The sequence below is a fragment of the Orbicella franksi genome, chromosome 11, assembly GCF_964199315.1.
Source record: "Orbicella franksi chromosome 11, jaOrbFran1.1, whole genome shotgun sequence".
In the NCBI taxonomy this organism is placed as follows: domain Eukaryota; kingdom Metazoa; phylum Cnidaria; class Anthozoa; order Scleractinia; family Merulinidae; genus Orbicella; species Orbicella franksi.
Window position 1 is genome coordinate 20,248,880 of NC_138155.1, and position 107,500 is coordinate 20,356,379.

At 37.9% G+C, this 107,500-nt stretch overlaps 8 protein-coding genes and 2 pseudogenes across 8 annotated transcripts in view; 1 reads left to right on the forward strand and 9 right to left on the reverse strand.

The window, feature by feature from the left end:
• The window catches only part of LOC145503061 (uncharacterized), a 17,880-nt gene extending 11,296 nt beyond the window's left edge, over positions 1-6,584 (reverse strand). The window contains exon 1 of the mRNA XM_081482485.1: positions 6,524-6,584. The gene's annotated coding sequence lies outside the window, so the exon portion shown is untranslated. The remainder of the gene's footprint in view (positions 1-6,523) is intronic.
• Positions 6,585-29,224: 22,640 nt separating this feature from the next.
• LOC145502188 (histamine H2 receptor-like) lies at positions 29,225-30,274 on the reverse strand (annotated as a pseudogene).
• Positions 30,275-36,091: 5,817 nt separating this feature from the next.
• On the reverse strand, positions 36,092-37,960 carry LOC145460385 (melanocyte-stimulating hormone receptor-like). Its single transcript, XM_081445164.1, has one exon. The coding sequence runs from the start codon at positions 37,922-37,924 to the stop codon at positions 37,001-37,003; it is 924 nt and encodes a 307-aa protein (XP_081301290.1). The 5' UTR covers positions 37,925-37,960; the 3' UTR covers positions 36,092-37,000.
• Positions 37,961-48,263: 10,303 nt separating this feature from the next.
• LOC145502189 (histamine H2 receptor-like) lies at positions 48,264-49,592 on the reverse strand. The gene has a single exon (XM_081481450.1). The coding sequence runs from the start codon at positions 49,299-49,301 to the stop codon at positions 48,264-48,266; it is 1,038 nt and encodes a 345-aa protein (XP_081337576.1). The 5' UTR covers positions 49,302-49,592.
• A 2,495-nt stretch (positions 49,593-52,087) lies between these two features.
• On the reverse strand, positions 52,088-54,063 carry LOC145460154 (melanocyte-stimulating hormone receptor-like). Its single transcript, XM_081444888.1, has 2 exons — positions 53,857-54,063; positions 52,088-53,377 (listed from the first exon to the last, which is right to left on the reverse strand). The coding sequence occupies exon 2, from the start codon at positions 53,264-53,266 to the stop codon at positions 52,343-52,345; it is 924 nt and encodes a 307-aa protein (XP_081301014.1). The 5' UTR covers positions 53,267-53,377; positions 53,857-54,063; the 3' UTR covers positions 52,088-52,342.
• Positions 54,064-62,447: 8,384 nt separating this feature from the next.
• On the reverse strand, positions 62,448-63,506 carry LOC145502190 (histamine H2 receptor-like). Its single transcript, XM_081481451.1, has one exon. It carries the CDS (start codon positions 63,480-63,482, stop codon positions 62,448-62,450), a length of 1,035 nt encoding a protein of 344 aa, XP_081337577.1. The 5' UTR covers positions 63,483-63,506.
• Positions 63,507-71,104: 7,598 nt separating this feature from the next.
• On the reverse strand, positions 71,105-75,313 carry LOC145502834 (adenosine receptor A3-like). The gene is made up of 3 exons (XM_081482229.1): positions 74,897-75,313; positions 74,695-74,745; positions 71,105-73,127 (listed from the first exon to the last, which is right to left on the reverse strand). The coding sequence occupies exon 3, from the start codon at positions 73,031-73,033 to the stop codon at positions 72,107-72,109; it is 927 nt and encodes a 308-aa protein (XP_081338355.1). The 5' UTR covers positions 73,034-73,127; positions 74,695-74,745; positions 74,897-75,313; the 3' UTR covers positions 71,105-72,106.
• A 15,436-nt stretch (positions 75,314-90,749) lies between these two features.
• Positions 90,750-92,065, reverse strand: LOC145460139 (adenosine receptor A3-like; annotated as a pseudogene).
• A 2,613-nt stretch (positions 92,066-94,678) lies between these two features.
• On the forward strand, positions 94,679-97,864 carry LOC145502978 (melanocyte-stimulating hormone receptor-like). Its single transcript, XM_081482398.1, has 2 exons — positions 94,679-94,794; positions 95,413-97,864. Exon 2 carries the CDS (start codon positions 95,567-95,569, stop codon positions 96,488-96,490), a length of 924 nt encoding a protein of 307 aa, XP_081338524.1. The 5' UTR covers positions 94,679-94,794; positions 95,413-95,566; the 3' UTR covers positions 96,491-97,864.
• Positions 97,865-100,157: 2,293 nt separating this feature from the next.
• LOC145503214 (adenosine receptor A3-like) lies at positions 100,158-104,237 on the reverse strand. Its single transcript, XM_081482679.1, has 3 exons — positions 104,158-104,237; positions 103,955-104,043; positions 100,158-102,005 (listed from the first exon to the last, which is right to left on the reverse strand). The coding sequence occupies exon 3, from the start codon at positions 101,895-101,897 to the stop codon at positions 100,974-100,976; it is 924 nt and encodes a 307-aa protein (XP_081338805.1). The 5' UTR covers positions 101,898-102,005; positions 103,955-104,043; positions 104,158-104,237; the 3' UTR covers positions 100,158-100,973.
• Positions 104,238-107,500: the final 3,263 nt, after the last annotated feature.

Consider the following 107,500-nt stretch of genomic DNA (forward strand, 5'->3'; position numbering starts at 1 on the left):
ACGATCGTGACCATATATTTAGAGGATCTTCTTCTGAGCCTCGTTTCCATGCTCAAGCCATTTTTTTGCGAAATTTTAAATTAAAAAATCTAACGCAAAGCTACTCATTCAGAAAGGTTATCATACAAATTTGAAAACACCTCATGCAGTAGTATCAGCTGAAAACACTTAGGTTTTGTCCTTAGGTTTGGTACCGAAAAGTGGCCTGGCCCGTGGACTAAAAGTAAAAAGGTCTACAAATGACTTTGCCTCGGACATTGCCACTGGCAATATCAATGTTTAAACTGATGAGAGTTTGAGATTTCTCTTCACCTAGTGCTTAGGTGTTGGATAAAACTTGCATTTGCTCCAAGTGTCCATTCCTCGGCTCTCAGTACATGTGAGGCCATGTAAAAGGAAAATGGCTCAATGGAAAGAAGGCTTGGTTGAGTTACATGAAATAAATACTTTAGACAAATAATATAGCTCAAGCTATTTCAAGTGGTTGCAACTAAAATTGCAGATGGGAGATGTGAAAAAAAAAAGACTTACATTAACTTGCAAATGATATTTCAATTCCAAAGTATGCTTTTAAACTGAATATTTGCAAATTACTGACAAGCACAACAAAAAACCAGCATAATAGCGCAAAAACCATATTCTGGAAACAGCGGCCAATACTACGTTCGCTTATAAATTATTAAATAAAACTGGAAGATTGTGAATGATAGGCACGGTGAATTAGCAATGAATGAAAAGCACATGGTCCTGACATGCCTTCATTATATGTCCTCATATCACACCTCTGCTGAAGTTTAAGTTTCAATGTAACTTGTGTAAACTAAAGGGAGCTCTTTACCCAGAACAGTGCTATGTAGGTCATTTGAAATATCTGTCAGTTTAAAATTTAGTATTTACTGTAAGTCCTGTGGTCAACAACACAGTGATCATGTACTAATAATAACATTTCCTACATTGGCTGTTAAAAAATCTGCCAAAAACAGTCTCCACAGCACTTCCTCGTGTCGACTCGTAATGACTGTGACCAACTGAATTCAGAACAATCTAGCATGTAGCTGTATCTTAGATCATCTATAGTGAGATGTTTTGACTGAGATAAGTAAATTGTAACAACATTTTAAAATAAAAGCAGACGCACTATATTGAACACTTGCAGTAGCTCTTAAAACTTGGGATTGTCATGCAGCCTTCTAAGTAGTCACTTGCATTATGTCATTATGAATTTTTTTTTTTGGTCTATTCCATTCTAAATTTGATAACCTAAACAGCAGCATGCTGTAGCTTTCCATGTTTGATCACTACAGTGTAGGTGGATAAATTTAGTGCTTGGGAAATCATGATAGCAAAGTTAATTCCAAGCCCATAGTCTTTTAAAATACCAGTTGGTAATTCAGCATTTGCTTCAAAAACATTGGCTCGTTCTGCTCCAGGTGGGTTGACAATTATGCGAAGCTAAACACATGAAACACTTATTATTTATTGATTTGAGCTTATGTATACTCTCCCACAACTACCAACATTCAAAGGAAAACAAGCATAAAGAAGTGGGAGATCAAATAATCAGCCATAGATGACTGAACAATAACATCCGATCCAAGGGTAGTAAATTTCTGTTAGAGATAACAATTCAAGACAAGCAGTGATCATGATAGTGAAAATTCACTGTAAATGAGATGATATCTTTAATGGACTAGCATGCAAAGTAGGATCCAAAAACTCTTGAACATCGGTCTAACAAACGGATGACATACGCACCACCAAAAAAAACATAACAAGAAAACATTAAGATATAAAGGGAACAGGCCGAACCACAAAATTATACTCTTAAAACATTGGTAGAAATCAGACAATCACTCCCGCGAAATACCGCGAACATCTCTCAAATCAAGGAAAATGCGCCAACTTCAAGTCCGATTTTGACCGTTAAAACGGCGGGGTCCGCCTAGGCCCGCCGGACTTTTCTTGAAGTTCAACTCTCAAACTAAAGTTTCAAGCAAAAATACTTCACAATACTGATCCCTGTTACCCCGCAAACGACCAAAAGAATATCCCTGTCAAGCGCGGGTGGTAAACAAACGTTTTCAACATAGCATGATTTCCATTGACTAATTGTTTACCTGCACTTGAGGCTTGGCGAATAACTGGTCTAGATATTACACTAGCAGCTCCTAGAAAAGGTTCGCTTGATTCTCATGATGAGTGCAGAAATCGGTCGAGAAACGACAACGTACTGTTCATTGGCAACGAAAAATGTGTCCGCCACTGCTCCGGCTGAGACGACATATGATTGGTCAAATACTGTCACGTGAACCGTGTCCAACACCACCTGAGACTACGACAAATCTTATCTTACTATTGAGTTAAAATTTGTTGAAAAAGGGGCAGCTGCATAGCGTTCCCTTTGCTTATTATTAATGAATTTTAATCAAATCGAAATAGTACCAAGCTTGTACTCACCATTTCTCTTTCACTCCGTGGAAAAAATACAGAACCCAACAGTTTCACTGTATAACACAACTTTGTCTGAAGTATACAACAGCATTATTTCAGGTTTATTTAGACGAGGATTTGTTTAAAATGTCCATGTTTTACTCCCTAGCATCATGCGACTGTTAAGACGCACAAAAAAAGTACAAAGGATGTCAGACGTGCAAAACTGAAATCCATACCAAAAATAAAATTACATGAAAATAAACGCATCAAACTTAAAATTCTTTGAGGAAAGTAGATGAGCAAATTTGTAGTCACAGACACTGATTAACGCGCAAAACTGAAAGCTACAGCCGACGACAAATGCACTTGTGTGACAATGATGACTGACTAATATAGAATTGCAAAGTTAAACTGAAAGAAAACAAACGAGGAAAACTAAACAAACTTGACAAGACCACACGGGAAGATCAACCAACAAAACTGAAAGTCGTCCATGATGGACGTTTCAAGTATAAATTCTACACTGAAAATTCCAACCCTTCCTTGCTCTACTTGCACAACACGTATTTACGCTGAATACAGATAGTGACCAAAGTTGCTTACTTTTCTAACCTTTATGTGGAATGTGAGAATGAGAATGAGATAGATCTCACTCGATCTGCGTCAGGAACAGGGGTCCCCCCCTAGAAAGAACAAAAGTACGTCAGTGCTTAATTAAATATTCTCAGTAAATTCGCAGTAAAACCATCTAACGAGAGACTCGAAAAGACGATATCTCATATCTCTTTTCTTAACTGACTGTCTTTACCGTTTCTTGAGATGTCAAAATCCGAATGACGTCAAATTCAATCTGGGTCAGCAAAAGGAATCTTCCTTTCAAAGCAAAACAACGCATTAGTGCTGTTTTAGTTTTTTCAATGTACAGTGACGACATAAAAAGAATGATTTCTACACGATATCTAATTTTTTCTACACTGTATTGCTCAGTCACGTTCCGCTTTTTTAATTGCTTACTTCAAACTTAAAAATTCAAAAACAATGCATGCTAGTTCATTGTAACTGACGATAATGGAGAGACTCTTCGGAATGTTTTGAAAGGTGAATACTGTCGTTTTCATTCTGCATTTTGTATCCAAAAAATGACAGAGCTAAAATTGGCGGAATATTATTAGAATTCCCAAACATGAATATTACAATTAAAAGCCGTATGCGTTGAATGTTTGTTATTCACAGTCAAACATTATTGTTGATTATCACTGACAATTTTATTGTTTATTGAGTCAAAACATTTTGTTGTAAAGTAACCAATGACACAGTCAACTATGGACACAAAGGTTATTTAGATTTAGTCACGACAGAGTTGGGTGACTAAGACCAAGGAAAGTGAAAATTAAGGTTCTACTCACCACTTCACTTCTGTTCAGAGTATGAAAAAGTACAAACGTAACAGGTATGTCCACGAGAGAAACTTTCCCTGCAAGAAAAAGCAAGGTTCGTTCGGTTTTGCTTTATATCGTGTTTTAACCTTTAACAACAAGCAGCTAAACTAAAAACGCGTTGCTAGACGTTGGCAAGAAAGAACTCAAATTCCCTTATTTTGACTTTGTCAGTTCAAATAGTCAAAGGATAATATTTAGTTCAGAATGTTTAGTTCAGCTGGAACATATATAAGACTTAATTTAATTTCCACTCCAGTATATTATACTTTGTAATGCTTACAAGGCTTGTCGAATTTGCCGAGTTTATAATTTGATCTTGAGGACTTACAATTTACTTATATTAAAAATTGCCGTCCATCTAAAATGGGAGAGATTATCTTAATTATACAACAATTCCTTGGGACAAAACTTTGCGTTTAACTTTCTGTACACCTAGCTTTCCAAAAAGGCTTTAACAGTCTGAAAATCGTTCCGACATTTAAATTGAACTCAGAATGAAATTCAAAGTTGTAGTCTGCATCAGCTAAAATGAAATCTTGACAAAAAATAGCAATGACACGAGAAATATCACACTTTCGAACCGTGGGATAAGTTTTCAATTTCGACTGCCGATAAAATATATTTTTATATACATCACAAAATCGACATGTTTCATTTGTGTTTCACTTTTATATCGCAATTCAAATTACAAAACACGACCTGGGTACATGTTTGTTTTCTTAACATGGACTGCACCCACTTGTATAAGAAAGAGAACAATAACGCTAAGTGGTTTATCTCTAATGTAAGACTATTTCCATGGCAATCTCTCTCAAGTTATTTTTAGCTCACTTTCAGTTCCATAAATTCCAGCCTTACACGCTTTTTCATTCTCCACGAAAACATCTACGCAACACGCGTGGTAAGATTAACCGCGGGAGAACTACGGACGTGCAAGCGCGGGGGCGAAGGAGCGGAGGGTGGGGGCGAATGGTGGTGGCGGAGGGTGGGGGAAGGGTGCTCGCCAACCCCAATAAGGTTTTTTTTAAATTTTTGAAAATACGATTTACCGTAAGGAGCAGAAACTTTCGATGGCTGTTCATTCATCCTCTGCGAACATTTTTATAAGTCAATTGTGTGTGCATCATTTCTGACGTTGCCATGACAACCGCAAATTTCATGTAGGGTTAGAGTTTTTAGCAAGAAACAGATTTCAATTTTTAGAGTTAGACGGTAAATTAATTTGTGATCGCGGAACCGATAATTTTTTTCCAACCCGTGGAGTCATTTACCAGAAGGAAAGGAACCTTACAGGAGCTTTAACCCCATTCTCTTCAAAAATCTTAAGCTAAATCAATTGTCACATAATATGATATTTATCAAACTCGAACGTCCGGTCCTCTGTTTCCCTGTTTTCAGCGAGCGGTGAGGTTAATTCAGTAAAACCGAGGTTTGTGGTTTCCCCGTAAACTAGTTAAGTGTCATTGTCAGAGAAAACCGAGCAGTACCAAAACATCGAGGTCGGCTGTTTACCTTCATCTTTTCACAGTATAAAAGCTATCGGAAAAGATTAACAACCATGACATTTGCCGAGGTAGGCGTTCGTTTTTCTTCGAGATATCACCACATCATGATATTCGCCTCTCAAGCGGTCTAAAATGGCCGAAATTTCGGGAACCTTTAGGTGAGCCTAAAAGATACTTCGTACAAATTCCAGAAACTCTAATTTTCGTGCGATGATATTTGTCCCCTTATTAGTTGATCGAGAAATACTAGAGGTCTTTCGCTTTAATTCCACGGTTTTCACGAGGTTCCAAATATCGCCGTCGAATCGTTAATGAGCGTGACCCAAATTTTAGCCATTTTCAGCGAGTCGTTTTTCAAAAGTGCGGCAGTTTATTTCCACAGAAACACATTTTTGTGATAGTATTTTGTATTGTTATCAATATCCAGTTTAGTTAAAATTGGTATCTACAGGCAAATCGGAGTAACCGCTCTCGCAAAGTCCAAAAAAAAAAATCATTAGTCAGAAATATTTCCCGCCAAATTTTTAGCCAAGAATATCACCTTTTACCGACTTTCTGCAATTGTTAACCATGATTTACTGAAAGATCCGCAAAAAAAAAATAGTTAACTGGACCGCAAAATAGAATATTTAAGCTGTGACATCGTTATTAACCTATGTAAACTTTCCAAACTCGCCAAATCCTTACCATTATTTAGGCTAAAATTTTCCCGCGAAAACTCTATTTTTAACGTCACGCTGCATGGAAAAACAGATCCTCCCTTCGCTGGTCTTTTTTGCCGTTTAGTAGAACAAACTGCAAGTTAATAGTGAGCCAAGCTTTTCTCTGAATTTAATTTTGGGACTTCTGGAAACCCCTTGTTTACGTTTCGCTTGATTCTCATGATGACTGCAGAAATCGGTCGAGAAACGACAACCTACTCTTCATTCGCAACGAAAAATGTGTCCGCCATTGCTCCGGCTGAGACGACATATGATTGGTCAAATACTGTCACGTGAACCGTGTCAAACACCACCTGAGACTACGACAAATCTCATCTTACTATTGAGTTAAAATTTGTTGAAAAAGGGGCAGCTGCATAGCGTTCCCTTTGCTTATTATTAATGAATTTTAATCAAATTGAAATAGTACCAAGCTTGTGCTCACCACTTCTCTTTCGCTCCGTGGAAAAATTACAGAACCCAACAGTTTCACTGTATAACACAACTTTGTCTGAAGTATACAACAATATTATTTCAGGTTTATTTAGACGAGGATTTCTTTGAAATGTCCATGTTTTACTCCCTAGCATCATGCGACTGTTAAGACGCACAAAAAAAATACAAAGGATGTCAGACGTACAAAACTGAAATCCATACCAAAAATAAAATTGCATGAAGATAAACGCATCAAACTTAAAATTCCTTGAGGAAAGTAGATGAGCAAAGTTGTAGTCACAGACACTGATTAACGCGAAAAACTGAAAGCTACAGCCGACGACAAATGCACTTGTGTGACAATGATGACTGACTAATGTAGAATTGCAAAGTTAAACTGAAAGAAAACAAACGAGGAAAACTAAACAAACTTGACAAGACCACACGGGAAGATCAACCAACAAAACTGAAAGTCGTCCATGATGGACGTTTCAAGTATAAATTCTACACTGAAAATTCCAACCCTTCCTTGCTCTATTTGCACAACACGTATTTACTCTGGATACAGATAGTGACCAAAGCTACTTACTTTTCTAACCTTTATGTGGAATGTGAGAATGAGAATGAGATCCCACTCGATCTGCGTCAGGAACAGGGGTCCCCCCCTAGAAAGAACAAAAGTACGTCAGTGCTTAATTAAATATTCTCAGTAAATTCGCAGTAAAACCATCTAACGAGAGACTCGAAAAGACGATATCTCATATCTCTTTTCTTAACTGACTGTCTTTACCGTTTCTTGAGATGTCAAAATCCGAATGACGTCAAATTCAATCTGGGTCAGCAAAAGGAATCTTCCTTTCAAAGCAAAACAACGCATTAGTGCTGTTTTAGTTTTTTCAATGTACAGTGACGACATAAAAAGAATGATTTCTACACGATATCTAACTTTTTCTACACTGTATTGCTCAGTCACGTTCCGCTTTTTTTAATTGCTTACTTCAAACTTAAAAATTCAAAAACAATGCATGCTAGTTCATTGTAACTGACGATAATGGAGAGACTCTTCGGAATGTTTTGAAAGGTGAATACTGTCGTTTTCATTCTGCATTTTGTATACAAAAAATGACAGAGCTAAAAATGGCGGAATATTATCAGAATTCCCAAACATGAATATCACAATTAAAAGCCGTACGCGTTGAATGACTGTTATTCACAGTCAAACATGATTGTTGATTATCATTGACAATTTTATTGTTTATTGAGTCAAAACATTTTGTTGTAAAGTAACCAGTAACACAGTCAACTATGGACACAAAGGTTGTTTAGATTTAGTCACGACAGAGTTAGGTGACTAAGACCAAGGAAAGTGAAAATTAAGGTTCTACTCACCACTTCACTTCTGTTCAGAGTATGAAAAAGTACAAACGTAACAGGTATGTCCACGAGAGAAACTTTCCCTGCAAGAAAAAGCAACAAAGGTTGGTTCGGTTTTGCTTTATATCGTGTTTTAACCTTTAACTACAAGCAGCTAAACTAAAAATGCGTTGCTAGACGTTGGCAAGAAAGAACTCTAATTCCCTTATTTTTACTTTGTCAGTTCAAAGAGTCAAAGGATCATACTTAGTTCAGAATGTTTAGTTCAGCTGAGACATATATAAGACTGAATTTAATTTCCACTCCAGTATATTATATTGTGTAATGCTTACAAGGCTTGTCGAATTTGCCAAGTTTATAATTTGATCTTGAGCACTTACAATTTACTTATATAAAAAAATTGCCGTCCTTCTAAAATGGGAGAGATTATCTTAATTATACAACATTTCTTTGGGACAAAACTTTGCGTTTAACTTTCTGTACACCTACCTTTCCAAAAAGGCTTTAACAGTCTGAAAATCGTTCCGACATTTAAATTGAACTCAGAATGAAATTCAAAGTTGTAGTCTGCATCAGCTAAAATGAAATCTTGACAAAAAATAGCAATGACACGAGAAATATCACACTTTCGAACCGTGGCATAAGTTTTCAATTTCGACTGGCGATCAAATGTATTTTTATATACATCACAAAATCGACATGTTTCATTTGTGTTTCACTTTTATATCGCAATTCAAACTACAAAACACGACCTGGGTACATGTTTGTTTTCTTAACATGGACTGCACCCACTTGTATAAGAAAGAGAACAATAACGCTAAGTGGTTTATCTCTAATGTAAGACTATTTCCATGGCAATCTCTCTCAAGTTATTTTTAGCTCACTTTCAGTTCCAGAAATTCCAGCCTTACACGCTTTTTCATTCTCCACAAAAACATCTACGCAACACGCGTGGTAAGATTAACCGCGGGAGAAGTACGGACGTGCAAGCGCGGGGGCGTGGGGGCCGAGGGTGGGGGAAGGGTGCATGCCAACCCCAATAAGGTTTTTTCAAATTTTTGAAAATACAATTTACCGTAAGGAGCAGAAACTTTCGATGGCTGTTCATTCATCCTCTGCGAACATTTTTATAAGTCAATTGTGTGTGCATCATTTCTGACGTTGCCATGACAACCGCAAATTTCATGTAGGGTTAGAGTTTTTAGCAAGAAACAGATTTCAATTTTTAGAGTTTGTCTTCCAATGATAAATTTTAGACGGGAAATTAATTTGTGATCGCGGAACCGATAATTTTTTTCCAACTCGTGGAGTCATTTACCAGAAGGAAAGGAAGCTTACAGGAGCTTTAACCCCATTCTCTTCAAAAATCTTTTGCCAAATCAATTCTCACATAATATGATATTTATCAAACTCGAACGTCCGGTCCTCTGTTTCCCTGTTTTCACCGAGCGGTGAGGTTAATTCAGTAAAACCGAGGTTTGTGGTTTCCCCGTGAACTAGTTAAGTGTCATTGTCAGAGAAAACCGAGCAGTACCAAAACATCGAGGTCGGCTGCTCATCTTCATCTTTTCACAGTATAAAAGCTATCCGAAAAGATTAACAACCATGACATTTGCCGAGGTAGGCGTTCGTTTTTCTTCGAGATATCACCACATCATGATATTCGCCTCTCAAGCGGTCTAAAATGGCCGAAATTTCGGGAACCTTTAGGTGAGCCTAAAAGATACTTCGTACAAATTCCAGAAACTCTAATTTTCGTGCGATGATATTTGTCCCCTTATTAGTTGATCGAGAAATACTAGAGGTCTTTCGCTTTAATTCCACGGTTTTCACGAGGTTCCAAATATCGCCGCCGAATCGTTAATGAACGTGACCCAAATTTTAGCCATTTTCAGCAAGTCGTTTTTCAAAAGTGCGGCAGTTTATTTCCACAGAAACACATTTTTGTGGTAGTATTTTGCATTGTTATCAATATCCAGTTTAGTTAAAATTGGTATCTACAGGCAAATCGGTGTAGTCGGTCTTGCAAAGTCCAAGAAAAAAAAATCATCAGTCAGAAATATTTCCCGCCAACTTTTTAGCCAAGAATATCACCTTTTACCGACTTTCCGCAATTGTTAACCATGATTTACTGAAAGATCCGCAAAAACAAAATAGTTAACTGGACCGCAAAATAGAATATTTAAGCTGTGACATCGTTATTAACCTATGTAAACTTTCCAAACTCGCCAAATCCTTACCATTATTTAGGCTAAAATTTTCCCGCGAAAATTCTATTTTTAACGTCACGCTGCATGGAAAAACAGATCCTCCCTTCGCTGGTCTTTTTTGCCGTTTAGTAGAACAAACTGCAAGTTAATAGTGAGCCAGGCTTTTCCCTGAATTTAATTTTGGGACTTCTGGAAACCCCTTGTTTACGTTTCGCTTGATTCTCATGATGACTGCAGAAATCGGTCGAGAAACGACAACCTACTCTTCATTCGCAACGAAAAATGTGTCCGCCATTGCTCCGGCTGAGACGACATGATTGGTCAAATACTGTCACGTGAACCGTGTCAAACACCACCTGAGACTACGACAAATCTCATCTTACTATTGAGTTAAAATTTGTTGAAAAAGGGGCAGCTGCATAGCGTTCCCTTTGCTTATTATTAATGAGTTTTAATCAAATTGAAATACTACCAAGCTTGTGCTCACCACTTCTCTTTCGCTCCGTGGAAAAAATACAGAACCCAACAGTTTCACTGTATAACACAACTTTGTCTGAAGTATACAACAATATTATTTCAGGTTTATTTAGACGAGGATTTCTTTAAAATGTCCATGTTTTATTCCCTAGCATCATGCGACTGTTAAGACGCACAAAAAAAGTACAAAGGATGTCAGACGTACAAAACTGAAATCCATGCCAAAAATAAAATTGCATGAAGATAAACGCATCAAACTTAAAATTCCTTGAGGAAAGTAGATGAGCAAAGTTGTAGTCACAGACACTGATTAACGCGCAAAACTGAAAGCTACAGCCGACGACAAATGCACTTGTGTGACAATGATGACTGACTAATGTAGAATTGCAAAGTTAAACTGAAAGAAATCAAACGAGGAAAACTAAACAAACTTGACAAGACCACACGGGAAGATCAAGCAACAAAACTGAAAGTCGTCGATGATGGACGTTTCAAGTATAAATTCTATACTGAAAATTCCAACCCTTCCTTGCTCTATTTGCACAACACGTATTTACTCTGAATACAGATAGTGACCAAAGCTAATTACTTTTCTAACCTTTATGTGGAATGTGAGAATGAGAATGAGATCTCACTCGATCTGCGTCAGGAACAGGGGTCCCCCCCTAGAAAGAACAAAAGTACGTCAGTGCTTAATTAAATATTCTCAGTAAATTCACAGTAAAACCATCTAACGAGAGACTCGAAAAAACGATATCTCATATCTCTTTTCTTAACTGACTGTCTTTACCGTTTCTTGAGATGTCAAAATCCGAATGAAGGCAAATTCAATCTGGGTCAGCAAAAGGAATCTTCCTTTAAAACGAAAACAACGCATTAGTGCTGTTTTAGTTTTTTCAATGTACAGTGACGGGTGACGGGTGAAGGGTGCATGCCAACCCCAATAAGGTTTTTTCAAATTTTTGAAAATACAATTTACCGTAAGGAGCAGAAACTTTCGATGGCTGTTCATTCATCCTCTGCGAACATTTTTATAAGTCAATTGTGTGTGCATCATTTCTGACGTTGCCATGACAACTGCAAATTTCATGTAGGGTTAGAGTTTTTAGCAAGAAACAGATTTCAATTTTTAGAGTTTGTCTTCCAATGATAAATTTTAGACGGGAAATTAATTTGTGATCACGGAACCGATAATTTTTTTTCCAACTCGTGGAGTCATTTACCAGAAGGAAAGGAAGCTTACAGGAGCTTTAACCCCATTCTCTTCAAAAATCTTTTGCCAAATCAATTCTCACATAATATGATATTTATCAAACTCGAACGTCCGGTCCTTTGTTTCCCTGTTTTCAGCGAGCGGTGAGGTTAATTCAGTAAAACCGAGGTTTGTGGTTTCCCCGTAAACTAGTTATGTGTCATTGTCAGAGAAAACCGAGCAGTACCAAAACATCGAGGTCGGCTGTTTACCTTCATCTTTTCACAGTATAAAAGCTATCGGAAAAGATTAACAACCATGACATTTGCCAAGGTAGGCGTTCGTTTTTCTTCGAGATATCACCACATCATGATATTCGCCTCTCAAGCGGTCTAAAATGGCCGAAATTTCGGGAACCTTTAGGTGAGCCTAAAAGATACTTCGTACAAATTCCAGAAACTCTAATTTTCGTGCGGTGATATTTGTCCCCTTATTAGTTGATCGAGAAATACTAGAGGTCTTTCGCTTTAATTCCACGGTTTTCACGAGGTTCCAAATATCGCCGCCGAATCGTTAATGAGCGTGACCCAAATTTTAGCCATTTTCAGCGAGTCGTTTTTCAAAAGTGCGGCAGTTTATTTCCACAGAAACACATTTTTGTGATAGTATTTTGTATTGTTATCAATATCCAGTTTAGTTAAAATTGGTATCTACAGACAAATCGGAGTAACGGCTCTCGCAAAGTCCAAAAAGAAAATCATTAGTCAGAAGTATTTCCCGCCAACTTTTTAGCCAAGAATATCACCTTATACCGACTTTCTGCAATTGTTAACCATGATTTACTGAAAGATCCGCAAAAAAAAAAAAAAAATAGTTAACTGGACCGCAAAATAGAATATTTAAGCTGTGACATCGTTATTAACCTATGTAAACTTTCCAAACTCGCCAAATCCTTACCATTATTTAGGCTAAAATTTTCCCGCGAAAATTCTATTTTTAACGTCACGCTGCATGGAAAAACAGATCCTCCCTTCGCTGGTCTTTTTTGCCGTTTAGTAGAACAAACTGCAAGTTAATAGTGAGCCAAGCTTTTCTCTGAATTTAATTTTGGGACTTCTGGAAACCCCTTGTTTACGTTTCGCTTGATTCTCATGATGACTGCAGAAATCGGTCGAGAAACGACAACCTACTCTTCATTCGCAACGAAAAATGTGTCCGCCATTGCTCCGGCTGAGACGACATATGATTGGTCAAATACTGTCACGTGAACCGTGTCAAACACCACCTGAGACTACGACAAATCTCATCTTACTATTGAGTTAAAATTTGTTGAAAAAGGGGCAGCTGCATAGCGTTCCCTTTGCTTATTATTAATGAATTTTAATCAAATGGAAATACTACCAAGCTTGTGCTCACCACTTCTCTTTCGCTCCGTGGAAAAAATACAGAACCCAACAGTTTCACTGTATAACACAACTTTGTCTGAAGTATACAACAATATTATTTCAGGTTTATTTAGACGAGGATTTCTTTGAAATGTCCATGTTTTACTCCCTAGCATCATGCGACTGTTAAGACGCACAAAAAAAGTACAAAGGATGTCAGACGTACAAAACTGAAATCCATACCAAAAATAAAATTGCATGAAGATAAACGCATCAAACTTAAAATTCCTTGAGGAAAGTAGATGAGCAAAGTTGTAGTCACAGACACTGATTAACGCGAAAAACTGAAAGCTACAGCCGACGACAAATGCACTTGTGTGACAATGATGACTGACTAATGTAGAATTGCAAAGTTAAACTGAAAGAAAACAAACGAGGAAAACTAAACAAACTTGACAAGACCACACGGGAAGATCAACCAACAAAACTGAAAGTCGTCCATGATGGACGTTTCAAGTATAAATTCTATACTGAAAATTCCAACCCTTCCTTGCTCTACTTGCACAACACGTATTTACTCTGAATACAGATAGTGACCAAAGCTAATTACTTTTCTAACCTTTATGTGGAATGTGAGAATGAGAATGAGATCCCACTCGATCTGCGTCAGGAACAGGGGTCCCCCCCTAAAAAGGACAAAGGTACGTTAGTGCTTAATTAAATATTCTCAGTAAATTCGCAGTAAAACCATCTAACGAGAGACTCGAAAAGACGATATCTCATATCTCTTTTCTTAACTGACTGTCTTTACCGTTTCTTGAGATGTCAAAATCCGAATGAAGGCAAATTCAATCTGGGTCAGCAAAAGGAATCTTCCTTTAAAAGGAAAACAACGCATTAGTGCTGTTTTAGTTTTTTCAATGTACAGTGACGACATAAAAAGAATGATTTCTACACGATATCTAACTTTTTCTACAGTGTATTGCTCAGTCACGTTGCGCTTTTTTGAATTGGTTACTTCAAACTTAAAAATTCAAAAACAATGCATGCTAGTTCATTGTAACTGACGATAATGGAGAGACTCTTCGGAATGTTTTGAAAGGTGAATACTGTCGTTTTCATTCTGCATTTTGTATCCAAAAAATGACAGAGCTAAAATTGGCGGAATATTATTAGAATTCCCAAACATGAATATTACAATGAAAAGCCGTACGCGTTGAATGATTGTTATTCACAGTCAAACATGATTGTTGATTATCATTGACAATTTTATTGTTTATTGAGTCAAGACATTTTGTTGTAAAGTAACCAATAACACAGTCAACTATGGACACAAAGGTTGTTTAGATTTAGTCACGACAGAGTTAGGTGACTAAGACCAAGGAAAGTGAAAATTAAGGTTCTACTCACCACTTCACTTCTGTTCAGAGTATGAAAAAGTACAAACGTAACAGGTATGTCCACGAGAGAAACTTTCCCTGCAATTAAAAACAACAAAGGTTCGTTCGGTTTTGCTTTATATCGTGTTTTAACCTTTAACTACAAGCAGCTAAACTGAAAATGCGTTGCTAGACGTTGGCAAGAAAGAACTCTAATTCCCTTATTTTTACTTTGTCAGTTCAAAGAGTCAAAGGATAATATTTAGTTCAGAATGTTTAGTTCAGCTGGAACATATATAAGACTGAATTTAATTTCCACTCCAGTATATTATTTTGTGTAACGCTTACAAGGCTTGTCGAATTTGCCGAGTTTATAATTTGATCTTGAGCACTTACAATTTACTTATATAAAAAATTGCCGTCCTTCTAAAATGGGAGAGATTATCTTAATTATACAACAATTCCTTGGGACAAAACTTTGCGTTTAACTCTCTGTACACCTACCTTTCCAAAAAGGCTTTAACAGTGTGAAAATCGTTCCGAAATTTAAATTGAACTCAGAATGAAATTCAAAGTTGTAGTCTGCATCAGCTGAAATGAAATCTTGACAAAAAATAGCAATGGCACGAGGAATATCACACTTTCGAACCGTGGGATAAGTTTTCAATTTCGACTGGCGATAAAATATATTTTTATATACATCACAAAATCGACATGTTTCATTTGTGTTCCACTTTTATATCGCAATTCAAATTACAAAACACGACCTCGGTACATGTTTGTTTTCTTAACATCGACTGCACCCAATTGTATAGGAAAGAGAACAAGAACGCTAAGTGGTTTATCTCTAATGTAAGACTATTTCCATGGCAATCTCTCTCAAGTTATTTTTAGCTCACTTTCAGTTCCATAAATTCCAGCCTTACACGCTTTTTCATTCTCCACGAAAACATCTACGCAACACGCGTGGTAAGATTAACCGCGGGAGAACTACGGACGTGCAAGCGCGGGGGCGGTGAGGCGGAGGATGGGGGAAGGGTGCTTGCCAACCCCAATAAGGTTTTTTCAAATTTTTGAAAATACGATTTACCGTAAGGAGCAGAAAATAGCTGTTCATTCATCCTCTGCGAACATTTTTATAAGTCAATTGTGTGTGCATCATTTCTGACGTTGCCATGACAACCGCAAATTTCATGTAGGGTTAGAGTTTTTAGCAAGAAACAATTTTTAGAGTTAGACGGTAAATTAATTTGTGATCGCGGAACCGATAATTGTTTCCCAACTCGTGGAGTCATTTACCAGAAGGAAAGGAAGCTTACAGGAGCTTTAACCCCATTCTCTTCAAAAATCTCTCGCCAAATCAATTGTCATATAATATGATATTAATCAAACTCGAACGTCCGGTCCTCTGTTTTCCTGTATTGACCGAGCGGTGAGGTTAATTCAGTAAAACCGAAGTTTGTGGTTTCCCCGTAAACTAGTTATGTGTCATTGTCAGAGAAAACCAGGCAGTACCAAAACATCGAGGTCGGCTGTTTACCCTCCTCTTTGCACAGTATAAAAGCTATCCGAAAAGATTAACAACCATGACATTTGCCAAGGTAGGCGTTCGTTTTTCTTCGAGATATCACCACATCATGATATTCGCCTCTCAAGCGGTCTAAAATGGCCGAAATTTCGAGCAACTTTAGGTGAGCCTAAAAGATACTTCGTCCACATTCCAGAAACTCTAATTTTCGTGCGGTGATATTTGTCCCCTTATTAGCTGATCGAAAAATTCTAGAGGTCTTTCGCTTTAATTCTACGGTTTTCACCAGGTTCCAAATATCGCCGCTGAATCGTTAATGAGCGTGACCCAAATTTTAGCCATTTTCAGCAAGTCGTTTTTCAAAAGTGCGGCAGTTTATTTCCACAGAAACACATTTTTGTGATAGTATTTTGCATTGTTATCAATATCCAGTTTAGTTAAAATTGGTATCTACAGGCAAATCGGAGTAATCGCTCTCGGAAAGTCCAAAAATAAAATCATTAGTCAGAAATATTTCACGCCAAATTTTTAGCCAAGAATATCATTTTATAACGACTTCCTGCGATTGTTACCCATGATTTACTGAAACATCCGCAAAAAAATAGTTAACTGGACCGCAGAATAGAATATTTAAGCTGTGACATCGTTATTAACCTATGTAAACTTTTCAAACTCGCCAAATCCTTACCATTATTTAGGCTAAAATTTTCCCGCCAAAACTCTATTTTTAACGTCACGCTGCATGGAAAAACAGATCCTCCCTTCGCTGGTCTTTTTTGCCGTTTAGTAGAACAAACTGCAAGTTAATCGTGAGCGAAGCTTTTCCCTGAATTTAATTTTGGGACTTCTGGAAACCCCTTGTTTACGTCGATTTCTCCTTTTTCGGAAGGCGTGACGCGTTACAGATTCAAAGGTCAGACGACAGAACTTCGAAATGTCGATCTTACCTAAAGGTCTCTCCTTGGTTTTGAAAGCGTTAGCTGTTCTTCCGGATCAGAAAAATCGCCTAGCACTGTAGGTAGCGGGTCAGTTTTTCTTCAGTTATTAGAGTGCAAACGAGATGGTCGAAGAAAGACGTCAGAGTTGGTGTCTATTTGGCGCAGCTTAATGTACACAATGAGGAAATACAGCTCCTTGCTCTCCGGCCTACGAAAGGATCATAAAGGACAGACGACTGGAATAAATATATCAATACGTGTAATCGTTGCTAGGCCAGGATTGTCAGCGGAAATCTTTCTTGCGTTTAATGTTGCCGTTTGTATCGTCGCAGGTTAGTGCACCGTCTTGTTTTCTGCACTGAAACTTTTACTTTCAACAAAAGTAATATAATGTTGCTTTCTCAATATTGACCTCAAAACCCCTTTAATGCAACGAAATTACATTCAAGTTTGTATTGAAAATTTCTCGTTAATTTTACTGCTGTTATTGATAAGTATTTAAGAGTTCATAAAGAACGAGACTACACGTTTCTGATCCATGAACGTAAATTAAATTACATTTTGGACGCAACTAAGTTACTCTGAGGATTAATTGAGATAGTTTTAAGGTGGTTCATAAAAAGAAATCTTGTCCGGAGAGTAGTGTTTTTATCCTTCCTACCCCATTCAAGGAGGGTGCAGAGGTGGAACGAAGTACCATTACATAGTGGCAACGGAGAAGAGACTCCTCCCATCTCACTACCACCCACACCTTGTTTCCAATGAGTAGTAAAGGTGGCTCATATGGGCCGTAACGTATCAGGAACCGAGAAAGACAATAGGCTATTGTTTGGAGAACAATGGGCTCTATTGTTCTCCAAATCCAAGATGGCCCTATTTATTTTCAGCCAATCCGGAGCCAAATTAAGAATTCAAGATGGCGGCGCTAATGAAAGTCGGCCATGCTGGAAAAATGCCCACCAGCCTCGACGGAGGACTGGGATCGGTCTCACGGATTTCCATGGCGACACAAATCACGCCAGGGTCACGGAAAAAAATGTCACGCGACTTCAAAGTCGATACAGTGTCCTGTGGTCCTAAATGACACAGGTCTGTCCGGCAAACGGCCAGACTGAGAGACTTGGGTCCGAGTCTAGCCTATATAGGGTGGTGCAAAGCATCATGGGAGGATGACCTCATCGGTATCCAATCACAATGAATTAAAGTACTCACAGCTAGGCTTCCCCAGTCCCCCTCTGTTAAGGAGAGTATTAAACCAAACATTACACAATGTCAAATGTCACGAACTTTAATATAAAAACTTTCGCGCTAACATTAAAAGATATGACGTCATTGCCATGTTGATCGAGTAAAAAGACCGGTTTCTATCGTCATCACACAATTTTTCAAATGAACTTTAATGTCCAAAACATTTGCGCTAAAATCACAAAAAGCCGGTCATTGTGCCTCAAATAAGATAACACTATCAAAAGAAATGGAACAGAAATAATTTTATCCAGCGTGAATGCAATCTTTGACGAGTAACGAGTAATAAGCGAAGACCAAAATTTTATAGGGTAAAAGGTGAGAAGAAAAAAAAATACATTTGAAATACTTCAAGTGGAAATGAATTGCTAATGGCAGTTTGCAATAAAATCTAAACTCCTTGATCTTGATTGTTCCCTTGAGAAAAGCATCATTCAAAGGAATCTTCAACAAACAAAAAGCATTTTGGGCGACCATTGAAGAATTAACATAATTAGTCAGAGATGAAACATGGAATAAATTAAAACCGAAGAGCACATGTTTAGAAGCCGAAATCATGATAGACTGTATCTTAACCCTTGAGAATAAAATCAAAGGAATTTCAAACAAACGTTTCGCGCTTGAAGTAAAGACTTAACTTCATTTACAAACACTGCAAATCGCTCCTAATTCAATAATTATAGTTGTCTAAGCGGGTTTTCAATAGCGCCAAAAATAAATCACTTACATCAAACATAGTCCTTTCCTCCAAAGCGTCACACAACTAGCAATCTCTCAACTCCATAGCCACGAAGACAGGAAAGAATGTTACGCTTAGAAAAGACGTGTTCTGAACATTGTCACAAGTAAAATGAATTCTATCAAGTCCGATTGACTTATAAACGGGTATTCACAAAACAATAGACAATGTCACGTGGTTAACAACCAATGAGAGGATGGGGGATAGGGGCTACGCGATATCACGTGGTCAAGAATCAATGAGAAGACGGAGGGAGAAGGGGTTATACCACACAGTAATGTCATTATATTGTTATAAGCAAAACAAAGAGTCTGAGTCTTTATAACGTTTATTGAATAACAACTCCAAAGAAAGAATTGATTATAATTTTAACTCTTAAAGTCTTGACCGTAGGTATTCCACAAAGTGTTGGGAACTAAACTTGTTTCCAATTTCTCAGATTCTTGGTCCCACCTCTTCCTCCTCCTCCAACTCCTCCTCCTCCTCCTCCTCCTCTTTGTCCTCCTCCACCTCCTCCTCCTCCTCCTCCTCCAACTCCTCATCCTCCTTCTTCTCCACCTCTTCCTTCTGCTTCTCCTTCACCTCCTCCACCTCCCCCTCCTCCTAGTCCTCCCTTTCCTCCAACTCCTCCTTCATCTCCTCCTCCTCCTCCTCCTTTTCTGGTGGTGGTGGTGGCAAATGTGGTGGTGGTGGTGGAGGTGATGCTGGTGGGGGAGGTGGTGGCAGAGGTGGAGGTGGAGGTGGAGGTGATGGTGGTTGGTGTGGTGGAGGTGGTGGTGGTGGTCGCGAATGTGGTGGTGGTGGTGGTAGTGGAGGTGGAAGTGGTGGTGGTAGTGGAGGTGTTACTAGTGGTGGTAGTGGAGGTGTTACTAGTGGTGGTGGTGGAGGTGATGGTGATGGTGGTGGTGGTGGAGGTGGTGGTAGTGAATGTGGTAGAGGTGATGGAGGTGGAGGTGGTGGTGGTGGTGAATGTGGTAGATGTGGTGGTGATTTCAAGTTTTGGAAATACGCTGTTAATATTTCCGAGAACGCCAGCACATCAAAACATCACCACCACCACCTCCTCCACCTCCACCACCTCCATCACTTTCACCACCACCACCTCCACCACCACCACCACCACCACCACCACGTATCTCGGTCTGGCCGCTTGCCAGACGGACCTCTGTCGTTTAGGACTACAGGACACTGTAAGTATCGAGTTTGAAGTTGCATGAGAATTTTTGCGTGACCCTGGCGTGATTTGTGTCACCATGGAAATCCGTGAGACCGATCCCAGGTCCTCCGTCGAGGCTGGTGGACTGTTTTCCAACATGGCCGACTTTCATGGGTGCCGCGATCTTGAATTCTTAATTAGGTTGCTGATTGGTCCGATTTTTCGAGGCGCCATCTTGGATTTGGAGAACAGTAGAGCCCATTGTTCTCCAAACAATAGCCTATTGTCTTTCTCGGCTCCTGATTGGTTACGGCCCGTATGAGCCACCATTACCACGGCAAGGGGGTGGAAGAAAAATCCATTGTCCTAGATGACATGTCAATTCCATTTAGTTTTCTAGCAATTCATTAAATAAAGTTGTTTTCATTTTTGACATTTACATGTAGGTTAGCTGAGTGTTTGCTTTTCATCATTTAATCTGCTGTGGATTTTTTTTAGGCAACTTGCGAGATTGAATTAAACTGAGACATCAGACCCGTAAACTGATACCCTCGAAAACGAAAACTCAGACCCGAAAAAATAGCAACTTTTTTTTCACTTTGTGTTTACCGCGGATTGCTTCAAGACGTCTTATTTACTGTTCGTCGATACAACGTCATAGGCAGAATCTGCAGAAGAAAAAAAAATTAGCCCTCGATGGTACATTCCTCTGATCAGATCACGAAAATAATACCCAGGATTCGTATGGTTTTTCGGTTGCATTATAAGTATAAAGCAAATTTGTCAAATCTATTTTATACTTAAAAGCCATTCGAGTTCCATGTTAAGTTACAATCTCTAGGGCACGAGGTGCGTGGCGTGACGGTTTCGGGTACTATATATATACTAAGGATCCTTATTCTTCATTTAATTGTGCCAAATGCAGAAGGTTTTTCCGGGTCTGAGTTTTCGAGACATGTTAAGCGACCTTTGAATCAGCAAAAAAATCTCCAGCTCCATAGCAAGTGGTCGTAAGTCAATTGTGTACAAGAGGTACTATCAAAGGAAATGAAACGGAAAACAAGACGGTGTACCAGCCTGCGACGATACAAACGACAACAATGAACGCAAGTAAAATTTCCGCTTACAATCGTGTAATCTAGCAGCGATTACACGTATTGAGATGGTTATTCATTTTTTTTTTTTTTTTACATTCCAGTCGTCTGTCCTTTATGATCCTTTCGTAGGCCGGAGAGTAGTGAAGTTTTATCATAATCTGTGTTTCATTGATTACATTCGGCTGCGCCTAATAGACACCACCTCTGACGTCTCTCCTCGACCATCTCGTTTGCAGTCTAAAGCCCTGGTCAAAGGGACTCGCAAGTAGTCGCAAGTAGCCACAAGTTAAACTTGCATAGAGACTTGTGTTGGGTGGCCAAACGGACTCACAAGTTTCCTCGCAAGTACACGCAGGTTGCAAAAAAACCCATTTCAAGGCAGACATATCCTGTATTTCATTGGCTAATAATAGGTTAATGGACGTCACTCAACTTGCGTTGACTTGGGTCGAGTAGCCAAACGGTGAAAAATTTGCGTCGACTTGCGTGCAAATTTGATCTCCACCAAACTGAGCGCAAGTCATCGCAAGTCAACGCAAGTGCATGCAAGACCTGGCCAAACGGAGTCGCAAGTAGACGTAAGTTGAGAACTTGCGTCTACTTGCGACTCCGTTTGGCCAGGGCTTAATAATTGAAGAAAAACTGACCCGCTTCCTGCAATGCTTGGCGATTTTTCTGATCCGAAAGAAGAGTTAATGTTTTCAAAACCAAGGAGAGACCTTCAGGTAAGATCGACATTTCGAAGTCTTGTCGTCTGACCTTTGAATCTGTAACGCGTCACGCCTTCCGAAAAAGGGGAAATCGATGTAAACAAGGGGTTTGCAGAAGTCCCAAAATTAAATTCAGGGAAAAGCTTCGCGCACTATAAACTTGCAGTTTGTTTTACTAAACAGCAAAAAAGACCAGCGAAGCGAGGATCTGTTTTTGCATGCAGCGTGACGTTAAAAATAGAATTTTCGCTGGAAAATTTTAGCCTAAATAATGGTAAGGATTTGGCGAGTTTGGAAAGTTTACATAGGTTAATAACGATGTCACAGCTTAAATATTCTATTCTGCAGTCCAGCTAACAACGTTTTGGAGATCTTTCAGTAAATCATGGTTAACAATTGCAGAAAGTCGGTATTTTTGGCTAAAAATTTGGCGGGAAATACTTCTGACTGATGATTTTTTTTTTTTGGACTTTGCGAGAGCGGTTACTCCGATTTGCCTGTAGATACCAATTTTAACTAAACTGGATATTGATAACAACGCAAAATACTATCACAAAAATGTGTTTCTGTGGAAATAAACTGCCGCACTTTTGAAAAATGACTCGCTGAAAATGGCTAAAATTTGGGTCACGCTCATTAACGATTCGGCGGCGATGTTTGCAACCTCGTGAAAAGCGTAGAATTAAAGCGAAAGACCTCTAGTAATTCTCAATCAACTTGTAAGGGGACAAATATCATCGCACGAAAATTAGAGTTTCTGGAATTTGTACGAAGTATCTTTCAGGCTCACCTAAAGTTGCCCGAAGTTTCGGCCATTTTAGATCGCTTGAGAGGCGAATATCATGATGTGGTGATATCTCGAAGAAAAACGAACGCCTACCTTGGCAAATGTCATGGTTGTTAATCTTTTCGGATAGCTTAATTTTATACTGTGAAAAGATGAAGGTAAACAGCCGACCTCTATGTTTTGGTACTGCCCGGTTTTCTCTGACAATGACACTTAACTGTTTGGACTGTTGTAGACGAAGTGGCCATAGCATGAAGTTGGTATATACCACTACATGAACGTAAATCCCTGGCCAAACGGACTCGAAATTGAGAACTTGGGTCTACTTGCGACTCTCCTTGGCCAGGCCTTGCTCGCACTTGCGTTGACTTGCGATGACTTGCGCTCTCTTTGGCCAAGATCAGATTTGCCCGCAAGTCGACGCAAGTTTTTTACCGTTTCGCTACACAACCCAAGTCAGCAGAAGTTGAGCGACGTCCATTCGTTGTTATAGCAACCTATTAGCCAATGAAATACAGGATATGTAGCTTGGAAATGTGTTTTTTTGTGTGACTTGCGTGTACTTGCAAGGAAACTTGCCAACAGAAATCTCCCCGAAAGTTCAACTTGAGGCTACTTGCGACTACTCGCGAGTCCTTTTGGCCAGGGCTTAAAGAGTAAAGTCAAAATGATCGGCGTATCGCCGAAAAGGTCCAATGCTTACCATTTTCACTGACTATTTCCACAAACAAGCGTGAAAAACGGGAAATGACGTCATCCATATCCTTACAAGTGAGGATATGGAAAATACGCCACAAGGTTCCCGGATGTAGTGTCGTACGAATTTTGCGAGTGATGTATTTTCCAGTTCAGCACTCGTGTTTAATAAATCACTATACAACAGTGACACCAAGAATTCTGCTATATACAGCAATAACGTGAAGAGTGCTTCCAAGTAAATACAATAATAACAAAAAGGGGAGTGTTTTACGATAGCATGTTTATACAAATTATTCAGTCAAAACTTAAATACTGACTTACTATAAGTTAGCAACCAGTTCAATAAATTTTTACAATTATCGTCGAAGCAAGTAGATCGGCAACGGCTCAATTTGGAATAGACACGGTACAGGTAAATGCACTTCGGATAAACTCTACAGACGGCAATAAACTCTACATTCCGACAGAAATAAATCTGTTGTTTTTGCTAACTGTATGAACATGGTCGAGGAAGCAGAATTTGTCTTGTCTTCCATATTATCGAAAATTTCATTAACCTGAAGTAATCCACCAGTCAGTTTCAGCAGTGCTCGTAGACCCTCTGCTTCTCAAACTCATTAATGATTCATTAACTTGAAACAACGAAAAATTAATCACAACCGTGAAGGAGATTTGGATAACCGGTCTTAATTAGCATAGATTTTGAAGATTTCACTTCTCCGTTTACTCCTTAGTTTTTGTTTCGATTGAGAAGACATATCAAACACTCGAGACAGTGTTTCATTGGCTATCCAAACACCTCGAGTGTCGACAAAAATACCGTCCGCAGCACGTCATATTTTCAACTCTCTTCGCGGTGCTTGGATAGCCCGATAAGACACTGTCTCTCGTGTTTGATATATTACATAAATGACGCCGAAATTTGAATAACAATACTTATACATTCTAAGCCTCGCATTCATGTGAAAAATCCTTTGTCCGGAAACATGAGTACGAGGCTGAGAGTGTACAAAGTATTGTTATTCACATTTAGGCCTCATTTATGCAAACGGTCTATGTCCTCACGAAAAATACGTTTAAATCCCTTATCCCTTATTCCTCATTTTCTCTTGATTTTTACCAAGTAATAACATTGAGGCGTCGTAATCTTCTTCCTCTAATCTTTTTACTACTGCAAAAAAAAAACAAAACAAAACAAAAGAAAAAAAAAATTGAAAAAATTTGGCCCAGGTGATTAATAATCGGTTTATTTTCAAAACAAAAATATGCGATATTTAGAGAAAAATTCGAAATATTTAGAAAACATTTTGTGATATTTAGAAATTTTTTGAGAATATCCTGAAAGGTGTCTAGGCGATTTTACGTGATATTTGTGGAGAGGCCATATAGGCTCCCACTTTTTTAATTTAGCGCGCGCGTGAAGTCAGGTGTTTCGTAGTCCAAACGTCACGTATGACTAATTATGGCGTGGCGAGAATTAAATACAGCGCATTGAGTGTCGACAATAGCCAGTCTTTACAGCTCGCTTGTAGAAGAAAGAGAATAGTTGCTATTATAAAGCTGTTAAGAAATCGACTTCTATGGGTTAAGCAGGTAAGACGACCGCACTGAAAGTTACACATGCTCAAACTGAATTTTTTTTTTGCGACCTTAGCTTTCCAGCTGAAGAAAAGAAAACTTGCTGTTAGAACAAAAAGAGCGAACAAGGTCTTTTCCTTAGCTCGCAAAAGTAGACCAACTGCTCAATGCAGCTGTAATAAAGACGAAAACAAACTTTTTGAGAACAATTTTTTTAGACTCTGGAAGCTTCTGTGATTAAAACACATAATTCAATTTTTTTTTTTTCATCTGTATCAAAAATTTAGTTTATTAATACTAGGGGCTTGAAGGAATTCTTTCAATTTTCTTGTATTTTCGTCTTTAGTGCCTATTCGTCATAACTTGGATCGAAGATATCGACTACATGCGTCCTTGGCTGATGAATAATCTGCGAGCAGTGGCGCAAGGAGTGAATACTTTAAAGAATTGCCGAGCAGTGCGCATGCTCAGACAAATCAAGGAATCAATCGTAAACCGTCCAGTCTTCTCGCTCTTCCTGGCTATCCTAGTTAGCCTTGTTTTTCTGCCACTCCTCTTGTTCCTCGTCTTTGTATCAAGCTCATTCGTGATAGTGTCAGTAAGTGCGCTAACAGTCCTTGGGGAAACATTTGTGGTGCCTTTGTCGTCATTCCTCGTGGTTCTTTCCCCAGCACTGGTGTTTGGAGGCGTAAAGGCAGTACTTGTTTACCTTATATTCTCTTTCATCGTGAAGATGCTGCAAATCATTAAGAGATTGAAGTACAAGTACTTTGCTGCTTCCCGGCGTTTAAGACATCTTCGTCGTTCTTTGTCGGAGAGAATCAGTAACATTTGTTGACTCACAAGTCGGCCCGGCACGCTGTCAGGCAGAATGCGAACATCTCTTATCCCGGGTCTTAATGAAGAACCGTTCAGGGAGGAGGAGTCCCTGAGCGGTCAATTCCCGTATCTCAGTTATTAGTATCATAAAATTCCGAGACACAAAAGTCCTTCCGATGTAAAGCATAGTAACTCACGTGGAGTAATAACCCCTTCAACACCACCGCTCCCCTCCCCTGAACAAATAAAATTAAAACAAAAAGCAAAATTAGACAAAAAACACAAAACAAAAAAACTACGGACAAGCTTTATTCTATAACACCGCAGGGCTTGTTTTTTGGAATTTTATGATATTTTCTCTTGATTGTGAAGTTCCAAAATGTAAAGGTTATTTGTATACACAGCGCATTAAACCTCACCCTTGTATGTTTAGTCCTGCGTTTTTTTTTTTTTTTTTTTTTTTTTGTTGTTGTTGTTGTTCCTTTGTTTATTTGTTCGTTTTTTTTTTATTTGACGACCATAGAACTTACTATGTTTTTACCCTTCGGTTTTTCATGTCGTCTTTAAGCAGTGTCCACACTACGCCGGAGAAATGTGAAAACGCAGCTTTATTTCTACGGTTAGGCCTACTGTCTACACTAATCCGTCACGAAAACAGGGCTTTTCGAAAACGTTCTTCAAACCGGAAGAATTTGAGAACGTCGGCTTTTCGTTCGTAACGTTCGTAACGAGATTCACAAGTCTCGCAGGATGTTAGCCTGCGAACAGGCTCCCGGTGAGCCCGAACGAAGCCCCGATCGCTTAACTTTGCTAGCTCTCCGAATTCTTCTGTTTCGTGCTCGCCGAAATTTTTTTCCGTCCTCGCCGGGAGCCTGTTCGCAGGTTAGCAGGATGTCATCGAATATCTGCCGACTATTGACGCACCCGCTACAGACATGGCTACCATTCACAACGTTCTAGTGCAGTCGATCAAGATCAAGAATATGTTCAAGTTGAAGAGTATCGTTCTCGTCTTTGAGCAAGGACTCTATGCAAAGGTAACTGAATCCCAGTGGAAACAAAGTGAGAGATTCAAAAATATCGTGCTTGGGATAGGAGTATTCCACACAGCCTGCATCCTGTTGTCCATTATTGACAAGCGCTTCCAGGATGCCCGCTTGAGAGACCTATGCGTCGAATCTTGTGTGATAGCAGAAGTTTCTGAGGCCGGGTTAGACTCCATAAGATCATGTATGAAGCCCTCATGAGACTGGCGTAGCAAGGATTCGGGGCCTGGATAGAGGAGAATCACAAGGAATCCAAGAGTACTATTGATAGCTTCTTCAGTGAGATTGGCGATTTCTATGATGATATCTACGAAAGGCATTTCCGGAAGCTTATGACCAGTTCTTGTAGTGTCGATTTCGTCAAGCGTTTTGACAAGTACATGGAGTTCCTCTGGCATGAGAATGGCAAGCTATCCGAGTTCTGGTTATCTTACCTGGATATGGTAAAGATTCTCTCAAGACTTCTAAGAACATTGAAGGAAGGCAACTGGGAACTAAATGTTTCAACAATAAGGAACATGATCGATCCCATGGTGCTTTGCATACCGCAATATAAATTATGCAAGATATTTATCCTCCTATCTTTCAGAAATGTGTCGCCTTGGAGAAGAGCATCAAGATGTTCTGTTCTTGTGCAAGATCATGTAAGTTACCCAGGAAGATGAGGAGGAGGAGGATAAGAAAGATTAAGGCATTTTAAATGTCAGTAAAAAGAATCCGTAAAGCTAGAAGAACATTGTTGAGTAAATTATGAAATCATTACTCCACCTCGTGAATTATCTTTTCAAGGCAATATTTTCAAACTATATCTATACATTTTTGTGCTTCTCCAGCTTAAGAAAGCTTTTTCAACTAATTGTACTGTTTAACTACATAATAAGGTACAATACCTTCAATTTTTAAACACTTTTGCCACATTTTGCTTTAGTATAAAGGTGTTTTTAACGTGGAAGAAGGCAGATCCAAGATGGCGGATCCAAGATCAGCTGTCTTGGCCACAATCACTTATGTATGTCCTGCTTCCTTTTAAAGAAAATTCTGCGAGATCAACGCATTCAAAAAATACTTAAGAGTTATATTTTAAAATTTAACTATTTGTCAAGCGTTGCAATGGAGACAAAATCCTTTTAAAATCTCGTGTAAGTTTTAACTAAGTGGTTTAAAAAGTGATCTGATAGAAACATTCATCATTGTCACTTAAAAAATACCCTTAACGTATGTATAATAAGTTTTCGGCGAAGCCAATGGAAGAAATGAGCTAGGAAGACCTTAATTAATGTGTACCTCAATAATTGTCACACGTCCGCGAGGAAAAAGGAAGGAAGTTTCTACAAAAGCATTTCAATCACGTTGACACGGTGATTGACCGCTTTCTCCGGTCGCACCGCACATTAATACACCTTTTCAATAATCGCTGACCCTGCTTTTACTGGGGATCATAATATAAAGTATTAGAGCATTTGTAAAAGACCTGAGGAACACGGGCAACATTGCCATAGTCCATAAGAGACCGATTTCTACTGAGCAAATAAAGAAACTGTTCGACATCGGCGTGCTCGGGCCGGCCGAGAGGAAAAATCCGGTCTCCTTTTTGGAAGACGACGACGAGAGAATCAACGCCAGCTAAAGCGCTGGCCCTTGTGAAAAACTCCTCAAGGTGTTGAGTATTTTGGGTTGAACCGAAGTCAGCTCGGTTCTTTACCAGCCATGAAAAACCATCAGGGTGGCCTCACAGGTTCTGAAGTTGAAGCCAAGTATACAAGCGTACATACAGAATTTAATAATGAAATTTAATGAAAAAATTATTCCATTCGAGCTTGTTCGATATATGATTGGTTATAGCCAACTCATATCCAATGAATGATTGTCAATTATTTGTGATAAAGGGAAAAATAAAGTCCAAGTCGCTGCAACTGAAAGGAACAAATGAGTGTTTTTATAATATCCACCATCATTAACAAAGTTCAAAAAATTTCTCGCGTTTACAATTTATATCATTTTAACACATTCACAGAATACATTCAGGTTTACGCTTACAATGAAAATTGTTCTAAAATTTTGACTTGCATCGATATCTCTTTCACTTCTCTCTCGATCCTAGGACATGTTCCATACAATAGGTACCATACTAAATGTACTGCTCTAATGTGAATTCTATAATTCTTTCCGCCATAGATCGGACATGATCTTATGGCCGACTGACTGAAACTTTCGATTCCAAAATGTTTAGAAAAACAGGCTACATAACAAATGTCTTTACAGAAATGTTCATATATTTGTAGCGGCTCAGTGTTCACACTGTAATGTCATAATATTAATAACTTGTCCATAGTCAAATGTCTCATTCCCTTATCACACATCATCTCGGCTCGTCCTAATATTTTGTACTTGTTCAACATTAGCTATGACTCCAATCTGCCTTGGTCCAAACATTTTCCTTTCAACTTCCTCAGCTTGTGCAACGGTTTTTCTCGACAGCAACTGAATGAAGGCTACGCGAAAATATCTTATTCTAACAGAGTAAATTAACGGATTAAATAACGAATTCAGTACTGGTATCAAAGGAATAAGATAAATAGCAGTTTCTCCTCCATTTGCTGGGTTCCTGTTGGTAGTGGAAGCCAAAATAGCGAAAAAGATATTTATTGGAATATAGCAAAGAAAAGAAGCCAGTAGAACAACAGTTGTCGTGTAGAAAGCTTTCTTGCTTTTCAGTAACTCCTTCTTCGCTTCTAAGGAAATTTGGTTAGCAGCAATTTGTTTCTCGTTGCGGCGGACCTCCTTGTATACAACACAATTAAAATAAATCATTGCGGGAAAATAGAGAAAAACTGGCCCGACTATGAACACTACAAAGTTACTTGAAAAATCTGTGTTAGTTTTGAAGACGTCTTGCATGGGAAGCAATAGGGCTATAACCCACGCCAGACCAGAAGCTATGATGATACGAACTTCAGTCACCTGGTTCTCCTACGTGAAGGGGTGTCTAACCGCGACATAACGCTCTGCACTCAACAAAATTAAATGACAAACTGATGCCGTCAGAAATTTGCCAGTGAGAGTCACTGATAGTTTGTCTAGGTTGCAGAATATGTTTCCTTGACCACTGAGAAGATAACTTCCGTGTATGATATGAAAAGGCTGAACAAGTAGTCCCACCACGAGGTCAGTTGTGGCTAAACAGGCGAGTGCTATGTTAGATTTGGTGCGAAGCTGTCGTTTGGCTTTCACTGCAACCATCACCAGGATGTTGAGCAAAATTATGAAAGGACAGGTGAAAGAGTTCACGACCATTCTGGCGATGAATACAGCGCGAACATCAGAGGAAATATATTCGGCATTTATAGGAAGAAATGCGAGACCACAACTAATTATTGTGCGGTTAATAGTGGTGAAATTCATCTTCCTTCGACTGACTGAGTGTGTAATAATTTCCTTGCTTCGTGTTTTCAGATCGCTTACCTTTCTTACTTTCCCTCTTAAATGAGTTCAGTCTGATTACAGGTGATGTTAATTCGGGATAATACTAAATTACGTACTTTAATACAAAATCACTTTATTACAATTCAACTAAAATTGTCATTACATTAGCATGCTATTCTTATCTAAAATGCCAGGTACGTCCTAATTTTAAATGCACATAGCCGGGTTATAAGATTTTGAGAGGTTAGGATTTTAAGGTGTTCAGTAAAGATAACTTTGAATTCCAAAGAAAATGTGAAATAATGTTTTCAAAAACACCAAGTATCATTATAAGAGGACTTGAGACCGGTAAGTGCTCTACTGTCGGGAATCCAGTAATTTACCGTAATTGACTATTCTATTATTAGCTTCCGTTTTTTTTTTTTTTTTTTTCGTTGCAAAATTGGCAAATAATGTTCTCAATTGTTAATTTTGCTAATGGTCATAAGACATGTTTCAAGTTTTGTTTCTTCCCAACCAACTTAGCGGTTTCGAAAAAAAAAAACTTTTTTTTTTTTTATATATGGAAAAATATACATATTATTTGAACTTTAATTGTCTTGGCGTTAGCCATTTTCTACCTTTTGTTCTTGTACTGAGTACCGCAGTGTCGGTCTCTAGCAATCTGTTGCAATTGTGCCGGATCCTTGTTTTATTTATTTTGATGGCCTGTTTCTTTTTAAGAGTTAGTAAATATCCATTTCTCTTAATGTCTCTCTTGGGGCCGTAGGATGAAATAGCAACGTCAAAAACGAAAAAAAAAAAAGAAAAACTAAACGAATCGTAATTACCAATAATAAAATTAATATATACCCTTTCGTAATCGAGCAAGCTTTTCGTGGCACATTAGAACTCACCGAGAACGAACCCTTTGTGTTTCGTTGGAAAGCAGAGTTTCCTTGACGGAGCTGCTGAACAGAATGTCTTTATAATTAATTCCTAACAGGACTTTGATATAGCTTTTTAATTTAGCGATGTCTAAACAGAATTAATTTAAAAAAAACCTCTTCGATCGGCCATCTGCTACTTCATCAATTGATTTAAAGGTATGCATACTGAAGAATCTTACTCTTAATTTGATAAGCAATGGGTAGCCAGTGAAGTTCCTAGAGAGCTGGCATTATGTGTGAGTTACTTGGGTATGTTCATATCAAGTCTAATAGCTGCATTTTGGACACGCTGTAGATCAGAACTTTGCAAATTGGGAAGTCCATACATTAAGCTAACATTAGCTGAGTCGGGAAGTAATAAAGGTTTGGACAACTGTACGCAGACTATCCTCAGACAGATATTTCTTAAAGTGCACATGAAAATATTTTACTACTTTCCCTGAATATAGGTTTATTAAGAATTATTTTGACGGGAAAGCGACTAAAGATCTCTCATTTCACGATAAAATTGTAGTCAAGGTCCAGGGATCTTTTCAAAGATTGTGATCTCATTCGCGTGTACGCTTTTTGAAGTTATTTTTACAATACCTGGAGAATCTTCGACGGAACATGGCTGTAAGCGGCGAGGACTTTACCTCAAGTACATTCAAAGACGATCTAGACTTGGTATTGAGGAAGATGTAGGAAAAGAAATGGGCAAGATAGCTCTTTACGAAGGCCAGACTGTGGCGAGTTCCGATGACAATGACGGACGCCTCGATGAAGACGAAGTCGACGAAGATGGACTTAATACGGCTAAGTTAGAGCAACGATTTGATAAGACCATGCGTGTCAGTTCTTGCTATATGATAAGGTTTCTTATTTCATCACTGGGCTTAATAAGACGATTTACAGTCAGCTGGGTGCGAAAGTTCAGAACGATCTTAAACCATGCCACGAATTATATATTTGAGCTATTTCAATCTCCATTTATTACTCAAAAGATAGGACTTCAGAGAATGAGTGAGTAATTCTTCAAGCTTTATATGCTCTCAATTTGGCCACTCCCACCACCCCAGAAACAAAAAAACAAAAACAAAAAAAATCAGAGAATATTACCAGAGCGGAAGTAACACATAATATTACCAAGAAATAAGCTCAAATCATTTCCTACCTTCTTATGTATTTTTCAAATTTTAATGCAGATTTCTCAGAGCTAAAGCCCACAGGTGGATTATACGCTGGATGCTACTTGGACTGGGAATGAGATAGGAGTAGGCCGTTACAAAAGGGCCAACAATTTAACCGTTACCCGTAAAAATGTTTAAAATTTAATCATTAGCTGTAGAAGCCACTACCCCATTGAGACCCTGAGATATGCCACACATGCCTCAACTGGGTGTATACCACCAGAGGAAAGGAAGAAGACGAACCAACCTTTTCAGGCACACTCAACTGATCCTGAATTTTTTTTATTTGGAAAATGCAACGGTCGTGATTTGTAATAAAATGCAACCTGTTCAGACATAATGTGAGTTACAGATCCGTAATTCGGGATTAATACAATCAAAATTGGAAAATGAGTTTTTAATGTGAGACAAAATGGTACTCCCAGATGCTCACTAAGGCATGATGGGTTTAGAAAAAGTAGCTATAGGCAATGGTACTAAATTAGCAAATTTGCAGTTGTTTGTTTCGGAAACATTGCTTTGATTAGAAGTTGACTTTGTTTTGATAAAAATTTAGCCGCCTTTGATTTGTGAATCAGACCCACTTGCCATGATAATATTATTTACAAATACATATGGAAGGTATGAAAAGTGTTAACCATGTCAAAGTCAACAATGATCTATGACCATGTCACTAACACGCAACCTAGCCTTTAGAACAGTCTTTTATTATGTACGACAGCAATGTGCAACTAAGTTATAATAACACAGTCTGAGCCTGATGTTTTGAAAGAATTCCATGTATTCAAAGGTAAACAAAGCGTCAATTTTCATAATTGTTTCACAAAACATGGTGTAGGCGACATACTTTTTGTTGTGCCCCATAGAGTCAAATCCGCCGTCACCACTCCAAACGGAATCTTTTGTTGACTTCAGCTGGCTGATGAGAGCTCCTCTACAAGTCTCGACAATGATGAAGAATGGCCGGGAATGATAACTTCTTCTGGTATACAAAATATGCGCAGATGGTATGCACAGAGAGCCCCATATGGTGGAAGAACAAAAGGATTTTGCTTAAAGACGCTCCAGCGAGCAAACTTAGGAGAGCATTACCAGCAGGATACCTCCCAAACACTGGACGATAGGGCTGACTCCTCTTGGTGTAAGGATTTCCCCAACAGTGGCTGCAGTATTGAAGCACAGTAACAATTGTGCCAGTCTGTTTCATCACAGCCTTGGGCTTTCCAGTCTTGCACTGAAAACAAAATATTAGGAACAGACTCTGAAGCATGCTGAAGAACACCAGGAACTTTGGTTCATTTTCTACAGTAGTATTCTCCTATACCCTTTACGCACAACGAGATATTGAGCTTTTCAATTTACAAAGATAACTTCTTAGCAATTAAATATATTAATTCTGTATTTTAGATAATTTCGCTCATTATTTAGCTATCGAGTCTTTACCTTTTTATTTGATTTAAGATATTTAGCCACTGGCTGGATAAAGTTAATTTAGGATGCATATTTAATGCAAATACACTTAACTCTGTAAGACAATAAGGAGCTTGATTTATTTGTCCAAAAATTAATTTCTTCCAATGTAGTCAATTTCTATCACAAACCTCCAAAGCTTTACTTATTTTACAAAATGTCCAGAGTGATCCCAGAAATTATTGTTTATGTGGGGATAATTAACTAGTGTAGATTATTATCCCTACCTCAGGTTTCTGTCTTCTTCGTCACCATCTCTGCTGCTGGTGGAATCTCCGATAAGCTCCTGCACTACACCATCACGTGTTGGCTCTCGCTCAAAATTTTCGGATATTTCTTTTTCGAGGTCTGCTGCACTTTCTGGTGACTCAGCAACAGCCGGTAAAGGTAAATTAGCCGAAAAACATAGCGTAGAACTATCCATTGAGTCGGCTAGATCTGGGCTCCGTGTGAAACACTCCAGACCGAAATGGACTATGTTCTATCTCAGCAATATTAAACGTAAGTTTCCACAATTCTTCTAGCTCTTTCCTTTAGTAATCCGTCCTTCTACTCCCATGTTTTGTATGTTCACTCAAACGAGATGGAGGCTAACTCGATAATCTCGCGGGTCTATTAGCCTCCATGCATAACTGACTATATACCATTGTGACTTTTAATTGTTATAAATGTATCTTTCTTTCTTTTTTATGCTAATGTTGTAATTCTAAATGTAAGTGCAAAATAAAGTGAAGTTGAAGTTGAGAAGTCTTCGTGGGCTTAAAATCAGGGCGATGTTTGTGGACGAATTTAGCCAGTGTATTTTTACGGCCTCGTCTTAGCTTTAGAGAACAGATGCATTGATCTACCTGGAGTAGCATTAGTGTCAGTGCAAATCACTTTCTCGGGCCCTCCAGTCACACAAAACTTGTTCGGAACACATTCTTTCTTTCCCTTTTCCGCCACGTTTCCTTGCACACGAATGAGGTAGCAAGGGATTTTTGGCAGCGCGAAAGATGTCGCAAATTTCGCGCCATGGACTGAATTTTCAAACGGCTGAAAATAGTTCATGGTCTTCACGCAGAAAAGGAAAACGATAAAAATGACATAAGAGGGATATAAACTACATTATTAGGTTTGGCTTTTATTAATGAGATGTAAGCTTTACCATAATTGTTTGTTAATTAACGTAAAGAGCTTGTGTAACGAAATCCACACAGACATCGGTGCTAGCAAGGTAACCTAGTAACAGTTTTGATTGTGGATAAAGAGAGATGACACTTTTGGAAGAACAATGATGATCATGAACATTTCCCAGAAACGCGGTGATGGAAAGAAGAATATTAATTGCTGAAAAAAATGATCTTTGGCTTTGGCTCAGTAAGAGCGGTCAAGCAATAAAACTCTTCAGTTGTAGTTTGGTTTTTAATTTCAGTTAAGTTCTGCATTTTTTTCTCGACGATGATTGTTACTACTGTCTTCTTTCTAGACAAACAAGATCAATTGTGAACTAAGATTGTTCCCGCCTGGTCCAGTAATGATTGAAAACCTCCAGAGTCATAAACGTAAGAAATCAATTTTAAGCGTGGCAAAATCTTTGAATAACTAACTAACTAACTAACTAACTAACTAACTAACTAACTAACTACCTACCTACCTACCTACCTACCTACCTAACTAACTAACTAACTAACTAACTAACTAACTAACTAACTAACTAAATAACTAAATAACTAAATAAAACGATAAATATGAATAAACATCTAAATGCTTGTTATGATGGTGAGAATTTCCTATAGTCTGCACTTACTTTGTCCTCGGACTTTTAAGATTTTGGCTTTTTTACGCTCTACGCGCTGATTTGTCTCCAAAAGTAGTGACTCAACAGCAATCAGACTTGCATAGCATCTAAAGCATCCAAATGTGGCTATTTTAGTGATAATTACGTGTCAATCTTGAAGTCACATTTTATACTTATACGTCATATTTCAAATTGACCATCTTGGATTTCAAACATTATTTAAATAAGTTGCAACAGCTCCAATTAATATTGTTTTCAAAACTGTAAAGAATTTGAAATGTAATCTTTGTAACATCCAAAATGAATCAAGAACAGATATCTAACCTCAAGAAAACCGCGAAAGTGTAGTAAAAAAAGCTCTTTGAGATCTTGGTTGCCATAGAAATGGCACGTCATGCGACCAAACGTTTGACAGATATGTACAAAAAATGTTCCCTGATAAATTTAGGAAAATTGACAAAATTCAACCATAATATCTCTTGAATGTTCTTTAAGTTGAAAAAGTTTGAAATAAGCCCGCGTCCATTTTTTCCTTTTTTTCCTTTGTCTTCCACCAAAGGTCAAAGAGGGCTTACCCTTGTACGTACATGCAAACTCATAACCCCATACGGACAGTACAGAGGAGGAGGGGGAGGTGGTTGGACCCCAGCATTTTCTCGTTGAGGTACGCTATTTTGAAACGTTTTACCCTTAATATAGAGAACCTGTCTCTGTCGCCTACAAGATGATGTTAGTATTATGGCATACCTGTGAAAGAACGCTGCTGGGCGCCCAGTGACGTAATCCAACATGGCAGAAACTTTCAGATTTTTCCCTTTTTTGCATCGTAATTTTCGTATTTTGGCGTAAAACTTATATCTCTGACAGCTTCCAATATCACATTATAATAACCATTAACTTTCTCGTAGCTCACGTACACACCTCACTTGTCCTTGGAAATCCCCTTAATGTGCGAGCCGATTTTCACCACATTCTCAGCAAATATGTCTCAAAGATAAACGAACGCCTACTTAAATGGACAAGTGCCTAGAGAAAATCCTGTTGACAAAGTTTTAAAGAGCCCGAGGGTGGAGTGGGGGCAGCAACCACTTACACAACTTACAATACTAACATTGCTTAAAATTCATTAATATCTCGCTTTACTTACAGATGATATCTTGTAATGTTTAAGGTTAACTAACTTTACGCACTTTGCTATATCATCTTGGCTAAATATTAAAACATAGTGATAACTGATAACTGTATTTGGAGCAGTTTTGGTAACAGTGAAAAAAGTGCTCGTTTGGTAAGTAATGTTTTCTTGACGAATAAATGACTCTTGATGGCAATCAGCTATACCGCTACGCTTTCGAGACAACTAACCCGGGAAACAGTTCACCTCCTTGATCGTGTCCTTCACTGCTCGCCTCACGTCTTTCAGTTTCCAACAGTACAGAAATGGATTCAACGTGGAGTTCAACAAAAGAAGGGTAATCGTTACAGCATGAGCTTGGTGAAAAGTTGGTGAGTGTAATCCAAGCACGCCACGTAAACCTGTAACAACAGCAAATGGCAGATAACAAGCAAGTAAAGTCATTTGTACCCACAAAGCACTGGACACGGTCTTTCTGTATCGTGCTATATTCAATGGAATTCGTGCTTCACTTTGTTGTCCTTGGGACGTATTATTATGTAATCGAGCTTGGTGACGGTGAAGGGTAAGATAAATCTTCATATAACAAAATATGAAGGTTACTAGGCATGACAGCATTATTATGGAGGTAATCGTTTCAGCTATGCGACGCTTGTAAAGCATTGTTATTGAAAAGCCAGTGCTAAAAAGCCAAAAAGATACCACAAGGACCCATACTCGCCTCAAAGTTACCACTTGCCTGTATCTTAGCCTCAACATCAGGGCGAGAAGTCTGTCTACACTTATTGCCGTTATTGTTAACAAAGATACCCCACAGAAAATGTAACCTATCGTATTTGAAAGTATGGTAGAATAGTAGCAAAGTTTGGAATGTTCTGGAGCGAAAATAAAGGTTACAAAAAGAGGATGTGAAATTAGACCCACGAAGAAATCGGTGCTTGCGAGGCAACCAAAGAGAAGTTTTGATGGCAGGTGAAGGGAAGAGACTTTTCGAAGAGCAACAAAAATCAGAACATTCCCTATTAAAGCAAGGATGGAAAGGAGAATATTCAATGCTGAAATAATTGTTCGATGTGGTTCCTTAAGGCTCTCCAAGCAACAGAACTCTTGAATTGTCGTGCAGTTTCTAATTTCAGTAAAATTCGGCATTATGTTTTGTCTCGATAATTTTCCCTTTTCTTTCTGTTATCAAAATCTTCTTATCGTCTGGGTCGTTTTCGAGGAATCCTACTTCAGATGTTACAGTTTCATCTGTTTTTCCTGAAAAAAGAGAAAGTTTATAGTTAAGTGTAGAAAGTAGCTCTCCTAGACAACTAACATTGAGCAGCCCAGGCATTTGCATCTCACTTCTTATGTCGTAGATCATGGAGTTACATATGCCAATATGCGAGTAATAAAGAAGAAAAAAAGGCAACAGTTTTACTATGAGCAACAAACTATTCTTCAATCAGAACAGTGCCTTGGTGTTTCTATAATTCTGTTGTGGTTTCTGCCGTGGGCTCCTGGCCGTGGGCTAAATCGCGTTTTTTTGTGAGAATTACAACTGCCTTTGCGCGTCGTTTAAACAAAGATCAATGAAATTTGGAGAAGAAATTTGGCGAAAAAAAACTCGTATGAGTTCGTTGTGAAGACAAAACTCCACCCTGATAAAATATGTTAAGAATCCCGGGCTAAAAAAAGCAAGTAAAGAGGAAGGATCGTTCCATGATAGCAACAAGAAGGAACTCACCGCTAGCGACAAAGGCCCAATGTTCGACCAACCTGTGGCCTTCAGAAGGTTGTAATTATAGTACTCCAGTAAACGCTCGCCCAACTGAGTTTCTAACAGTTTCCGCGTTTTGTTTCAGATCGGCGTTTGATCGATTTTAGTTGCTAGTTGCGCACTCGTTTCTTCTACGGTTTTTTTCTCTTTCGCCGAACCGGAGTGCTTTGTTACTACTCAGTTTTCCAGTGGCAGAAGCCTTTCTGTTGTGTCTCAAATTCCCATCATCGCAAATCAGTAAGAATGTAAAATAGTATTTTCCAGCAAATTGCAATGGCTTATTTCTATTAGGACTATCTTGTTCCAAGCTTGTATTTCATGACGATATGACAGTACGATACGAAGGTATGACAGCTTTGACAGTTTTCTTGGTAAGGTGTAATCAGCTTGCGATTCTTTAAGGGATAAAAACTCGGGCTTTATTTTTGACTTAATTCCTTTCCTTTAAGCGAATTAATAGGGTGTATAGATTTGGGTAAATTCTCACGAAAATTGGCTAAAATGTTCCTTGATTATCAATGTGCCGAAGTGTTTTCTTTTTTGACATTTCAAATACTTTCTTTCTTAGGCCCTCTCATGTCACGAAGATCGGCCAACTGATATTATATTCGTGTAATTCAACATTTATTTCCTCATTAGCCAAAACGAATATCGAACAAACCTCACGCACTTTTTGCAGTCGTCATTTGCTAATTATTGGCATGATTCAGCTTGTTTTATCGTATGCGAGAACACGAATCCAGGTAACTGAGTTCAGCAACCACTGTCAGTCTTGCGCCCGCTTATCAATAAATAAAGTCTTCAAAATAGTTATTCTTTTGATTCTAAATGTGATTGGCTTTACGTTGATACAGTTCTTTTTATATAGTTTTGGTAAAAGCGAACAGGAAGTTCTCCTGAGGGTCTAAGGTAACCTTAAGATTAAGATGCAAAACATTATCTTCCCAAACTTCGTGTTTGATGACATTATTTTACTTCTCCTAGACGTTTTTGCAGCATTATGTTATACCAGCGGATGAAATCTTGAGTGAGTCGACATACATTATTGATGTGGTTACCATTTTTTCCTTGATTCAGTTAACAGAACTCTCTAACTAAACTTACAGGCTGCTGTGGAATAATTTTTAGAATATGAATACAGCACACCAAACAGAAATGAAATATGTATATGTAAATGTTTCCCACAAATTCAGGCTGTAGCACGCAATGACACTTCGTAATTTACATTTCCATTTTGTTTGTTCAACTGCTTACCTAAGCGATGGGTATCTGATCTTCTGGAGGCCTCTTTCAGCAAAATGCAGTCTTCTTAACTTTGATGAAAAAGAAAAAAAAAAAAAAAAAAAATTCACAACTGCCGCTTATTATTTTTATATTATATATTATTATTATTATAATTGTTATCGTAAGGTGATGTTCCATTTCCGTGAGCAAAAATGAATTGAACAAATATGTTGACCAATGTCTCCATTTTGATTACTGAAAAAGATGTCTTCTCCGAGCAGAGTGCAAATAGACTTTCACTAACAGGAAATCAAACTTCCGGCCCTTGGTGGTCCTGATTACTTTAGGTTGAGACTTTTTCGTTGACATTTCCGTGGATCTATCTTGTGTGGCTTTAGACCAATGTCATCAAATGTCAGCTTGATGATTCCATTTCCGTAAAGAAGCATCAACGCATCCTTTGTAACGAACCTTGAGCTAATAGATATGTCTCCTGCGTTATCATTTTCATGCAATTATTCAGTCCAATCAAACCTATTTGTTTCGGGCAAAGATACTTGCAAGACATAGTTTCTTTGCAAAGTCGAGAAGGGAGGAAAATTGCTCTACTGGATGACATAAAGAAAGTCATCTCTATCACCGCCAAACAAACATGACCGCCACTGGTAGTCCAGCTGTTTTAATTAAATTTCTTAGAATTGTTTTCCTACGTGATTCAATAACATTCATTTCAAGCATAAATCGAATTCAAATTCAGATCCAGTTTTATCTCTCAATTCAACTGCTTTTTTAATCATAATGAGACTGGTACACTGACAATAACCCTATTTCACAGCAATGAAGCACCTGCTGGTGACGGAAACGAGGTCCAATATAACATGCATTGGTACTTTAAGGTGGCTCGATACAGTTTTTTTCTGAGCCATGCTAAGCATTTTCAATTGGCGTTTTACTAACCTTCCCTTACTCTGATCGATGTGGAAATTACACCAGTTTTTGGAAAAAGATTGAAGTTTGGTTGAAAGTGGTTTTTAAGGTAGTTGATATTTTCATGGAAACGACAAACCAAAAATATGAATATCGGTAAAACATGAATTTTGTACGAACCAAATCTGTTATCAAAAATCTGATGCCAATTTCTGAAATTATGATGTATGGCAAAGGAATATGCAAAAATAATAAAATTCTGTATGTTTGATTTCGAACAAATCGTAAAAACATTTCAAACCGTGCTTTTTGTTTAATTAAATTAAACGGACTGAAAGAAGAACGCGATTTTAATGAAATTGCCCCAAAAGACACAAAAATGTGTCTTGAAGCTATGTTTTGTTTTGAAGCCATGAAAGGTTTGTTGGTTTGTGTTTTCTTGATCTCAAGAACGAGACTTTTTCTCAACGTCACTTCCATAATAAATGTAGAACAATTTTCGATTTTCAGTGCTTTTTGTAAAATCTTAGAAACGGCTCGATAGATTATTTTAAAACGTTAGATCTATGTGTGTAACATTCTCCCGTGATCAGTACATTTCGCTACAATACCTGAATGCAAATTTGCGGGATGTTTTTTGAAATACGGATCAAGGGGACTTTTGGCCCTTCTTTCCATAACAGCGAAAGGACTGTTCAGAAAGAATTCCAAAGCTCTACCTTGAGTGACAAAGAACAGGAAGGTATTGGGGAAAATAGTAATTTTTTTTTTCAGGAGAAAAAGGTCTGAAAATTGCGCACAAGTAATGTCGTCAAAAAGTCAATCAAGGATAAATCGAATTATTATTTAAAATATGCATCAATGAAATGTATAGATCACGGAGGAATGTTACACACATAGATCTTAATATTTTTTTAGCATAATTTGTTTTAGATCGGGATTTTGTAACGCAACTTTTTCGTGGGTTCGAGTGCCTACTTCATCGACAAATTTAAAAGTGTTCCAGTGTATCGATGCTAATGAAACTTTGGAATAAAATTGTTAACATTATCAGGCATACACGATTAACGTTTTGAAATATTCTATCGAGCCGTCCTTAAGAGTTTAGAAAAAGTGCTTAAAATCGAAAATTGTTCTAAATTTATTATGGAAGTGACGGTGAGAAAAAGTCTCGTTCTCGAGATCAAGAAAACACAAACCAACAAAACTTTCGTCGCTTCCAAACAAAACTTCAAAATACATTTTGGTGTCTTTTGGAGAATTTTCATTAAAACAGTGTCCTTGCTTCAGTCTATTTAATTTCATCAAACAAAAAGCATGGTTTAAAATGTTTTTTGCGATTTATTCGAAATCAAACCTATAGAACTTTTTTATTCTTGCATATTCCCCCTGCCATACATCGTAATTTCAGAAATTAGCATCAGATTTTCTATAACAGATCTGGTTCGTACACAATTCATGCTTTACCGATTTTCATATTTTTGGTTTATCGTTTCCATGGAAATATCGATTACCTTAAAAAACATATTCAACCAAACTTCAATCTTTTTCCAAAAACTGGTGTAATTTCCACATCGATCAGAGTAAGGGAAGGTTAGTAAAACGCCAATTGAAAATGCTAGGTATGGTACATTAAAAACTGTATAGAACCACCTTAAAACCAACCAGAACGTAGTTAGAAAACTGCAGTTTCTTACAGTTGTTTACTTATTGTGCTCTGCCAGACCCCATAGTTAAGAAAACCGTACATTGAATACAGTTATTCAACTCATTACAGATTTAAATTTCTTCTTTTTAACGGCTAAGCACACCTTCTAAAAGTCTGGATATGGTTGGCGGGATCTCAATTATCGTTTAAATTTTAGGTGATAAAATAGGGCGCTATCCATTCGACCAAAAATTCCGGTGGGAATTTTTGGAAATATTCTGGGGCGAGTAGAACAGAATTTTTCAGAGTCACTGGAAAACGAGCCGCGCAGGTTTGTTCGCTTTTCAGTGAAATTTTTCAATGACTTCGAGGCTTAATCGCAAATATAGAAGTAAAAAGAACACGGATAAGTTGGCATGTGAGTTTTTATAGATCACTAACGCAGGGACTTCACTTACACAAACCACAATGGCAGCGAAAACGTCGCAAAACACTTATGACTAATTATGGCGTCACGATAATTAAATACAACGCACTTAGTTTTCGAGAATAACGAGTTTTTCCAGTTAGCTTGGTGAAAAAAGAGAATAGTTGCCATTGGGAAGCTTCTCAAAAAAATCGACTTCTGTGGATTAAGCAGGTAAGACGATCGTACTGAAAGTGACAAATGTTCAAAACTGCATTTTTTTTACCTTAACTTTCCAGCTGAAGAAAAGGAAACTTGTTCTTAGAGCAAAAAGCTGTTGACTTCATTCACAGTTGTTATCATCGTCTCAAATGAGTGGCTTTAGTTTGGAGAAAAACAGATTTCGGTCAGTCGTTCTGACCTGCTGTGGCGATCAACGCATCCACTGCGTTTACGATTCTTAACTGCCTTGAACACGAGTTCTTGAGAGGATTTTTGGTGCAAGGGCAACAGCGGTCATTTTGAAAATTCTCCATCCTTTCAAATATCGTGGACTTAGAGTGATGTCTTCGGAATAAATGAAAAAGTCATTCAGCAACTGCCCACCATGTTTACTTGCCGAGATGGCAAAGATGGCGAGCTTAGTAGCCAGGCCTCGAAAATGTCATGTAAACCGCCTGGCGCGGTGAATATAAGGTCATATAAGGAATCGCTCAACCAATCAGATTGCTGGAAACTCTTTGTTCAGCTCTGAAATTATACTAAAATTTAATATAATCGGTCTAGCGGGATAGTGGAACGGTTCAACCTCGATTCTCACTTTTTGAGATCTGCTACACCGACCGAAGAATCAAACCGCCTGGATTCATCTTATCGCCGGACTGTGACGTTTTTAAATTGAGTTTCGCAGCGATAGATATTTGTCCTAGCCTTATCATGTGCTGACGTCTAACGACTTTACTACAAATATATGGCAAGGAAAACACATTTCTGTTCATTTAATCGATAAATCAACAGTCCTCTAAATCTGGTTCTCACATGACCTCACTAGAATTCAAACTACAAAACTATTGATCCTCCTGAGATTTTACTGTCTAAGAGCAGCTGAAAAATAATATTCGTACAAGTTTTTTGAATGGGTTCTTGGTTTTGTAATAGACTACGCTTGAATTTCTAAAGCTTCTTCGCGACGCGGCATTTACATGACGGGCAAGAGAGCTGTCATGTTGGTTAAAAAAGTCACTAATTTCGGGGAATTTGGTTATCTGAACAGTTCATGTATTAGAAAGAGTAGTATTTTTAAAATTTTCTTGAGTTCCTCGAGAGATAAATTCACGCTTTTGCAACAAAACTCGGTGACGGATGTTTCTGTTGGTTCCGGCCGCCATGTTGGTGTACATCAGGATGGGCAACAGCATGGTGTCTCCATGAAAATCTCTATAAATTTGGGTACAAAATTTCACCGCATATCTTGCATAAGAAAAATTGCTGTGACCCGAATCTTGGCGAGAGTCTTTGCATCTTTACCTTCTTTCTTTTCAAGATTCTGGACTTTATCTATTGAGCTGTTTTGAGTTTTGTTTTGATCTATTTTGAATGGCGTGACACTGAAAACCAGCAATAGAGTAATTAGATACCCAAACGATGTGGCGGCGGTGTTCTGTGACGTAATTTGTATTAGCTTACTTTTTAAGTTAAGAGTTGAGGATAATTTACTATTCCATGACAATATTATAGGCTATCTGACTTAGAAACTCTCATCTGTCGGTTGTTAGAGATTTTGGCGGGAATTTCGCGTATTTTCCGTCATTGTGCGCTTCATGATACCTCTTTCTACGCCATGCGGTCTTGCAAAGACAATTTCAAAGTGCCCATTGCATTCACTTTAAAGAAGAAAGAATCGGTCGCTTTGAAGGTCTTCCACAATTTGAGTGGAATAATCTCTACGAACAATATGTGATAGAGCAAGGGTCACTTGGGGCCGCTTTTATCACAAAAACCAGGAACAAGGACAGAGATTCGAGCCCGAAGGTGGAAAACAGTGGTTGTCAAGAAATCACCTGCTTTTAAAGATTCCCGCTTAAATAAGATTCCCTATTTTAAAGATTCCCACTTTTAAAGATTCCCCGTTTTAAAGATTCCCGGTTTTAAAGATTCTCGGTTTTAAAGATCCTCGGTTTTAAAGATTCCCGGTTTTAAAGATTCCTGGTTTTAAAGATTCCCCATTTTGAAGATTCCCCCTTGTAAAGATTTCCCGTTTTAAAGATTCCCGCTTTTAAAGATTCCACGTTTTAAAGACTCCCGGTTTTAAAGATTCCCCATTTTTAAGATTCCCGCTTTTAAAGATTCCCCATTTTAACAATTCCCGCTTTTAAAGATTTCTCATTTTAAAGATTCCCGCTTTTAAAGATTCCACGTTCTAAAGATTCCCGGTTTTAAAGATTCCTGGTTTTAAAGATTCCCCATTTTGAAGATTCCTCCTTGTAAAGATTTCCCGTTTTAAAGATTCCCGCCTTTAAAGAGTCCCACTTTTAAAGATTCCCCATTTTAAAGATTACTACTTTCAAAGATTCCCCGTTTTAAAGATGTCCGCTTTTAAAGATTCACCGTTTTAAAGATTTCCGCTTTTAAAAATTCCCCATTTTAAAGAATCCCCATTTTAAAGATTCCCCATTTTAAAGATTCCCCATTTTAAAGATTCCCGCTTTTAAAGATATCCCGTCTTAAAGACTCCCGCTTTTAATGATTCCCGATTTTAAAGATTCCCGATTTTAAAGATTCCCGATTTTAAAGATTCCCGATTTTAAAGATTCCTCATTTTAAAGATATCCCGCTCCCCGTTCCCCATTCCTATTCACCGATTTCCCGTTCCCTCTTTTAAAGATAGCCGAGAGCTAGCTGCTATTGACTCGGTGATTGACCGCTTTCTCCGGTCACCACCGCACAATAAGACCTTTTTAATAATCGCCGACCCTGTTTTTACTAAAGCACATAATATAAAGTACTAGAGAATTTGTAAAAGACCTGAGGAAGACAGGCAAAATTGCCAGCGTAGTCTATAAGAAACCAATTTCCAGTGAGCAGATAAGAAACTGTGCGACATGGCCGAGCTCGGACCGGCCGAGGGCAAAAATCCGGTCTCTTGTTTGGCTCTTGCGAAAAACCCCTTAAGGAGTTGAGTAGTTTGAGTTATACAAGTCAGCTGTACTACCTTACCTTACTTATTGTCACCTAGTGTGGCACTTTTGCAGAGCTAGCGATGCACGAAAACTTGAACGACTACAGGAAAGGGGCTTGAGGGCCGTTTACAAGGACAAGCATGCTAGCTATACTCATCTACTGGAGAGAGCCAAGTTGCCAACTCTAGCGAACAGGCGTTTACAAGACATCTGTATTCTCATAGGTCAAGGTCAAGGTCAACTTTATTTAGGCAGGGTGGCCCAATCAGCACTTGGCTGGTATCAAAAGGGGCCCTGCGTAAATTAAGACTACATTAAATTTCTATACATAGAGATTAACGTTTACAATTATAAAAAATTAAAAATAAAAACTACTCTCTAAAATAAAGTCTAAGAAGATTTTTAAAAACGGGGAGCGATGTTGCTTCTTTTATTGTAGTGGGTAAATTATTAAAATGAAGCGCACCAGAGTATCTGAAAGTCCTTTTCCCTAGCGTTAACTTGGGTTTCGGCAAGTGCATGTCGTTCCTTTTCCTCGTGTTGTAAGAATGAACGTTGCAATTTCTAATAAAATAATCCGACAAATATGGAGGAGCTAAATTATTTAAACATTTAAAAACTAAAATGCATTTGTGGGCTTTTCTTTGGGTTTCCAAATCCACCCACCCTAACATTTTAAAAGATCCTTCGGTTGTTGCCCTCCTTTGTATAATGCGTGCTGCTCTGTTTTGCAGACGTTGCAAGCTGTTACTGCAACCGATTGACAGCCCATCCCATACCGTGTTAGTGTAATCAAAAATCGGCTGAACTAAACAATTATACACGCATTTAGCAGCTTTTAGAGTAAGGTAGGGTCGTATGCGTGACAGCAGGCCGAGACGTTTTCTTACTCTCTTACAAATCAATTCTACATGTTCGTTCCATGAAAGATTCTCATCTAGTGTTACCCCTAAATAACAGAAGCTTGATACTCTGTCAATGTTTTTCCCGTGAAGCTCTATTTTATAGTCTGGACAGTGTTCTAGTTTTTGCCTAGTTCCAAACAGCATCCATTTAGTTTTACTCTGATTGAGTATCAGCCTGTTGCTTACTAACCATTTCTCAACATTGGTAAGATCGTAAAGATCGTAAACAAAAGATAGACTATGTCCTAATAGCATCTGTAACATTTTTAACGAGCATACTTCCGCATACAACCTGAGACAATCAGATTTTTCTACTCCTAGATACAACACTGTTACTTATGGGAAGCACTCTGCCTTATGTAGGACCCAAATTCAGGGGGAAACTGTCTATGACTGACACATCAGCCAAGACACTGCCGGCTTTTACAAACTATATTCGCAAAAGGGATATAACTCGCTTAATGGACACCGGCTGTAAGGACTGCATCCTATGCTGCACATAATGCCCTTCAAGTCATTCATTTTTTTGATGTATTAATATTAGTATTAGAATAGTTTTTTAGCAGTGTCCCTAATTAGTATGGTGTATTATTTCCAGGGTATAAGGTTTTTGACACTTTAATAAAGTTCTCACTGACTCACTGACTCACTGACTCACTGACTCACTGACTCACTGACTCACTGACTCACTGACTCACTGACTCACCGAAGTCAACTCGGTTCGTTACCAGCCACGAAAAACCATCAGGGTGGCCTCAGAGGTTCTGAATTTGAATCCAAGTATACAAGCGTACAGAATTTAGCATTTTCCCATTTGCGTTCGTTGGATATGACATTTTTATAGCCAACTCGGTTCTACGGGCTTCCTGGGTTATTTACCATCTGATATCCAACGTGTACTATAGGAGTGATTGTCAATTATCTTTGATAAAGGGGAAAATAAAGTCCAAGCGGTCTGCAACTGAGCGGAACAAATGAGTGTTTTTATGTCCCCCACCCCCCTCCCCCCAAATAATATCTATCATATTAGATTAACAAAGTTCAAAAACTTTCACGCGTTTACAATTTATGTAATTTTAACACATTTACAGAATACATTCAGGTTTGCGCTTACAATGAATATTCTTTCAAAATTTGACTTGCATGCATCGATTTCTGTTCTATTTTCTCTCTCTGTTTTTTTTTTTTTTTTCATCTCTCTTAATCCTACGACATGTTCCATACAACAGGTACCATGATAAATGTATTGCTTTATTTTTTTCGCCATGGATCGGACATGATCTTATGGACTGAAACCATCGATTCCAAAAATTTTAGGAGAACAGGCTACATAACAAACGTCTTTACAGAAATATTCATATATTTGTAGCGGCTCAGTGTTCACACTGTAATATCATGTTCATCGTCAAATGTCTCATTCCCTTATCGCACATCTTCTCAGCTCACCCTAATATTTTGTTCTTGTTCCTCATTAGCTATGACTCCAATCTGTCTCGGTCCAAAGATTTTCCTTTCAAGCTCCTCAGCTTGTGCAACGGTTTTTCTCGAGAGCAACTCAATGAGGGCTACGCGAAAATATCTTATTCTAACGGAGTAAATCAACGGATTAAATAACGAATTCAGTACTGGTATCAAAGGAAGAAGATAAATAGCAGTTTGTCCTCCATTGGCAGGGTTCTTGTTGGTAGTGGAAGCCAAAACGGCAAAGAAGATATTTATTGGAATAAAGCAAAGAAAAGAAGCCAGTAGAACAACAGTTGTCGTGTAGAAAGCTTTCTTGCTTTTCAGTAACTCCTTCTTCGCTTCTAAGGAAATTTGGTTAGCAGCAATTTGTTTCTCGTTGCGGCGGACCTCCTTGTATACAACACAATTAAAATAAATCATTGCGGGAAAATAGAGAAAAACTGGCCCGACTATGAACACTACAAAGTTACTTGAAAAATCTGTGTTAGTTTTGAAGACGTCTTGCATGGGAAGCAATAGGGCTATAACCCACGCCAGACCAGAGGCTATGATGATACGAACTTCAGTTACCTGGTTCTCATACGTGAAGGGGTGTCTAACCGCGACATAACGCTCTGCACTCAACAAAATTAAATGACAAACTGATGCCGTCAGAAATTTGCCAGTGAGAGTCACTGATAGTTTGTCTAGGTTGCAGAATATGTTTCCTTGACCACTGAGAAGATAACTTCCGTGTACGATATGAAAAGGCTGAACAAGTAGTCCCACCACGAGGTCAGTTGTGGCTAAACAGGCGAGTGCTATGTTAGATTTAGTGCGAAGCTGTCGTTTGGTTTTCACTGCAACCATCACCAGGATGTTGAGCAAAATTATGAAAGGACAGGTGAAAGAGTTCACGACCATTCTGGCGATGAATACAGCGCGAACATCGGAAGAAATATTTTCGGCATTTATAGGAAGAAATGCGAGACCACAACTAATTATTGTGCGGTTGATAGTGGTGAAATTCATCTTCCTTCGACTGACTGAGTGTGTGATAATTTCCTTGCTTCGTGTTTTCAGATCGCTTACCTTTCTTATTTTCCCTCTTAAATGAGTTCAGTTCTTAATTTCGTTTATAGTCTGATTACAGCAGGTGATGTTCATTCATTCATTCATTCAGGATAATACTAAACTTACGTACTTTAATACAAAATCACTTTATTACAATTCAACTAAAATTGTCATTACATTAGCATACTATTCTTATCTAAAATGCCAGCTACGTCCTAATTTTAAATGCACATAGCCGGGTTTTAAAATTTTGAGAGCTTAAGATTTTAAGGTATTCAGTAAAGATAACGTTGAATTCCAAAGAAAATGTGAACTATGTTTTCAAAAACACCAAGTATCATTATAAGAGGACTTGAGACCGGTAAGTGCACTACTGTCGGGAATCCAGTAATTTACCGTAATTGACTATTCTATTATTAGCTTCCATTTTTTTTTTTCGTTGCAAAAATGGCAAACAATAATGTTCTCAATTGTCAATTTTACTAATGTTCATGAGACACGTTTCAATTTCTGTTTCTTCCCAACCAACTTAGCGGTTTCGAAAAAAAAAAACTTATTTTTTTATATATGGAAATATATATATATTTTTTTGAACTTTGTTTTGGCTTTAGCCATTTTCTACCTTTTGTTTTGGTGCTGAGTACCGCAGTGTCGGTCTCTAGCGATCTGTTGCAATTGTGCCGAATCCTTGTTTTATTTATTTTGATGGCGCGCCTGTTTCCCTTTGAGAGTTACGAAACATCCATCTGTGTTAATGTCTCTCTTGGGGCCGTAGGATGAAATAGCAACGTCAAAAACAAAAACAAAAACTAAACGAATCGTAATTACCAATGCCAAAATTAATATACACCCTTTCGTAATCGAGCAAGCTTTACGTGGCACATTAGAACTCACCGAGTAAGAACCCTTTGTGTTTCGTTGGAAAGCAGAGTTTCTTTGACGAAGCTGCTGTATTACTACATTATTAGGTTTGGCTTTTATTAATGAGGTGTAAGCCTTACCATAATTGTTTGTTAATTAACGTAAAGAGCTTGTGTAACGAAATCCACACAGACATCGGTGCTAGCAAGGTAACCTAGTAACAGTTTTGATTGTGGATGAAGAGAGATGACACTTTTGGAAGAACAATGATGATCAGAACATTTCCCAGAAGCGCGGTGATGGAAAGAAGAATATTAATTGCTGAAAAAAATGATCTTTGGCTTTGGCTCAGTAAGAGCGGTCAAGTAATAAAACCCTTCAGTTGTAGTTTGGTTTTTAATTTCAGTTAAGTTCTGCATTTTTTTCTCGACAATGATTGTTACTACTGTCTTCTTTCTAGACAAACAAGATCAATTGTGAACTAAGATTGTTCCCGCCTGGTCCAGTAATGATTGAAAACCTCCAGAGTCATAAACGTAAGAAATCAATTTTAAGCTTGGCAAAATCTTTGAATAACTAACTAACTAACTAACTACCTACCTACCTACCTACCTACCTACCTACCTACCTACCTACCTACTTAACTAACTAACTAACTAACTAACTAACTAACTAACTAACTAACTAACTAACTAACTAACTAACTAACTAACTAAATAAATAAAACGATAAATATGAATAAACATCTAAATGCTTGTTATGATGGTGAGAATTTCCTATAGTCTGCACTTACTTTGTCCTGGGACTTTTAAGATTTTGGGTTTTTTACGCTCTACCCGCTGATTTGTCTCCAAAAGTATTGACTCAACAGCAATCAAACTTGCATGGCATCTAAAGCATCCAAATGTGACTATTTTAGTGATAATTACGTGTCAATCTTGAAGTCACATTTTATACTTTGTATTTTTACGACGTCATATTTCAAAATGACCATCTTGGATTTCAAACATTATTTAAATAAGCTACAACAGCTCCGATTGTTTTCAAAACTGTAAAGAATTTGAAATGTAATCTTTGTAACATCCAGAATGAATCAAGAACAGATATCTAACCTCAAGAAAACCGCGAAAGTGTAGTAAAAAAAGCTCTTTGAGAACTTGGTTGCCATAGAAATGGCACGTCATGCGACCAAACGTTTGACATACATGTACAAAAAATGTTCCCTGATAAATTTAGGAAAATTGACAAAATTCAACCATAATATCTCTTGAATGCTCTTTAAGTTGAAAAAGTTTGAAATAAGCGCGCGTGCATTTTTTCCTTTGTCTTCCACCAAAGGTCAAAGAGCGTTTACCCTTGCACGTACATGCAAACTCATAACCCCATACGGACAGTACAAAGAAGGGGAGGGGAGGTGGTTGGACCCCAGCATTTTCTCATTAAGGTACGCTATTTTGAAACTTTCTACCCTTAATATAGAGAAACTGTCTCTGTCGCCTACAAGATGATGTTAGTATTATGGCATACCTATGAAAGAACGCTGCTGGGGGCCCAGTGACGTAATCCAACATGGCAGAAACTTTCAGATTTTTCCCTTTTTTCCATCGTAATTTTTGTATTTTGGCGTGAAACTTATAGCTCTGACAGCTTCCAATATTACATTATAATAACCATTAATTTTCTCGTAGCTTACGTACACACCTCACTTGTCCTTGGAAATCCCCTTAATGTGCGAGCCGATTTTCACCACATTCTCAGCAAATATGTCTCAAAGATAAACGAACGCCTACTTAAATGGACAAGTGCCTAGGGAAAATCCTGTTGACAAAGTTTTAAAGAACCCGAGGGGTGGAGTGGGGCCGGCAACCACTTACACAACTTACAATACTAACATTGCTTACAATTCATTAATATCTCGCTTTACTTACAAATAATATCTTGTAATGCTTAAGGTTAACTAACTTTACGTACTTTGCTATATCATCTTGGCTAAATATTAAAACATAGTGATAACTGATAACTGTATTTGGAGCATTTTTGGCATCAGTGAAAAAAATGCTCGTTTGGTAAGTAATGTTTTCTTGACTGATAAATGACTCTTGATGGCAATCAGCCATACCGCTAGGGTTTCGAGACCACTAACCCGGGAAACAGTTCACCTCCTTGATCGTGTCCTTCACTGCTCGCCTCACGTCTTTCAGTTTCCAACAGTACAGAAATGGATTCAACGTGGAGTTCAACAAAAGAAGAGTAATCGTTACAGCATGAGCTTGGTGAAAAGTTGGTGAGTGTAATCCAAGCACGCCACGTAAACCTGTAACAACAGCAAATGGCAGATAACAAGCAAGTAAAGTCATTTGTACCCACAAAGCGCTGGACACGGTCTTTCTGTATCGTGCTATATTCAATGGAATTCGTGCTTCGCTTTGTTGTCCTTGGGATGTATTATTATGTAATCGAGCTTGGTGACGGTGAAGGGTAAGATAAACCTTCATATAACAAAATATGAAGGTTACTAGACATAACAGCATTATTATGGAGGTAATCGTTTCAGCTATGCGACGCTTGTAAAGCATTGTTATTGAAAAGCCAGTGCTAAAAAGCCAAAAAAACCCCACAAGGACCCATACTCGCCTCAAGGTTACCACTTGCCTGTATCTTAGCCTCAACATCAGGGCGAGAAGTCTGTCTACACTTATTGCTGTTATTGTTAACAAAGATACCCCACAGAAAATGTAACCTATCGTATTTGAAAGTATGGTAGAATAGTAGCAAAGTTTGGAATGTTCTGGAGCGAAAATAAAGGTCACAAAAAGAGGATGTGAAATTAAGCCCACACAGAAATCGGTGCTTGCAAGGCAACCAAACAGAAGTTTTGACGGCGGGTGAAGGGAAGAGACTTTTCGAAGAGCAACAAAAATCAGAACATTTCCCATTAAAGCAATAATGGAAAGGAGAATATTCAATGCCGAAATAATTGTTCGATGTGGTTCCTTAAGGCTCTCCAAGCAACAGAACTCTTGAATTGTCGTGCAGTTTCCAATTTCAGTAAAATTCGGCATTATGTTTTGTCTCGATAATTTTCCCTTTTCTTTCTGTTATCAAAATCTTCTTATCTTCTGGGTCGTTTTTGAGGAATCCTACTTCAGATGTTATAGTTTCATCTGTCTTTCCTGAAAAAAGAGAAATTTATAGTTAAGTGTAGAAAGTAGCTCTCCTAGACAACTAACATTGAGCAGCCCTTAGTGAACGACCCAGGCATTTGCATCTCACTTCCTTATGTCATAGATCATGGAGTTACATATGCCAATATGCGAGTAAGAAGAGAAAAAGGTAACAGTTTTACTATGAGCAACAAACTATTCTTCAATCAGAATAGTGTCTTGGCTTTTCTATAATTCTTTTGCGGTTTCTGCCGTGGGCTCCTGGCCGTGGGCTAAATCGCATTTTTATGTGAGAATTACAACTGCCTTTGCGCGTCGTTTAAAGAAAGATCGATGAAATTTGGAGAAGAAATTTGGCGAAAAAAGACTCGCATGAGTTCGTTGTGAAGACAAAACTCCACCCTGATAAAATATGTTGAGAATCCCGGGCTGAAAAAAACAAGTAAAGAGGAAGGATCGTTCCATTATAGCAACAAGAAGGAACTCACCGCTAGCGACAAGGGGCCAATGTTCGACCAACCTGTGGCCTTCAAAAGGTTGTAATTATAGTACTCCAGTAAACGCTCACCCAACTGAGTTTCTAACAGTTTCCGCGTTTTGTTTCAGATCGGCGTTTGATCGATTTTAGTTGCTAGTTGCGCAGTGGTTTCTTCTACGGTTTTTTTCTCTTTCGCCTAACCGGAGTGCTTTGTTACTACTCAGTTTTCCAGTGGCAGAAGCCTTTGTGTTGTGTCTCAAATTCCCATCATCGCAAATCAATGAGAATGTAAAATAGTATTTTCCAGCAAATTGCAATGGCTTATTTCTGTTAGGGCTATCTTGTTCCAAGCTTGTATTTCATGACGACATGACAGTACGATACGACGGTATGACAACTTTGACAGTTTTTTTTGGTAAGGTGTAATCAGCTGCGATTCTTTAAGAGATAAAAACTCGGGCTTTATTTTTGACTTGATTCCTTTCCTTTAAGCGAATTAATAGGGTGTATAGATTTGGGTAAATTCTCACGAAAATTGGCTAAAATGTTCCTTGATTATCAATGTGCCGAAGTGTTTTCTTTTTTGACATTTCAAATACTTCCTTTCTTAGGCCCCCTCATGTCACGAAGATCGGCCAACTAATATTATATTCGTGTAATTCTACATTTATTTCCTCATTAGCCAAAACGAATATCGAACAAACCTCACGCACTTTTTGTAGTCGTCATTTGCTAATTATTGGCATGATTCAGCTTGTTTTATCGTATGTGAGAACACGAATCCAGGTAACTGAGTTCAGCAACCACTGTCAGTCTTGCGCCCGCTTATCAATAAATAAAGTCTTCAAAATAGTTATTTCTTTTGATTCTAAATGTGATTGGCTTTACGTTGATAGAGTCCTTTTCATATAGTTTTGGTAAAAGCGAACAGGAAGTTCTTCTGAGGGTCTAAGGTAACCTTAAGATTAAGATGCAAAACATTATCTTCCCAAACTTCGTGTTTGATGACATTATTTTACTTCTCCTAGACGTTTTTGCAGCATTATATTATACCAGTAGATGAAATCTTGAGTGAGTCGACATACATTATTGATGTGGTTACCATTTTTTCCTTGATTCAGTTAACAGAACTCTCTAACTGAACTTGCAGGCTGCTGTGGAATAATTTTTAGAATATGAATACAGCACACCAAACAGAATTGAAATATGTATATGTAAATGTTTCCCACAAATTCAGGCTGTAGCACGCAATGACACTCCATAATTTACATGTCCATTTTGTTTATTCAACTGCTTACCTAAGCGATGGGTATCTGATCTTCTGGAGGCCTCTTTCAGCAAAATGCAGTCTTCTTAACTTTGATGAAAAAAAAAAAAAAAAAAAAAAAAAAATTCACAACTGCCGCTTATTATTTTTATATTATATATTATTATAATTGTTATCGTAAGGTGATGTTCCATTTCCGTGAGCAAAAATGAATTGAACAAATATGTTGACCAATGTCTCCATTTTGATTACTGAAAAAGATGTCTTCTCCGAGCAGAGTGCAAATAAACTTTCACTAACAGGAAATCAAACTTCCGGCCCTTGGTGGTCCTGATTACTTTAGGTTGAGACTTTTTCGTTGACATTTCCGTGGATCTATCTTGTGTGGCTTTAGACCAATGTCATCAAATGTCAGCTTGATGATTCCATTTCCGTAAAGAAGCATCAACGCATCCTTTGTAACGAACCTTGAGCTAATAGATATGTCTCCTGCGTTATCATTTTCATGCAATTATTCAGTCCAATCAAACCTATTTGTTTCGGGCAAAGATACTTGCAAGACATAGTTTCTTTGCAAAGTCGAGAAGGGAGGAGAATTGCTCTACTGGATGACATAAAGAAAGTCATCTCTATCAGCGCCAAACAAACATGACCGCCACTGGTAGTCCAGCTGTTTTAATTAAATTTCTTAGAATTGTTTTCCTAAGTGATTCAATAGCATTCATTTCAAGCATAAATCGAATTCAAATTCAGATCCAGTTTTATCTCTCAATTCAACTGCTTTTTTTTTTTATCATAATGAGACTGGTACACTGACAATAACCCTATTTCACAGCAATGAAGCACCTGCTGGTGACGGAAACGAGGTCCAATATAACTTGCATTGGTACTTTAAGGTGGCTCGATACAGTTTTTTTCTGAGCCATGCTTAGCATTTTCAATTGGCGTTTTACTAACCTTCCCTTACTCTGATCGATGTGGACATTACACCAGTTTTTGGAAAAAGATTGAAGTTTGGTTGAAAGTGGTTTTTAAGGTAGTTGATATTTTCATGGAAACGACAAACCAAAAATATGAATATCGGTAAAACATGAATTTTGTACGAACCAAATCTGTTATCAAGAATCTGATGCCAATTTCTGAAATTATGATGTATGGCAAAGGAATATGCAAAAATAATAAAATTCTGTATGTTTGATTTCGAACAAATCGTAAAAACATTTCAAACCGTGCTTTTTGTTTAATTAAATTAAACGGACTGAAAGAAGAACGCGATTTTAATGAAATTGCCCCAAAAGACACAAAAATGTGTCTTGAAGCTATGTTTTGTTTTGAAGCCATGAAAGGTTTGTTGGTTTGTGTTTTCTTGATCTCAAGAACGAGACTTTTTCTCAACGTCACTTCCATAATAAATTTAGAACAATTTTCGATTTTCAGCGCTTTTTGTAAAATATTAGAAACGGCTCGATAGATTATTTTAAAACGTTAGATCTATGTGTAATATTCTCCCGTGATCAGTACATTTCGCTACCATACCTGAATGCAAATTTGCGGGATGTTTCTTGAAATACGGATCAAGGGGACTTTTGGCCCTTCTTTCCATGCCAGCGAAAGGACTGTTCAGAAAGAATTCCAAAGCTCTACCTTGAGTGACAAAGAACAGGAAGGTATTGGGGAAAATAGTATTTTTTTTTCAGGGGAAAAACGTCTGAAAATTGCGCACAAGTAATGTCGTCAATAAGTCAATCAAGGATAAATCGAATTATTATTTAAAATATGCATCAATGAAATGTATAGATCACGGAGGAATGTTACACACATAGATCTGAATATTTTAGCATAATTTGTTTTAGATCGGGATTTTGTAACGCAACTTTTTCCTGGGTTCGAGCGCCTACTTCATCGACAAATTTAGAAGTGTTCCAGTGGATCAATGCTAATGAAACTTTGGAATAAAATTGTTAACATTATCAGGCATACACGATTAACGTTTTGAAATATTCTATCGAGCCGTCCTTAAGAGTTTAGAAGAAGCGCTTAAAATCGAAAATTGTTCTAAATTTATTATGGAGGTGACGGTGAGAAAAAGTCTCGTTCTCGAGATCAAGAAAACACAAACCAAAAAAACTTTCGTCGCTTCCAAACAAGACTTCAAAATACATTTTGGTGTCTTTTGAAGAATTTTCATTAAAACAGTGTCCTTGCTTCAGTCTATTTAATTTCATGAAACAAAAAGCATGGTTTAAAATGTTTTTTGCGATTTATTCGAAATCAAACCTATAGAACTTTTTTATTCTTGCATATTCCCCCTGCCATACATCGTAATTTCAGAAATTGGCATCAGATTTTCTATAACAGATCTGGTTCGTACACAATTCATGCTTTACCGATTTTCATATTTTTGGTTTATCGTTTCCATGGAAATATCGATTACCTTAAAAAACATATTCAACCAAACTTCAATCTTTTTCCAAAAACTGGTGTAATTTCCACATCGATCAGAGTAAGGGAAGGTTAGTAAAACGCCAATTGAAAATGCTAGGTATGGTACAGAAAAAACTGTATAAAACCACCTTAAGACCAACTAGAACGTAGTTAGAAAACTACAGCTTCTTACAGTTGTTTACTTATTGTGCTCTGCCAGACCTCATAGTTAAGAAAACCGTGCATTGAATACAGTTATTCAACTCATTACAGATTTAAATTTCTTCTTTTTAACGGCTAAGCACACCTTCTAAAAGTCTGGGTATGGTTGGCGGGATCTCAATTATCGTTTAAATTTTAGGTGATAAAATAGGGCGCTATCCATTCGACCAAAAATTCCGGTGGGAATTTTTGGAAATTTTCTGAGGCGAATAGAACAGAATTTTTCAGAGTCACTGGAAAACGAGCCGCGCAGGTTTGTTCGCTTTTCAGTGAAATTTTTCAATGACTTCGAGGCTTAATCGCAAATATAGAAGTAAAAAGAACACGGATAAGTGGACATGTGACTTTTTATAGATCACTAACGCAGGGACTTCACTTACACAAACCACAATGGCAGCGAAAACGTCGCAAAACACTTATGACTAATTATGGCGTCACGATAATTAAATACAACGCACTTAGTTTTCGAGAATAGCGAGTTTTTTCCAGTTCGCTTGGTGAAGAAAGAGAATAGTTGCCATTAGAAAGCTTCTCAAAAAAATCGACTTCTGTGGATTAAGCAGGTAAGACGATCGCACTGAAAGTGACAAATGTTTAAACTGCATTTTTTTTACCCTAACTTTCCAGCTGAGGAAAAGGAAACTTGTTCTTAGAGCAAAAAGCTGTTGACTTCATTCACAGTTGTTATCATCGTCTCAAATGAGTGACTTTAGTTTGGAGAAAAACAGATTTCGGTCAGTCGTTCTGACCTGCTGTGGCGATCAACACATCCACTGCGTTTACGATTCTTAACTGCCTTGAACACGAGTTCTTGAGAGGATTTTTGGTGCAAGGGCAACAGCGGTCATTTTGAAAATTCTCCATCCTTTCAAATATCCTGGACTTAGAGTGATGTCTTCGGAATAAATGAAAAATTCATTCAGCAACTGTCAGCCATGTTTACTTGCCGAGATGGCAAAGATGGCGAGCTTAGTAGCCAGGCCTCGAAAATGTCATGTAAACCGCCTGGCGCGGTGAATATAAGGTCATATAAGGAATCGCTCAACCAATCAGATTGCTGGAAACTCTTTGTTCAGCTCTGAAATTATAGTAAAATTTAATATAATCGGTCTAGCGGGATAGTGGAACGGTTGAAATCTCGATTCTCACTTTTTGAGATCTGTTACACCGACCGAAGAATCAAACCGCCTGGACTCATCTTATCGCCGGACTGTGACGTTTTTAAATTGAGTTTCGCAGCGATAGTTATTTGTGCTAGCCTTATCATGTGCTGACGTCTTACGACTTTACTACAAATATATGGCAAGTAAAACACATTTTTGTTTATTTAATTGATAAATCAACAGTCCTCTAAATCTGGTTCTCACATGACCTCACTAGAATTCAAACTACAAAACTATTGATCCTCCTGAGATTTTACTGTCTAAGAGCAGCTGAAAAATAATATTCGTGCAAGTTTTTTGAATGGTTTCTTGGTTTTGTAATAGACTACGCTTGAATTTCTAAAGCTTCTGCGTGACGGGCAAGAGAGCTGTCATGTTGGTTAAAAAAGTCACTAATTTCGGGGAATTTGGTTATCTGAACAGTTCATGTATTAGAAAAAGTATTATTTTTAAAATTTTCTTGAGTTCCTCGAGAGATAAATTCACGCTTTTGCAACAAAACTCAGTGACGGATGTTTCTGTTGGTTTCCGGCCGCCATGTTGGTGCACATCAGGATGGGCAACAGCATGGCGTCTCCATGAAAATCTCTATAAATTTGGGTACAAAATTTCACCGCATATCTTGCATAAGAAAAATTGCTGTGACCTGAATCTTGGCGAGAGTCTTTGCATCTTTACCTTCTTTCTTTTCAAGATTCTGGACTTTATCTATTGAGCTGTTTTGATTTTTGTTTTGATCTATTTTGAATGGCGTGACACTGAAAACCAGCAATAGAGTAATTAGATACCCAAACGATGTGGCGGCGGTGTTCTGTGACGTAATTTGTATTAGCTTACTTTTTAAGTTAAGAGTTGTGGAGAATTTACTATTCCATGACAATATTATAGGCTATCTGACTTAGAAACTCTCATCTGTCGGTTGTTAGAGATTTTGGCGGGAATTTCGCGTATTTTCCGTCATTGTGCGCTTCATGATACCTCTTTCTACGCCATGCGGTCTTGCAAAGACAATTTCAAAGTGCCCATTGCATTCACTTTAAAGAAGAAAGAATCGGTCGCTTTCAAGGTCTTCCACAGTTTGAGTGGAATAATCTCTGCGAACAATATGTGATAGAGCAAGGGTCACTTGGGGCCGCTTTTATCACAAAAACCAGGAACAAGGACAGAGATTCGAGCCGTAAGGTGGAAAACAGTGGTTGTCAAGAAATCACCTGCTTTTAAAGATTCCTGCTTAAATAAGATTCCCCATTTTAAAGATTCCCACTTTTAAAGATTCCCCTTTTTAAAGATTCCCGGTTTTAAAGATTCTCGGTTTTAAAGATTCCTGGTTTTAAAGATTCCCCATTTTAAAGATTCCCCCTTTTAAAGATTGCCCATTTTAAAGATTCCCGCTTTTAAAGATTCCACGTTTTAAAGATTCCCGGATTTAAAGATTTCCCATTTTAAAGATTCCCGCTTTTAAAGATTCCCCATTTTAACGATTCCCGCTTTTAAAGATTTCTCATTTTAAAGTTTCCCGCTTTTAAAGGTTCCCGCCCTTAAAGATTCCCACTTTTAAAGATTCCCGCTTTCAAAGATTCCCCGTTTTAAAGATGTCCGCTTTTGAAGATTCCCCGTTTTAAAGATTTCCGCTTTTAAAAATTCCCCATTTTAAAGATTCCCCATTTTAAAGATTCCCGCTTTTAAAGATTTCCCGTCTTAAAGATTCCCACTTTTAATGATTCCCGATTTTAAAGATTCCCGATTTTAAAGATTCCTTATTTTAAAGATATCCCGCTCCCCGTTCCCCATTCCTATTCACCGATTTCCCGTTCCCTCTTTTAAAGATAGCCGAGAGCTAGCTGCTATTGACTCGGTGATTGACCGCTTTCTCCGGTCACCACCGCACAATAAGACCTTTTTAATAATCGCCGACCCTGTTTTTACTAAAGCACATAATATAAAGTACTAGAGCATTTGTAAAAGACCTGAGGAAGACAGGCAAAATTGCCAGCGTAGTCTATAAGAAACCAATTTCCAGTAAGCAGATAAGAAACTGTTCGACATGGCCGAGCTCGGACCGGCCGAGGGCAAAAATCCGGTCTCTTGTTTGGCTCTTGCGAAAAACCCCTTAACGAGTTGAGTTGTTTGAGTTATAGAAGTCAGCTGTACTACCTTACTTTACTTATTGTCACCTAGTGTGGCACTTTTGCAGAGCTAGCGATGCACGAAAACTTGAACGACTACAGGAAAGGGGCTTGAGGGCCGTTTACAAGGACAAGCATGCTAGCTACACTCAGCTACTGGAGAGAGCCAAGTTGCCAACTCTAGCGAACAGGCGTTTACAAGACATCTGTATTCTCATGTATAAAGTTAAACATAGACTATGTCCTAATAGCATCTGTAACATTTTTAACGAGCATACTTCCGCATACAACCTGAGACAATCAGATTTTTCTACTCCTAGATACAACACTGTTACTTATGGGAAGCACTCTCTGCCTTATGTAGGACCCAAATTCAGGGGGAAACTGTCTATGACTGACACATCAGCCAAGACACTGCCGGCTTTTACAAACTATATTCGCAAAGGGGATATAACTCGCTTAATGGACACCAGCTGTAAGGACTGCATCCTATGCTGCACATAATGCCCTTCAAGTCATTCATTTTTTTGATGTATTAATATTAGTATTAGTATAGTTTTTTAGCAGTGTCCCTAATTAGTATGGTGTATTATTTCCAGGGTATAAGGTTTTTGACACTTTAATAAAGTTCTCACTCACTGAGTGACTGACTGACTGACTGACTGACTCACCGAAGTCAACTCGGTTCGTTACCAGCCACGAAAAACCATCAGGGTGGCCTCAGAGGTTCTGAATTTGAATCCAAGTATACAAGCGTACAGAATTTAGCATTTTCCCATTTGCGCTTGTTGGATATGAGATTTTTATAGCCAACTCGGTTCTACGGGCCTCCTGGGTTATTTACCATCTGATATCCAACGTGTACTATAGGAGTGATTGTCAATTATCTTTGATAAAGGGGAAAATAAAGTCCAAGCGGTCTGCAACTGAGCGGAACAAATGAGTGTTTTTATGTCCCCCACCCCCCCCCCCCTCCAAATAATATCTATCATATTAGATTAACAAAGTTCAAAAACTTTCACGCGTTTACAATTTATGTAATTTTAACACATTTACAGAATACATTCAGGTTTGCGCTTACAATGAATATTCTTTCAAAATTTTGACTTGCATGCATCGATTTCTGTTCTATTTTCTCTTTTTTTTTTTTTTTTCATCTCTCTTAATCCTACGACGTGTTCCATACAACAGGTACCATGATAAATGTATTGCTTTATTTTTTTCGCCATGGATCGGACATGATCTTATGGACTGAAACCATCGATTCCAAAAATTTTAGGAGAACAGGCTACATAGCAAACGTCTTTACAGAAATGTTCATATATTTGTAGCGGCTCAGTGTTCACACTGTAATATCATGTTCATCGTCAAATGTCTCATTCCCTTATCGCACATCTTCTCAGCTCACCCTAATATTTTGCTCTTGTTCCTCATTAGCTATGACTCCAATCTGTCTCGGTCCAAAGATTTTCCTTTCAAGTTCCTCAGCTTGTGCAGCGGTTTTTCTCGAGAGCAACTCAATAAAGGCTACGCGAAAATATCTTATTCTAACGGAGTAAATCAACGGATTAAATAACGAATTCAGTACCGGTATCAAAGGAAGAAGATAAATAGCAGTTTGTCCTCCATTTGCAGGGTTCTTGTTGGTAGTGGAAGCCAAAACGGCGAAGAAGATATTTATTGGAATAAAGCAAAGAAAAGAAGCCAGTAGAACAACAGTTGTCGTGTAGAAAGCTTTCTTGCTTTTCAGTAACTCCTTCGCTTCTAAAGAAATTTGGTTAGCAACAATTTGTTTCTCGTTGCGGCGGACCTCCTTGTATACAACACAATTAAAATAAATCATTGCGGGAAAATAGAGAAAAACTGGCCCGACTATAAACACTACAAAGTTACTTGAAAAATCTGTGTTAGTTTTGAAGACGTCTTGCATGGGAAGCAATAGGGCTATAACCCACGCCAGACCAGAAGCTATGATGATACGAAGTTCAGTTACCTGGTTCTCATACGTGAAGGGGTGTCTAACCGCGACATAACGTTCTGCACTCAACAAAATTAAATGACAAACTGATGCCGTCAGAAATTTGCCAGTGAGAGTCATTGATACTTTGTCTAGGTTGCAGAATATGTTTCCTTGACCACTGAGAAGATAACTTCCGTGTATGATATGAAAAGGCTGAACAAGTAGTCCCACCACGAGGTCAGTTGTGGCTAAACAGGCGAGTGCTATGTTAGATTTGGTGCGAAGCTGTCGTTTGGTTTTCACTGCAACCATCACCAGGATGTTGAGCAAAATTATGAAAGGACAGGTGAGAGCGTTCACGACCATTCTGGCGATGAATACAGCGCGAACATCAGAAGAAATATTTTCGGCATTTATAGGAAGAAATGCGAGACCACAATTAATTATTGTGCGGTTGATAGTGGCGAAATTCATCTTCCTCCGACTGACTGAGTGTGTAATAGTTTTCTTGCTCCGTGTTTTCAGATCACTTCTTATTTTAAGTGCACCTCTTAAATGAATTCAGTCCTTAATTTCCTTTACAATCTGATTACAGCAGGTGATGTTGATTCGGGATAATACTAAATTACGTACTTTAATACCAAATTACTTTATTACAATTCAACTCAACTTGCTATTACATTAGCATAATATTCTAGCCGGATTTTAAGATTTCAGTAAGATCTTAAGATTTTAAGGTATTCAGTAAAGATAGCTTTGAATTCCAAAGGCAATGGTAAATAATGTTTTCAAAATCACCAGATATCATTATAAGAGGACTTAAGACCGGTAAGTGAACTACTGACGGGAATCCAGTAATTTACCGTCATTAACTATTCTATTTTCGCTTCAGTTTTTTTTTTCGTTGCAAAAATGGCAAACAATAAGTTTGTGTTGCGTGGTGCTGATAATGTTTTCAGTTATTAATTTTGCTAACGTTCACGAGACTTGTTTCAAGTGCTGTTTCTTCCCAACCAACTTAGCTCTTTCGAAAAAAAAAATCTATTTCTATATATGTACTGATATATATATATATTTTTAACTTTGTTTTGGCGTTAGCCATTTCTTACCTTTTGTTCTGGTGCTGAGTACCGCAGTGTCGGTACTCTGTTGCAACTGTACCGGATCTCTTGTTTTATTTATTTTGATGGCCTGTTTCCCTTTGAGTTTAGTAAATATCCATCTCTCTTAATGTCTCTCTTGGGGCCGTGCGATGAAATAGCAACTTAAAAAAGAAAGACAAAAAACTAAACGAATCGTAATAACCAATACTAAAATTAATAAATACCTTTTCGTAATCGAGCAAACCTTTTTGTGGCACAATAGAACTCACCGTGTTAGAACCCTTTGTGTTTCGTTGGAAAGCAGGGTTTCCTTGACGAAGCTGCTGAACAGAATGTTTTTAATTCCTTATAGGATTTTATACAGCTTATTAATTTAGGAATGTCCAAACAGAATTAAATAAGAACAGAAACCTCTTGGATCGGCCATCTGCTACTCCATAAATTGATTTAAAGGTATGCATAAGAATCTTACTCTAAATTTGATAAGCAATGGGTAGCCAGTGAAGTTCCTAGAGAGCTGGCATTATGTATGAGTACTTGGACATGTTCATATTAAGTCTAACAACTGCATTTTGGACACGCTGTAGCTAAGAAATTTGCACAAGTCCATACATTAAACTAACAATAACTGAGTCGAGAAGTAATAAAGGCATGGACAATTGTACACAGACTATTCTCAGATAGAAATTTCTTAAAGCGCACATGAAAAGATTTTACTTCCATTTTTGCTCCTTTTCCCTGAAAATAGGTTTATTAGGAATTATTTTAACGGGAAATAGCCATACGATCCCCTATTTCAAGATAAAACTGTAGTCAAGGAGCTGGGCACTTATCAAAGATCGTGACGTCATTCACGTGTACGCTTCTGGAACATGGCTGTAAGCGGCGAAGACTTTACCTCGAGTACTTTCAAAGACGATCTGGACTCGGTACAGAGTATTGTGGAAGATTTAGGAACAGAAATGGGCAAGATAGCTCCTTATGAACGTGAGACTTTGGCGAGTTCCGATGACGATGGCGGAGGCCCCGAGGTGGACGAAGTCGACGAAGATGTAGCCTGCGAACAGTTTCCCAGCTAGGACGGAAAAAAAAAAAATTCGGCAAGCGTGAAATACGAAGATAATCTTAGTGCTGCTACGTTATAGTAACGATTTGATTAAAACATGCCTGTCAGTTCTTGGAATATGATAAGGGTTTTCTTTTTTCATCAGTAGGCTTAATAAGACGATCTACAGTCAGCTGTGTGCGAAAGTTCAGAAATAAAACGATCTAAAATCATGCCACAAGTTATATATTTGAGCTATTGTAATCTCCATTTATTACTCAAAAGATGGGACTCCAGAGAGTGAGTGAGTAAATATTCAAGCTTTATATGCTCGTGAATTTGCTTAGAAACCATTCCATAATATAGGTCAGTTCCTTTTTTTAAGACTGTCATCATTTGCCCGCAAAAATTAAAAATAATAATAATAATAATAATAATAATAATAATAAAACAACAACAGAAAAAAAAAAAAAAAAAAAACAGACAATGTTACCAGAGGGGAAATAGCACTTAATATTACCAATAAATGAACTCGAACTGTTTTCTATCTTATTATGTATGTTTTAAATTTTATTGCAGATTACTCAGAGCTAAAGTCAGAGCGGAAAAATGTGACAATGCAAAAGGAACATTTACTCTCATAGAGAAATCACTATAATACCACGCAGAGACGATGAATGCTTCTGAAGATTTAAACCACACGACAAATCCAGAGTTTTATTGCACCACAAGTCTTAACAAACATTTCTCTTGTTATTGCTGTTTCGCCATAGTATTAATCGGGTGGAAACTAAACTAGCACTGAACTGCAAACATCGTACGACTTTATTTGCTTACACGAATACGAGTTTGACTGTGAAAAAATGACAAGCAAATAGCAAATGAATACAACAATAATAAGTGGAGGAAACCAGGCAAAAAGAAAGAAAACCATAACAAACGCGACTTACAGAAATTTCACCAGAATGATAAAGTAGGAATTGAACAGATCCTGGATATGTACGCGATGCAGAGTTTCAGTCTCGAACGGATTTGCAAGGTATTTTAAAATAACGAAACCGTAGCTCAAATTCCTATAGGTACACGCGCGAAAAATGTAAATTATGTGTCCCGTAGGTATATCATGATTTGCATAGGGAACGAAAACAATATAAAGCAACACAAGAATGTTACATATCTAAAGATCATTATTTTAGTATTGAAAGTTACTCTATCCGTAACTGCAATTCTGGGAAACTTTTTGATGATCCGTGCTCTTCAGAAGGAGTCGTCCCTTCATCCGCCATCAAAACTTCTCTTTTCTTGTCTTGTTTCTACGTTGGTATCCTTTTCAGCCGTGGATATTAACTATTGTCATGGAGCAAAATGTGCAAATGTATCACTCACTCTCTTGGCCGATAACATGGAGAGCCTGGGTACGAGTTTCTCGAAGACCTCCAAAATTGAGAGGGGCCATTTTGGTTCTTGTGTTTCGCTTGTGTAAATATGTAGTATTTTGCCTAGGGCTTTTGCTCACACGTAGATGAAAGCTGAGAGAGGTATTTATGACTGTGGTCATGTATCGGTGACAACAGCGCGGCCGGAGAGGTCAAAGAATTGTTACAAGTGAAAGGCAGGAAGTGAGATTTTGTTTACTAGACGTGACTCATAGCTTTTTTTTTTGCACGGCTAGAGAATTTGATACTTTTCCACTCGCTTTCTCTCCTTCTAGAGTCCAAGGTAAGCCTAAGGTAGCCTGTTAATTTCTGTATTGTATATTTTTATGTACACATTGAAATTCTGGCGGTGCCAAACCCGTGATTTGATTATTTTGTATTTTCAAATAAGCCTACTTCAACCAAAAAATTCAAATTGCTTAATCTTTTAATTTTGTTGTTCTTCAAACTATATTTCTGCTGTATTCTATGCAGTTCAGTTTTGCGAGAGAGATTTACTGTCCAGTCATGTCAAACACAAGCCATGTCAAACAAGCATAGTGGCTCGTGATGTACTTACAATCTTATTTTTGTTGAAGAAACGACATATGTAAACAACTAGAATCAAAACTTGAAGTAGATATGAATTGAACCTGTCAACAATGGCTTTGAATATTTCTGCATTGCTCGTGAAATGAACACAAACAATTGCCAAGATAGGAATAAATTAATGTGATTTCCGTTTCGATGAAAGAAAACTATTGTTATTTTTATTGTGTACAATAGAATCTGCAATACCCTTTTTTATTTTGAATTGCATGAAGCTGAGGGGACTCCCTATAGTAGCTTATAGTTGACTCAAGGTGCACGTTTTATCAGGTGGGGGTTCATTGCTAATTTATCCACGAAAGGAGAAGTAATGGGTCTACTGTAGATATGTGAAAAGGGTTTCAAGCTTGAAGCTACATGTACATGTACAAAAACTTTTTTGGTAGAAGATGTAGCAGAGGATTTCATGGCAGAGTATCATTTCAACCAAACTTTTTCAAGTAGATCTTTCTGAGAGGGATGCTAAAACTGTTTGAAATGATTCTTAATTAAATATCTGAGGAAACATTTTTCTCTCTATTCCTATTTACCAGCTAGCTAAAATCATATTGTTCATGTTTGGGATATCTTTTATTTATTTATTCAACTTTGCTTGACTAATTAAAATACTTATATACATAAAATTTTTATTATTAGGCAGGGTGACCATTACAGCCTAGCCAATTACAGTGGATCGAACGCGTCCCACTAAAGTAAAATTGTGCAAAATATTCTGGGCATTCTCAAGCTGATTATCTTAAATTTATGAATGTCTAAACCATGTGACATACTTTCTGCATGATTGCAATACAACCTTTTATTAATACAACACTCAAATGTCAACTGAAGATGCACCACAACCAAATTACCTGGACCCAATTGCAAACTGCACTGGTGACTCACTAATATTATACATACGATAACCAACAACTCTGACTGGGTGTTAATTTGAGACAGATGATTATGGTGAACCCTCATTTAATGGCTTCCTTGTGCAACAGACTGTAGAAGCCAATTGACACCACATGTTCAAGTTAATATAATAATAATTATTTTCCAATGCCAATCAAAATTAATTAATATATTCCATTTTAAAATTTTTAAGCAGCTGTATAAACAGCCTGTAATTTGATTTTTATTGACTCGCCTAGTCACAGTACACATGTACTACTTGAGCATCAAAAAGGCTTTCAAAAAGTCATTTAGAAAATTACCAACTATAAAATAATTATAGATGAAGTTAATATATGCAGGCAATGTATCCACGACTTCTTCATAGTTTCCTTTGATTAATACTATGGGTGTAATTTTTTGTGGAGTTTTGTTGCAGACTCCTACTGCTATAAGTTTTGACAGACTTCTCGCCTTGTTGTTGGAGCTAAGATAAAGAGTATGGGTCTTTATTGTTGTCTTTTGGGTATTGTCCACGGGGCATTGCAGTTGTATCCTTATATAGGCTTCGTATCGCTGCACGCACTGGCTGCATCCTGCTGATATTTTGCGCAATAACCTCAATCATCTGTCACACGAAAATCTATCTTATACTTCGCCATCGCCAAGCTACAGCCCACGACCACGTGCGCCAAAGGGAGCCAAATGGACGAGGAGTTTCGCTAAGTATATCGCGATACAGAAAGACTGTGTCCAGTGCACGCCGGGTTCCGATAACATTAGTGGCTTGTTATTTTCCATCTGGGATACTAGTACCTTTATTTTCAATCACTGGAACACTCATGTAATTGCTTCATATCACTTGGTCAATATCATTGACGCTACGTTTTCTTAACTCGACCTTGAATCCATTTTTCTATTGCTAGAACATGAGGGAAATGAAACAAGCAGTGCTGGACACGATCAGACAGTTGTGCTGTTTCTGGAATTAACAGCCTGTTTCTTAAGCAATACTACAATGTTAACTACTTATTAACCGAGTGAAGTCTTAACGGGAAAATCTCAGACCCTCAATACGGCAAGGCCGAGGTTTGAGATTTTTTCGTAAAGACCGAACGTTCCGAGGTTAATAAGTAGTTTATTATATGGCTCTTTACTTAGTTTTCGCAGGCCCGTAATCGGCCCGTGGGCATTACGCGAGAATAATGCCCTAGTATCAACCAATCAGAGAGCGCATTATATCGGCTACAAACGCAAGTCATATAATAATAATCCATAACGAGCCAACACAGAAAATACGGTCTGGATGGGGTTTTACGGATAGCTTAGTCCGGGTTAAAATTGTAATTGTCAAAACAAATAGGAATGATGCGATTTTTGGCAAAATGCACTGATAGCTGAGAAATGGAATGAAATTTTATCTGGTGGTGCAAAATTTAACCGATAAGTGAGATCCCATCATCATCATTTAGACTTTCAGAAAACTGATTAACAATGCAGTTAAATATTTTATCCGGTCTGTTAGAACACAATAAGTAAGTATAAGTGAGGCGTAAATGATGCGCAAAGCCTTCGAAATTGTTTACTTATTAGTCACGTGTTACATCAAAATTACATCAACCAAACGATGTTTTCTTTGTTTTTCAAATAAATGTCAAAACAGCGCCACAATTGATTTGAAAATCAGGAAATTTTTGGCATGGAAGAATTGTTATAAACTTGGCATAATGCCCAAATCTGAACTAAAGCAGAAATTTAAGCTTACAACGAGACATCAAATAAAATACCCATCAAATAAAAAAGAAATAAAAAAATTGACGTACTAAAATGCCTCTGATAGCATTCAGTAGGAGTTACCAAGTTTCAACAATATAGCTTTGGTGCCAATTTAATCAGAAAAGTTTAAAAATCAGCGCTAACACTATGTGATCTCGGTCTCCCAGGCTGAATGGGCTTAACATAGTTTTAATCTTGCGAGGCCAAATTTTGCCCGATGATATATGTTTGAAACTCGAATGCATGGTACACATGTGCGAGATCTCTAAACTCTGAAGGGTGAGGAGTGTATAAAACAGCTTTTATTCGAGAGTTGAACGAGGTGAAAGGGGAAAGAAGGATGGGAAGAGAGTATGGAGGTATTCTAGCTGGGAGCAATTATGTTTTAACAATTAGGAACACAGAATAATAACGGTTGAGATAATAATACAATGAAATAGTTGAATCAACGGCTTGCTTTAATACTGATGTTATTAACTGGAACACCGAAAAATATATTTACACAGGTAAGATCAAACTGCTTCCAAACACAGCAGTGAAAAGTTAAATACCTATTCATGAATTTGGCAATTTGGCCCGAACTAGTTTTTTCATTGTCGCTGATTAACAATATTTCCAATAAATAAATAGGTAAATAAATACATCGATAAATGTAAATAGAGCGGTTTTCATTTGAGTGTCGAAAGTAATTAGAATATTACTTTGGTTTTGGTTTTGGTTTTACTACGGTTTGAGATTGGCTGAGTAGCCTAATTGGTAAGTAATTGGTTTGGTTTTGGTTTTACAACACTCAATTGAAAACCGCTCTAAACAACTAAATGCTCTTTGTGTTTGTGATGGTGAGAATTTCCTACATTCTGCACTTATAATCCCATCAGACTTTTCGGATAATGTCTTCTTTTTTTTTTCGCCCTACCCACTGATGTATCTCCAAAAGAAGTAAATTAACATAGCAATCAAACTTGCATGGCATCTAAAGCATTCAGTCTTGTCTACGTTAGTGATAACCAAGTGTCAATAATTGCGTCATACTTTATGCTTTATATTTTTACGAGGTCATAATTCAGTCGAATTATCATATCCCTTTTTGGATTTCAAAAATTATTCAAATGGGTCAGAACGGCTCCAATGTTTTAAAAATTAAAGAATTTGAACTAAAATCTTTATAAACTCCAAAATGAGTTAAGAACAGATATCTACCCTCAAGAAAATCGCCGAAGTTCAGTAAAACACTCTCTGAGAACTTGGTTGCCAAAGAAACGGTACGTCACATGACCAAACGTTTGACCTACAAAACTGTTCCCTGATAGAGTTAGGAACAGTGACAAAATTCAACCATTATGTATTGAATGCTCTTTAAGTTAAATAGTTTTAAATAAGCGCTGACACTCTGTCCTTTCTCTTCCGCCAAAGGCCAAAGAGGGTTAATCCTTGTGTGTACCTGTTTACGCAATTTTGAAAAGTTTCAATCTTTAATAGATAACCTATTTCTGTCGCCTACAGGCTGATGGTATAATATTGTGAGATAATTTAGTTTTATCAACTGGGTTGATAATCATGTGTGAATTGGCCAACGTAAAGAGATTCGAGAAGCTCTTTACGGTGGCCAATTCACATTTATCAACTCAGTTGATAAAACCAAATTATCTTGTTATACTCCCCACCGACGCAGCACCACAGTTTCTTTAGAAACTTACCCCCTTACCTTTTCGACGTTTTACTACATCAGTAGGTTTCTTGTAATTTAAACATACTTCTGGTCCAGAATATGATTCTGACAGCTTCCAATATTACATAATTATCATAAACATCAATTTTCTCGTAAGTAACAAAAACCTATAAACCACACCTCACTTGTCCTTAAAACCCCCCACTATTTGTCAGCCGATTTTCACCAAATTTTCAGCATATAATTCTCAAAGATAAGCAAACAGCTACTCAAATTGACAAGTGCCTAGAGAAAATCCTCTTGACAAAGTTTTAAACAATCCGCGGGTGGAAGGGGGGCGGCATCCACTGACACAACTTTCTAACATTGATTACAATTCATTAATATCTTGCGTTACTTACTTACAAATAACATCTTATCATGCCTGAAGTTAACTAACTTTACTTTTCTATGTTATCTTGTCTAAAGTTTCACACAAATTGCTAACTGATATCGATAGCTGTATTTGGAGCAATTTTGATATCAGTCCAAAAGAAAAATGGTGTTTTCTTGACAGATAAATGACTCGATCTTGATAGCAATGAGCCATACCGTCTAGGGTTTCGAGACAGCTAACCCGGAAAACACTTCAAGTTCTTGATGGAGTCCTTAACTGCTCCCCTCACGTCTTTTATTTTCCAACAGTACAGGAATGGATTCAGCGTGGAGTTCAACAAAAGAAAGGTAATCGTTACAGCATGGGCTCGGTGAAGATTTGTTGAGTGTGACCCAAGCACGCCACGCAAGCCTGTTACAACAGCAAATGGTAGATAACAAACAACTAAAGTCATTTGTACCCACAAAGCACTGGACACGGTCTTTCTGTATCGTGCTATATTCAGTGGAATTCGTGCTCCATTTGGTTTTCCTTGGGACGTATCAGACTTTACTTGAGCTTTGTGACGGTGAAGGGTAAGATAAATCTTTATGTAGCAAAATATGGAGGTTACTAGACATAATAGCATTATTATGGAAGCAATCGTTTCAGCTATGCGACGCTTGTAGAGCATTGCTATTGAAAAGCCAGTGCTAAGAAGCCAAAAAAAGATCACAAGGACCCATACTCGCCTCAAAGTTACCACTTGCCTGTATCTTAGCCTCAATATCAGGGCGAGAAGTCTGTCTACACTTATTGCCGATATTGTTAACAAAGATACCCCGGAGAAAATGAAGCCTATTGTATTTGAAAGTATGGTAGAATAGTAGCAAAGTTTGGAATGTTCTGGAGCGAAAATAAAGGTTACAAAAAGAGGATGTGAAATTAGGCCCACGCAGAAATCTGTGCTTGCGAGGCAACCAAAGAGAAGTTTTGATGGCGGATGAAGGGAAGAGACTTTTTGAAGCGCAACAAAAATCAGAACATTCCCCATTAAAGCAAGGATGGAAAGGAGAATATTCAATGCTGAAATAATTGTTCGATGTGTTTCCTTTAGGCTCTCCAAACAACGGAACTCTTGAATTGTCGTGCAATTTCCAATTTCAGTGAAATTCGGCATCATAATTATTCCCTTTTTTCTGTTATCAAAAACTTCTTATCTCCAGAGTCTTTTTCGAAGATTCCTACTTTAGATGACACAGTCTCATCTGCCTTTCCTGAAAACAAAAAAAAAACAAAACAAAACAAAAAAGTTTAAAGTTAAGTGCAGAAAGTAGCTTTCCTAGACAACTAACATTGAGCAGCCCTTAGTGAACGACCCAGGCATTTGCATCTCACTTCTTATGTCACAGAATATGGACTCACGTATGTCAATATGCGAGTGATGCTGAGTAAAAAGAAAGTAACCATTTCACTACGAGCAACAAACTATTCTTCAATCAGAACAGTGTCTTGGCGTTTCTATAATTCTGTTGTGGTTTCTGCCGTGGGCTAAAATTGCCATTTTTATCTGAGAGTTACAACTGCTTTTGCGCGTCGCTTAAAGAAAGACCAGTGAAGTTTGGAGAAGAAATTTGGAGAAAAATGATTCCTATGAGTTCGTTGTCAAGACAGAACACCTGCCACTTGGATAAAATGAGGTAAGAAACCCGGGCCGAACAAAACGAGTAAAGAGGAAGGATTGTTCCATGAAAACAACAAGACGGAACTCACCGCTAGCGACAAAGGCCCATCGTTCCACCAACCTATGGCCTCCAAAAGATTCTAAGTATAGTACTTGGGTAAAAGCTCACCTTACTGAGTTTCTAACAGTTTTCTCGTTTTCTTTCGGATTGGCGGTTGATCGATTTTAGTTGCTAGTTTCGCATTCGTTTTTTTTCCCCTTTCGCTGAAGAGAGTACTTTGTTGCTATTCAGTTTCCTTGTGCCGGAAGCCTTTCTTTTGTATCTCAATTTTCCGTCATCGCAAATCAATATGAATGCAAAATAGTATTTTCCATCAAATTGCAATGGGTTATTTTTACTGCCTATCTTGTTCTAAGCTTGTGTTTCATTGGCCGACAGCATGACAGCGTCGATGTTTTTTTTGATAAGGTGTGGTAAGCTTGCAAAAGTGTATGAGACAAAAACTCGGGCTTCAGTTTTGAATCAATATAATAGGGTATATTTCACTAAAATTGACCAAAATGTTCCTCGATTATCAATTCGCCGAAGTGTTTTGTTTTTGATATTTCAAATATGTCCTTACTTAGGCCTTCTCATGTCGCGAAGATCGGCCAAATAATATTATATCCGTCTAATTTAATATATCTTCTCTCATTAACCAGAAGGAATATCGAAAAAGCCTCACGCACTTTTTTTAGTCCTTCATCGGCTGATGGGCAAGATGCAGCTTGTTTTATCGTAAGTTCCAACGCGAATCCAGGCAACCGAGTTCAGCAACCACTGTCAGTTTTGCGTTGGAAGGTTTGCGCCCACTATCAATAACTGAAATCTTCAAAATAGTTATTTCTTCTGATTTTTCATTTGATTGGCTTTACGGTGATATATATTCTTGTATAGTTTTGTTAAAAGTGATACGAGTACAAGACATTTCTCAAAAGACCCCTTCTGAAGGTCTACGGTAACCTTAAGATTAAGATGCAAAACTTTATTTTCCCAAACTTCGTGTTTGCTAACAGTATTTTGCTGCTCCTAGTCGTTTTTAGCGACTCTACGTCGTACAGTATTATCATACAGAAGATGAAATCTTGAGTGAGTCGACATACATTATTGTTGTAGTTACCTTTTTTTCTTGATCCAGTTAACAGAGCTCTTCAACTGAACTTGGAGGCTGCTAAAGAATAATTTTCAAAATAAGATGAACACAGCAAACAAACATAATTGAAACATGTACATGTAAGTTTTTTTCCGACAAATTCAGGCTGTAGCAGGCAAAGAGAGTCCATAATGTGCCACATTTCCATTTTGTTTTTTCAACTACCTACCTGAGCGATGGGTACAAAATAAAGTGATCTGATCTTCTGGAGGCCTCTTTCAGTAAAATACAGTCTTCTCAACTTTGATGAATATGAAAATTTCACAAATGCTGCTTATGATTAAACTTCAGTAGCTGAAAGCGTTTCAATTTACGTTGATCCCTGTCGCTTGAAGTGAGATTAATTGTCATAATGTGATGTTCGATTTTCGTGGGCTAAAAAGAATTGAACATATATGTTGACCAATGGCTCTTTTTTGATTACTGAAAAAGACGTCTCCAATGTCAAGTTCCTGAGGTACTGATAAAAACAAAACTCCGAGTAGAGAGCGTATAAACTTTCACTAACAGGAAATCGAACTCGCTGCCCTTGGTGGTCCTGATTACTTTAGGTTGAGACATTTTCGTCGACATTTCCGTGGATCTATCTCATGCGGCTTTAGACCAATGTCATCAAATGTCAGCTTGATGATTCCATTTCCGTAAAGAGTCATCAACGAACTTTGAGCTAATAAATATATCACCTGCGTTATCATTTACATGCAACTATTCAGTCCAATTAAAACTATTTGTTTCGGGCAAAGATATTTGTAAGACATAGTTTCTTTGCAAAGTCGAGGAGAGAGGAAAATTGCTGTACAGGGATGACATAAAGAAAGTCATCTCAATCACCGCCAGACAAACATGAAGCCACTGGTAGTCTAGCTGTTTTAATTAAATTTTCTAAAATTGTTTTCCAAAGTATTCATTTGAAGCACTACTTGAAATTCAAATTCAGATTCAGTTTCATCCCTCAGTTCATTTTACTGTGTATATTTTTATCACGATGAGACTGGTACACAGATAATAACCCTATGTCACAGCAATGAAGCACCTGCTGGCGAGGAAAATGAGAGTCCATATAACTTGCATTGATACTTTCCAACCAACCAGAAGGCAGAAAGGAAACTACAGCTTCTTACAGCTATTTGCTTACTGTGTACTGCCAGACCCCATAGTTAAGAAAACCTGACATCGAATACAGTTATTCAACTTGTTACAGATTTTAATTGAATCTTTTTAACGGCTACGCACAACTTCTGAAAGTCTGGATATGCTTGGCGGAATTTTAATTATCGGTTAAATTTTAGGTGATAATATAGGGGCGCTTTCCATTTGACCAAACATTCCGGTGTGAATTTCCGGAAATTTTCTGGGGCGAATGGAACAGAATTTTCCAGAGTGGTAAACGAGCCGCGCAGGTTTGTTCGCTTTTCAGTGGAATTTTTCAATGACTTCGAGGCTTAAATCGCAAATATAGAAGTAAACGGAACACTGATAAGTCGAAATGTGACTTTGTACAGACCACAAAAGCGCCAAAAAATCGTAATTGCTGAAGGGACTACATTTAGAGGACGTTACTCTCTTGAACAGAACAGTAATAACAGATAATTACTTGGTATTTCTAAAATAAATCGCAAATAGTACATAAAAGTTTAGTTGTGTGTTCTTTTTGTTTGCTAGGGAGAAAAATAGTCTTCAGGGCTTTTACAGATATTGACAACTGAATGAAACAAACAATGGACGATCTTATCCTGCTTCCATATTAACAGAATCGCGAGGGAAAAGTGAATGATAGTAAATACGGAGGATTGTAAATATTGATGTAATTAACAAACACCATGCCGAGTCTCACCAACTAAAAGAAATAAGTGGAAAATATTTTTTATTACTGCTTTACGTTTATATCCAACCCCAGCTATCTTTTCTCAGAGTATAGCCTTTATCTTCTTTTGTATACAGGACAAGTAATATTTTCGACGTCCACGTAGGGGCCAAACCACCCCCCAAATGTTTCGTCAGTTCTTGGGTATTTCACATTATTTCACATTACTTAAAAAGTATTGACTGTTTCTACACCAAACTTGGCAGATAAACAGGAGACCTATTGCCAATTATATTTACGTGAAAAATGTCAGTAAATGTCAAAGTTGTGACGTCACAGTGATGACGTCATGTTTTTTGCCACTTTTGAAGTTTTTAATATGCATATTATTTACAATGTGTTCGAAAGAGCACATCAAGGGGAGTTGAAACCTGAAAAAATTTTGTCCATATCACAAAAATTAAATGAAATATGGCATTTTTAAATATGAAAAATAATTCTGCAAAATATGTGGTCCCCCCCTTGAGAAAAATCCCCAAATTGGAGCCGTAATTTTGTTCTAGCAAATGCAGTTATGTTGCACATGTGATGTGCCAGATGACTAAAGCAAAAATAAAGAAGAAAATCGGAATAAAAATTTATCTCTAGTGTTATTGCGTTAAAATTAGTTTTGTTACGTTATAACCGGTGACGTCACCCGTTTTTTACTGTTAATACCATCCTAACAAAGCCGAAAATCAAATTTCTAAAACCATACGAGCTTTCTATTTTTCTAGATTATTAGCCCTCCTAGAATAAAACTGAAAAAAATAAACCAGAGATACTGACTTAAAGTGCACCTAACCCCCAAAATTTTTTTTCGCTAAAACGAATCTCCTTGTTATTTGAAATAGTTCTGCGAAAAAATTTTTGGATTCCGTTAAATCTTCGATTTTCTGTGCCCCGACGAAATCTCGAAAATAGCTCCAAAACACCGCCATTTTGTTTCACGACCGAGTTTGAGGAGAATGGGTCTAGCGGCTCTTCTGACGTCTACCCAGGAAGGTTGGATATCTGACGTCCTCTCATTTCCTTCAGGATGGTGCAATACACATTCGAAAAGTGCGCAGAAACGCCTTCCAGAGGTGCTATCGGCTGTTGCAGCAATATTACAGATTTAAAGAAAGATATACTGTACAATGAACTGACGATGATCGGCTAATGGTGCAACAAAGACGTAAACGATGGTTGATTTTGTCGAACCGAAACAAGCGAACTGAATCTGTGAGAACCATTGAAGAACTCTCACTGGAATTTGTTCCGCAGACTTTCGAACGCTATTTTCATAAATTTTCTGCCTAAAGCTAACCAGCAATTTGTAGAAATACTACCTACAACCTATATCTTCCAATCCCGCAGTATTTGTAACATACAAAGTTGTGTGATCCGATCATGATCAAGAAGCGTTATACTGATATGTAAATAGATCGCAACTGTACGCCGCTAACCAACACTTATTTCTCTTTCGATTTAGATAAAAGTCGAAGATTAATCCTTTAGAATTACATGATAACAAAATTGTTAGACTCACAGAGTTTTTCGAAGGTTTGGAAATCAGCAGTGCGACAAAGATTCTGTGATATAGCGTCGAAAATATGACCGCGTAACATGTGCGGACCGCTTAGGGAACACATCCTTTTCGCTTATCCGACGAATTTCGCTGCAAACTTTGAGAACAATTTACATTGGTTTTTTGGAGTTACGACTTAAAACGTGTGACAATGTGAAATCGGTAATTGTATGAAATGTTTCCTTCCGCCTTGCTTCCCGCAGCTTCAAAAATACAGGTCCAAACAATACGATTTTCAATCGATCGAAGCCAATGTTTTGGAGGTCATCAAGTCTCGAAAACTGCGACACGTACGTCGCTCTTATAAACATGAAGCATTCAACTGAAAGTAAAACACAAGCTGGATTTAACAGAACAATCACACCTTGATAAAATACATTCTCGCTAAGGACAAATGTAAACGGGCTATAAACACGCGTGGGAATCTTATGTTTAGTTGACGAAATTACCATCCAAAGCAGTCCTTGAGTTTTCTTTCCTGCTTTTCGTTTGCCTGCTCCTCCACTTCGTATCTAGCTTTCCATTCCTAATATACAAGCAACTCGTCCGCAAAGAAGTCTTCCCCTTCGTCGTTTGAAATATTGTAAATTGCTCTCAAAGCTCTAAGCAGTGAGTTCACAGTTGTCGAACGTGCTCGATCGAAGTTTATTTCGGAGTCTTCCGAATCGAAACTTAACTCTGACTCCAGTGACGAAAAAGAAATGATTCTGAGACAAAACTTGGACGTTTTAGTCCCAAAATACATCGGAACGATTAGTTTTGTGTTCCATTTTCTCGAGCAAATACAGAGAGTTGACTGAGGCGCCATTGTGTTTGGTTCCTGGGTAGACGTCATCAGGTACCGCCGCCCCAGACTCCCTAAAACGCGGTCGTGAAACCTTCAAGCGCGACTTTGAAAGGGCATAGAAAATCGAGGATTCAACCAAATTCAAAAATTTCTTCGCCCAAATGCTTCGAATAAAGTCTAGATTCGTTTTAGCGAAAAAAAAAATTTGGGGTTAGGTGCACTTTAAGAAAGACAGTATGGTTAAGCAAATTCCGGGGGGGGACAACAAAAAAAAATATTTAACTTACCATATCTCGAAAAATAATCATGATAGCTAAAAACGGTTTCCGGCATTTTACTCCTCAAGTCAAGGCCTTACCAATGACATAATCTTTTTATCAGATTTTACAAAAAATTATAGCACGTTTCGGTGACGTCATCAATTATGACGTCATAATCTGACATTTTGTCACAATTTCCAAATTGAAATAAACTGGAGAACAAAGAAAGCTCATCTGCCAAACTTGGTTCAGAAATATATAAACCAAGCAAATATAGCCTTCAAGAAACATTAGGGGGGTGGTTTGGCCCCTACGTGTCACTCGAGAACTTTGGTTTTTTCTTAACAGATGAATGAGTTGATGTCAAAAAAATGCCAGGGCTTCGCATGCACGATAGAGTTAAGAGGAAAAGCCAATCTTTTGCCTGATCGTGTTCTTTACTGCTTGCTTCATTTCTTTCATCTTCCAACAGTACAGGAATGGATTCAAGGTAGAGTTAAACATAACAAGAGTTAACGTACCATCTAGTGTAAAAGGGAAGATAACAAGCCACTAATGATATCTGTACCCATATCGCACTGGACACTGTTCTTCTGCATCGTGTTATATTCAAGGGAATTTCTCCTCCGTTCGGTTGTCCTTGTTGAATATGCTGTTGTTCTTGAGCTTGGTAGTGGCGAAGTATGCGATAGATTTTCATGTAACAGCAAGCTGAGACTATTATACACAGGATCACCTCTACAGACAAGATGCTAAGGCGATAAAGAGAGATGTAATACAATATTACGGCATTTGCAATGTTGAGAAGCCAAATTGTAACCGCAAAAACCCATACTCTCCTGAAGGTTATTACTTGTCTGTATCTTAACTCCAACAAAACGGCGAGTAATCTGTCCATACTTATTGCAGTCAGTGTCATCAAAGAAACTCCACAAAAAACTGTACATGTGAAATTAAAAAGTAGTAAAGAATAGTAGCAATGCTTGGAGCATTTTGAGGACAAGAGATAGTTAACTTAAAGAGGCTGCGCAACGAGACCCACACAGAGATCGGTGCTCGCAAGGCAACCTAGCAGCAGTTTTGATGGCGGATGAAGGAATGACGCCTTTGGAAGAACAGCGATGATCAGAGCGTTCCTAATAAACGCGGTGATGGAAAGAAGAATGTTAATCGCTGAAACAGTGATGTTTGGCTTTTTTCGGTAAGACTCGACGAGAAATAAAACTCTTCAATTCTAGTTAGGTTTCTGTTGTGAGTTAAATTCTTAGCGATGAATGTTATACGTACTGTCTTTTTGTTAGTTAAACCAAAAGTGTTCTGAAAATCCTCTGTTCAAATATTACTTTGCCTCTCGAGATTTCTTTGCCTCTTTGCCTCTCGTGACACCGTTTTAGATTATTTTCGCTGAAAGAAAAGAAAATATAATAAGTTGTAGCAACTGTTTTTCCATCATCAGTAAATGTCGTTATTTTTGTCTTTAAAGGTTGTTTCTTGGTCTCTGTGGCAAGAATATAATGACATTTTGCCTTGAGCAGATGTTCCCACGGATCGTGCAGGTGAGAGGCTTGTCATGTTGATACGAATCGAACGCAAAGTTAACCCAGATAGTGATGATTTTTACAAGGCTTTCTGAAACGTTTAAATACTACACTTATCTTTATTCACCTAGTCTTAACTTTAATAAGTTGTTTTGTTCGATCACTAACAAGTTGTACATGTGGTTAAAAAATTTGGCGTGCGTCGATCAGTACGAAACATCAAATCATTGAAACTTCTCGCATTTATCGCTAAAAGAAGATGAATTTAGCAACGGGAAAACAATGTTTCATCTCAAGCAAGGCCAAGACATTGTATTTGTTAGTAATCCATTGACGGAAATAATAGCTCTGGCTATACTATGCAGAAAATAAAAAGTCAGTTGCGCAGTCGAAAACCACTTTGGCTTGAACGAAATCATTTTTAAATGTGTATTTACCTTTAAAATAGTCCAAACTGTTTAGGTAAACTATTCTTTCCAGACCTGGGTTGAATCTCCCGGTTCAACAAGGACCTCCTGTGTCATTAATGTAAAAAAAAAAAAAAAAATGGAGTTTAAACTTGGCAATATCTTATTGAACACCTTCAAACTGTGAGGAAATCTTGAATTTGAATGCCCACACTACTGTGTGTCTTTTATATAGACCAAGTTCGTTCTTTTGATTTAAAATGGTCTATGCGATTCCCTGCTGTTTTTCCAACGAGGTTTAGGCTTCTATGTCACGTTTCTATTTTCATGTACATTTTGAGTCAAATCAAATGATGCTAGTTTCCGGTAAAAAAAACAAAACAAAAGGGATCCCGTTTTTTGGAAATTTGGGAAGGAGAAAATGGAAGGGACAGTCGGCTCCATCACAACGTACTGAGGACAGTCGGTTCTATAAGTACTTTAATAGTATTTAGATGGAAATTCAGGTTCAATTTCACCCATCAACTTGGTCCACTTGATCATGGTGAAACCGGTATACAAACAACAATCCTTTTTAACAGCAACAAAACACCTGCTGGTGTTAAAAATGAGACTTGATACTTGCTTTAGATTAAATATTTTATTATCTTTTTTAACCAAACAGAATGTACTCGGAAAACCAGAGCGAAATAAATTGTTTTTACCGCTTGACTTGTGCATATATAATTACTTTGTGTGTTTTGTTCATGAGAAGACACAATTGATGTCTACTGTAAGTATCTCCTCCCGCGGAGATTTTTGTTTTGCGGTTGTTGCAGGCGTTATAATCTTGTTAAAGCGGTTTCAGCGACTGTCATCTCACGTATCTTCGGGATCTGGAAAGTGTTGTTATTTTAACTAAGCATGGTTTCCCGTGACGGAGAAACAGGTTTTACATTTCACCTCGTGACCTGCAGCCTCGACCTTAAAGCGAGTTCACGGTTGACCTTCGATCGAAGACTGTGCCAAGGAAGGGATTTTATCTCTTCGCTCGCGGCATCAATCCAGATCTTACTTCGAAAAAAACTCGGTGTATCCTAAACGAACGTGATTGCATCATAAGTCCGATAAAGATTTTTTTTAAGAAAAGAGCGGTGGTAGCAAGTTTTCAGACGAATTTGCACGAGTGGAAATTGGATCCTGCCTTGCCGATTGCTCCAGTTATCGTGGCAAAGCTTTGGAATTAAAGTGGTGGCTTCTTCATTTGGTTTGCTGGCCATGTTGTCACGCCAACATCTTGCCAAGAGCGCACTTCAAAAGAATACCCTGAAAGACCTGGATTTAATTTGCTCACAGTTCGAAAAGGACATGGTCAAGAACAGGGGTAAGTTTGCGAACAATGTTTTTTGAGTTTAGCTGGAGGGGAAATACCGTAATAACTTCACTTTTAGTGGCACTTTGATTGGCAAAGGCCGTTACAACATGACCAATGCTGACCTTGTGTTTTCGAGAGCTCAAATTCAGTTTATTTTCCCGCTTGAGGCACCTAAGTTACTTTTTTGCCAATAGGGGGCCTGGGTTGATTTTGCTGGAGTAGGGTCAGAGGTCAGCTTTGGTCAGCTAAGATGTATTTTCTTTTGATTGAAAGGACGGGATGGTATCGTGGACCGCAATGACAGTCATTTTAGAAATTGTTATATTGAGTGCAATCAAGGGCAAAATAAATGAAAAATTAAGACCACCACTCCCCCCATTTTAATGATGGAAAAATGCGAATTTATCATTGATTCGGGTGGATAGGTGGTTTTATTTCTCATTTTATTCTGTCCAAGATTTTAGTCTCTTGATGAAAATAATCAATGTGGTTGGTTCCCTAAAATAAATCATGTTGATGAAGATAATGATCATGTTAAGAGGCCTCCTTGTTTAATTTGAGGGGCAAACACAGTAAAAATTGCAGTAAATGTACGGGAAAAGTTTAAAGTTTGCTGCCTAATAAGTTGAGAGTCATTGACTTCCTGAATGTTTTATGCGTTACAAGGAACAGATACACAGCAGATCTAAAGGGTTTCCTTAGTCAAATGTGATGAAAATAGATTTCCTGTGAGGCAAGGATAGGCACTTTTAAATTTTGTATACAAATGTTTCTAAATTTTCTTGCGAATTGCAACTCACACTATTTTTCAGACTATTGATAAATGAAAAACTTAATTATGGCTTTTCTAGCGAGGCATCTTCCCACTTATCATATGATCTACAAATCTACTGAAATCTACTCAAAAATATTTCAGGTTGTTAGTCGTAAGATTCTCTATTTTCCCCATACATTTACTGCAGTTTTTGCCCTGTTTGCCCTCCCAAATTTAAATAGCGTGAAAAAACCATGAAAATCTCTCTTTCATAATTATGTTTTCCAGGGTTCCTTTGGATTTGATCTCGCCACTTTTTACCAGGTTAAAAACAGACAATATTCTATATATAATAATGCAGCACTTACTCAAATGTTATAATTGATTTTTATCAGCAGCCCATATTATGATTGGTTTATCACTAACCATAAACTTAATAAGTCTGTTGAGTCAGACGTCAAAAATGGGCAATAATGGTTATGTGTTAATGTATAGTATTATTCACACTATTCAATTTGCTATGTGGTTGCTAACTAGCAGACATCTTAATACATTTATAGGTGTCCAGCTGAACAGGAAATTCCTAACAAAATTGAAGGCATTCATGTGAAGCACTTTTCATGGAAAAGCTGTAGAGGACCTTGCACAGATTTAAACACAGCAAAAAATCTGATTTAAAATGGAGTAACCATCTATCAGTCCTGTCTTCATGTACACATGTGCTCTAATAAAAACATTGTAAGTTGAATTAAGATGATGACCAAAAGATAACCAAAAAACAACCAAAATAGAAAAAATTAAATAATAATGTTTTTAAGGTGCAATAACATTATCAGGCTACACTTTAAGGTGGCACACCCAGAAGTGTAGTGTAACCGAGAGATTATAATGTCATGCCAGCAATAACATTAATAGGCTACACTTTAGGTGGCACACCCATGAGTATAGTGTAACCAAGAGAGTCTAATGTCATGCCAGCAATAACATTATTAGGCTACACTTAAGGTGGCACACCCATGAGTGTAGTGTAAGCGAGAGATTCTAATGTCATGCCAGCAGTAACATTAATAGGCTACACTTTAGGTGGCACACCCATGAGTGTAGTGTAACCAAGAGATTCTAATGTCATGCCAGCAGTAACAATAATAGGCTACACTTTAGGTGGCACACCCATGAGTGTAGTGTAACCAAGAGATTCTAATGTCATGCCAGCAGTAACATTAATAGGCTACACTTTAGGTGGCACACCCATGAGCGTAGTGTAACCAAGAGATTCTAATGTCATGCCAGCAATAACGTTATTAGGCTACACTTTAGGTGGCACACCCATGAGTGTAGTGTAACGAAGAGATTCTAATGTCATGCCAGCAGTAACATTAATAGGCTACACTTTAGGTGGCACACCCATGAGTGTAGTGTAACCGAGAGATTCTAATGTCATGCCAGCAATAACATTAATAGGCTACACGTTAGGTGGCACACCCACGAGCATAGTGTAACCAGGAGATTCTAATGTCATGCCAGCAATAACATTATTAGGCTACACTTTAGGTGGCACACCCATGAGTGTAGTGTAACCGAGAGATTCTAATGTCATGCCAGCAATAACATTATTAGGCTACACTTTAGGTGGCACACCCATGAGTGTAATGTAACGAAGAGATTCTAATGTCATGCCAGCAATAACATTATTAGGCTACACTTTAGGTGGCACACCCATGAGTGTAGTGTAACTGAGATATTCTAATGTCATGCCAGCAATAACATTGTTCAGCTGTTACAATATCAATTTGTCTCACCTAAAGGTAGTAAACTGTAACTGTGAAATATTTATATCAGTGCGTATGACAAGCAAGTATACTGATATTTATTACTCTTATTGAATATTTCATCGTGAAATGTTGACCCCTTCTCTTAAGTTTTTAACAGCCATAACACTGAAGTCACGTACTGAAAAAAGTTATACTCAAAAACAACTTATCTGATGAATGCAGAAAATGAGGTCGTATTATAGTCTATTAAAGCTAATGTAAAGTGGCGAATAAACCATCATCATCATATCGTTACACAACCAATCGAAAAAAAATATTTATATTTTTTTTATTACAATGTAATGGCAAATTGTAATGGCAAATACTACATGTATAACAATAATGGTAATGATAAATTTTTAAAAAGCTATAAAAAAGCCATAAGGATGATCATTATACCAGAAAATAGAGGGCCCTGAACAGTCTAGCTTTAAACAAAAGTCATGTTTAAATAAAAGATTGTTGTTGTTGTTGTCCATTAATGGGTAAATTCTGTCAAGTTAAAGGCCTTGAGTAAATTGCGCCCAGCAAAGACAAACAAACAATTGAAAAACAAGTGGATCTCTGCGCGTTATTTTAAGCACTGAGGTGCTTTGTTAGAATTTTAACTGTCTCAAAATCGGCAAGGCAAGGTCTCAAAGACGGTCTTTGAGCTGCTCTGACTCTGATAAAAACCCACGGTCTTAGAGACAACTTTTAGCATTTTTCATAAGAATTACACACCAGTCGCGCCACTGTATCGCCGATCCTTCATTACATCTGAGGCTAAGTAACTTTGAGGCTGTGTTCAAAGGCGATTCTTTTTCTACTTAAGTTAGACGAAACTCGCTGCTACCTTGGGGCTTTTTCCAAAAGGTATGGAAACAGGGCAGCATGTATTTCTCTATGGGTGTATTAAACTCGTGAAAACAGTTTTTTAAAACATGAGATGAAATCCTTCGTGTTCCAGTTCAAATTTATGTCGCTGTCGTGGTTGCTGCCTTTTGGGTGGGCTCTTCATCAGGTAGACCATTCTTAGGGCCTGTTTACAAGGAGAGAGGGTTACCCTAGCACTCACACATTTTCTCTTGTTTTCTTCGTCGTCTTTACAAGGCAGCTAGCTAGGGTTAAACGAGTAGGCGGTTTACCCTATCTGCGTGCTAGGGTTACCCTGGCAGGCGGGCTAACTTTTTCCCTTGTAAACACTCCAGGTAGGGTTAACCCGCCTACCTGGGTTAACTTTCTACTTGTTTCCAGACCCTTTGAGTGTAACCGCGCATTAAGTTGTCCCGCGCTCGGGTTGTAGGGTTACACCAAAATTTTGCTTGTAAACCCGGGCTATCTTTTGCCCTCCAGCTAAGATTAACACGCTTGCTAGAGTAGACCTCTCTCCCTGTAAACAGGCCCTTAAATATATCTCGGTGTGCTGGTTGAGTTTTCAATTTTGATTTCAAGAAACGTTCCTTTTAACGCCCTCCTTTTAGTAATGCGACGAAGTTGTTGATTGAAGTAATTGTAATTTGAAGAAAAGTTTCTGTTAGTTCCTGTTACTTGAGAAAAATATTACGGGTTTTGTTTTAACACTGCGCAACATGACGTTTCTTAATGTTCATAGTATGCGTTACACTGTACCTTCCCTTGTTGTATCGTCATCAGTTTGCCGCTCTTAATTGATAGGAAGAATAAATTATACTTTTGATCCTTGATTCCACTATTTTCTGGGGATGTGGGAGGGTTTCACCACACTCAGTCGTTACTTTCGAAATTTTAAGGTCTGTTTTCGCAGCGCGTGCGAACACCTTGAAGTCATTGGTAGCCGTGCGAGGTCACTTAAAGCACTGACAAACTTTGCTTTGTGTACTAAGTGATTCCTCACCCCGGGCCCTAACTTTCCCCACGGCTATGTAATTGTGTGACATTTCTTCTCAATGGCGGAGGGCAAAAAGACTGTTCGGAGTATTAAGCTTAGATAACTAATTGTGGAGACTCAAATAAAGATAAATTTACAGATAAATTAGAGATTATTTATTTACAATCAAGATAAAGGTGTTTGTGACTATAAATGAAATTCATCAAGTAGTGCATATACACTCATTTCTTTTTTAAAGAACATATTTTATAAGAATATCGAGGCTGAAATTTGCGAAATTTAAAGAATATTTTAAGAATAAACCTGAGGCTGAAATTGTGAAAATAATACAATGATGTTTTTACTTAACTGTATAAAATTATTCCTTTCTCTAAACGGCAAAACTAGCCAACAAACGAAACACTCTTCACTAGCGATAGCCAAATGTTTAATGATGAGCGGTACATGTAACGTGTTTGCGCAGTAAAAAATATGTACAATGCAAAAGACATGAGCTAAACCGCAAAATTTTTCATGATAAATTCTTTCTTGTCGTATGACATGACATTTTGACCGTACTGATTGCAATGAACAGCAATGGAGCACTTGTAATTGATACGTAAATGTCATAAGTTAAGAATATTACAATAATATTTTCAGCCTAAAATCAGCAGAAAAATAGGAGTATTCAGCCTGGGCCGGAGAAACAATATTCTTATGAAAAAAAGAAAGAGTGTGATGCGTTATTTTTTAGAAAATTGTTAAGTTTAGTTCGCTCCCAGATCATTTCGGCTTAATTCCAAGATCTGTTTTAGATTGATGAATCAAACGTCACTTTACTTCCGGACAAGCATCTCAATGCAAGCTCAGCGTTGATCGTGATGACTTTGATGGAGTAAGCAAGAAATGTTAGTCGGCCCTTGCGCGTCTCTTTACTTGAGCATGCGTTTGTAGGCTCCTGGTTATCTTTTAGTTCAGATCGTAAATCTTGGTTTGAGTAGAGAAGGAGAGGATGATTTCGTGTTGTGCATTAAATTCTGGTAATTCGTACATCATTAGCGCGAATACTTGTCTTATCAGGATTTCCGCCCTCGCCGTAGTTTCAACATTCATTGCCCTTCCTCTCTCACGTCTTTTTTCCTTCCATGTCTTTCCCCACTGCTCACGTTCTTTTGGACATGATCTAATAATGCTTTTATTCCAGAGTGTAGAGCGTAAGGAATGACTCACGCAGCACACTGCATTTAATTGCTCGTTGACACATGTAAGCCGGTGTGCGCCGCTGTTCGTCTCTGGTTTACTTTCAAAAATTAATATTTTTCTGACAGACGATCGTCGGCGTAACAGATTATAACACCTCGTTGGTATCATAGGGTGAAGAAACCTGGAGCGCCCTAAGATAATGCTCAACAATTTCTTGTACTAAAAGTATAAGGAATTGTATGGAGCTCTCCGGGATACTTACAGTACAAGCCGTGTGCGTCTTCTCATGGACCCAATAGTTCAGGCGGAAACCCAGCTTTGAATTCCGTTATTCAAGTAATTGTAACAAGACACCAATGCTACCCGAAAATGCTGTGTACTTGCACCGTTTTTCTGTATCACGAGAAATTCAGTCGAAGCCTTGTCCATTTGCTCAGTGATGCCAAAGAGTAAGATCTATAGATCACTTTTTGTGGAAGAGAAGGCTGAGCTAGTGCTGTACAAGATGATAGCACCAAGTACGCTAAATGCCTGCAGCGATACGAAAACTAAGAAGAAGGATAAAGAAGGATAAAGTTGTATTGCCAGCGGAAAATAACCAAAACAAAAAACAACAACCATCTAGACCTATGCTCTTTGTGTTTATCTTAGCCCCAACAACAAGGCGAGAAGTCAGTCTACACTTATAGCAGTAAATTAGGCCCATGGTATTTGAAAAGATACCAACGTAGAAACAGCGTTGAGAGGGCTCTAGAGACACAATAAGGAAAACATAGAGAAGCGATGTGATAAGACCCACACAGAGGTCGGTGCTTGCAAGACAAGAAAAAGAAGTTTTCATGGTGAATGAAGATACAATACATGTACCTTGTGTAAGGCAGCAAAGATAAAAAAGTTTCTCACAAATGTAGTGATGGAAAGGGAGACGTTAAATGGTAAAATAATCCTCTTTAGATGAGGGTCGTAATAGCTGTCGAGCAATAAAACTTTTGATTTGTCGTGTAATTTAAACCTTTAGTAAAATTGTTCATTTCAATCGTTATAGTACAGTGATTCTTCAACGATAATAAACGTTCCTTTTGTGTTTTGAAATTTCCGTGCAGGAGGTTTTCTAGAGCCTTAGTGTTAGAGGGCTCTTTAAGCGCTATTCTATTGCCTCTTTTTCGGTAGGGTACTGCACGTGTTACTAACAATGGGAATCTTTTTGGACTGAGAACTGCAATCTTTATGAGGTTTTGAAATTTGTAATCATCGCGTTTTCCATCTTCAATCAATAAAATCTCCATTTTCGTCTGTAAAACCTGTTCTGATGTAACTTAGGCAAGAATTAATGATTTTTAACTGATGTTCACACCTTTCTATCGGGTAGGTCAAGTCTCAAGATGATACGAGTCAAAAGTACTGTTAAGTGCAGTCCATAGTGATCATGATGGTTTCTTCGGGGCTTTTGCGAAAAGATTAAATGCAGTACTAATATTCACTCTCTCGAGCTTCAAGAAATTGTCTTCTCCAATTAATCCCAGATCAGTTTTGGTTGACAACATCTGGCGTGTATCGATAAGTTATAAACACTAAATTACTGAGACATCGCTTATTACATATTGTTTCCACTCATTTATTGATTGTAGCCTTGGCGCCAGGGTTGAATTTAGGAACCCGAAGACAAGGTTACATCTCAAGCGAGGCCAAGACGTTGTATTTCTCAGTAATGCAGCTTTTAAGCCATATCAAACAGAATTAGCTAAACCAAACAGAATATAAAAAGACACCTCCGTCATTTAAAAGCAATATGGTTGAAGCAAAATTGTTTTTCTTGTATTTACCTTTAGAATACTCGAAAATATTAAGTGTGAACTAAGATTGTTCCCAGTATTCACCCGTTCTAGCAGTGATTTAAAACCTTGTGATATCTCTAGAGTCATAGACGGAAGAAATCGTTTTGAAGCTTGAAAAATCTGATTGACACATTTGCTTTGCAAATTCGGGAAGAAGAAAGTGGATTACATAAGGGCAGTAGGCTCTATCACAATCATACAAAATAGGCACTGGTGGTCTAGTTGTTTTGATTAAATTTCGTAAAATTTTTCTAAGTGTTTCACCAGCATCCATATCAAATTCTTATTTAGATGCAAGTTCAGATTCAATTTCATTTCTCTACCCTGTGTACTTTTATCATGGTGAAACCGGTACACAAATAGTAACCCTATTTAACATTTAAAAATGCACCTGCTGATGGCGGAAATGAGCCTTGATACTAGCAATGATAATTATTTTTTTCTAACCAAACAGTACGCAGTCAGAAAACTACAGCGAGATAAATTGGTTCTGCTCTGCAAGTCCCGTTAGTCAAGAAAACGGACATTGAACACAGTTATTCAACTTCTCACAGATTTAGACTGCACTTTTTTAACGGCTAAGCTCATTTTCTATAGGTCTGGATAGGGTTGATGGGATCTCAGTTATCAATTCAATTGTCGGTGATTTTTCTGCTAGCAGGCAGATAAAATTCTATCCCATTTCTCGGCTATCAGTAAAATTGCAAAAACACGTAATTTCGCATCTGAAAATGACAATTTTGATGTTTATCCGATGAAACCCTATCCGGAACTTAGTATCTGGTGTTGGCTGATTAAATAAATAAATAAATAAATAAATAAATAAATGATAGCCTTGGCTACGACGATTGATTACAAAAAAAACACACTCGTGTAATCGTGTCCTTCACTGCTTGTTTCATTTCCCTTATCTTCCAACAATAGAGGAATGGATTTAGGGTCGAGTTCAACATAATAAGAGTTAGTGGGGGATGCCACGCGAGGTTGTGGAGAGGGCCATAGAAAGATATTACGGCTGCTACTGCAGCAAATGGGAGATAACAAGCCACTAATGTAATCTGCACCCACAATGCCGTTGATACTGTCTTTCTGTATCTTGCTATATTCATTACATTTTGTCCCCCTTTCTGTCGTCCTTGATGAATATTGTGCTGTAGATGAGCTTGGTTTTGGCGAAGTACACGATAAATCTTCGTGTAGCAGTAGGTCGAGACTATTATACACAGATTCACCTCTATAGCAAAGATGCTATAGGCTATACGAAGATTGTAAATTGATATCACGGCATTCTTTGTGTTGTAAACCCAAACGGTGACCACGATGACCCATACCCTCCTCAAAGTTACCACCTGTCTGTACTGAAGCCTCAACGTCAGGGCGAGAAGTCGGTCCACACTTATTGCAGTCAATGTCATCAAAGATACTGAACAAAAGATTGCAGAAGTCGAATTAAAAGGAGCCCTGAATAATAACAATGTTTGGAGTATTCAGAGGACAATAAGAGAATAATATAAAGAGGCTGCGCAACGAGGCCCACACAAAGATCGGTGCTAGCAAGGCAACCCAAAAACAGTTTTAATGGCGGATAAAGGGACGACACCTTTGGAAGAACAGCGATGATCAGAACATTCCCCAGAAACGCGGTGATGCAAAGAGGAATATTAATTGCTGAAGTAGTGATCTTTGGCTTTGGTTCGGTAAGAGTCGATGAGCAATGAAACTGTTCACTTGCAGGTTGGTTTCTAATTTCAGTGAGGTTCTGCATTTTTTTTCCTCGGAAATGATTGTTACTAGTGTCTTCTTTCTAGGTAAACAAGAGCCTTTCTTAAATCTTTGGAGTTTTCTGGGAAAGTCCTCGATCTGTGCAAACTGATATTCCTTGGCCTCGCGAGACACTTCCAAGACTTTGCTATTCCCTCGACCTCTACGTCTCATATGAAAACGTTTAGCTCGATATTTTTTCTCCTGAAAAAAAAAAAAAAAGAAAGAAAAACAAACAAACAAAGTACAATAAACTGCGACAAATGGCTATTTTTCTCAAGAGTTGACGAATGCAAACTCTGACTAACACGGATTTGCAAACCTAAAAGCCGAAGAAAAACGTCATTTGTATAGCACGCTAATCGGCTTGAATCAAACACAACCTTAAATTGCTTCCAGTTCGCTTTGATCTCCCAGTGCAGGTGAGTTCCTGTAACTAGTATGGTCCGTCGATGGCAGAGTAAATACTGGAAAGACCGTTTCTACAACGTCATTTACAAACGTACGATGTGAAAAAAAAAAAAAGAGTTTCTTTGGAGCGCAGCGCTACCATTTAGCGAGAGATCCTTTATGTTGGCGCAACATGTACTTTTAGAGGATATTGCTGCTAAGATTTAGCGCTTCCTAAAGTGACATACCAATTATTACAAACTTTACAGCCAACGTGGGAGGGAAGGTAATCTTGCCGTTTTACAAGGATACCACTTTCGTAGCTTGGTTTAAAATGATTACATCTTTAATGCCTATTATTTTCTGGCGGCATTGAAGTTTTGCTAAAATTAGTTTTGCTAAAATTAGTGTGTAGGTCCGATGGTTAAATGTTCATTGTCAGATTTTGTGCCCTTTTATTCTTCATCCTTGCACGAATGTCCAAAATGCGTATCTTTCGCGTTTCCAACTTCCATCAATTTCGACATGTTCGTCTTTAAAAGTTGTTCCTACCTTGATCAGATACTTTGATTAGCTTGATCAGATGTTTCCATCCTTCTGTTGTTTCTGCGGGCACTGAGGTCACATGCTTGTTATGATGATCACGAATCGACAGTGCAGACAACAATGTCAGTGCACAAAGCCTGACAGTGATGGTTATTTCGACGTTTACTGAAGGAACGGGAAATTGCTTTAGTGTGTGTATCCGTTTGAAATGGTCCCGTAAATGTTAAGCTAGCGTGGACTAATATTGTCCCCAGTGTTGTATTCTTCCGGTCCAGCAGTCATTAAAACCCTTGTGATACCTTCTGTGTCGTTAATGTAAGTTATGGATTTTATTTTGGCAATAGCTAAGTTAAAGACTTCAGACAGTGAGGAAATCTTGAATCTGAATGCGTTAACTACTGTGCAAATTTTATTTTGTTTACGTTCGTTGATGTTAGATTGTTATGAGCCATACCCCATTGTTGTTGCACTGAATAAACTTTAAGCTATATCTCCTGCGTTCTTATTTTCAAGTAACTTTTCAGTCAAATCAACCGATATTTCATTTGGTTTAAAGATACTTGTTCGACATATCTTCTTTGCACAATCGGGAAAAAGAAAAATTGCTCTATAGGATAACATAAGGACAGTCAGCTCTGTTACAAAGAAACATAACTACAAACAGACGATCAAGAAGTTTTAATTAAATTTGTTAAAAATATTTTGGTAAGTATTTTGGTCAATAGTATTCTTTGCAGAAACTTATTCAGATGCAAATCAGGTTCAATTGAATCTCTCAACTTGGTGTATTTTCATCATGGTGAAACCGGAAAACAAACAAGAATCCTTTTTCACAGTAACAAAATACCTGCTGATGGCGGAAATGAGCTTTGATACTTGTTTTCAACTAATGCTTTGTAACTAAACAGAGCGTGGTCGAGAAAATACAACAAAATAAATTGGTTATTGAGTAAATACTTTTGGAAATACATGGATTTAGGCAACCCACTCACTAGGCTTGGGTGAAAAGCCTTAGAAAGATCGCAGCTCAAGTCCAAATTCGGGTACATTCTGAAAAAATCGAGTAATAATAAAAGCAATCTTCGTTGCCTGTCATCACCAACTATGACGTTTTTCTTTTCTTTTCTTTTCTTTTTTCTGGTTCATTTTCGGGAAAATAAGATGTGCAGAAGTAAAAGGTATCTAACGTCCTCGTTCAGATTTGGAAAAGCCTGGAAACGGCTCAGAGTGTAGAAAATGATTGGGACCTTTTCCGCAAAAACGTTTTACAAAAAAATTGTTAAAAATCAATTCAAAAAAAACAAACAAACAAAAAAAGCCAGATCATTACAACACAATACTAAACACTACTTTACAATATTACAGTCAGTTACGACACCATATAATCAGTACTTACTACACTACGGCTTCTCTCAGTACAATATGTAAATTACTGACAATTAAACGTTAAATTGTTTACACAGCTAATACAACACAGTTTCTAAGTGTCTTAATCCAAGTTGCTTTCTTTTTGAGTTGCAAACAAAAGGCAACACTACTTACATTGCAGCACCTACATGCAGTACGGTTTGCTAATTACTAAATAATTTACATAGTATAACAAAACAAAAACAAAAAGTGTCAAAACTGCATGTTAATGGTAAGATACTTTATTGAATCATCACTGGAAGTCGAAGGCTTTTTCATTTCCACCCAAATTGACATTGTCGAAAACTTAATTGACAAGATTCAAACGTAAAAACAAATAACAGCTGGTGTTGCCGGAAAAGACCAAAAGCGAAATGTAGGACTGGAGAAAAAGAAAAATGTTAACTAAGTTTCTTTTTTTTTACGAGCGTGTGCAATAACGGTAAACTGGGGAAAACAACACACAATTTTGTAAGGTGGTAGGTCGTAACTGGCATCAAAGTAAAACGTCATCTGTAAAATTTTATTTTAAGTTTTTTTTTTTTTCATTAATTGTTTTATTTATCTATGTCGTGAAATGGCACTTTTACTTATTTGGCAGAATTTCCGGCAGCTGACAAAATGTATTTACCTTCCTTAGTTGTGATGGATATCATTCTCGGGCTGCGATTCACCTTTTTCCCAAATTTAAACTAGATGTGCAGGATCCGATAGCAAAATTTCAGGTCAAGTTAAAATCAGTGTCAATTTGACTTGGTCAGCAACTGAAAGAGGTTAGTACTTTGAAGAGTTATCTTTAATGTGGTTTGCATTTCCCTCTCCCTTATTTCATTATTGCCGGTTAAAATTGAAAAACAGGAGACATTGCGAAGGACGAGAAGTTAAAAAATTGTGTAAGATCGTACATTCTCTGTTACTGTTCGTGAAAGCTCAGAAGTCGATTATTAATGTTCCCCACAAACAGAACGAACGACACAGTGAAAGGTGTATTCCTTTTGCAAATTTATAACGAAAAGAGTACGTGATATGAAAACTACTTGTCGGCACTGCTGTGGCTCTTCAAGAGGGTAACGTCCTGATTATGTATTCACAATATAGAGAGTCGCTTTCTTGGCCCTCGTAACTGTATTACTTCAGGACTGCCCAAAATGATCAGGGAAGCCAACTAACATAAAATCGGTGTTTCACTGATTTCACTCTGCTTCAGCGAGGAGATAACAGTTAAAATGTGTTACAATGATTGAAATCAGCGAAAAATACGAGAAGCAACCCTAATTTCAGCATTAAAGCTTTCGATTCCATGCTCGAGCCGCTCAAACAAATATAAACTGTGAGCTGTGTTTTTGGAAACCAGTGTCGATGTTTTATTTCTACTTTTCTATCTTTCTCAGACAACTGGAACAGGGTTCACCGGCCTATACGATAAGGCATTAGAGTAGCGCTGAAAACGTCATCGTAACAGGAAAATCCAGAGAGGAGAAATTTAACAACGCAAAAAGAACATTTATTCTCACAGAGCAATCACTATATTACGACGTGGACACGATGAATGTTACTGAAGATTTAAATCACACGACAAATCAAGAATTTTATTGCACCACAGGTCTTAATAAACTTTATCTGAAGATCTTCATTTCAGTATTAAATGTTTCCCTTTCCATCACTGCATTTCTGGGAAACGTTTTGATCATCGTTGCTCTTCACAAGGTGTCTTCCCTTCATCCGCCATCAAAACTTCTCTTTTCTTGTCTTGCTAGCACTGATCTCTGTGTGGGTCTTATCGCTCAGCCTCTCTATGTTTTCTTTGTTCTGTCTCCAGAACACTCTCAACGCTGTTTCTACGTTGGTATCCTTTTGAACAGTATGGGTGTAATTTTTTGTGGAGTATCTTTGCTTACACTTACTGCTATAAGTGTTGACAGACTTCTCGCGTTGTTGTTGGGGCTAAGATATAGGCAAGTGGTAACTGTAAAAAAAGTATGGGTCTTTATTGTTGTCTCTTGGCTTTTTTCAATGGGCAATGCGGTTCTATCTTTGTATAGCTTTCTTATCGCTGCAAGCACTGCCTGCATACTGCTGATATTTTACGCAGCAACCTCAATGTTTTGTTACACGAAAATCTATCTTACGCTTCGTCATCACCAAGCTACAGTCCAAGACCACGTTCACCAAAGGGAACCAAATGGACAAGGAGTTCCACTGAATATATCGCGATACAGAAAGACTGTGTCCAATGCACTGCGGGTTCTGATAACGTTAGTGGCTTGTTATTTTCCATGTGGTATACTCGTACCTATATTTTCAATCATCACAACACCAATGTTATCGCTTGACATCGCTTGGTCAATATCACTGACTCTACTTTTTCTTAACTCGACCTTGAATCCATTTCTCTATTGCTGGAAGATGAGGGAAATGAAACAAGCAGTGATGGACACGACCAGACAGTTGTGTTGTTCTTGGAATTAATCGACTCATTAATTAACTACGGGCCAACACAGAAAACACGGTTTGGATAAGGTATCAATGATAGCTGAGAGTAGGTTAAAATTGTAATTGTCAGCTGAAAAATGGCAGAAAAATTGCAGAAAATTGAACTAATAAGTGAGATCCCATCACCCTCCCCCAGCAATTAAAACAAATGATTGTATTTAATGCGGAGTTTTTCATAACTATCCGGTCATAAGTAAGAACACATCAGCCATGTTTAAGTGAGCCGTAAATAGCGCATAGAATGTTAATGACGCGTCAATTATGACGACACAAAACTCCAATGAGACCTCACGCAAATAGTTTTTCAAAAAGAGTCAAAACAGTGCAAAAATCAGAAAATAATGGGGATGGAAGTATTTGTAATAAACTAAACATGATTTTTAAATCTGAACCTTTGAAAGCAGGGTTTTCATGGAAACGCCAATTCACGTTCCTATAGAATATACGCACCAAGATATCCCCTGATAGGATTCAGTGGGAGTTACAAATTTTGAGTGGTATAGCTTAATTTAAATGCTAGTTGAGTAACAAAAGATTAAAATCAACGCAGACACTTGATATTAGCTTTAACCAGGAACCATAATCGGGGACGGAGACCGTAAGTCTTGGGATCCGCGCGCACCTATGATATGGGACAATATTTCTATTTTTAGAACAAATTGCGCCATCCTGACGTCATATATCCGCGCGGATCCACGCACATGTCGGGGGCTCTCGTGTGGATGTTGTCACGTTGCGTGATCAACTGTGAGAGTTGAGAGATTATCTTGCGTATTTTTCACAGCGATAGCAGGGAATAAGACAGGGAATACGAACCAGGGGGCTTATATGTAGTTTTATGCTCTGAGCTAACGGAAAAGTTGGGTTTTTCCAGGGTCGAAAACAAGACTTTAATCTCGCGCTGGGAATGAATAGTAAGATCTGCTCGGGCTAGTTGTAAGCTTACGCGTATGTTTTTGCGTTTTTTCTGACTTAAGAATATAGCAAGAAAACTCTCTGCTCTGGTATCGAGTTAATTTGTGAGTTTCTCAGACAATGGTTAATCATAACCAAAACCTGTTTTGATCGTTTCTTATTGCTTCTGCTTGTTTGGTGAGTTTGCAAAAGTTTTTGAAAGGAAAGTCTGACGCGTGCAATTAGCTCATTTGCATAGTGCAGCTCGTGCACTTTGAAGTCCGACTCGGTGTTTTCAATTGTCAACAAATCTTGACAAAGATTTCTTTCGTTATCTTTTGTGCTGAGATGCTGCAACAAATTTCACGAACGCAAAAAAGGCTACTAACATCGTGTGTTTCTTCAACATAAGCATAGGGAAGTTTTACACTGCGAAAATGAAAATAGACAAGGAGTTTTCATAACTCAATCGACAAAATCGAAATCGTTATTCGAAGTTGATTAAAGAAAGCGTCATCGTAACTTTGCTGATTATTTCTGCTTTATTCACATATTTTCAGCTAAGCTTTTACTATGTTCTCAAACATTTATCAGTCTTAAACATATTTAAAAAACTCTAGAGTTATCGTTTGAGTTCGATGTACGCTTTCACAGGAAAGTGCGGCGGAAGTACAATCTGACTGTACAAAACACACATCGGCGGGCGCTCTCATTCATCGACAACAGAGACTTTACTGGATTTTTACACAAATAAAACTGAGCAGTATCTACGGACGTAAAGTTATTGGGCCTTGATGAAACATCAAGCGTTGCTTACAATTCAGACGAAACTCAAACTGGCAATTATTTTGTTTTACTTTTCGGTCCCGATAGACTGGCAAATTACTCGCAAGCGTTTGGTAAGAGGAGCTAGGAAACTGTGAAGTCCTGAAGCTCTGCTATATCTGAGTATACCCAGCTAGTTTTTTGCTGTGTAATGGAAAAGCTGTTAATATTCAACATATGTGAAATTTAAAGTGGAGTAATGTACAGCTTATGTAAAAGAAGCATCCGTCGGAACACAACTTGATCAGCGATATATATAAGCTTGAAGCGGAACAACTAAATTCGACACTGTCTTACTTCACTCACACTGGAGCAGCTTACGACGAAAATACTTAAGCAAAATTCCAACAGACGTAAACGCGTTGAATTGTGGGCCAAAAACATGAAAAATGTCGGGAATTTCGGACGCCATTTCCCCCGCGCGACATCCGCAAAAATCCTCGCAGCATGAACGCGCGTGTGCCGCAGGCGATGGCGCAATCTGTTCTAAAAATAGAATTATTGTCCCATATCATGGGGACAACCCCAATACTAGAAATGGCGCGCGCTTACGGTCTCCGTCCCCGATTATGGCTCCTGCTTTAACCTTACGCGGTCAAATGTTGCATGATGATATATGGTAGGAGTTGTATGGTATAATATATATGGTATATGGTAGAATTGTACAAAATAGATTTTATTTGAGAATTGATGGAGGAATTTGGGAGAAGAGTGGGAAAGGAGTACGGAAGTATCCCAGCTGGAAAGTAATTCTGTTTTAAGAATATCAATTAAGAACATTGAATAATTCAGGTGGAGACAACAACACTATGAAATAGTTACACCCAAGGCTTGCTTTAGTACCGATGATATTAATTAAAGCGCGGAAATGATATATTTACACAGAACAGTTTAAACTGTCTTAAAAATGCAAAATAAATAAATAAATAAATAGATAAAGGTTCAGTAGTTATTCATGAATTTGCGCTGAACTTGTTTATTTTTTGTCGCTGATTGACAGTACAGTCGAACCCCATTTAAGCGCTAGCGGCCACCTATGAAATGGCTACCCCTATTAGGCGGCCAGTAATCAAAGTCCCGGTGGAAGCTTTTATATTGTTTTTACTTCTATAAAGCGGCCAGCCCCTTTTAAGCAGCCACTATAAATTTCTCCGAGGGTGGCCGTTGGACAGAGGTTGAACTACCTTTCCAATAAATAAATAAATAAATAAATAAATAAATGGATAAATAAATAAAACGATAAATACAAATAAACGAGTAAATGCTTGTTATTCTGGTGAGAATTTCGTATGTTCTGCACTTACTTTGTCGACAGACTTCTAGGATGTTGGCTTTTTTGCGCTCTACCCACTGATTTGTCTCCAAAAGTATTGACTTAACAGCAATCAAACTTAAATGGCATCTAAAGCATCCAAACGTGGCTACTTTAGTGATAAGTAGGTGTAATTCTTGAAGTCACATTTTATACTTCATATTTTTACGACGTGAGATTTCAAAATGACTCCCACCTTGAATTTCAAACATCATTCAAATATGTCAAAACGGCTCCAATTGTTTTCAAAACTGTAAAGAATTTGAAACGTGACTTTTGTAACATCCAAAATGAATCAAGAACAGATATCTAACCTCACGAAAACCGCCAAAGTTAAGTAAAACACTCCTTGAGAACTTGGTTGCCATAGAAATGGCACGTCAGGCGACAGAACGTTTGACATACATGTACAAAAATGTTCCCTGATAAATTTAGGAAAACTGAAAAAATTCAACCATTATGTCTTGAATGCTCTTTAAATTTAAAAAGTTTGAAATATGCGTGCGGGCACTTTGTCCTTTGTCTTCCCCCAAAGGCCAAAGAGGGTCAGCCCCCGTACGTACATGCAAACTCATCCCATCCGGACACTCCAGGGGGGGGGGGGGGGGTTTGGACCCTAGCATTTTCAAGTTTAGTTACCCTACTTTGAATCGTTTTTACCCTTCATATGGATAGCCCGTTTCTGTCCCCTACATGATGGTGTTAGTGTCATGGCATACCTGTGAAAAAAACGCTGCTGAGGGCCAGTGACGTAATCCAATATGGCAGGAATTTTTAGATTTTTCACTTTTTTCCTTCGTAATTTGCGTATTTTGGCCGAAAATGTTCACTCAGAAAACACACTTTTCAATGTTTTAATACATCATTAGGTTGCTTTGAACATATGGTCCAGAATATGGTTCTGACAGCTTCCAATATTACATTATCATAAACATTAACTTTCTCGTAGCTCATATAAACCTATAGACCACACTTCATTTGTCCTTGAAAGTCCTCTTTATGTGTGAGCAGATTTTCTCCATTTTCTCACCAAATATGTCTCTAAGCGAATAAACGAACAGCTACTCAAATGGGCAAGCGCCCAGAGAAAATCCTGTTGACAAAGTTTTCAAGAACCCGAGGTTGGAGTGGGGGGCGGCATCTACTTACACAACTTACTATACTAACATTGCAATTGCTTACAATTCATTAATATCTTTCTTTAGTTACTTGCAAATAATGTCTTATCACACTTGAAGTTAACTAACTTTACTTTGCTATATTATCTTGGCTAAAGTTTGACACACATTGCTAATTAACTGATAGCTGTATTTAGAGCATTTTTCGTATCAGTAAAAAAAATGCTTGTTTCGTGAGTAGTGTTTGCTTGGCTGATAAATGACTCGATCTTGATAGCAATGAGCCATACCGTCTAGGATTTCGAGAGAGTTAACCCGGAAAACAGTTCAACTTCTTGATGGTGTCCTTCACTCCTCGCCTCACGTCTTTTATTTTCCAACAGTAAAGGAATGGATTCAACGTGGAGTTCAACAAAAGAAGGGTAATCGTTATAGCATGAGCTTGGTGAAGAACTGCCGATTGTAACGCAAGCACACCACGTAAACCTGTGACAACAGCAAATGGTAGATAACAAACAAGTAAAGTCATTTGTACCCACAAAGCACTGGAAACGGTCTGTCTGTATCGTGCTATATTCAATGGAATTCGTGCTTCATTTGGTTGTCCTTGGGACGTATTAGTCTTAACTTGAGCTTGGTGAAAGTAAAGGGTAAGATAAATCTTCATGTAGCAAAATACCGAGATTACAAGACATGATAGCATTATTATGGCGGTAATCGTTTCAGCTATGCGACGCTTGTAGAGCATTGTTATTGAAAAGCCAGTGCTAAAAAGCCAAAAAAAGACCACAAGGACCCATACTCGCCTCAAAGTTACCACTTGCCTGTATCTTAGCCTCAACATCAGGGCGAGAAGTCTGTCTACACTTATTGCCGTTATTGTTAACAAAGATACCCCGGAGAAAATGAAACCTATCGTATTTGTAAGTATGGTAGAATAGTAGCACAGTTTGGAAAGTTCTGGAGCGAAAATAAAAATTACAAACAGAGGCTGTGAGATTAGGCCTACGCAGAAATCTGTGCTTGCAAGGCAACCAAATAGAAGTTTTGATGGCGGATGAAGGGAAGAGACCTTTCGAAGAGCAACAAAAATCAGAACATTCCCCATTAAAGCAATGATGGAAAGGAGAACATTTAATGCAGAAATAATTGTTCGATGTGGCTCTTTAAGGCTCGCCAAGCAACAGAACTTTTGAATTGTCTTGCAGTTTTCAACTTCAGTGGAGTTCATCATGTTTTGTCGCGATAATGTTTCCTTTTCTTTCTGTTATCGAAATGTCCTAATCTTCAGGGTCTTTCATGAGGACTGCTACTTTAGATGACACAATTTTATCTGCCTTTCCTGCAAAAGAGAAAGTATATAGTTAAGTGCAGAAAGTAGCTCTCCTAGACAACAAACATTTAGCAGTCTTTATATGGTCAACGGCCCAGCTGGGCGTTTGCATCTCACTTCTTACGTAATAGAACATAAACTCAGACACACATATATAGATATATTTATGTTACGACTCGAAAGAAGACACACTGCTAATGGCTGTAATTCTCAGCTCATTGGGTGATGGTGGCGAGCTCAGTTTGATGAATGGAGACATCAACTCTGGTGGGATTAATTTACCACGATTGTGGCTTTTATTCTTACGTAACGTAAACACTTATCGTGTCACGTCATGAAGTGAAGACAACAATAACCACCATTCATCAAAGGTGGGGAGTCAGACGATAAAAAGGTAACAGTTTTACTATGAGCAACAAACTATTCTTCAATTAGAACAATGTCTTAACATTTCTATAATTCTGTTGTGGTTTCTGTCATCGGCTAAAATCGCCATTTTTATCTGAGATTTAATTACAACTCCTTTTGCACGTCGTTCAAAGACAGATCAGTGAATTTTGGAAAAGACGTTTGGAAAAAAGGTTACAAGACAGAGGATCGCTTGGATAAAATGTGGTAGGAAACCCGGGCCGAAGAAAACGAGTAAAGACGAAGGAACATTCTATGAAAGCAACAAGAAGGAACTCACCACTAGCGACTAAAACACATTGTTCGACTAGCCATAGAAAAAAAGTTACATAGTAAATGGTTTGAACCCAGGAGTATCAGTGGTTCGTATAGTGTGATCGTCCGGGTGAGGGTAGTTCTGAAAAGAACTGTTATTGGGGACTCCAACAACAATTCTTTTCAGAACTGCCTTCTCCCGTGGACGATCACACTATACGAACCATAAAAAAGGTTATAAGTATAATACTCTAGTAAAAGCTTACCCCAGTAACTTTATAGCATTTCAACATTTTGTATCGGATCGGCGGTTGATCGATTTTAGATGGTATTTTCGCAGTCGTTTCTTCCACGTTTTTTTCGCTTTCGCTGAATAGAGTTTTTTCCTCCTATTCAGTCTTCCCGTGCCAGAAGCCTAGCTTGCTGTTGTATCTCAATTTTCGTTCATCGCAAATCAATATGGATGTAAAATAATATTTTCCCGCAAATTGCAATGGCTTATTTTTATTGTAACTATCTTGTTCTAAGCTTGATGGAGTTTCATTGGCCGACAGCATGACAGCGTTGACAGTTTTTTGATAATGTGTGATAAGCTTGCAAAACCTTGGGAGACAACAACTCGGACTTTAGTTTTGAATTAATAAAACAGGGTACATAGATTTGGGTGCTTTTTACGAAAATTGGCCAAAATGTCCCTCGCTTATCAATGCGCCGAAGTGTGTTGTTTTTGATATTTCAAATACTTCATTTCTTAGGCAATCTTATGTCACCAAGATCGGCCAAAGAATATTATATCCGTCTAATTCAAGATATATTTTCTCATTAACCAAAAGCAATATCGGAAAAGCGTCACGCACTTTTTTTAGTCCTTCATCTGCCGATTGCGAAGGTGGAGCTTGTTTTTTATCTACGTGCCAACACGAATCCAGGCAACCGAGTTCAGCAACCACGGTCAGTTTTGCGTTTGAAGGCTTGCGCCCACTTATCAATAACTGAAATCTTCAAAATAGTTATTTCCTCTGATTGTTCATTTGATTGGCTTTACGGTGATATGTATTTTTGTATAGTTTTGTTAAAAGTGATACGAGTAGAAACGATTTTCCAAGAGACCCCTCCTGAAGGTCTACGGTTACCTTACGATTAAGATGCAAAACTTTATCTTCCCAAACTTCGTGTTTGCTAACAGTATTTTGCTGCTCCGAGACGTTTTTAGCGACTCTACGTCGTGCAGCATTATCATACAAGTAGATGGAATCTTAAATACATTAGTCTTCATACATTATTGTTGTAGTTACCTTGTTTTCTTGATCCAGTTAACAGAGCTCTTCAACTGAACTTGCGGGCTGCTCAGGAATAATTTTCAAATTAAGAAGAATACAGCAAACTAAACAGAATTGAAACATGTACATGTAAGTTTTTTGCCGACAAATTCAGGCTGTAGCAGGCAATGACAGTCCATAATGTAACACATTTCTATTTTGTTTTTTCAACTGCCTACCTGAGCGATGCCGGATACAAAATAAAGTTATCTGATCTTCTGGAGGCCTCTTTCGGCAAAATGCAGTCTTCTCAACTTTGATGAATATGAACATTTCACAAATGCTGCTTATGATTAAACTTCAGTACCTGAAAGGGTTTAAATTTAAGTTGATCCCTGTCGCTTGGAGTGAGATTAATTGTCATAATTTGATGTTCCATTTCCGTGGGCAAAAAAGAATTGAACAAATATGTTGACCAATGGCGTCTATTTTGATTACTGAAAAAGATGTCGCCAATGTCAAGTTCCTGAGTTTCTGATAAAAAAAAAAAAAAAACTCTAAGTAGAGAGCATATAAACTTTCACTAACAGGAAATCAAACTCCCGGCCCTTGGTGATGCTGATTACTTTAGGTTGAGACCTTTTCGTTGACATTTCCGTGGATCTATCTCATGCGGCTTTAGACCAATGACATCAAATGTCAGCTTGATGATTCCATTTCCGTAAAGAAGCATCAACGCGTCCTTTGCAACGAACTTTGAGCTAATAGATATATCACCTGCGTTATCATTTACATGCAATTATTCAGTCCAATTAAACATACATGTGCCGGGCAAAGATATTTGCAAAACATAGTTTCTTTGCAAACTCGAGGAGAGAGGAAAATTGCTCTACGGGATGACATAAAGACAGTCATCTCTATCACCGCCAAACAAACATGAAGCCACCGGTAGTCTAGCTGTTTTAATCAAATTTCTTAAAGTTGTTTTCCAAAGCATTCATTTGAAGCTCTACTTAAAATTCAAATCCAGATTCTGTTTCATCTCTCAATTCATTTTACTGTATTTATTTTTTATCATAATGAGACTGGTACACAGATAATAACCCTATGTCACAGCAATGAAGCACCTGCTGGCGAGGAAAATGAGAGTCCATATAACTTGTATTGATACTTTCCAACCAACCAGAAGGCAGTGAGGAAACTACAGCTTCTCGCAGCTATCTGCTTACAGTGCTCTGCGAGAACCTATAGTTAAGAAAACCGGGCATCGAATACCGTTATTCAACATGTTACAGATTTTATTTCAATCTTTTTAACGGCTAAGCACACCCTCTGAAAGTCTGGAAAAAGAGAACAACCTCGTGAGGTATACCCAAATTTTCGAACATTTTACTTCCTGGAAATTTCCTCTTCATTTGATTTTCGTCCCTGAATTTTTTTCGGAATTTTCGGTTAAATGGCTCGCTTTTCTGAAATTCAATAATTTCCGTATTTGCTGGAACTTTTCCCTGGAAATTTCCGTAGCATTTGGCCCCGTTTCGAAAATTTCGGAACTTTTAATTTCACCGAATGGAAAGGGCTCATAGTCAATGTTTCATTTCTCGGCTATCAGTAAATTTTACAAAAACGCGTCATTTCGCATCTGACAATTAAAATTCTCAATTATTCTTTACACCCCATACAGACTGTATTTTGTTGTATTGTCGTATAACGAAGGTTGGTTAACACTGTTCTAGTTGTCTTCATTGAGAAATAGGAAAAGAAAAACACTATTGCGGAAATAGCCATCCAAAGGAATCGACCGATTAACACGGTTTGCAAACACTCACAGAATTAATAGAATAGAATGAGCATCGACTTGTAAATAATACTTTCTCTGCAAGAATCAAAAGCTGATACCACTTGCTTCTCGCATTTTCCAAGAATGAAAAGCTCACTGATGTTAATTGGGTCTACTATTTTTCTCTTTTTGCTCTCACTGTAACATAAATTAATTATTTCAATTCGTTCCCTTTCGCTGATGGCAGAAGAAAATCCACCAGTCACTGTTTCTATGTAAGTTGACTTCTCTGAGCGTTTGGGGTAGTCATGTCGTAGCACTGGTACTACTTTATCGAACTTCGTGAGCGCCAAAAAATCGTTGTTGCTGAAAGGACTACATTTAGAGGACGTTACTCTCCTGAACAGAACAGTAATGGCAGATAATTATTTGGTATTTCTAAAATAAATCGCAAATAGTATATAAAAGTTTAGTTGTGTTCGTCTTTTTGTTAGCTAGGGAGAAAAATAGACTTCAGGGTTGTTACGGATATTGACAACTGAGTGAAACAAACAATGGACGATCTTATCCTGCTTCCATATTAACAGAATCGCTAGGAAAAAGTGAATGATAGTAGTAAATACGGAGGATTGTAAATATTCATGTAATTAACAAACACCATGACGAGTCTCACCAACTGAAAGAAATTAGTGGAAAATATTTTTTGTTACAGCTTTACGTCTATATCTAGCCCCAGCTATCTTTCCTCAGAGTATAGCCTTTAGCCTCTTTTGTAGTCAGGACAGGTAACATTTTCGACGTCACCCGAGAACTTTGTTTTTTCTTAACAGATGAATGAGTTGATGTCAAAAAGTGCCAGGGTTTCGCATGCATGATAGAGTTAAGAGGAAAAGCAAATCAATTGCCTGATCGTGTTCTTTACTGCTTACTTCATTTCGTTCACCTTCCAACAATACAGGAATGGATTCATGGTCGAGTGAAACATAATAAGAGTTAATGTGGCATGTAGTGTGAAAGGGAGAGGTCTGTCAATAACTAATGAAGCTGCCACTGCACCAAAGGGAAGATAACAAGCCACTAATGATATCTGCACCCATATCGCACTGGACACTGTTCTTCTGTATCGTGTTATATTCAGGGGAATTTCTCCTCCGTTCGGTTGTACTTGGTGAACATGCTGTTGTACTTGAGCTTGGTGGTGGCGAAGTGTGCGATAGATTTTCATGTAACAGCAAGCTGAGACTATTATACACAGGATCACCTCTACAGACAAGATGCTAAGGCCATAAAGACGAATGTAATGCAATATTACGGCATTTGCAATGTTGAAAAGCCAAATTGTAACCGCAAAAACCCATACTCTCCTCAAGGTTATTACTTGTCTGTATCTTAACCCCAACAATACGGCGAGTAGTCTGTCCATACTTATTGCAGTCAGTGTCATCAAAGAAACTCCACAAAAAATTGTACATGTGGAATTAAAAAGAATAGTAGCAATGCTTGGAGCATCTTGAGGACAAGAGATAGTTAACGTAAAGAGGCTGCGCAACGAGACCCACACAGAGATCGGTGCTTGCAAGGCAACCTAGCAGCAGTTTTGATGGCGGATGAAGGAATGAGGTCTTTGGAAGAACAGCGATGATCAGAGCATTTCCAAGGAACGCGGTGATGGAAAGAAGAATGTTAATCGATGAAACAGTGATATTTGTCTTTCGTTCGGTAAGAGTCAACGAGAAATGAAACTCTTCAATTCTAGTTTGGTTTCTGATGTCAGTTAAATTCAACATTTTGTTCTTGGTAAT

What these genes read in the sequence shown, in the direction of transcription:
- LOC145460385 (XM_081445164.1), bottom strand. Translation starts at nt 37,924, where the DNA reads ATGCCGAATTTTACTGAAATTAGAAACTGCACGACAATTCAAGAGTTC.
- LOC145502189 (XM_081481450.1), bottom strand. Translation starts at nt 49,301, where the DNA reads ATGAATTTCACCACTATCAACCGCACAATAATTAGTTGTGGTCTCGCA.
- LOC145460154 (XM_081444888.1), bottom strand. Translation starts at nt 53,266, where the DNA reads ATGCCGAATTTTACTGAAATTGGAAACTGCACGACAATTCAAGAGTTC.
- LOC145502190 (XM_081481451.1), bottom strand. Translation starts at nt 63,482, where the DNA reads ATGAATTTCGCCACTATCAACCGCACAATAATTAATTGTGGTCTCGCA.
- LOC145502834 (XM_081482229.1), bottom strand. Translation starts at nt 73,033, where the DNA reads ATGATGCCGAATTTCACTGAAATTGGAAATTGCACGACAATTCAAGAG.
- LOC145502978 (XM_081482398.1), top strand. Translation starts at nt 95,567, where the DNA reads ATGAATGTTACTGAAGATTTAAATCACACGACAAATCAAGAATTTTAT.
- LOC145503214 (XM_081482679.1), bottom strand. Translation starts at nt 101,897, where the DNA reads ATGATGAACTCCACTGAAGTTGAAAACTGCAAGACAATTCAAAAGTTC.